This window comes from Cupressus sempervirens, chromosome 5 (assembly GCF_028749045.1).
Source record: "Cupressus sempervirens isolate cs-2001-9-10 chromosome 5, ASM2874904v1, whole genome shotgun sequence".
NCBI classification, from domain to species: domain Eukaryota; kingdom Viridiplantae; phylum Streptophyta; class Pinopsida; order Cupressales; family Cupressaceae; genus Cupressus; species Cupressus sempervirens.
In genome coordinates, this window is record NC_143122.1 from 207,949,557 (window position 1) to 208,093,735 (window position 144,179).

At 34.0% G+C, this 144,179-nt stretch overlaps 2 protein-coding genes across 8 annotated transcripts; one reads left to right on the forward strand and one right to left on the reverse strand.

Moving 5' to 3' along the window:
* The first annotated feature begins 3,012 nt into the window (after positions 1 to 3,012).
* Positions 3,013 to 106,473, forward strand: ASHH1 (SET domain group 26). Of its 7 annotated transcripts, none has more exons than XM_089829169.1 (13): positions 3,013 to 3,196; positions 3,314 to 3,371; positions 6,633 to 6,717; positions 58,706 to 58,770; positions 74,982 to 75,138; positions 75,931 to 76,017; positions 77,191 to 77,275; positions 77,440 to 77,533; positions 77,790 to 77,988; positions 91,458 to 91,492; positions 104,655 to 105,024; positions 105,160 to 105,255; positions 105,830 to 106,473. In XM_089829169.1, the coding sequence occupies exons 1-13, from the start codon at positions 3,136 to 3,138 to the stop codon at positions 106,082 to 106,084; spliced, it is 1,647 nt and encodes a 548-aa protein (XP_089685295.1). In that variant the 5' UTR covers positions 3,013 to 3,135; the 3' UTR covers positions 106,085 to 106,473. The 7 variants fall into 7 exon arrangements, with proteins under 7 accessions (XP_089685295.1, XP_089685290.1, XP_089685291.1 ...); XM_089829170.1 differs by having other exon boundaries at positions 3,038 to 3,196; positions 6,656 to 6,717; XM_089829164.1 differs by having other exon boundaries at positions 3,014 to 3,196; positions 104,655 to 105,255.
* On the reverse strand, positions 8,108 to 9,068 carry LOC149555146 (uncharacterized). The gene is made up of 3 exons (XM_089833651.1): positions 8,752 to 9,068; positions 8,519 to 8,638; positions 8,108 to 8,278 (listed from the first exon to the last, which is right to left on the reverse strand). The coding sequence occupies exons 1-3, from the start codon at positions 8,947 to 8,949 to the stop codon at positions 8,108 to 8,110; spliced, it is 489 nt and encodes a 162-aa protein (XP_089689777.1). The 5' UTR covers positions 8,950 to 9,068.
* Positions 106,474 to 144,179: the final 37,706 nt, after the last annotated feature.

Sequence of the window (144,179 nt, forward strand, 5' to 3'; positions counted from 1 at the left end):
ATATCTCGAACTATGCATTGCACACACATAGTTCATGACACTCATTTGTTTTAACCACCCATATTATTTTGTGAATTGTGATTGCTCTACCATTCTCTACTAATGACTGCCATGATTGTAACTCATCAATAGATATGTAATTATTGCTTTGTTTTCCATATTTCTACTATTGTGATTTCTCAACTTTAACCCTGGAATGTTGATGAAGATGTTTCTCTAAAATCTATTGTTGATGCTAATATTGATGCCTTTCTTTTCATTGCATTGTCTATTGTGCTTGCTCACTACAACATCAATACTTTTTGACAAATTGAACTGAGACATCGACAACACCATGTGATTTGGAATTTACAATTATACTAATACCTTTCAACCTTAGTTTATTGCTTGCACCTCTCATATAAATAACATCTTTATTGCACACTAATCTTTAAATTTATGTACCTTGGCTGATTTTTACCTCCTACAACTAATCTATATTAGTTTTCTCAAATAAAATCCAAGGTTTCAAATTTTAAAAACTTGTCCCTTGAACATCCCATGTATGTTATTACTTGAATTGCACTCTTTATTCACTACTATTGTTGCTTTGTCTGAACATGAATTACAAAGTAAGAGGTTTATATACCAAATAAATGTCCCTATAATACTTTATTTTGCATTTATGTACCTTGTTCATAATATGATTCTAGCTCTGATTGTTTTCATGAATCTTACATTGTCTTTCCATCCTTTATGCAAATTAAAGGAAAACATGTATACCATAGGCATAGAGATATACGATTATGAGTACTCAACCATTGCTTAAATCCATTGGATTCAATACTTGTTTTTTACACTCATGTAGGCTTTAGGAACTATCAAGAGACTTACAAAACCAAGATCAGACGAATAGACATGAACAATCCATTTCTACTAGTCAAAGTACAAGGCAATGATTGGTTACTCTTGAACACCTTCCTCTACTTATTCTTCTGTCCTACATTTGTATGAAAGATAAATAGGCTAATCTCACAACTTATGTTAGAAATCTATTTGATATTCAATTCATTTTCTTATTTTTTGAATACAGAATCACAAATATATCAAATTCACGTTCAATGTAAATAAAACTGTGATATATTTTTACTACAATAATCTTTGTCTCAATTGAAGATATGGAAATGAATGATAACCTGTAAGATAAATACCTTTTTCTTCTTGCATTATTGTTATATGGGCGAAAATTGTGGTAGTAGTGAATTTTTTAGCAACATTAATATCAACGAGAAACATATATTAATCTAAAATATTACACAATCTATAAATTCATTTGGTTAAAAATGATTTTCTTGGCCATGTCATTCTAGCAGGCCTTTGAGCATGAACCAAGGAAAATTAATCAAACCAAAAGGCACCATTTGAAACATTAATGATTTTTTTAATCCCTAATGGACTCTATTTTTCTTCATGATGACATCTTTCCCCACAAATTTAATTGTGTGAGTGGAACTAACATACCATTGAAATTGAGTAGGAGCACAAATGAAAGCCCTTGATCACTTTAAAACCTTAGACGAACAATTACCTTTTCCAAAACTTCTTTTAGCCTCAAACATCATTCAAGTCTTACTAGAATCACAGTTACCCTCAAAATCATTGCTTTACCTTCACCTAATTCAAGCACAACCACCGCAAACTATGAGATGATGACATAATTTACTTGATACTTACTATCAAATTTCACAAAAGTAGCTCCCAATAGCATCTTGATCACCTCCAAGATCACCGTTGAATTATTCTTAAAGACAATTTTCAAGGGCTTCTTGGAGATAACCCCTTAAAGGCAATTTAACATGACTTTGCATTCAAGCACATCGCAGGCTCCATGAACACACAACAAAAGAAGAGAGAACATTAAAAAATTCTAAGGATCATGACCATTCCATAACACAATATATTTATCATAAATGCATCTCACACACTCCATTAACACACACCAAAAGGGGAGAAAATAATAAAAAATCTAAAGAATCCTTACCATTCCATAGTAAAATATATTTATCATAAATGCATCCGAGACATTGTAATGAATCTCCAAATACATTTCACTTGCCAAAGCCTCTTAAAATGTGTGAAACTCATGATTGTTAGGAATTATGAAGTTCATGACATATTACAACATTGATGAACTACACAAATTGCCTATCAAATATTTTTAATTACCTGACTTGTTTATAGCCAACTTGGTTGAGTTGTTACTATTAGCTTTGGGATAGATTAGAACAATATTAACCTCTCTAGTCTTTTTAAGCAAATCCAAACACAACCAAAGCACACTCTTTAGTTTTCAAAATGTGATTTTTTTCTTTCCTTAAAGCATTAATTATCATTAGGGTATCCTTTCAATTACTTAATTTTTAATCCAAGATTCTCTCTTGAACCATAAAAAACAACGTTAATTCAACCTTCTTGTTGGTGTTGAAAATAGAAGAATATTCATTATTACAATTCTCGAAACCTTGAATTCACTCAAATTGCCTCCAAAAACCATAAACAAACTCAAAAGAAAAAAGAAAAAAGAAAAAACCTAAAAAAGTCCCATGAATGCGAACTTCGTGACTTTATTTATAAATAAATAAATAAACAAATAAATATCTAATATTGCTTCAAAAGTTTAGGCAAAGAAGCATATAATTGCCTTGGAATATGAAGGTGAGCACTCAACATTAATTTGAAATGGCAGGAAGGCAGCCGCTTGGTGGACAAGCGAGAGGGGGATCATTTAGTAACTAATGTTTTTTTTTTCATTTAGGGGAGATTTGACTAGTCTTGTCCAATGTACGCGCCAAAAACAACTATCCAAATAGGCATAATGAAGTTATAGAATAGATTTCAATCCAATTGCAGGAGAACATTAAATACTACTCCTCGTAGGACCCACATAAACCAAATTAAATCTCGTGACTAAAATTTAACGGTCAAACCCACATGCTAAAAATAAGACAAAAGGCAAACACGGTCATCAAATTTACACCAAATTCTAGAAGTCGGATTGAGTAAAACGTCGGCGCATCAAACATAACGAAGTCTGTAATTTGTTCAGATGTCTTCGACTCCAATTTTGTTAAAAAAATTGTTAGGGAAACGACGCGGATGATATTCGTAAATTCATTTAACCAGGAAGTTGCATATGTATTTTACAGATACATGCAGGGTATATATACATATAAAATATTTTTTATTTGCATTCTTACGCTCAAGTAGTTGCGTTTGAGCAGATATAAGACATTACCTAGACTTTAGCATTAATTTTTTGATGTGAATGGGGAAGATTCTGCAGCAAGAGAAGCCGCGGAGGCCAAATACTGGTCCGCGCTCGGCCAGAAGAGGTAATACGCTTCTGGACGATTAAGATTTCTATGTATGAATAATTTTGTGTTTATGAATATTTGTTTGGTTTGATGATTTAATGGATGTCGCGAATCGGATCCGCGAATACTGCAACATTTGCAATGTACATTGCTTAAGTGCTTTCTGGTGATCTTATTAAGCCTTTTGGGTTTCATTTTTAAACTCGTTTTTATTCGGTTAAGCATTCCTTGGGTTAGTAATATTGAAATCCTTGAGAATTTCAATTTTTTAAAATTTGTTTTCTATTTTGTGTTAATTGCGAAATGCGATCAGGATAGATGAGTTTTCATTTATGTGCTCTGTGCAATGTATGTAAACTGAAGTGCTTTTTGCGCAAACCCTAACTGTGAAATATAGGCATAATTTTTTCTTCTAAATGTGGGAGAAAATGTTGTAATAGCACAATCAAACGTTTTTAGGGATAGTTTGTACCGATGTACAAGAGGAAATATGTTGAATAGTTACTATGAATGTTTGCAGGAAAAAGCCAGTCAGCTATTATTACAGAGTCCCTTCAAAACGTATGCGAATTCAAGCAGCAGTGCATACAATATAGTATAAATGGAAAAAAAAGCCTAATAGCATACAAGAGATTGCTGCATTTTAACTTTTTTGTATCTGTGGCTTCCAGCCAAAGCATTGCAGCTTATTACTTGATATATTTATGTACAACAGACTTGTTTTATTTATTTGTTGGTACTTTGTATGAGTTGCCATTTTGAGATTCATGTCATGACTCAAATGTTTACGAGTCATAGGATCAAGATCTACAATACACATTTCAGTATGACATAGGAGACAAATCGCAATTCTTGAAGTCTGTCCCATAGATTCAATATGCATGGACTAGGCTGAAGTTTTATTGCCTCCAATTTTCTTGTACTTCTGATGCTGTATGTCTTCTTGTGGTATGGTCTTGCAATGTCGTGGGGATCAAAGAAAAAGATAACATACAAACACTGCACATTAGGATAACTGAAGTTCTAAAATAGACTTAACAATGACGAACACATAATATAACATAAATCTTGAAAACAATTGAGCTCATCTAGAAATTGTAAATTAAAAATCAGCATGCCCAAATAGGTAAATCGTAAAAACTAAGGTAGGAAGAATTGGAATAAACAGAAAAAGGATGTGGTAGAGTTCAATTTTTTAACTCTTGGCAAGTTAAGAGCATACAAAGTTCATAGAATGCAAATCAACGCTATCAAGGAATGCCTGGTTTTAAATGTAAGATGAAAAATAAATGTAGTAAGTAGTAGAGTCCAGAAAGGGAGGATTTAATAGTCAAACGAACAAACTATTCTTAAGTTGGACTATTTGAAAGCTGTAGAATATGACCAATTAAACTGAGAGTGGTCCTTTTTCAAATGTAAGAACCAAGTAAATCTATGAAGCAACAAGGTCAAAAAAAGAAGGCAAGTTAGAAACTATGAAATACCAATTATCTCTATTAAGGGGAAGGTTTCTAATAAATCTATAAGTGAACAGAGGGGTGGATAAAGAACAAATCTCTAGCTTGCATCAGAGTCAGGAGCAGAAGGAAGGCTCACATGAGAGGTCCAAATTTCCCTGTCTGAATTCTGTAGGAATTGTACACCAGGATGGAAGAAGGCAAGATGAATTCTGTTGATCTATGCTAGTTTGGTTTAAGTTTACTGCTGGTTCTCATTCTACGAGATTTGAAATTTTGCAGGGATAATGTTAGAGAAAGCACAAATTCCATTTATATTAAATGACCTTAAAACAGTTATCAGTTCTATATTTTGTCTTTTACGTATCTTTTTTTTTTTTGAATTTTTCATTTTGTCATTGTTTGTATTTTCAAATCTTCATGTTTGAAGTTATTTTTTTATGGCAAGAAAGTATGCACGGGGAATGGGACAAGAGATGCATTGAGGAGGTCCCAAAATAAAAGGGATGGCCTGGGGAAGGCATCCTTATAAGTGAAGTTGAACAATAATTTCATTAATTTTGCTGGAATATAACCAATATTTTGTAATGGGTGGCTTTAAAATATTTCCCAACCTGACTCTGGCCATATTTATAATTCGCTGCTATACAGTTTACAATATTCTTTCATTTTTCTGTATAAGGATACATTTGTGTAATTCTAGTTGTTTGCTGACTATATCGTATGATGCTATTCATTGCATTAAATTTGAGCAATATTCTTCTAGCTTCAAAATTAAGCTCTCAAGTTATATAGCATGCCTTTTCTTTTCTGAACTATCTAAGAATATACATCTTGTCACTCTTTTCATGAAAATGCAAGTCTCTTTACTTTCTTGGTTCATTGAATAATTAGTAAGATACTGATTCGTCCCCAGTCAGGTGGATTTGGAGGTGGATACGTTTGGATTCCGGATGTGTCCGGATTCCATGTGGATTCTGGCCGGAAGCCAGCCACAGGCCTCCAGATGTGGATGCATCCAAAGGCCTGTGGTTGGCTTCCTACTAGAATCCACAGGGAATCCAGACACATCCATGGGCCCAGCACCCAAAAAACTAATATAAAACGCCAAAACTTAAGTTATTATTATTTGTGTGTTCTCTAATAATCTTTCAGCAGTTGGAGATGATGACGAGAATGTGGATTTTCTTGTGACTCCTTATGATTCAGATCTCTGATGCATTTTAGTTGAATGAATCTTCAATGATGAACTAAGTTTTTAAGTTGTTGGATTCTTGAACATGACCTATTGGAACTTATTGTCAAGACTAAACTCTAATGTTGAACAAGCACCTATTGATATATCATATGAATTTTGAAATATCCTCAATTTTGATAAAGGGTGAAGTATCATAGTCATACTATCAAACGATTTTTGTATATTTCTTGCATTTCTTTGCATTTATATATTCTCACACACACACACACACACAGACATGCGCGCGCTTCTCCTCCCGCATGCACATCCACATTCTATTTTACACACACACACACACGCTTCCTCCCCGCATCCACATCCAAATTCTATTTTCCCCGTATCCTGTATTTGCTTCCGGAATCCGCTCTTGAATCCGCATCCGAATCGGTAACTTAGAATAATCATCATAGTATAATTTTTGGTAACTATATAATAAGATAGATAATGTGAAACACTGAAATGTCAATATCAACATTTTTTAATCAGTACTTAATGTTTGGTTTGCATATTGTTTATTATTTAAATCAACTACAGGTCAGTTACTGTTATATGTTTATAATATGGGTTTTCTTTTTTTTTGAAAAGAAAATTGTGTTCATCTCTGACAGGATCAAGAAGGTCAAAACAACCATTAACCCCAGCTTCAAATAACAGTGAGACACATCTGCAGGTATATTCCTAGCAGTTTTTGTCATTGAACAGGAAATTTGATGTGAAAACTCTGTAGGATTGTTCATTTTCTAATTAAATGACACAAGTTGAAGGTCCATGAATCTAATTACATTCATGATGTGGACACCATCTTTAAATCATTCCAACTTAAATTATTTACTGTGAGAATGCTTCATTTTCTCAGATAAAATTGATGGCCTTTATTTTTTCTTCCTTTGCATTTCCCTCAAGAATATCCTCACAAGCAATGTTGAATTATTCATTTTTGGCGTTGGTTCCTTAGACATGCATAATAATGATACTTCAGACTTCTTGTTAGAATGATCTGTGCTTACAGAAATAATTCCTGTTCAACCATCAGGATTATTGGATACGTTTATTTACTTTCTGTAACAAATAATTTTTTTATTTAATCACTGTAAGAATTTACAAGATTATGGAAGATGTATGACAAAGGAATACAAAGAGGACAGACCTATTGGACATGCTTATAATGATTATAGTTGTCTTCTAATGAGTGTGCTTTAGTTTCCTGTTGGTGCTTCTCTGCTATTGTGGAGTGGCTTACAAATATGAATTATATTTAGCTGTTTTTTATCCATGCTCCTCAGAGTTTCCAGTACGGGGATGTTTTAGGAGACGGGGATGTGTTTCCGGTACGGGTACGGGTCGAAGCCAAAATTTAGGGGACAGGACCTCAGGGGATGGCTATAAAATATAGGGGATTTTAAAATTTTTGTATATAAAGTATTATACTTTAGAGACATAATTCAAATATGCATATCATAACATTGATAAACCCTTCACCATAGAATCATAGATTCATAGACATTTTAGAAGATCAGTACATGGAAAATGAAAACTATCAAGATTAAAATCAAAATGAGAATATGATATATGATATATCTGAATATTGCATACAATTAGCAAAAATGCCCAAAGGATCCGAGTATGAATGCATCATCATCGTGCATGAAATCAAAATGACATAATGAAAGTAAATACTAGAAGTGTAAATGAGATGTTCAACTCCATGATAACCAAAAGCGATAACATTGATAAACCCTTTACCATAGAATCATAGATTCACAGAATTTTAGAAGATCAGTACATGGAAAATGAAAACTATCAAGATTAAAATCAAAATGAGAATACAATATATGATATATCCGAATATCGCATACAATTAGCAAAAATGCTCAAAGGCTCCAAGTATCAATGTATCATCATCGTGCATGAAATCAAAATGACTTAATGAAAGTAAATACTAGAAGTGTAAATGAGATGTTCAACTCCATAATAACCAAAAGCAATAATGTATCCAAGTATCTGCAAAGCAGAAAGCCAAATATATGCTGTCCTCTAGGAATTTAAATCTAAATCTAAATCTAAATCAAGATCACCTCTAAATCACTGGCAGGGGTAGGCAGAGGGTCCTCATCCAATGGAACACCAAGCAGCCCTGGAGGTGTGTCATCCTCATCAATCTGCAATGCATTCTCAGGATTAACATCCCAACGTAGTGCTAGAGTCTGTCGATACTCAAGACTTTGTCGCTCCTATAGTCGCAATACACTGTGAACAACCACAAGCTTCTCTGATTGTCTAGAGATAAGGTTGTTCCTCTTGACCGATTGGATGAAGCTATATGTAGACCAATTCTTCTCTGCAGTAGAGGAACTCGCAATTTGTGAGAGAAGACGGATGGCAAGACTTTTCAGCTCAGGTGCATGTCTACCGTGCCATGTCCACCATCCAATCGGGTCCCTTTGAGCTAATGTTGCTCTATCAGTGCTCACCTCTGGTCCACCAAATGTTGGACCACAAAGATTGACAAAGTCAAGCCATTGCCCCCGAATTTTTGCAGCATCTTCTGCATTATACATTTTTGAAAGGGCCTTGAAGAAGCCCTCCTTCACCTATATTTAACAAACAAAAATTTAGAAGTTGGAGTTTATAAACTTTACAAATAAAATCAAAATTTAAAAAACATATTATAAAATCAGAAATCTTAAACATAAATAAAACTCACCTCATCACTAGATGGAGGCACTCTCCCAGGCCTTGGTGCATACAATTTTGGATTGACTACATAGGCTGCCATATGAAGTGGGGTGTTCATAGTGTTCCTAGTGTTCCACCTTTTCATTACAATGGGCTTAAGACACTTCTCATAGAACTCCAAAGTAGGTTCCTTCTCTTTAATAGCTTGCTTCATCTGCCCAAGCATGCTATCAAAGGTTTCATAAATCTCTTCAAGGCTAGGAGAGTCAGTATCAACATATCTAATGCCCTGCACAATAGGGTCAATGAAGGAGCAAATGTATTTGCAAATGAAAGAAAATTGCAAGTGAGAAACATCATATTTTAATAAAAAACAGCGAGTGCTTAAATCAGAAATATTTTTATTAAATCAGTAATAACAATTATGATGTCAATTATTTAAGTTTCTTACCTCATTGTGGTCCACCAGTTCTCATCCAAGATTCTTCATTTGACAAGTCTTCCATCCGGGATGCTTGATTCATGCCATTTATTTCATTTTGCATTGACCACCATGTATTGTAAGGCCTCTTGAACCTCAAGCATCCTGCCCAATAAAATGAAGTAGCTAGCATATCTAGTATCCACAGGCTTGAGGAATTGTTTTTTGGAAAATGTCCTAAATAATGCAAGAGACATGTGATGATTGCAAATAAACATTTGCATGTCTCTAGCCTCGGACATCATAACCTTTATCCAATCAATTTTCCCAAAGTCCTTCAAGGTGTTATACAATGCATGTACACAACATAGGGTTTAAAAAATGTGTCTATAGGTGCTCTCTACTATCAATCCAGCTGATTTACACCCCCGGGATGAATAGTGACTACTTGCATAACATTTGAAGCCCCTATCTCTTCTATAGCATCCTTCAAAATCTGAATTTGGAAAGATGCATCCTTCCTTTTTTCCGAACAATCAATGGCTCTAAGAAAATAGGCCCTTGCTGCACCATTGACTTTAAAATTGATGAGTGGCCGATGTTTGATATTTGTCCAACCATCCATGATGATAGAACATCCATCGCTCGTCCATTTTTGTCTCATATCCTCTATTAGAATGTTTACTTTTGAGTACTCTTTATCAAGGATAGTGGTGCGTAATTTAGTCTCTTTTGGTGGTACAAATGATGGACCTGTTACCTAAATTTTCACTCTTGGTTAAAATTTAGGTAGAGCCATAGTTATGCCAATCACACGTGTATTTTTGTGTTTTGCCAAGTACAACAGTTTTGATAACATATAAACCAGAGAGATGAAACATTACATTTTTCAATAAGAAAGAGCATAACATAAAACTGATTCTTACAAGCTTTTTTTAGAAGTGTAATTCTTTATTGATCATATATGTTCAAATGTTTCCCACAAGCTGTGAAACTAGATAAAGAACAAATTCAATTTTTTGAATATGAAAAAATGAATACGTATGTGACAAGAAAAAGGCATAAAGAGTCATAGGGGCCAATCATTGTTTGAATGGCTGGTGATGTTGTTGTTCGCTTTGACCATGCACGCTCTGGATGCCTTGTTGCTCTTGTTCTCTTGCGTTCCAATGCCAAATCCTGCAATCGCATGAAAAGATGGAGTTAGATCCAATGGATCCAAGCAATGCCTAACCTATCTCATCATTATACCCCACACATGCATCCACATTGCCAAACCCAAACCCTGATCTGCTTTCTAACTAGTTTATCTCATGTGCGGTAACAAATATCTCAGCTTGTTAGCAAGAGACTGAAATACATTTTGAAACAATCAAGTTTTCCATCAATGAAGGGGCAAAGAAATGCACGCAGCTATCAATTGAATGGCGAGATATTTAATAATACAAAGAGTCTGTTTCAGAATCATAATGCAGTAGTACCATATTTCTAATAGGTGTTATTTTGGTCACTTAGAAATCATGGTTTTTCTGATATAAAAATGTGAAACAGTCAAAGCAAGTTACGGTCAAGTAAGCAGCAGCAAGAATCTCATAAAGGAAAAGGCTGATCAGTTCAAGAAGCCATTAAATTTCGAAGTGATGGGCAACAATTTGTTTTTTAGTAAGCATAGAGCAGAGTGATCATTTCTTTCTAGAGCATATTGTAACATGTACAGGACTCATACAGCTTTGAGGCAATTATACAAATGTTCATCTTTGGGTTGATCATAGTACGACCAAATAAACAATCAATGTGTTAAAAGAAGCACCTATTCAATGTATTGTGACAACCACCACAGAGAGAAAGCAATAGCCAAGGAACTACAGGTCTGCTGCACTTGTAAAAGAAATAGATTATTTGTGGATTTATTTTTGTTTTGCATTATTACTGGATAATTTCGATGTACTGTTTCCTTTATCAAGAGATAGCTTCTCTTCAAAGGCAATATGTATTAAGGTGAAGCAAAACTTCCATGCTATTTGAGATACAAATCAAATGGACAACATAAACACATGAATGGAACCACGATCTGTGGTTAAGAGCAGACCTTCAATACAAAAAGCAGTGATGTTTTAGGGAGTCCGTTCATAGGGCTGCATTTTTAAAGAGACCCTCTTTCATTTTATCAGGAACAAAGGAAATGAAAGATATTGTTAAAACCATGGTATGTGCCCAGATCTTCAAACATAAAGGCTGCCATGATTTGTGCTCAGATTTTCAAAGAGTAAAACATGAAGTATGTGCAGAAATGACAGTAAAACTTCCAGATTTCTACAAAAAACAAACAAAGTATGCCTCAAACATTTTTCAGACACTGCTAATAAATGCTGAAAGTGTGAATTTCTTCCAATTTTGAGCCATATAATGGCCGCAGCACACTAAGGGAAGAAAGTTAGGGCCTCTGTTGGAAAATAAAGATGTTTAAAGCCTTCTACTGGAAACCCATGAATATTTTTGAAAATGGCAGAGTTATTGAAATGTTTTAAATAACTAGAAATGCTCACCATGGCAAGAGGATGTTGTTGTTTTAAAAAGCCACAAAAGGCACACGTTTTTTGCTTCCAGGCAGCACCCAGCTTCAAGCATGAAGGAGCGAAGTTAAAAAATGATACACATCTGCTGTTCGTGCCCAAAACAAAAAAATGCAGAAAATACTAAGTTCGAGCCCTTGGAAGCTTCAACAGTTCTCTTATTTCCATTCATGGCAGACAGTTGAATCCAAAAAAAGGCCCAGAAATGGAGCAAGAAAAGGGCAGAAAATGCAAAGAAATCTCCATTTATTTTGCCGGCGAATCCCTTTGTTCTTCCCATGGTGGCTAACATTTGCAGAAGTGATGAATTACAGAGAAAAAATGCAGAAGGAAAGGGCAGAAAATGCAGAGCTCCATTTTTCTCCGCCTAACCCTCTCTTTTCTTCCCAGGGTGCTGCTCAAAGCAAGAGCAAATGAAATGAAAAGAATGAAATTCTTTAGGATTCTATTTCCATATAAGTCCATGTATCATGCATAGTGGAGAGGCTTATGTTTTTATTTATATATAAATTTAAGTTTGCTAAAGTGGTGTCTTTCCCACTTCATTCATAATTATTAATTAATGTTAATGTAAGATGATGAAATTATAAATCCTCTTATTAATGTTAATTCAAAAATTTGATAATATTTATTAACTTTTAATACATATAAAATTTATTATTTATAATACATATAAATATTTTTGATAAAATTATAATATTAATAAAAAATATACTATATTGATATTATTATTAATTGATTTAATGGTCACTAATAATATCAATATAATTAGTATTTGTTATTAATAGCTTATAAATTTGTCATTTTAATATTAAATGTATTATAAATAAACTTTTATATATTAAAAGTTAATAGATATTTTTGCCAATGACAAGGAAATGAGATGGACTTATTTGCAGTCGTTGAAGTCAGAGAGAGTTATTGCATTTTGAAGACTTTTCGGGATACTTTGAGGGATAAGATAACATTTATAAAGTGTCTTTATGATGATATTATTAGGCCATGACTTTTGAGGCCACTTGTACACTTTTTGGAGACTTCTTAGGGGCTCAAAATTGGCCTTGAAGGCTGAATTTGACCAAGGAGTGATTGTTTGCATTTGTTATGCAGTTGAAGTGAAAAACCATGAGTATGAGCTTGAGGCTCATTTCTAAGGGTTGTCAGTTTTTTTTGTAAGAGAGTTATTGTTGTGATTTCTTCTTGAATCCTTCATAGTTTGCATACAAATGGCTTTGTAACAATTATGGGAATGCTACTGTCTCACCCTTTGAAACTTCGAATAGAAGAGTTGTTTGAAGACCATTTCTGAGTTTCATCTCGTTGTATGAAAGATACTGATTTATTGTGATTCATTTGGAGTCCTAGGTGATAATCCTTAAGTTTTTTAGCATCTGCAAAATGAGTAATTTGTTATCAGAATTGTGTCATGTTTGAACTATTTCAGGAAGATTTCATTGTGTTAAGAATATCAATCTCATTTCAAATTTGGTGTATCTTCTTAGTTTTAAGTTTTAATTCTTTTATCTTTCTATCTCTTTCCCTGCCAAGTTTCAAGTTATGTTTGAAGAGAAAATAGGTGAAAGCATCTCATAGGAACCGGCCTAAAATCCGGAGATTCACTCCTATTTTGGGTAACCCACATCCTAGGAGTATTTCCATGTGTCTCAAAGTTACTGAGTTTTAAAACTCAATCAAGGGTGCAACTTTTAGAGATAACAAGACCAACAACATAAATATATTTTCACATTTGTTTATAGAATGAGGAATGAGAAACATGAAATGGTATGCCATGAGCAAAAAGAAATCTACCAATGGACTCTTCAACTCTCTCTTTTGCTTGTGTGTTAAATAAATTAGCCACATTGGTATCTCTCTTGGCCTTTCCCTTCCCTTTATTAGTAGTGCTAGTGGGAGTGAGTGTGGGATTGAATGAGGGTGTGGGTGTGGTACCTATAGGACCCCTTGATTTCAATAACTCCCCCTCCTCATACAACCTATTGGCCTCAAGTTTTTCATCATCCTTAATTTTTTTGCAACCTTTCACCCTTTGCCCACCTATCCATAAAGGATGACAATACACTCTTGTTTAGCTCCCAAAATAATGTTTCTTACATATATGGCACTCCCATTCCCTACTACCCCTCAAATTTTTCTTCTTATTGTTTTCTACTTTTGTGGCAAATTGTAGGAGAGGTTTCTTAGGGTTGAATGGACCTTTGACATTTTTTTAAAGACTTTGGAAGGGCACTCAAACGGATTAGGCATTGCATCTTCCACAGGGACATCTATATTAGGCTCAAATAAAGAATCATCCATGGCTGCCTTAGGTCTTTTTTTTGGTCTTTGTAAATGTGACACTTGAGTTTCTTGCATGGCAACATCCATGCTATCACTACTTCCCTCACTCTCACTGCTGCTCATGTTTTTGCCTTTGGATTATACAATGTATTATATTGGTGCAAGTTATGGGAAAAAAAATTTCAATGTTTCATTCAACATGCCCTCTTTATGGCATTGGGAAAAATGAAAGATGGCAACAAACAATAATAAAGCTTGAATTAATCAAAAAGAAAATAAAAACATATTTGGAATGAAGAAGAAATGAAGGCAAAACCTCCTCTTGCACCTCCAAAATGCACTCCTCTTTTGCTATTGTTGTATTCCTCTTCCTCTTCCCAACTCAAACAACTCCAAATGAAGAATACTCTTTTACCTTTTGTTTTTTGAAGCCGCATTAGGGTTCCCTTATTTTATCTCCAACACCCATGTGGGGCTTGGGGAAGAGCTGAAAAAACAATTAAATAAACTTTTTTTTTTTGCCTTTTAATTTAGCCATCATTAGGCTTGGAAAAGGGGGACGAGGTTTGCAAAAGGGGACGGTTGAGGGGCAGGAACTAAGTCCCCGGTACGGGATTCTGTGCCCCCGTTTCCTAGCATTTTTTTATGCATTTCGGGGACCGTACCCATTTTCCCCAATGTAGGACGTTACAGGGGACGACAAAACTAAGTACCCACGTCCCTGTTTTGTACACGATACGGGGATGAACCTAAAAAGGCTAGGGATGCGTCCCCATGGAACACATTTTTTATTAATGTAATATTAAATGCATGTATTCTTTAAAAAACCTATAATGCTATATAAGACAATATAAGACAACCAAACACAATATGTTCCCAACTTGACACAAATGACAATATATTTAAAAGGTCCAAAGCCACTATTCAAATGTTGCAACTAAATTGAGTTTAATGTCTCCTTTTTGAATTAGTATTTAATAGTAATAATGATAACGAATTAAAATATAAATGAATAAAAATAAATTATAAACTATAAATATGAACGAAATAAAACTAAAAATAACATAACTAAAAATTTAGTTAAGTTAAATGAATGGTCAAACGCATGAGATTAAAAGTTGCGACTTTCTCAAACATGGGATATAAAAGGAAGAAGAGAACTTCATTTGAAAGGAGGAGAGGAAGGAAGAGAAAATGGAAGGTGAAAATGAAGAAAGAACTAATAGAGAAGAAAAGAAGGATATGACTCCTTCAAAAGCCAAAAGTTATGAAGGGTCGCGACTCTTTCAAAAGGTTGTAATTATGAAAGGTTGCATCTCTTTCAAAGGGCAAACTGATGAAAGTTCATCACTCTTCGGAAGAGTGATAATTGTGAAAGGTTGTGGCTCTTGAAAAGGTCAGACATGATAAAGAGCTGTGGCTTCTCTATCACATTGGAAGATATAAAGTTGAGGGAGTTTCATTTGAGGAGGATCCAAGGTAGATCAATTTGGGGGACTAGTATATTATTCTAAAAGTAAACAATGAAAATTGGTGACTCAGTTCTTTTCAAAGGCAGTGTAATTGATTAGGTTGTGAGCTCTAAATCAAGATATAAATTCAACAATTTTTGCTCCTAAATGTAATGCATATCTTATTTTAAATTCTATAGTACTCAATAGGGGACATTAAATTGATACAACAGTAGTAATCTTGTCAACTTGCTGGACAAAACCTACTTTAACCACCATCTAATAAGGGTAAATTATTTAGTCTTTTTCTTAAGTAGGTCAAAAATAAAATCAAGTAGGTCAACATTGCATTTTTATATGTATATGCCTTTAACTACTTTAGTATCTAATATAAGCATGGCTACTCCTTTTTTATCATATGCATGCTCTTTCCATGCATGCCTTGTGTTTTCTTTATGACTGATATACTTCAACACTTTTACTCCATGAGAACATTCCTTATGTATGCTTTGTGCCTTTATTTATTGCTTCATGCCTTCCATGTGTGATGTGTATTCATGAGTATGCTTTCATGCCTTCCATTTTTGATGTGTATTCATGAGTATGCTTTCATGCCTTCCATTTTTGATGTGTATTCATGTATATTGCTTTTATGCATTTACATGTTTTGCATGTATACTTCATGCCTTAACGTACATTTATATTGCTTTCTACCTCACATAAATTGATGCCCTTTGTGTGTGATTCATGCCTTCCATGCATTCATGTGTATGATTTATGCTCTGTGTGTGTTCAATTATATGTTTTCTACCTTATATGTATGTGTTGTGACTTGCACATTCGCCCTGCCATAGATAGGGACCCCCCTTTTCTCTTTTACACCCTTAGGCTAGTTTAGGCTTGTAATTTGTCATCTTTATTTGGTTGGAGTGTTTTTATTAGCAATTTGCATTTTATCTCTATACATAGGAAAATTGGATTGTGTGATGGCTTCCCTCAAAAATAGAATTTAATAATATATAATTAAATAATAATAATGAGAGGAATAATTTTATAAAAATATAATAATATTAAAATAAAAATAATAAATATTAATGAGATGGTGTGATCATTGACTAATAAATCTAATTGTTGTTATGAAGAGGATTAGTTAGCAAGAGTTGTGTCCCATCTATTATGAATGGTTGCAATCCTTTCTAATAGTCTATCATTCAATTCATCACAGAATAGGAAAGGAAAATAATTATTTATATCTGATATTCAGATTGCATACTAACAATGCCTTTTAAAGGAAGATTAATTTTATTAAATGGCTGGTAAGTATCATATGATAGCATAGTGATATGCTGTAATTTATCAATAAATCAATGATAAATTGCAGAATATTGTATGTACATTGTATTAGGATGAGATATCTTTATTTATCTTGATATATATTAGATATATTTTTTCTTTTTGATAGGTAATGGGCCAAAGCCTGGATTAATAATATTTAATAAATTAAGTTCGAGTAGACTTGAACCCAAAGCCGCTTAGAAGAGGCTCACAATTTACCATTGTGTTGTAGGCTCTTGCCTATTTGATATATATCTAATATATTAATAAGAATACATATATAAGATATATAGATAAAATATAAATAATTCTATACAGAAATTATAATTTAATGCTATTACTATTTGATTAATAGAAGGGAAGTCCTTGATGTTACCAAGATTGGGCTTGTATAAATCAAAGTAAATGGATCTCATCCCAAGTGAGGGTAGAGGTTAGCGCCTCGTAAGTCTTTGTGATACGGACTCAAACCTATAAACTTTGAGAGAATGCATTGTTGGTTTCTACGCAACTTTGGATAACACCTACACCTTCCATCCTTTAGTTCAAATAGTAATAAGGTTGGATATGTGTTAAAGATAACTTAAATCTAATAAGATAAATAACTAATCCTACCAAGGAACACCCCAATTCAAACCTTAATTGAGAAATTTAGGATAAATTAAGTAAAGTATCATCATGCCCTAAATTTAATAGGGCAAAACACAACCAACAATTTTTTTTTTGAAAGGTAAATCAAGGGATAATACACATGTATCTATGTATAATAGATATACTCTAACGAACTACACAGAGATTGAAATCTCCAATTCATGTTTTTTAAGAACATTAGGGTATCAATGATTTGATCATGGGATGGAGGTAATACTTAGCAACTTTTAGGTATGTTGATTCTCTAACTAGGCCTTAGGTGTTAGGGTTAGGATGCTAATATTCCAAGTCAAAGTTTAGGGATACATTTTGGTTAGGTGTCAATGTAGAAGGATTCATCACTTCACCATTAAGCACAACTAATTTAGTTCATTCCATAATATATTGTTTTGTTTTCCTAATAGTGTGCACTGGACACAAGATGCGTTAGGTTGTAATAAGGTGGTAATAAGTTAATTATTATGGTTATTATTTGATTTCGAATGTTAATAGGGTTTATTACTTGCATTAAGGTTATATTGAAACTTATAAGATTTCTATGTTCACTATTATTCGTAGTGATTTGTTGTATCTAACTTTCCTTTTTCTAGCCACAAGATAACGTGTATAATTATCAACATATTCATTTTATGAAGTACTCATGATAACTTTTAGTAATTAAATCGACCACCCTCCTACAACATACTAACCACCTCACTAATCTGTAACGAACAAAGGTGAATTTACGTATTTGTTCTCTCACCTAACTTATCAGGGACTCATCCACCTCCCTGACTAACTTCTCTGCAGATTACCTATAATGTGTGAATTTAGTTAACTACTTTCTACATATCTTCTAGTTGAAGATTACCTAGGATTATAATTACGTGTTCAATATATATATATATATATAAAATTATAATTTATTCTAATTCTAACCACTATTAACAAACTAATATTAATTTAATAATTTGTTATGGTATGCTTATCACTAACTAGACTAGCACCATCAACTAGCTCGCTAATCTTAGCATTTTAACTATATGTTTTACTAACCTAGTCACGTACTGGAAATTTGCATATTGAGATCAAAATTTATTAATTTAAATCTTAAGTGCTACCACCCTAATAATAATATCTACTAACAATATCACATTTACTAATAATTAAATATAATACACCTAAAGTACAAATTACCACCTAGTCATACTATGCTTAGATAAGATATTAACATACTTCACTTCTTAACTACCCTTAACCTTTTTACCCCATTAATTACAAACATGATAGAAATCTAACCTAACCACTATTCCATAATACTTACTAAATAAAAGCTAATCCATTTATAAATCTTCATGAAATAATTAGCTCTAGCTAAATAACACTAAACACCCCATAACATGCTTAATTAATCTTTCTTATCAACCAACCTTACTCTTTTAACCTACTTGCTACTACCACTACATATGACTCATGCAATAATCTAACACTAACACTTTAATGGCTTAAGTTCGGTACTTGACTATTCCCACTTTCCTAATACTACACATGTCAACCACTAAACTTAACCTTTATTAAGGACTCCATGTTTTCAAATAATCCTAAACCCACTACTTTATCACCTACACCCCCCCCCCTTAACCTAAGACCATTCTTCTCCTTCCGAAAGGACTAAATCCCTAGGGTGAGTGCATTTTTATGTGACAAGGTGGAGGTCACTTAGGATAAGGCACTTTTTTTTTTTGACATGGCCCATTTCTCCAATTGCCTAACTAGTCTTCCTAGGTAGGACGATGATTGGAAGGATGGGACCACTATCCTCCAATCGAATTTGGAGCTTTTACTTGCCCCTCCTTAACAAAGGAAATGGTCACCTAGGAAGATTGGAAAAGGGTTTCCGACTTATGTCAGGACAAGTCTCTTCCCAAAAAAACTTTTTAGCATACACCCATAGAACTTAGAAAAAGGTAAGGTCGCTTAGGTTGATGGGTTTAGTTTAGGAAATGTTTTGTTTATTTTATTTTATTGTATTTCTTGCCATAAAGTTCTTAACACAAGGTCCTCCCTAGGTAGTTATCCCCACTAAGTTCTATTTAATATTTATATTATTATAATTATCATTATCACACACATATTTTTCTTGGACGTGACCTGTGTCATATCCCTTTTTATTTTATCTATATTTTTTTTATGGGATTCCAAGAATATTCCTTTGAGTATTTTATAGGACTGTAATGGGGAGGGATTAAATTTCTTCTCTCCATACATTTTCTAGAGAGGAAATGTGTATCTACATCAAGATTTCATTTTGTCATATGGCTTATTATTCCTATTACTTTATGAATTCTAAACCTTGTGATATGTGGAGTTATTTTATCCCATTTCAACTATGGGTTTGAGATTAGTTTGTGTGGATAATTTATGTAACTTTATATACCTCTTTAGCCTAGAAATTTATTGGGGCCAGAGGCTTAACATATACCTAGTGTCCATACAACCAATTATAAATGGTTTTCAAGATGAATATTCCTCTAAATGGGATTATTTATTTTCAAGAACATATTGAATTCAATTTCTATGCATACATAAAATCTATTAAGAAACTTAATATTTCTTTGCAGCAAGAGGCATAACTGAGAACCTTGAAGCAAAATTACCCTATTCTACATTGAACATTCATTTCATTATTTTTCTCACATGAGAGTCTAATAAGGTTTAGCCATTGTTTGCATACCAAAATCTAGATATAGACAAGAGTTGATTTACATAACTTCAATTTGAATTCTGTCAATAACAGTTATCCCCTTACTTGAAAAACTATCTCCTTTGCAATAACAACTATATACATAACCTCAACTTTCTCTTGACATATTTACAACAATGTACAATAAGAAGTAACCTCTCTCACATTTCAAGGAAACACAATGGGAGCTTGGTAACACAACATAACCAAATGATAACATGGGACAAATTGGTCTCCTTACTACACTTGGTTCTTCAACATTGCAAAGGGTACCCTAATCTCTTCAAGGAATCCATCTTCACAAACCTGCAACACAACACAAAACTTGGAACCATGGAGGCTCACCTCCCATCCTAGGCACCCACTGAGCAGGGGAAACAAGATCCAAATGGGATACACACACACACCACTTGTCAATGCATGAAAACATATCACATAACACAAAACAATCCTTTCCATGGCTTACACATTGATTCACCATTGGAATCATTGAACATAGGGTGAAGGTGTGCTTTCAAAAAGGAGACTTGCCATATCATCACATATCTGCAATAAATAATTTTCATGCCCTTTCGGGGCTTTCATAATTCAACGATTTCATGCTCTTTTGGGGCTTTCACAAAAATCCTCCAACATACTACCATTAACCATAGCCTCCTTGAATACCCATACTCCATAATCTTCCTTTCTACACCATCATTTCCTTTGTCACCCCCAAAGCAAGATATGAATGAATATGGCATACAATGGAGCCCATATTCCAAGGTTCTCAACTATATTTCAGGCCCAACTAAGCCCTTCACCCTGGACTTCTCTTCCCTTCCCAAAGGGTGATTGAAGCTCTCACAACCATAACAACACTTGACATTCAAATTAAAACCAAAAGGATTAAGAAAGAAAAACCAAGAAATTTCATGAAACACAATGCACATTCATACCACCACAACACAATACAAAGATTCACAATGGCACAACACAATACCAAAATCTGCCATCCAAAGATTCACAATGCAATGCAAGATCCCATAACAAATGCTCCATGCTTGCAGATTTACTATGCAATACTAAAAGAAAAAAATGTACATGGTTTGGAACACCAACCTTGGTCCAAGCTAAGGCAATGATTTTTGTTGTAGAGCTCCTTTAGTCCTTCTCCAAACCCTAACTGTCTCTAGACTTAGAGAGTGGGTGAACACCCCACTAGTTTGTCCAAGACTCACTAAAAAGGCCTTTCTCACTAACTCTTTTAGCAAAAACACCAAGCCACTTCCTCTTACAAACTTGCCTCCCTCTAAGTTTTCTATATTTGACTTAGTGAAAACATGGGAGAGAACACATGTGACAAGTCCATTTTCGAATTGGTGGAAGAATGCATGGTTAAAGGGGCCCCCTAGGCTGTCTAGTCACTATCATGGTCAAAATTAGGTCCCTAACATGTTATATTATCACATGGGTAGCTCATTTTCACATGAAAGACACTTTGGGACCACCTAATGACCCCTCAAAACCCTAGTCAAGTCCAAATTCGAATTCCCTTTGATTGTGACCCATCCTACCCTTGTAAAGTGGGTTTACTTAGTTATCAACAAGGTAATTAGTTTTAGGGTAAATGGCACCATGACCAAAACCCTAGGTGACATGTCATTGTTCACAAAATTCACAAGAGTCAAATAACACATAAAAGCACATTCCACTTCACCATGACATGTCCCTAATGCATCCTTATGATTAAACATTTCCATATACAAGCAAACTTACATTTACGAAGCATAATACTTTCACAACGAGGCTTTTGAATCTTCCAAAGATTCACCTTGGTTAAACTATATTCACATAGGTTTGGATCTTGTTTCATCCCAAAATTTCCATGGTTCCACTTCCTGCACATTAAATTCGAGCATTAGTAGTCCAAGGAGGTCATATAAATATATATCATAAATGCATATAATTTCAAATGTTACATAATCTTATTAACATAATTCAATTAAATTTCCTTTCCTAATCATTTCAAATAAATCATTCAAAATGTCAAAATATCAAGATCTGCATATCCTAAACCATCGCAATCAAATCAACATTTATCTGCATATCACATTAAACCATAAACCATCATTATCAAGTTAACATTTATCTGCGTATTATTACGAGGTAATTGGTAAATACTTGCTTGTTATTAACAGAGACCAAGAGGTCCATTTATACAAAAGAATAAAGCGATGTTTCTCTAGGAAACTATAAAAAAGAATAAAAATATTCTATTCTAACAGATAAAACTAAAATACGAAAGCTAACTAAAGCTAACTAGATATTTACAATAGATAACCATTAACTAATAATAAACGACTTATCTATTATTGTAATACCCTCCCTTAATGGTCAATCTATCTAGAACACCAAGCTGTCCTCTGAATTTGACAAACTTATCAAGACCAAAAGGCTTGGTGAGAATGTCTGTAGTCTGATCTGTGGTAGTAACATATTGCAGATCTATAGTCCCGTCTTCAACCGGCTGTCGTATGTAATGACAATGAACATCCACATGTTTGGTTCATTCATGGAAGATTAGATTCTGTGCTAACTTGATAACGCCTTCGTTATCAACAAATAGAGGAGTCGGTCCTGCTGGTGACATCTGCATATCACCAAGCATTCGACGAAGCCAAACAACTTCACATCCTGCCTTAACAATCCCTTTGTATTCAGCCTCTGTAGAAAAGAGAGAAATTGCCTGTTGCTTCTTGCTGGTCCATGTGACTGCACCGGATCCCAAACTAAACACATCCAGATGTGACTTTTTATCATCAATAGAGCTTGCCCAATCTGAATCTATGAACCCACTGAGTTTAGGATTAGAGCTCTGAGAGTGCAGAAGTCCATAATCTGAAGTGCCCTTCACATAACGAAGCACATGCTTTGCTTCCATCCAATGATCAACCTTAGGAGCTGTCATAAAGCGTGAAATATAGCTGATTGCGAAGCTGATATCAGGCCTAGTAGTAGAGAGGTAGATGAGGCTACCTACTAGTTGCCTATATGTAGTATCATCAACAGAAGGAGGATCGGACTTTGCTGATAACTTGAGACCTTTCTCCATAGGTGTAGATGTAGGTTTGCACTCCTGCATTCGGAATTTGTCTAACAAAGCCCTGGCATATTTGGATTGAGAGATGAATATACCAGAAGACTATTGCCAAACTTCAACACCTAAGCAATAATGCATGAGTCCAAGGTCAGTTATATCAAAAGATTGGCATAAGTTCTGTTTGATTCCTTGAATCAAAGATGCTGAACTGCCAGTGATGATCAGATCATCCACATAGATAACCAAAAGGATGATGTCACTGTCAGTAGTTTTGATGTACAAATTTGAGTCTGAAGAACTCCTCTTGAAGCCTTGATCACTGAGGTACTTATCAATCTTGATGTACCATGCCCGAGGGGCTTGCTTCAAACCATAGAGAGCTTTTACCAATCTGAAAACCTAATGGTCTTTATCAGCAACCTTGAAACCAAGAGGTTGTGTCATGTAGAACTCTTCATGGAGATCACCATTCAGGAAAGCACTCTTTACGTCCATCTGATGGACCTTCCAGCTAAACTGAGCTGCCATGGCTAGGACTAATTTAATGATGCTCATCTTTGTAGTAGGAGCAAAGGTCTCCTCATAATCAATGCCCTGACGCTGAGAAAAGCCCTTGGCCACTAAACAAGCTTTGTACTTATCCAAAGTACCATTTGATTTGTATTTGATTTTGTAGATCCGTTTGTAGCCAATGCGTTTCTTCCTTGGTGGAAGATTAGAAAGGACCCAATTGTTGTTCTTCAGCAGGCTTTGGTGTTCAGATGTCATGGCCTGTTCCCACTCTGGAATTCCTTTAGCCTCGGAATATGTTTAAGGTTCAAACACACTGTGAATGTTGGCCATAAGAGAAAAGCTAACAGAATTTGTAGTTTTGCTATTTTTCCGAGCAGTTCTCCCATCAATGAGCTCATCATCACGAAGATCAGCAAGTGTCTTAGCCCACCACTTAGGCCGGATAGGAGAAGGATCAACAGTAGTACTAGGAGAGGCTTGATCAGCAGGATCCTCATCAGAAGAAGATGGATCAAACTCAGGTGAAGTATCTAGAAAGTGAGGTGATCCTGTAGGAGAAGCCGAAGGTGTTTATATAGGTATCATTGGAATAATTGGAGCTGCAGGAGCTACTGGAGCTCTCCCATTAGGTGGACCTAATGGAAGCTGAACTCCCAAATCATGAGCCTGCATAGGCTGGTCTGTTGGATCAAGAACAGGAGAAACATGCATGAATGGTCCTTGTTGCTCATCAAAGACTACATCATGGCTGTATATGAGACGAGATGTCTCAACATCAATCAGGCGGTAGGCTTTGTGAAGACTGTTATATCTAGCAAGTGACTCTTGGCATCCAACTTGGTGCGCGAAGCATCAGGGATCCAAACAAAAGAAAGAGAGCCAAAAACCTTTAGGTGACTGATTCTGGGCTTGCGACCTGACCGAGCCTCTTCCGAAGTTTGATTGCCACTGTGGGTGACCGGTTTAATAGATAAACTGTAGTGTTAACTGCTTTTGCCCAAAATTGTTTCGGAACATGTCTGTGTTCAAGCATGGAACGAGCCATCTCGGTGATTGTCTTGTTCCGACGTTCAACTACACTATTCTGTTGTGGTGTGTGGGGTGTGGTTAACTGGTGTTGGATGACATGTGTATCCAAGAAGTTGGAGAAAGCATTAGAGCAAAATTCCCCCCCATCGTCTGATTTAAGAGTAATAATAGATTTCCCAGACTCTTTTTCAACTAAGGGTTTAAACCTCTGAAATACAGTAAATGCATTTGATATCTTTTTAAGGAAATACACCCACATTTTTCTATTGAAATCATCTACAAACAACAAAAAATACCTGTACCCAAGAACAGAAGGAGTGGCCATAGGGCCATAGATATCGACATGAACAAGCTAAAGTACCTGAGAAGCTCGCTAAGAATTGCCACTAGGGAAAGGTGTGCGATGTTGCTTCCCAACCTGACATGCGTCACAAACTCCAAGGTGCTATCTCGAGCAAGCTGTGAGAGATAATGCACATTTAAGTGCCCATATCGCTGATGCCAAAGTGAGCTGACAGAAGATTGCCGAGCAGCCATAGCTAAGTCCTGAGAATCACTAGAATCAGTAAGTCTGAAAAGACCATGATCCAGACCTGCTGCAACAATAGACGTAGTTGCTCGATCAGTGATGGTGCATTGATGTGAACTGAAGGTGACTGCCAAGTGTGGAGAATGTCGTAGCAACTAACTGACTAAGAGTAGATTTAGTTCCATCCCTGGAACGTAGTACACATAAAGGAATATGAGATTCCTCCCAACAGACTGAATCTAAATGTTTTCTTTACTGACAATTGTGTACTCTTCACCGCCACCAAAAATAACAGAATCTGAATAAGGCTAGTAGTCAGTAAACTAGTCTTTGCGGTGAGTGAGAGGCACCTGAATCAATGTACTAGGCAGATGACTTCACATGATCTGCAAGTCCTTTAGCCATAAAGGCATAGAAGGCAGATTCTGCCTGCTCAGTGTGCTCTACACTGTTTGCTTTAGGTTGCAAACCTGATTGCTTAGACTGGGCAGCTAAGCGTTTCCAACATTCAATCTTCATGTGACCAAACTTGTGGTAGTAGTTGCATTGAATGTTCTTCTTTCTGGTACCATCGGATGCTAGAGCAGAAGACTTTTGCTGAGATGGTTGTTGAAACTTGCCCTTATCCTTCTGAAAGGATTTCGCAGCAAAGGCTTGCTTTGTGGAGGTTGAACTGGAGCTATTACCAAACTGTTGTTTCCACCAATCTTGTTGAAGCAGTAGGGTGCAGAGATCAGTGAACTTCAGATCGACACCAGTAGATGTGATGTTGAGAGTCTCAATAAAATGCTCATAGGATTTTGGTAAACTCCGAAGAGAGATTACCACAATATCCTCTTCCTCCATCTTGCAACCAATGGCAAGTAGTTGATCACGGATTTCTGAATCCGATTCAGGTGTGCCTGGAGCGTGGTGCGCTCATCCATGACAATAGAAAATAGAGTGTTTTTCAGAAAGAAGACTCTGCTCTTGTCAGAAGTCTCATGAAGACCTTTCAGATGTGTCCAGATTTCAGCAACTGTCTTGCCAGATGGAATCTAAGAAAGCTGATCATCAGCCAGGATAATTTGAGAAGCATCACTACGTCTTGATTATTTGAATCCTATGTATCTTGATTAGGACCCGGAGAAGTCGGATGCTTCGTAACACCTAGAACAAGTTGATCGGTTTTTCGATATTCAAAAATTGCAATGATGCGTTGCTTCTAGTTTCCATAATTGCGACCATTGAATTTGGAGTTATGCTCGAGCAAAATATTTGTCAAAGATGCCATGGCACGTTTATCAAAGAAAAATTGTGAAAATCTATGAAGACATGTTCTTCGAGGAAAACATACGAAAGACCCAGAGGAATCAGAGAGTGAACCATAAGAGAGCTCGAAAAACTCAAAAGGAATTTGCTGTCATTTTTTGGATCTGTTAGCTTGAAAATAGAGGCACCCAAAAAAAACGGATGACAACCTAGTTGACCTCTCGAAAAACCCACCAAGAATTTGCAAGCAATTTTTTTTTCGAGGTCAAAAACGAGGGTTTCGGGCCAAACCCTAGCCGGCAGCAATGAAGGTCAAAAACAACAAAAAAATGGTGGTGGCAAGCATAAGAATTGTCGGTTTTTTCAGAATAGGGGCATCTTGATTGAGACAGTAATTGGGATGAAGATTTAATACTAAGACTTGCGGATTTTTTGTTCTAAAATCGTGAGTTTGCTGTACGCGCGACTTCTTGAAACGATCTTAGAAAAAATGTGTGAGATAATGATCTGAACAATAACCATGGATTCCACGTTTTTTGGTAGGAAAATACAAGCCCTAGCAACTGCAATGTGAGCCTCCAAATCGCGCGGGTGCAGGCTGAAGATGCAAAAATGGAGACTAAAAAAACGACAGTAAAAAATGTCTAAAAAATGTGAGCAGAAAGAACGACTAGAGCAAAGCAAAATCACGATTTGCTTATACCAGTTGAGAATGGTAAAAACCAACCATGATTTTCACTCAATTTGCAGACCTCAGTTCGGAATTTCTCCAGACAGAAAACACTAGGCGGGTTTTTGGAGAAAGTAGCTGAAAATAATTTTGAAAAAAATTTAAACAAATTTCTTCTAGAAATTATAAAATTTTCCAATTTTTTTTTAATGTATTTAGCTCGGATACCATATTATCAGGTAATTGGTAAATACTTGCTTGTTATTAACAGAGACTGATAGGTCAATTTATACAAAAGAATAAAGCGATGTTTCTCTAGGAAACTATCAAAAAGAATAAAAATATTCTATTCTAACAGATAAAGCTAAAAAAGCGAAAGCTAACTAAAACTAACTAGATATTTACAATAGATAACCGTTAACTAATAATAGACGACTTATCTATTATTGTAATACATATCACATTAAATCATAAACCAGCATACTCAAATAAACATTTACCTACATATCACATTAAGTCATAAATCATTGTAATCATCATATCATAATCTAATTCTATCATGTCATACAGTTGCATCCATATGTGTTCGATCATTCCATTCACAATATCAGGTTCATAGTATATATCATAGATGCAGAACTCTACTATAAATGTCAAAATCAATAGATAAAATAAGCCATTGTCCTTCTAAGTCTCAAATACTGTCAAAATATCCAAATCCTGAATATCAAAATGCAAGTAACATACCCTTCACTTAAATATTACCATTTCACATTACAAATATTTCTGCAATTCAACTTCTATGAATGAAATCATTATTTATATCATTTGGGTCTTATTGTGCAGACATAAGTGCGGATCATCAAAATGCAGATATTAATATAACATAACCCTATAGTCTCGAAAGTATATCAAAACATCAAATTAGAAGTGTCATAATGCAAATATGTCATCTATACTATGACGGGTTGGGGTGAGGCCTCACAAGTCCTAACAAGGGCATTACATATGGTATCACAACATAATCCTGCCATCCTGCAGGGTAAACATGAATAAATGAATCATTCTTGTAAAGAAAACAAAAAAAAACAGAAAATCTAACAATTTATGTATTATGTGTATACCTTGTGTATGCTCTTCATGCATCAACTCTTATACTCGTATGCTTTGCGTTTTCAGTTATTTCATATTTTCAAGTGCATATCCCATGTGTGGTTCTACTTTGGTTTATCTAGCGTAATAGAATAACTAGAGAGGGATGATTCTGAGACATACTATCATGCAAATAAGATTCTGACTGAATTAGAATGTTACCATTATAAGATGGTCTAAAATGATCTCTCTAAAAAACAAGATAGCTTATTTTAAGTCACCAAATATTATTATCAAATAATAGGGAGAAAGACATATAATTGTTGGAGGACAAACAATTTTAGGGAGGGAAGGACTGTGATCCCCCCCTCTCTCCCCTCGCTAAAAAATATAATTTAATAATATATGATTAAATAATAATAATAAAAAGAATCATTTTATAAAAAGGTAATAATATTAAAATGATAAAATAATAAATATATATATTATATATATATAAGATGTTGTGATTAGTGACTAATAAAATCCAATTGTAGTTATGAAGGGGATGGATTAGCAAGAGTTGTGTCCCATCTATTATGAAGGGTTGCAATCCTCTCTAATATCAAGATATAAGAAAATGTTCTCCATCTTTCAATTCATCACGGAATAGTGAAGGAAAATAATTATTAATATCTGTTATTCAGATTACATATTAACAGTGTCTATTAAAAGAAGATTTATTTTATTTAATGGCTGGCAAGTATCATATCATAGCATAGTGATATGCTGTAATTTATCTTTAGATCAATGATAAATTGCAGAATATTATATCTGCATTCTATTATGATCAAAGATATATATATATATATTCAAGATATATAGATTAATAAACATTAATAATTGTACAAGGAATTATATTTCAATCCTATTACTCTTTGTTTAATAGAAGGGAAAGCCTTGATGTTACCAAGGAGGGGTTTGCATAAATCCAAGAAAATGGATCTTATCCCAAGATAGGGTAGGTGTTAGAGCTCCGTAAGTCTTCATGATACAAACTTGGACATGTAAACTTTGAGAGAATCCATTGTTGGTTTCTAGGCAACTTGGATAACACCTACACCTTCCATCCTTGAGTTGAACTTGTAATAAGGTTGGATACGAGTGTTAAAGATAACTTAAATCTAATAAGGTAAATAACTAATCCTAGCAGGGTGTTGAAGTTTTATGTGGCAGCAAGATAAATCTCTGCAATTTTTGGTTTCTTCAGTTTCAACTATTCTAATGTCTCAGTTTATGCATTCTTTTTTCTCAAGTCTCCTGGTTGATGCTCAAACTCAGTATTGTTTCGCTTCTGGCAGTATTTGTTCAATGCAAGCCATGCTTTCATCCTGACAGAAATTCGTGATCATTCTTGTGCAATATTATTTTTGTCTTCATGTCAGAAGCAAACTTCCTTATCCACGTTCTGTAGCTCACATCATCTGTTTTCAGCATGTGCAAATTATTATACAGAGTCGTCTATTCTGGTATTGTTCTCCTGTTTGGCAATTGTCGGTTCTTCTCTTATCTTGGAGTCGTCAGTTATTCTTCTATCTTGGAATTGTTAGTTATTCTCCTATCTAGGTATTGTCAGTTCTTGACTTGCTGTCTTTCCCTGCCTTTTGGTTTCATGTTTGTCATATGTGGCAATATATTTTTTCAGTTATTTTGCTAGCAAGAGATTTAAGGGCAGTATTCTTCAGTCTCCTCATCTCTACCAGTTGGCTACGTCTTTTGCTTTCTGCCGCTTGGAGAAACATAATGAAGAGCTTCCTTTGTAATTATGTTGGTGCCGTTTTTATTTTGAATGGTCGGTTTTTTCTCTCAGAAGAGTTCCTTCAGATTATACTATTACAGGCGGATTCTTTCAGTCATTTTTGTGTGTTCAAAGGGTTGTCTACATCAATCATATGATTATCAATTTTGATTCGATAAGATATCGGGAAAGCCTCATTTCAGCAGTAGTCTGTCATTATCAGGTCTATTTTCAGTCTTGTTAGTTTTATTAAGTATTGATCATATCTTAGAGATAGTTTATTTTGTGCAAGTTATATCTGTGTGGAACTTATGCTGGAGCAACAGAATATTTTTGTAGTCTTTGTTATAGATGTGTATTATTGGCTAAGTGCGCCTTTCATGTTTTTTTATAATTCAAATCATATAACGAGCATTTTGTCGGGGCTGGGTTGTTTCCATCGAAGAGGAGTGTTTTTCCCAGGATACAAGCTCTTTATTGTTTAAGAGTTATTTTGTTTCTTATTACTTGTTAAACACTTAACATGGTATTAGAGCCAGGTTGTTGAAGTCCTACTGTTTTTGAACCAGTATATTATCAGTATTCTCAATTTTCTTAAGCGTGTTAAGATGGTGAATGGTCTTAAAGTTGAGAATAGATTAGAATGATCCTCAAATTTTGCCTCTTGGAAACAAAGAATACAGTTTGCTCTTGAAGAAAATGATTTGTTGGAATATGTAAACTCTATTGTTTTAGAACCATCTGACGAGGCTGCCAAAACTCAGTGGAGGAAAAACAAAGTGTTGGCCAGAAAGATTATCATAGATTCTGTTAAAGATCATTTGATTCCAGTTATCTCCAAATTGGAATCAGCAAAAGAAATGTTTGACACCTTGAAGGATTTATATGAGATCAGTAATACCAGCAAAGCCTTTGCCTCAAGAAGCCAATTAGTGCATGTTAAGATGTCTAGAGGAGAATCTGTGGTCTCGTACTTCATGAAAATTCGAGAACTTAAAGATCAACTTGCTACGAATGGACTTCCTAATTTGTGGGAGTCATTTATTCAAGGCATCAGTGGTAGAGATGCACTTCCTAAGTTTGATTGCTTAAGGGGAGATTGTATTCAAGAAGAATGTAGGTTGGAAGCAAGAAGCAATAGTCGAATTATTTCTCTGAAGATGATCATGTACTTGCTGCTCATTCTTTTCAAAGGAAAATAAAACAAAGGTAATTTTTAAAGGATTTAGAGAGAAGCTTTGATTCTTCTCCTGACTTCAAGAAAAAGAAAAGAAATCTCTCTCACATTCAGTGTTTCAGGTGTGACAAGTTTGGTCACTTTGCTAGAGATTGTCATGTGAAACCAAAGCCTTCTCATGGAGCCATTGTTGCAATTGTAGAGAACACCTCCTCTTAAAAGGAACCTTGCAATACTTTTGAAGGTTTTCTTTTTATTTCTGCTCTTTCCAGCAATATTCACATTAACAGTGATACATGGTTGATTGATAGTGAAACCTCTCATCACATCACTGGTTTCAAAGAACACTTATCAGATTTGAGAAAAAAAGACACTCATCTGCATGTCATTATTGGTGAGAATGCTAGGTATTCTGTTAAAGGTGCCAGCTCTACTTTTAAATTGAGCTCTGGTATTCCTCTCCATCTAAGCAATGTACTCTTTCTTTTAGGTATCAAAAGAAATCTGATTTCCATTTCAGCTTTAGAGTGTTAGAATCTGAAAACATTAATAACCTAGAAAATTAGTGCAAAGAATAAATATCTAAACATGAATGCAAATGATACAAAATCAAAATAGCAACACAGAGTTGGTCTCCAAGAGAGTAATGCAAATGCTAGAAGCAAAATAGCATTAAGAGGATGCAAAAACAAGAGATACAAACACAAGCCAAGTAGCATGCTTATATAGGCTAGGAAGAGGGAGGAGGTGGCAACACCGACCAATGAGGAGCAACCATCTATCGGACTAAAGTCAGCAAAGTATCTTCCCAAGATAGCTAATGAATGCTCACATGTAGGAAGGTGACACCTCGCAACCATTCACCTAATAAGACATGCTTTATTAATCTAAGCGAGATTAATAAAAGTGTAGAAAAAACCTAGCAATATAGGGAAAAATAAATAACCTACTAGGAAATAAAAAACTACACTAACACCCCCCCATAAACGAAGCTTAGGTGGATGTAGAAATGGGTCTCGGCAAGTCAAGCCTGATGAGGTACCCATGTACATAAGATTCCCCCAAAAGAGAGAGAAAAGAGACCCCCCAAAAAAAGTCAGGACTCCGAGTGAGAGGAAGAGGGCCCCCCAAAAGATGAAGCATCTTGCACCCCCAGCAAAGCTTGCAAATGAAGGAACTTGCTCTCAGTGACGGGTTTGGTGAAGATATCAACAGCCTGCTCGGAAGTCGGACAATAGCGAAGGTCAATGACGTGACCATGGATGAGCTCCCGAATGTAGTGCATGTGGACCTCTATGTGTTTGGTCCGCTGATGATGAACCGGATTCTGTGAGATCTGAATGGCACTCTGGTTGTCACAAAATATGTCTGATGGTCGTCTAATCTGGATACCAAACTCAATGAGAAGATGTTGAAGCCAAATGGCCTTAGTGGCGGCATTTATAGCCCCCCGATACTTAGCCTCAGTAGAAGATAGAGCAATAGCAGACTGCTTTTTGCTCGACCAACAAACAGGACCTGAACCAAGTGAGAAGCTGTACCCTGAAGTAGACTTGCGATCTCGAGAATCACCTGCCCAATCTGAATCTGTGTAGCCCACCAAATCAAGCTCAATACCTACTGCGTAGTGAATCCCATAACTGTGAGAACTTTGAATGTAGTGAAGGATCCAATTGGCTGCTTTCTAGCGCAGCTCATGGGGCTTTTGCATGAATTGAGAGACCATGCCTACAACATATGAGATGTCAGGTCTCGTATGAGTCAAATAAATGAGACTCCCAACAAGTTGGCGGTACAAAGTGCCATCAACAAGTGGAGAAGAACACTGAGCCTCAAGTTTGACTCCAGAAAGGAAGGGAGTCAGAGCGGGCTTACAGTCAGCCATATGAAACCTCAAGAGTAAATCTAGAACATACTTGGACTGTGTGATGGTGATCCTAGAAGGAGATTGAAAGATCTCAATCCCGAGAAAGTAATGCAACAAGCCCAAGTCAGTCATCAAAAAACTGTCCTGAAGGGCCACTTGGACAGCCTTAATGGTGGGTGAAGAACTTCCTGTGATCAGCAAGTCAACATACAAAACCAAAAATAGAAGTGAATCACCTTGTTGCAAAATGGAGACATTAGGATCAGAATGGCACTGAGTTAACCCAACTAATAGAAGAAAGGAGTCCATCTTGGCATACCAGGCCCAAGGAGCCTGTTTGAGGCCATAGAGAGACTTTCGAAGACGGCACACAAGTGAAAAATCCTGAAGGAAGCCCTGTGGTTGCTCCATGTAGATCTTCTCATGAAGGTCACCTTGAAGAAAAGCACTCTTCACATCCATCTGATGTACTTCCCAACGATTAGCTGCAGCAATGGCAAGAACAATTTGAATGGAATTCATTCGGGCAACTAGCGCAAAAGTCTCAGAGTAGTCAATCCTAGGAACCTGGGAGAATCCTTTGGCGACCAAGCGAGCCTTGTGTTTGTCAACTGACCCATATGCTGCAAATTTTGTCCGATAGATCCACTTACATCGAACAAGTTTTCTTCCTCTAGGAAGATGGACAAGATCCCAAGTGTGGTTCCTCATCAAGGAACTATACTCTTCCTGCATAGCTGTATCCCACTCAGGAATACCAGAAGCCTCATGAAAGGACTATGGATTTGAGGCAGTAGCAATGAAGACATATGGAGCATCCTGGAATTGTGAACGAGTTTGCCTGGTGTCTAATGGATCCCTAACCCAATCACTTGTGGACTGCAAGGTCTATCTAGCCCAAAGTGGACCAGAAGATGGAGAATTTGGAGGGGAATCATTAACCTCTGAATGATGACTAGGAGAGGAAGGAGGTGAGTTATCTGAATCACTCTCTGCATTGGAAGTGGAGGTAGAAGACTGTTCAGGTGAATCTGACTCATCAGAAGATCTGTCATGTACTCCAAGTGACTCCAATGTCAAAGTAGAAGGAGTTGGAGAAGTGATAGAAAGTGAGCTTGAAGATCCCTCCTCAAATTGAACACTCCTCTCAATGAATAACTCATGTGTAGTAGGGTGGAGCAACCGATAACCCTTAACACCATTAGGATAACCTACAAATATGCAAGGTTTGCTTTGTGGATCCAAGGCCTTACGTTTCTCTGCAAGAATGTGGGCCCATGCAGGAGAGCCAAAAACTCGAAAGTGCTTAACTGATGGTTTCAACCGCTCCAAGCTTCAAAAGGAGTAACTCCCTTCAAGGCTTAGTGAGGAACACGGTTCTGGATATAACAAGCACAGTTAATGGCCTCTGCCCAATACTGTGGTGCAAGAGATCTAGAGTGAATCATACAGTTTGCCATTTCCTTCAAGGATCTATTCTTCTGTTCTGCAACACTGTTCTGTTGAAGATTGTATGGAATTGAATGCTGTAAATCAATCCCCTCTGAAGTGCAAAATCTTTCAAAACCGATGGTTGACATACTCGCCACCATTGTCTGTGCGCAAAACTTTGATGGCATTCCCGGATTGCTTTTCTACAAAAATTTTGAAGTCCTGAAAATGATCAAATACCTCTGACTTCTGTTTGAGAAAGTACACCCAACTATATCGAGAAAGGTCATCAATGAATGTGAGGACATATCGGGCCTTGTTGAAAGAAGGATGTTGAAATGGACCAACGAAATCACTGTGAACTAACTCTAGTATCTGTTAAGCTCTCCATGCCTTACTTTTGTCAAACTTTTCCTTAGGATGCTTACCAAGAATGCAATCTTGGCAAACATCGTTTGAGAACTGAATCGAAGGCAACCTTGTGACCATGCTTAGCTGATTGAGCTGATGCAAATAGCGGAAGTTAAGATGGCCAAACCGCTCATGCCATAATTTACTCACATCATTAGAGTGAGTGAGCAAAATAGACGAAGGAGGATCAGGAACAAAGTGAGAAAACAGATAGAGTCGTGATTGATGATTTGCTCTTCCAACCTGCAACTATAGAATCATTGTGCAACTCACGTATCTCCACTGAATCAGGAGTGAACTCAACCCGCTTGCCTGAACCTATGTGAGTGATTTGGTATACTGATAGGAGATTAGTTGATAATGAGGGTACACAAAGAACATCATGGAATGTGCCATCCCCCACATCAATAGACCCTCTCCCACACAACTCAACAGGAGTGTTATCACCCATCAAAATAGAAGGCATAGTACATGGCTCCAAGGATGCAAGTTCTTCCTTAGATGAAGCCATGTGGTGCGAAGCACTCGAGTCAAGAACCCAAGTGGATGGTGAGGAAGCAAATGCAACAAGAGCCTTGCCCTTTCCTTTCCCCTTGCTGTTTTCTTTTGCCTTGTTAGAACCTTCATTAGAACTTTGTTTGATAGACTCAGGAACACTAATATTATTCTTCTCAAGAATGTATATCAAGTGATCAATTTGTTTCTTCAAACATCTATGTTCATCATGACTGGGTCTTTTACAATAGGCACATTTGACCTTTTCTTTCTTAGGCTTATTGCCCTTGGAAGATGGGGTATCAATAGTTGCTTTTGAAGCAATCGGCATCTTATCCTTCTTTTCCTCGCTATTATTTTGTTTCTCATCCTTACTATTGTTGTTACTATGTCCTTTTTGTTCTTTTGTGCCTTGGTTGGCAGTCAAGGCATGTGACTTAGAGGACTTAAGAGTGCCCATCTGGATTAGCTTGTCCCGTTCTCGAGTGAGATTGACAGCAAAATCATCTAAAGATGGCATGGTGAATTGAGTACAAAGTGCATCCTTAGTAGCATAGAAGGTAGAGACAAACACAGAGTATTTTGAAGTTAGCTTAGAGAGAATACTAAGAATCAGTTGTTCATCTTTCTTTTTCAATTCCACATTGTTTTAACTGCAACCTTAGGATTTCAATTTGGTGAAGAAATCTTGGATCGTGTTGAAATTGCCTGGACTTAAACTAATTAGTTCATTTTCCAACATATGACTCCTCATTGAATCTTGTGTGCCAAATAGTGTTTCTAGCTTTGTCCATATTTCATTTGGTGTATCCAAAGAGTCAATGTGAAGTAGCAAGTTAGGAGAAACAAACAAACACAATGTTCCATATGCCTCATTACATTTGTTAAACCACTTAGGCTTATCTTCATCTTTATCAGGTTCAGTTTCAAGTCCCATAGTTATCCTATTTGATCCAACTTTCCTTAAGTGAATTGTCATGCGTGATTTCCACTCAAAGTAATTATATGGAGTTAGGAAGGGCATATTTGTTTGATCCATAATGAAGAAATGCAGAGAAGAAATGCTAAAAAGAAGAGAACCCACCCACGACAATGCCCCCCCTTTTTACCCAATTAAAGAACCCCCCCAAAGAAATACGATTTGACATTTTATTTTAGTGCATTTACAACTACCACTAGCAAGAAATACTAAGTGGTCTTGATTTCAATGCATTACAAAAACCCTCACGAAAAGCATATGCTGAAAGTGAAACTTGGGCACATTACTCAAAGAAAAAAATAGCACCATTGCAATCTACTCGAAAAATCATGCACTTTCAAAAAAAGAATCACCTTGATATGAGGTCGTATGAGAAAGTCATGATCCTCCAAAGTTTCCAAAACGAGAATTGTGCAAAGTCACTGCCGAGAATTTGCTATTTTTGAAAAAATTATGCATGAAAATAAAAAAACGACTGCACTAGTGGATAGAGCACAAAAAAATAGCCAAGATCATAACAAGAATCGTTAAAATCGGAGTCCGTATGAGCAAGAACGAGGCATTTGAAAACTGCATTCAAAATTGCGATTGCCAATGGAGAGGGGTACGGCTGTAGCTTTCCGTGCTCGATTCTGCAAAATATATAGATTGCATGCAAAAACTAAAAGATATCCAGATGGTTTTTTTTGGGCCTGCAAACAAAACCCAGAAAGCGTTTTTCTTGCTGATGTACAGAAGATGTAGCTGTAGTGTAAATCAGACGCCTTTAACAACAAAAAATGGCCCCAACAACCATAAAACAACCCCAACAACCAAAAGACGTCATGAAAAGATTGAATCATCTACCAAAGTCAATAAATGGCATGCTGAAACCTACAGTATTGATTGAAAACACCAAATATGCGAGTTGGTTGTCAGATTTGAGATTGAAACCCCAATTTTGCAACTTGTATGACGATCTTTGATCTCGGTGAAATGAAAGCCAAATTTAACTTTCTCAAGCTTGCTGGACGCATTGGAACAACCAGAAGTGTTGCTAGTATAACCAGAAATGCTACAATCACTCAGAGATTAAAAATGTTTTTGTCAAACTTTTGTGATTCTCAAGATCATCCGAAGATGCGAGAGAAGAACATACTGGGTTTTTCAAAAACTTACAATAAGATTTATTAGTCCCCCTTGAATCTCTCAAATAAGGAAACTAAAATCTACTTTTTACACGTAGAAAAGCTCTGATACCATGTTAGAATCTAGAAATATTAATAACCTAAAAAACTAGTGCAAAGAATAAATATCTAAACTATGAATGCAAGTGATACAAAATCAAAATAGAACACAGAGTTAGTCTCCAAGAGAGTAATGCAAATGTTAGAAGCAAAATAGCATTAAGAGGATGCAAAAATAAGAGATACAAAAACAAGCCAGCTAGCATGCTTATATAGGCTAGGAAGAGGGAGGAGGTGGCAACACCGACCAATGAGGAGCAACCATCTATTGGACTAAAGATAGCGAAGTATCTTCCCAGGATAGCTAATGGATGCTCTCATGTAGGAAAGTGACACCTCACAACCATTCACCTAATAAGACATGCTTTATTAACCTAAGCGAGATTATTAAAAGTGTAGAAAAAACCTAGCAATATAGGGAAAAATAAATAACCTACTAGGAAATAAAAAACTACACTAACATAGAGGATAAGGGATAATGTGTGGCCTTTGCTGATGGAGAAGTATTGGCTTTGACACAAAATTTTGATTTTAAACCAGCTAGCAAAATTGGGATTTGTAATGATAGTCTTTGTCAACTTTCTGCTCGTCCTCTTCAAGCTCTTAGTGTAATTTCATTTGTTTCCTATGAATTATGGCACAAGAGATTTGGCCACTTAAATTTCAAAACTCTTATCCTTTATGGAGAATGCTGTTGGTCTTACCAAACTTATCTAGGATCATGAAGAAGTCTATTAAGGGATGTGCTTTAGGTAAGAATATCAAGAGCACTTTTCATAGTAGTGAATCTAAATCTAAAGATTTAGAAATTATTCATTCAGATTTATGCATTTCTATGTTTGTTGCTTCTCTTAGTGATTTATAGTATTTCTCTGGTAAGTGTTGGATCTACTCCCTTAAGTCTAAAGAATCAGATGAATTCTGTCTCATTTCAAAGAATTTAAGGCGTTGGTTTAGAATTTGTCAAACAAAAGTATTAAGACTCTAAGATCAGACAATAGTAAAGGATGTGTTTGGAATGATTCTTAATTTTTGTGTAGAGGCTGGGATTAAGAGGGAGTTTTGTGTTCCCTATAATTCTCAGTAGAATGGTGTGGCTGAAAGGAAGAATAGGACTGGTATTGAAGCAGCTAAAACAATAATTAAGGTCGAAGTCTTCCTATTTTTCTATGGACTGAAGCTTGCAGATGAACAGTTTGCATGCATAATTGTTGTCCTCATCAAATTCTTGGCGACATGACTCCAAAAGAGGCCTTCTCAAGTATTAAACCAAATTTTAGTTATTTTAGATCTTTGGGTGTCTAGTATATATTCATATCCCTAAGGAGAAAGGGTCTAAATTGGAACCTTCAGGAAACAAAGGTATTTTTGTTGGATATAGTGACTCCTCTAAGGCATATAGAGTCTATGTTCTAGGCCAAAAGTAGATTGTAATTAGTAGAGATGTTACATTTGATGAACTTAAAGCATGTAAATTATCCAAAGACTCAAGTTCTGAAAATGTTGAAAATTTTCAAGACTCTATCATGTGTGATCCATAACCTCCTTTAGAAATTCTAAGGGAGTTTGCTGATTCAGATATTAATGTTTGTCCATTTGTTGTCCTCCATTTTGTCACCACAAAATGTAGGCAATAGTACAAAACTTTTCAACTTAGTTTCACATTTCTCTGAGTTTAGTTTATTATTTAATTGGTTAGTATTAATCAACCACTCAGTACCAATTGATATAATGGACTCTTTTATTGAAGGCTTTCGTCAAGTCTTTTTCTTTTTTCTATTCGTCAAGCCTATACTTGATTTTTTAAGCCTTCAACGTCATTTTCTTCGTTTTGAGTGTGTGTTTGTTGGTTTTTAGTTATTTGGTTTCGCTCAAGTCATTGCTCTCGGTTTTCCCTTTGATGTAGTATATCTTAGGGCTTAATCGGAGTTGGCAATCAAAAGATATGACCATTTTAGTGCCCAAAAGGTGGACTTTCAGGTGCAACTACACGAATTAAAAGGATCATGTTATATTTTTTTAGTTGACATTCACTTTTCCAAAGATATAACATAAATTCACTTTATGTTATGTTTTTAAGTGACTTTATCATTTTGATTTTTCACTTAAAGTCCCTATAGTGCACTTTATGTTATATTTTTAAGTTGAGTTACTTTTTGATTTTTCACTTAAGTGACTATATTAATTATATAGTTTGATTTAATTTTTGATTTTTAAATCAAATGCTCTAGTAAATATTACTTTTAAAATGATATTTGCATATTATATTTTTAATATGATAATGTAAATATTATCTATGACCCATTTAAGTAATATGTCATCAAATTTTTAATTCACATGTGCTTATTTAAATCACTTTAGTTGTGCAAGCAGGTCTTTCAAACCCATTTGCATGTAAATGTGCAAATGCTCCTAGAGAATGAGATTTTGAACTAAAAGCATGTAAATGCCTTTGATTTAAAACAAGCAATCACCCTCCTAGAGTGAGCAAAGCATATTTGAATTTTTAAAATTTGCAATGACCCTCCTAGAGTGAGTTTTGCATGTTTTTAAAATATGCAATCGCACTTGTAGAGTGTGGTTTGCATGAAAAGATCAATTACACACATTTTAAAATATGCAATGGCAATTCTAGAGTGCGTTTTGCATGAAAAGATCAATTATATGCATTTTAAAATATGTAATGGCGCTTGGAGAATGTGTCTTGCATATGTTTCATGCAATTGCAAATGAGGAACTCGATTTGAAGAAGGGCAAAAACCTTCATGTTTTTCCTTTCCAAGAACACGTTTTTCACTAAAAATGAGCAGATCTGCCCACGATATTGCTTGAAATCCCCAAGAAGGGGGTTGTTTTTGCATCTCTTGGCATTATAATGCCCTAGGCATTGAATCTCATGCAAAAAATGGTTCATTTCATAGCATTATTGAGCCACGTTTTTGTGAAAAACACCCAGATTTGGGACAATTTTGATCACTTTTTTCGCTTAAATATAAGTCATTTTGAGGTTTTGATCCATATAAATGCTATTGAAGAACTTATTTTTTCCTTTAGATGTCAAAAAAGTTTCATTTCATTCCTTTATGAATCACGTTTTTGCTAAAAATGCCCAGGAAAGGGAAGTCATTTTTGCATTCACAAGTAAAAAAACATCAATTTACATGTGCATTTTTTGGTTACGTTTTTGCAAAAATGACCCAAATTTTTGCATGAAAAGGGCACGTATTTGTTAAAAAAGACAAAAAATGGTATTGCTAGCCCATACCTTTGGATTAATAGGGGTCGTTCTTGAGTTTTAATGCATGCTATTGCCTTTGGAGACTACATTTTTAGCATTCTCATGACCATTGAATGTCCATTACATGCAAGTATGGAACAAGTCAAATTATATTGTTTGAGAATCCGGATTTGGAGGAGGATTGGGCTTCAAAGTTTACAATTCTTGCTATTTTGGCTTTTTGATCTCTAAGTAAGTGGACATTTTAAAACACGCTCATCAATTCGTGCTTATCTTGCTATTTCCATGCATATTTTAGCTTGAAGTTGCACACTTGTCCATAAATATGTCATAAAAAGTGCATTTTGTAAAGTTTATGCTAAATCCTTATCTCTTAATCAGACTTTTAATCCAATCTTATATGCTGAGAATGATCTTCTAAGTAGTATGAATATTGATGAAATTAGTGCTTATTATAATGCAGATACAATACTGAATATTTAACCTTTTATTGTGATAGAGAATCTCAGATATAAATTGCAGGATATAAAATGCTTATAGGAGCAGGCTGCTGTAACTTTGTATCCAATAATCTGCATTTACAACCTACTTATATATCCTTTCTAAAGGGTATGTCCCTCAAGGGACATAACCCTTCCTAACTTGGAACCTATAGGAGAGATATATATATCAATAAATGCCAACATTAGAGATATATTACTATTATGAGGAAGTATGGTCTGTACTGTCAGACCTGTAGGTTTATCTTGGTTAATATTCTTAACACTCCCTCTTAAACTAATAATCCTACAGAGAGATATCATATCTAGCAACACCAATACAGATGAATAGGCAAAAATTAACACTCTATATCTGTCGGTTTCTTCATAGTATGTGGTATCATAGAACACATGATACAAAGTCGTATTACTAAATTTGTGATATGACAAATCGCTACCACTAGTGATATTATATAGGATAAATCTGAAGAGTAATCTCTTCATTTATCCAAGTTATGATTTCATAGAAACTGGTATTTCCATATCACAACATGATCCTAAGTTTTAAGATCTACCAGAATATAGGATAAACCTGAAGAATACTAAGATTCTTCCTTTATCCAATTTGTGACCCATGAACATAGCAATGTCAACATCACAATATGATCTTCAACTCATCTAGATCTTACAGTAGAACTCTACTGTTTAGCACATTATCTAAGAGATCGTCACCTCTCATAATGTTTTATACAAGTGTTCATTATTTTCAGAGATTGTCACCTCTTAAAATAATGAATACAAATGAATACAAATGATGGAGCCCATAACAGTCAATAGCCTGACAAAATAAAATTATTTTATTAATAATCAAGAGAGTACAAATGGATTACAACTCAATCATACCAAGTCTCCTCCTGAAGTGTTCTATCTTCACTCTAGATAGAGGTTTGGTGAGTATGTCTGCTGTCTGATCTGCAGTGCAAATGTATTCCAATTTTACAGAATTCCTGTCTACCATATCTCTTACATAATGGTAAGGAATTTCAATATGCTTGGACTTGTCATGGTGAACTGGATTCACTGAGAGCTTGATGGAACTCTAATTATCACAATGAATAATCGTGGGATTCATAGCTTGCCCAAATAATCCCACAAGTAACTTCCTCAACTATACTACTTCTCGGGAGGCCATCGCTGCTGCAATGTATTCGGCTTCTATGGAACTTTGTGCTACTGAAGACTGCTTTCTACATATCTAAGATATCATTGCCGATCCCAAATTGAAACAGCATCCTTAAGTACTTTTCCTGTCTTTAACACTTTCACCCCAATCTGAATCAGTGAATCCATGTAAGTTTAAAGCAACTTTCTCATATTTGAGTCCGAGATTAAGAGTGCCTTGTAAGTATCTCATAATGTGTTTAACTGCAACTAGGTGAATCTCCTTCGGTTCACACATAAACTGACTTAAGGCATTAATTGCATAGCAAATATCTGGTCTTGTATTTACTAAGTACATAAGAGACCCAATCATCTGTCTCTAGAGAGTAGAATCTATGGATGGTGATTCTGCAGTTGCTTTCTTAAGTTTATGTAGATTAGTCTCCATTGGAGAAGACAGAGGTTTGCAATTCCACATTCCAAATTTTTTTAAAATATCTGATGTATACTTCCCTTGATTTAGTATGATACTGTCAGAATTTTGCTGTACTTCCAGTTCTAGGAAGTAATGAAGGAGTCTCAAATCTTTCATCTCAAATTCTCTAGTTAGAGCTTTCTTGCATTGATCTATGAGATGATCATCAATTGTTATTAGTAGATCATCAACATACAGTACCATAATTACCATATCATCTTTATCTCTTTTATAATATAAATTTGGATCAGCTTCATTCTTGGAGAATCCTAAGCTGGTGAAATACTTATCAACTCTTTTGAACCAGGCCCTAGAAGCCTGTTTAAGCCCATAGAGAGCTTTCTTGAGCCTGCAAACAAAAGCGTTAGGATCATGAGTTTCAAATCTTTCAGGTTGCTTTAGATATACTTCTTCTGAAATCTTTCCATTTAGGAATGTTGTTTTCACATCCATCTGGTGTACCTTCCATCCCTTTGATGCGGCAATTGATAAGACTGCTCTTACAGAGGTATATTTGGCAACAGGAGCAAAGGTTTCTTCATAATCAATCCCTTCTTTCTAAGAAAATCCTCTACCTACAAATCTGGCTTTATACTTCTCAATACTATCGTTAGCAGCATGCTTTATTTTAAATATCCACTTGGAAGAAACAACAGATTTTCCTTTAGGTCTTGGAACAATTTCTCAAACATCATTTTTCATGATAGATTGGTATTCTTCTGTCATAGCTTCTTTCCAAGCTGTATGTTTAATCCCATCAGAGGGATTGGTTGGCTCTGTTTTGGATAGACCACTTAAGTTAGCTGTATAACCAGAGAATCTTTTAGGTCTTTTGCTTTCTCTGATTGTATCGAAAGGTGCAACAAAGTCTTGAGCTGCTTCAACTGTTTTAATGGCCCAAAGTGGTATTTTCTTTGAATTTTCTTCAAGGTTCATATTTTGAATGTCACCTTCGATTTCTTCTAAGTTCTCCCTCCGGGGCCCCAGATTCACTATTTCTTTCAAAACTAGATAAAGGAGAAGGTTCATCAGAACTTATGGCTCTTTTGAATGCAATATCTTTTTCAAAGATTACACCTCTGCTAAGTTCAATAGTTTTCTGTCCATGTATGAAAATCCTATATGCTTTAGAAGTTTTACTATACCCTACAAAAATGCCTTTCCTCCCAGAGGGTTCTAACTTGGTTCTCTTCTCTTTTGGAACATGGATATATACAGGAAATCTAAAAATCCTAAGATGACTTATATTGGGTTTTACTTTAGTAAATACTTCTTCAGGTGTTTTATCTTTAAGATAGGAGTGAGGACTTCTGTTTTGAATATATACAACAGTACAAGAGGCTTCTGCCCAAAGATAATATTCTAGGTTTTGGTCAAAAATCATAGCCCTAGCAGCTTCTATAATTGTCCTATTTTTTCTTTTTGCTACCTCGTTTTGCTTTGGGTTATAAGGAACACTGTATTCCCTCTTAATCCCTGATTCTTTACAAAACCTTTTAAACAAGTTAGAGTTATATTCTCCTCCGTTATCACTTCTAAGGGCTTTAATTTTATGTCCTGAAAAATTTATAGTTAATTATTTGAATTCTTTAAATCTTTGTAGGATTTCTTCTAATTCCTTGCATTTTAAAAGGTAAATCCATGTTTTCCTAGAGAAGTCATCTATGAACAAGATATAATACCAGAATCCTCCAAGAGAAGGAACAAACATAGGTCCACATAAATCTGAATGAATCAATTCTAGTGCATTATTTGTTTTCCTAGTACTATCATGAGAGGGACTTCTGGTGCTTTTACCCAAAGCACACTTTTTGCAAATACTAAAGTGGTCTTTATTTAATTTGGGTAATCCAATAACCCTCTTTTCCATAGTTGATAAAGTTTTAAAATTTAGATGCCCTAATCTTCTGTGCCATATTTCATTTGAATCTTCAGCTTCGTGGACTAGGGCTTGAATGGATTGACTAGATTTTGTATTCAATTCATACAAATATCCCTTTCTTTGACCAATTAACTTTGCTTTCTTGATGGAAGAGTTCTTAGCCCAAGTTAATACTTTGCCATCCACGAATGCAACATTGTGTCCATCATCTTCAAGTGTTGTAATTGAGATTAGGTTTCTTTTAATCCCTGGTACATAAAGTACACCTTTAAGAAGAAGAGTATTTCTTGATTTTAGTTTCAAAATACAATTTCCAATTCCTTCAATGGAGTGTGTTGAGTTATCACCAATGGTAACTTTACCATTAACCTTCTCCGATAAAGAATCTAGAGTTTCTTTGTATCTCGTTATATGTCTAGAAGATCCACTATCAATTACCCATGCTTTATTTGAAATTTCATTTGATAGAGAGGAATACAAAACACGGTTCTCAGGATCATAAGTATCTTCTTTAATGACATTTGTACAGTTTGCCTGTTGTTTGGAATTTTTAGGACAATTAGATTTATAGTGTCCAAATTTTTCACATTTGAAACACTTTATTTTAGATAGATCTTTTTTGGGCTTTCCATTCTTTTGATATCCCTTTTTCTTCTTGAAATGCTTCTTCTTGCCTTTATAGGAGTTTGTATTAAGAACGTCAAGTTCTTCATCTTCTACTTTTGGTTTCCCTCCTTTCTTTAGTTTTATGGATTCCTCTTGAAGACAATCATTCTTGAGTCTATTAAAGTCTAGGAGCTGATCTCTGACACTTATTCCTTGTGCGAATGTCTCCCATGAATCTGACAATCCATCTATAGCCATAAGTGTTAATTTTGTGTCACTAATGATGGTTCCTATGCTTGATAGTTCATCTCTAATGCCAACAACTCTTAAGAAGTAAGAACTTATCGATTCTCCTTTTTTTATCTGAATGTGATTCAGTTGCCTTTTTAGTGCAAGAACCCTGGTTGCATTGTTTACTTCATAAGCATTTCGTAATGCATTCATCATATCAAAAGCAGTTTGATGTTTTGTAAGCATAGGTACAATATCATTTTTAACTCCATCCAAGATGATTTGATAAGCTTTTTTATTTCCTCTGCTCCAGATAGATTTGCGAGGTTCAACTGGGGATTGTTTGGATGCTCCATCAATGAATTGTTTTACCTTGTTCTCTTCAAGAATCATCATGATTTTGAACTTCCAGGCTTCAAAGTGCTCTTTCCCATCAAATCTGTCCTCGGGTTTGATTGTGTAAGCCATGAAAGATAGAAGATTGTTGCTTGATGTGTACAAAGTCTGATTATTGAAATTTAGTAGAGCCTAGCTTCGATTACCAGAGCTCTGATACCATGTAAATTTTATGCTAAATCCTTATCTGTTAATCAGACTTTTAATCTAGTCTTATATGCTGAGAATGATCTTCTAAGTAGTATGAATATTGATGAAATTAGTGCTTTTTATAATGCAGATACAATACTGAATATTTAACCTTTTATTGTGATAGAGAATCTCAGATATAAATTGCAGGATATAAAATGCTTATAGGAGCAGACTGCTGTAACTTTGTATCCTATAATCTGCATTTACAACCTACTTATATGTCCTTTCTAAAGGGTATGTCCCTCAAGGGACATAACCCTTCCTAACTTTTATATATATATATATATATTCCAACATTAGAAATATATTACTATTAAGATGAAGTACGTTTTGTACTGTCAGACCTGTAGGTTTATCTTGGTTAATATTCTTAACACATTTTTCCTTTAAATATGATGGAAACTTTAATTTTCATACTTTGGATTCTCCCCAAACTCTAAATTCAAATTTGCACATAAAAGCGACTTGCTTCTTGACATGTTTGAGTCTAAAACCAAAGGCATGTGTTTCTTTTGTGCTTGTTTTTGTTGTTTGCTTGCTTGCATTCTCATTTTTCTTCATTTGGAAGAAATTGTAAGTTTTTTCCCAAGAACTTGAGCACGTTTCACCTCACTCCACCTTCCACCTCTTCATGCAAGTGCACCATTTCATTCCATATTCGTTATTACATGCCAAGGCACATTGCATCCATTCGTTTCATGCAAATACACTTCTACATGCAATTACATGTAATCTCACCTTGCATCCGCACTCACATGTAATCTCATTCTTCTTTCCCACTTGCATGTAATTCTATCCTCTATCCGTATTTACATGTAATCTCATCCTTCATATGCATTTATACGTAATCTCATTCTTCTAACCTCATTGCATGATTACATCTAGTCGTGATTGCATGTAAATCACATTACATGCGATTACATCTTGAGAACCCAATTTTGGTAAAGGTCACTCTTTTAAACACCAAAGTCGTCATTTGCACTCATCCATATGCATCCTAACTTGCATTCTTGACTATACCCACGAAAGCCCATCGTTGTCTACACACTATCCATCTTCCTAAGTCCCATTTTAGCCCTTCCATATCACATCCAACTCATTTCGTATGTTCCATGAGTATCTAATCAATACTTCGAATATGCTGTTCCTCAGAGATCCATTTTGCCAATATTCTCATGGAGTCAGAATCCATATCTTCCAATGATGGATTCAATCCCATTGAAGCTTTCATATTGCAGCAAGTCAAGATATGCTAGGATTCCTATAAAGAATGAAGACATCTAGTAAAGAAGGCGTGCTACAAATAAAACAAGTGGTAATTCTTCTTGTCTCCATTTTCCTAATGGTTGTCTGAGAACCAGAGTTTGTGATGGAACGCGCCAAGCACTTTACTTCAAAAAAAAAAAAGGTTAAAGGTGTTAGTGGATAGTTGTTCAGAGTTACATCCGGACATTGTCGAGAAGGTCTTCTAAGTGCCAGTAAATCCATAATATGCAAGTGTGACAAGATAATTCACAACTTGGAATGAGGAAAAGCTTGATCTCATTGAGTTTTCAAATCACAACTAGAAACTTGTCAAAGATAATGCAGTGGTGCATAATACAGGAATCCCGGATTCCATGATCATCACGCAATACAAGGCTTTTGCTAATAGTTTACATGATTGATTCATTCAGAATCAATGGGCTCAACACTTTCTTCATCTTCTTCTTTCATTTTTGTAGATGAAAAGGATGTATTGCATGAAATGACGTAATTACATGAAATTGTGTAATGATATGTAACTCCAATAATTTCTCTCACCTAGTTTTACTAGGTCAAAGTTTGTTGAGTTCCTCCCATTTTTTTCTCCTTTTTCTCAACTCCTTTGCCTATATAAAGGAGTGCCCTCTCATTCTAAAAATCATCTTTTGTTGTATGCAAGAAAGCCCTAACAAACTTGTGCAATCATAACTTTGATTGTGTAGTACGAATTTGGGATAAAAATGAATAAAAGAAGCAATTGGATTCGAAGCTTTGACTGGAAGCAATTGTGATAGAGAAAATTAGAATTCATGTTATTATTGTGTGTTACATAATAGAGCATAGTGAGTTTAGAAGCTATCGGAGCTAAAGCTTTGACTGTGAGCGGTTGTGGTAATATATAGATTACAGGCTTTCATTGTAGCTTGTATTGCCATCTCAAATTCACGAAAGATAGTTAGAATTTCCCTACTTTTAGAAGTCTTTGCGCCCCAATGGTAGTGGTTTTTCTCATTAGAATAGAATAGAAATCATCTACTTCTGGAAGTTGTTGTGAGGTTTTCACACCATCGCCCCAAAATTTTGGGAACCCCCTTTTTTTTCGATTGCCTTAGCAATTTCGATCTAGAGGTTTCAAATTTGAAGATTTCACATCTTGGACACCTTCAGGGCCAGTGGGGAGAGGGTTAGATTTATTTTCACCCGATTTCAACTTGATTTTTCAGAACCACCAATTCTATCCTTAGGCCTAACAAATTTCATAGTTAATTCCAACTTAGCAGGATAATTTTCAAAAAATGAAATTTTTGTTAAATTTGGTCTTCTGGAAAATCTTAATTATTTTTTTTGGTGAAGAAAATTAATTTTTGTGATGGTGAAATAAAATTGCAAAATCCGTTTTTGGCTCTAGAAGATTTTTTTTTTTTTTTTTGTCAATTTTTTTTTTTATTGGCATAGCAAAATCGATTTGGGTAAAAATTGCAAAAAAATGGCTTTAATAGATTAAAATTGCCTTGAAAACTTTTTGCCTTTAATGAAATTGGTAATTTAATATTGAAAAATGGCTTTTGGTTAGCCAAAATCCAATTTTAATGATGTATTAATTACTAAATCCTCATTAAATGGAAATATTTAACATCCCTCAAGGCATTATTTAATTTCTTTTTGCAATTTAGAACTAATTGGCAATTTATAAAGTTAATTTTCATCATGGCAAAATTAATTTTAGCTAAGTATTTATTGTGAACCATAATTTTGCATTAATTATTTGTTTTTCTTTCTCCCAGGGTCCAAGTCGGCCAGCTTGGGGGAATAAGAAAGTTGGGTATAAGAGGAGGCCTCTCTCCCATTTCTTCCTCACTTCTCACTTCTCCTTCTCAAGGTGTTGGTGATTTTGCAAGAGCAGATCTGCACTCTTCTTGCTTGGCGAAATTTGTGGAAGGTGAAATTTGTGGGGTCGAAAATTGTGGGAGCCGAAATTTGTGGGAGCCGAAATTTGTGGAGGTCGAAATTTGTGGGAGCCGAAATTTGTGGAAGATAAAATTTTGATTTTTCAAGACGACGTGATTTTTTGCCCTAGGTTGGGCAATTTTATTTGGAGGTGAATTGCATGATAAATTTCTGATTTGCAAGGGATTTGAAGTTCTTAAGGTCAAGTCCTAATTCTGAAAAGTCGCTGTAAGATTATTGGTTAAGGTGAATTTTCATCATCTAGAGTTGCAAAGGGTCCTTAAGCTGACATCCTTCTTTCGTTCTAGTCTAAGGATTGCTCCTCTTGGTTCTTCTTGCCTTCTGGTCCACCACTCTACCATCCCGTAATAGGGCTACAAGCATGGAGGATGTTAGTGCAAGTAAGAATCCCAAGCGGGCAAACACTAAGAAAGACAAAGAGGATATGATGCCCAAAACTCTTTTTTCGAAAATGAAGAGAATAACCGACACCAATATCGCTACAGTGGACATGATACGAATGAAGGACAGACTAAAGGAAGGACAATCCCCCTTGGCTATAGGTAGAGGTAATTTCAAATCATTTAGAGTTGCAAGGGGTCCTTAAGCTGACATCCTTCTTTTGTTCTAGTCTAAGGATTGCTTCCTTTGGTTCTACTTGCCTTCTGATCCACCACTCTACCATCCCGTAATAGGGCAATGAGCATGGAGGATGTTAGTGCAAGTAAGAATCCCAAGCGGGCAAACACTAAGAAAGACAAAGAGGATATGATGCCCAAAACTCCCTTCTTCTCAAAAAATGAGGCGAATAATCAATACCCATGGCGGTACCATAAAAGGATATACAAAAGGCAGTTGCACATAACAACCCAAGCGTCGACACTTCCATTTCAACGATGATGAGCAACGTTGAGGTGGCACTTGATTTTGAGGATATTAGAGAAGAGGATGTCAATGAAACAGATTTTGGATCGAGGTTGGATGAGTTGGGGAAGGTTGCTATCAAGAAGAAGCATTTGGGCACCCTTTTCTCTCTTAATGCTTTTATTGGATTTGAGAAAGAATATGAGAAGGATCACGAAAGGATACTACAAGCAACAAGTGGCGTGGCGAAGTCAGCGGAACTCAAGGCGAAGCACACACCTTGTCTTTCTATGGAAGAAGTTAACGAACGGCTAGCTAAGTTCATTGCCTTAGCTAAGAAGATGAAAGAAAAGGGAAGATTTATATTAGAAGATCATTTCATGTAAGCCCAAGTGGCAATTTCCCTTTTTTCTAGAATAGGACAAGTGTCTATTTCTGATTGGCCACCATTTTGGTGCCTTCTCATTGGTTGCCACTTTTTGCACTTTTTTTTATTGGTCCATTGATGAGGTGGCGGCTTCTCATTGGCCGATGGGGTGGTAACCCTAATTAGGGTTTTGAGGATCCAATTTGGATTGTTGATCTTGTTTTGATCTCCACCGTCCGTTGTATTTCTGGCCCCTATAAAAGGCCATTTGCTCTCATTTGTAAAGGGGTTGGAGAAATTGTTGCGAAGATAATACCAAAATTTCTCTCTTTTTCATTGTTGCGATTTGCATGTTGATTAAGAACATTGGGTATTATTGCATGTTTTCTACTCCCACTTAGTTAGATTTCCTTTCAAGTTGTTAAAGTTGGTTTCATTTCAAGTTGCTAAGTAGGAGTGAAGTAGATGGATAGTTGTATGGTAGCATTGGTAAATGTTTGATAGGGATCAATACTAGGCCACTAGCATCCTAGCGGCTGGTTGGGAAGCTTTGTGTGGTAAACTAGTTTATTATTCTTTCGAATCATTGCACCTATGGAAGTGAGGCCGCTGGTCAGCTCTCATTAGGTTCGATTCCTGTCCATTTGCTAACCTTCCATTCATAGGAGTAGGAGTAGAATAGTAAGTAGCTGGGTAGTCGAAGCTTAGAGAAGAAAGTTAGAGTAGGTCGAATATTAGAACACACCCATTCACCCTCCACCACCATCGCTTTCCCATCAACATCATCCCTGGCAGACACATCCTTCATCACCACCACCATCAACATTATCTGCCACTCGCATATTTCACAAACCCATCACCATCACCATCATTCCACCAAAGCCCAAGTCATCCTTGAATGAATAGCGTAAGGCCGCCTACGTGATTACCAACAAATCACATCAATAAAATTGAGCAAGTATCCACAAGAGTAAGGAACATTGGAGTTATTCTCATATCCCATGAGCAATATTTTTTCAATAGAGGAATTGTATGTTTGATACTCTGTATCAGATATCCAATTACTAATATGTTATGTAAGTGATACAAAACTCGCATCAACAGAAGTCTCTGTTCCCCAATGGTAGTGATTTTTCTTATAAATTAAACAAACAAAACTTAGCCAAACTAGTACGCTTTCAATCAGCCTTTGAGTTGGGGTTGATTATCGATATCACCACTTCCAGCCACTAGATAGGAGTGTAGTTAGAGATTTCATCTTGCCCATTACTCACTCTGTGGGTAAGTGGATTCTTTCCTGAAAGTTAGGAGGAAAAAATATTGGTAACACGCTTTACAAAATCTCTCAACTTCTTGCTTACCATGAGTTGATCTAAGGAATGGTGAAAAGAGGGAGCCTTCCCTTTAATGTAGGAGAGACTTGGTCTCACACGTTGTGGCTGGTCTACCTATTTGCATTTGGATTTTATCCAAAATTGTCGTTTGCAAAATATCCACCCAACACCATCTTTTCCTCCTGATTTTATTGATTTTTCAATAGGACCTAGCTCTTCTTCAACAAGCAAGAAACATCTTGTATGGGCTAGGAACCACATGGAAGAAGGTGAAACCTTTGCAGCCCCTCGTGGCACTTTCAGAGAAAGTAAGAGACCTCAAAATTTTGTTGGTTATGTTGCTCTAATGAATCACTTAATTGCTTCAAAACTCTCTAGTGTTGAAGAAGTTTCTAAGTTGCAAGTACAGAGAGATGCAATGATGGAAGAATAAACTTCCGTTCTTAAAACTGATTTGTGGGATATTGTTCTAAGGCCAAAAGGCAAATCTGTGGCTATTTAAAATTAAGGATGCTGCTGATGGTAACATAGGGAAATATAAGGCCAAATTTGTTGCTAGGTACTTCTCTCAAAAAGAGGGCATAGATTATGAGGAACCTCTTACTCCTGTAGCTTGCTGTTCTTTTATGATCTGTTATAAGTACTGCAGAAGTGAAGGGTTGGAAACTTCACCAAATAGATGTTAAAACAACGTGTCTAAATGGTATCATTGAAGACGAAGTCTTTATTGAACAGCCTGAAGGTTTCATAATTCATGATAAAGATTCTCATGTATGCAAGCTGAAAAAGGTTTTGTATGGTCTTAAGCAAGCCCCCCGTGCATGGTATGAAAGGATTGACAACTATCTACTTAGCTTAGAATTTGAAAAGAATGATGCTGACCCAAATTTATATTTTGAAAGAAATGATAGAAATTTGCTGATTCTTGTGCTCTATGTGGATGATTTATTTCTCACTGGTGATGATGGTCTGATTGATGAGTGTAAGAAGAATCTTACTTTAGAATTTGAAAAAGAAAGATCTTGGTGTCTTGCATTATTTTCTTGGTCTTGAGGTATGGCAATTCTCTAATGGTTTTCTTCTAAGCCAAGGTAAATATGCTATAGATATACTGAAAAGATTTGGAATGTTGGATTGCAAATCCTTGGGCACTTCTAAGGAAGCAAATCTAAAAAAGCTCTATGAGGATGCATCTATTTCAGATTTAGTTGATCCTACCATGTATAATGTATTTAGTTAACACAAAGCTTGATATCTGTTTTGCTGTTAATACATTAAGTCAATTTATGTGTGAGCTAAAGCACATACATTTTGTTGCAGCCAAAACATATTCTAAGATATGTTCGTGGTACTGTGGGTTATGGTTTAAAATTTGGTTCAAATGGTGATCTAATTTTAAAAGGATTCTCTGATTCAGATTGGGCAAGAAAGAGTACTTTAGGTTGTTGCTTCAACTTGGGTTCAAATATGATTTCTTGGTGCAGGAGGAAGCAAACTTGTGTGCCTCAAAGCACTGGTAAAGAAGATATGTTGGAACATGTATGGCTGCAAAAGAAGCTATGTAGTTTCGCAAATTACTTGCTGGTCTATTTGGTTAAATTCCTAATCCTACGATGATTATGTGTGATAATCAAAGTTGTGTACAACTTTGCGATAGATTCAAACATGTAGATATTAAATATCATTATCTTAGATATATGGTTCAAATGTAAGTTGGAGCTCAAGTATGTGTCTACTGAAGAGCGGGATATAGTGATATGTGTCTACTGAAGAGCGGGTTATAGTGACAACCATAAGGCTTACTAATTGATTGATGTAGACATTGATTGTGTTATCTTCAATTGTAATGTTGTCTTTGATAAAGAACGAGGACCATTTCTCTCTTCCTTGTTTGAGTACAATTCTGAGGATTAACCTTTGAAGGCCTTTGATTTGGTTATTTGTCCTCTGTTAGGTCAAACTGATGGGCAAGATGATGCAAAATCTGAATTTGATGATGCAGATGACTTTCCTTTGGATGATGCTAATCTTCCACCTGTTACACATCCTGTCGCACCTTTAGTTATTCTAGCTCTAGTTATTCCTCTTGATGTTGGCACATCTATTCTCTCACCTAAATGGTGAGCTAAGAGTATCAGTGGTCTTCATCTGGATGAGCTCATTGAAGGTAGATCTTCTAGAAATAAGGGCAAGCAGCTAGATTCAATCAACTTTGTTCTCATTGCCAATCTTCATAGTATATATGAGCCTCATACATTTAAAGAGGCCAAAAAAGTTCCAGAGTGGGAACATGCTATGGATGCGGAATACCAAAGTCTTCTGAAGAATCCTGAATTCTATTTGACCTTCTTATAGGGAAGAAAGCCATTAGCTGCAAATGAGTCTATAAGGTCAAGTATCATAGAGATGGTACCTTAGATAAATACAAGGCTGGATTAATTGCTCGAGGGTTCACATAGTGGGAGGGTATTGACTATGAGGAGACTTTTACTTTACCGGCCAAGATGAGTACAATTTGTCTTTTTCTCACCATTATAGCTCAGTTTGGATGGATAGTGCATTAGATAGATGTTAAGAGTGCGTTCCTCGATGGTAAGTTGCAGGAAAAGTCTACATGACGTGACCTTCTGGTTTCAAGTTTGTTGACAAAGAACACCAAGTTTGTGGACTCAAGAAAGCATTCTATGGACTCAAACCTGTCCCTCAAGCATGGTACATGAAAATTGATCAGAACTAGTTGCTCATGGTTTTCAGCGTTGCCTTTTTTGATAGTAATTTGTATATCAAACGCTCAGGTGATGCTATTCTCTTTCTCGTTGACTATGTGGATTACTTGATCATCATTGGTAGTTTAACACATTTGATTGCAGAAATTAAATAGGATCTGTGCAATGATTTTGATATGTTAGATGTGGAGCTTCTCCATTATTCTTTAGGTGTTGAGGTTTGGTAGATTGATGGTAGTATCTATATTTCTTTGTCCAAGTATATTGGGAACTTGCTTGACAAGTTCCGTATGCAGGATTATAAACCTACTTTCACACCTACGGAGAAAGGATTGAAGTTGTCAACCAAGTCCGATTCTCCTCCTATTGTTGAATCCACACACAAGCAACTAGTGTCTCATCTACCTCACTGCCACTAAACCCTATCTCAGTTTTGAAGTGAGCTACATTTCACATTTCATGACAGCCCTCAAAGCTGATCATTGGGTAGCAGCCAAACGTGTGTTGCGCTATATGAAGGGCACCTCTAATCATGGACTTCTTTACACTAGGAGTCATGATTCTAGACTTTGGGTTCACAGGTTTAGATTGGGCTGGTTCGGTTGATAATAAGACATGAACTTCTAGATATGTGTTTAGTTTGGGCTCTGGTGCGGTCGCTTGGACTAGTAAGAAGCAACATGCAGTCTCACTCTCCTCCACAGAAGCATAGTATGGAGGAGTTGTTAAGGCAACTTTTGAGGCAGTTTGGCTTCATTAGATGCTTGCTGATACACATTTGTCTCAAGTAGGCTCGATTCCCCTGCTCTCTAATAATCAGGGAGTGCTCAAACTTTTCGAGAACCCTGTCTTCCATGAAAGAATCAAACATATGGACATTTATTGTCATGACGTTTGGCAGTTGGTTGAAGATGAGATTGTTCACTTGTAGTATGTTCCAATAGCACATCAAACTGCAGACATTCTCACCAAGCCTCTTGTTACAGATAAGTTTGTTCATTTCAGGGGACAATTTGATGTTGTCGAGAGATTGACCATTATGGGAGGGTATTAGAATATTATTACTTTATTACTTTAATGGTCAATTATGTATTATAAATAATTATTTGTAGATAAGATCATCTTTACGATCATCTTAAGTTTCTTATTAGAAACTTTCTAGTTTGTACAAGTGTAAATTCTTTATAATGGCCTTTATCCCTTCGATCATTTCTTAATACATCATTTCACCAATTACTTTGCGTAATAAAGAAAACATGTGTTTGTATGGACGAACACAAAATGAACTCAAACCCACCCCAATATTTATGAAATTGGATTTCAAAACCAAATCTGAAGCCTAAATAGAAACCTGAATCAAGACCCACATCTTATATATTCATATGCGAAGTGAATTGATCTTGTATATATTTGCTCTAAGTGCAATATGATGATCTCTGCAATAACTGATATGACTGATGAATTTGCAAATGATCTAATGTTCGATAGGTTTCTCCGATTCAGCAATGTAAGATATGCTACAGTCTTGAATAATAAATGATTATAGTGATCAACTTTGTATGTCTGATATTGACCTTTAATGTATGCAATGTAGAAGCATGACAATATCGCTTACAGTATATGTTGCTGTTTTGGATGTAGAAAATTAACCTTGCAACAAGTATTGGTGCTATATCTGATATGAACTTTTTATCCCTGCAACTATGGTGCCTTCTTTGATCTTGCTTTCAGACTTACACAACCAGCAATGCTGAATGACAAATGCTCACTGGATCCAATTTAAAAATGGATCAATAAGAAGAGTTAATTTTTCAATGATGCTGGTTGAAGTGCTATGGAATGCCTCTTTATATTGTTCCAAAAGACATTTCTTATATCATCATTACCTTTCCTAATTGCTAATTACACCACTTCATGATTATTATCATTATTGATTAGTCTTCACTAATCACTGATTTCACAACTGATTGGATTCTAATGTGTTAATCACATCCTTTCACTTAGACTTCTAATCTCATCTTAATGATTGTTAATTGATTCATATTGACTCCTTATTATTGTTCTTTTTCAAACCCAATTACTGTTACTGATTAGGCTTGCTTTTATATGGATAACTCTCTTGACTAATCCTTGGCATTGACCGAATTGAATGCTGTCATATTTGTTGGTATTTAGTCATCAACCATCTTCTTGAATTGACTAACAATATTGATTGAAATGGTAATCAATAGTTAGGATACTGTCCTAATCGATATTAGTAATACTGCTTATCTTCACCCATTGATGCTTGATTATAATCGGTTACTTACAATCATACTTTACTTACCGATTGGAAGGATGAATTGATTAGTTAATGACTGCCATGATAAGTCTTTGTCTTGTCGTTTAGTGGCTACTTCAAACTCTTAATTAACCATCCAATCAGTTTCTTCTTCTGATTGTTTTCATTAATCGATGCATTGAAAGAATTCATCAATATACTGAATTGATATATTTTATCCTTTTTCTCCATATACTTGCCTCACTTCACTTATCTATTTGCTTGCTGTCCTTTATGAATAGCATGCCTTCTTTAGAGCTCTTCACTGGATGTAGGTTATCTTCATGGGATCATCAACTGTCTTTTGTATTGCATGATCATGGCTCTGCTGATGTTGATCTTCACAAAGGTGATTATGATGCATAATCATGTTCTCTCCTTGATGAAGGCTGATGATAAACAAGTTATAACTTCATGATTTATCATCTATTAGTCTCTTTACTATAATGGATATCTATTAGGCCTTAACGATACATCATCTATTAGTCTCTTTAGTATAATGTATATCTATTAGGCCTTCTCTTTAAGATCTTCCTTTCCTTAAATCATTCCTTATTATTATGGGACCTCATGGTGATGATCATCTCTTGATTTCAATCCTTATTTATCTTAGGAAACTGTTTTATTGATAAGGCCTCATGGTTTCTTCAGCTCTTATTCTCATACTAATATCTTATTATAGTTACTTCTAACTAGTTTTCGAAACTCCTAAATGCTAAGGATGTCCAAGGTCTTCCACTTCTCCACAAATGTTTCCCACTGCTTTAGTGGGATTGATTAAAAAATGGAGACAATACAGAAGGGACACCAGGAGCATCTTGCTTTCACCCAAGATTCAGCAGTTGAGTCTGCATAGCCTAGGTCTTTCTCCTAGGAGCATAAGCAGACTCTGCATTGTTCTTGACTCCTTACAGTGATACAACCTTTTTTTTTCATAACTCTTTGAGATATAAAGGGTTTATCTGCCTCTTATTTTGCTTTCTATCTTTAAAGCTTTATTTAATTTTAGATCTATTTTTGTTTGTTTGGTTTCCTTTCAGTTTATTTCAAGATCAGTTGGAACTGGGGGTCTAATTAATTTTTTTCTGTATTGCTATATTCGCTGAAGTACCTCCTTAATTTCTCTTCTTTTTCCATTTCTTCTATGGTTTAACTCCTTTTTGATATGTATGTGCCAAAAGAAACACTTTAGAATCTTTCAGATGGATTGGCCTTATTTGCTTTTGGTCAAATGCAATAACAAAGTTAGTAATAAATCCTTTGTTGATACCTTGTTCTTTCTGTTACTTTGCTTTTAAAAATAAATGCTAAATAAACCAATGTTTTCTATTTCGATATTCCACTGGGATGAGTTTTAATTAAATCTGGCAAAGATAAATCATTCTTAAAGCATTCACATAATGTCTGAAGACTAATGTATATGTAAGGTTTGTGTTGGTATGAGGAACCTCCTTTCCATTTTTTATTTTTCCAACTGTTAGAAAATAAGTTTTGAGGCTTGACATTCAAGTAGTTTTCTTTTTAATTGGTGGTTTACAGGAACAAGCAACAGAAGCTCCCCCATTTTACATACACATCGAATGTAATGATTTTCTTCATCGTGGGTAAGATTATTATGATAAGTTTCCTTTCTATGTTCAAGTGAATTTTTGGTACAACTTTTTTATTAGTACTTTTTGCAAAGGATAAAGTCAGTATTATCATCCCCTATTTGAAGGCTTCTTCTAGAACACATTTGGATTTCTGTATCTGAACACTTCGATAAACTTAAACAGTGCTGATTGGAGAAATCTCATAAAACTGGTATGATATACTTCATGATTGAATGTTGAAATGTTTGAGCCTGTTTCGGTAAATACCAATAATGTGGTTGAGTCTTTGCCTTTCTGAAGGGCTGAAAATATCAAGTGTGCCAAAAGTACTGTTGTCATGATGGAGGGGAACAAAGTTCCCCTTGAAAGATTTCTTGGGAGAACTACTGAATAAGAGAATTGTCCAAGAAGTTGCCACTAAAATCTAAAACCTAATAAGCCTTATCAAAGAGGAAATAAATCACTTTAGAATGAAATTATGAAATCGTCATATATTGGAGAGTTGCATCATCCAATGTAATCCCAACAAATCCCTCCTATGTCTTCTCCTCAATAACCTGGGTGGTGTCTTGGGGATTAATATCCCGCCATAAAGCTGGAATTGTTGATATGTTGCAGTCCTGCGATCCCTAAGTTGCAGAGCATTATGCACAACCACTAACTCCTCCTCTTGTCTAGAGGTAAGCCATTTCTCTTGTTGCAGTGGATAAAGCCACTCGTAGATCAATTCCTCACTGCAATAGAGAAACTAGCAACCTGTGAGAGAAGGCAAATGGAAAGTGTCCTCAACTTTCGTGCATCCGACCTGATGGAGCCCTAATGTTTTGCAAAAAATTGGGGCCTCCATTTCAGAAATGATGTTGGAGATTGGAAATATTGTCATTAATGTCAATAGAAGAAAGACACTTAGCATCATCAATGCCAGTGGTTTGAAAGTACAAGAAACCAAAGGTGTGATGTAGTTTCAGATTTACATAATAGCCAATGAAAGATGTATGATGTGGATATATAGAAGTATCTGTGCACAGTAAGTGATAAATTTTAGATCTATGTAGAGACATCTACATCGAAATTTTGACAAGATATGGGAGTTTTTTAAATATCTAATACACAGAGATAAGTGTGCTGGCAACCCATGCATACTTTACAATCATAACTATCGACTTGTTAGATTGTGATATTGCTATCAGGATTTAACTGCGTAATTTTGAGTGAAACTCATTGCTGTGGAAATTATCTCCTACTTATCGACTTGTTAGATGCCGAAATGCAGAAGTAAAAGAGGTATTCGATGGTCTGAGACTTACTGCAGCATACATAGAGTCAAAGAATGAATAAAAAGAGAATTTGCAATCGCACAATTGAAGCAGCGATCAATATATTTGCATATTGATATATTGAAAAGGCACAGATATTTGCAACAGAGATTTAGAAGATCTATTTGTTGAAGTTCTGCAGTCAGAGAAATTACAGTGATGCTTTTAATGACGGTGAGCACATACTGCAATGGATATATCTAAGCAAGCCTGTCACAATATAAGACAAACTACCCATGCAGCGTTTTGTTAATCTGTATAATACTATAATCTGTTCAATCCTCTATATGCACGCAATGATGATATGTCAGGACACATCAGCCAAGGAACAACCATGGTGGATTAAAGTTGGACATATCTGCGATGATGTCTTTAAAACAAAGAATATGGTCTTTTTAGAAAGAATCGATGATGACTATTGCTCTTTGAATACAAAGAAATGATTATGGATTCAAATACAATAATGGGACAAATATATGCAATAACAAATTGAAAGCACGATCAGCGTCTAAGATAAACATATTTTTGGATGTAAAAGTAAGGAGTAATAAGAGCAACGGCAATTATCCATCGATAATCTTTTGCAAAGCTTTGGCGACCATGTATTGCAGAACAGTATGGTTATCATCAAATCAACGGGAGTCTTCAAAGTATCAAAGACCTATATTATATAAAGAAATGTTGTGGCAGCGACTATGTTAGTGCGCATATTAAAACGACTCTAGAGGATCAGATTATAATACAAGGTTGAGAATATCACAAGCAGCTGTCGGGAGTGTAGACAAATAATTGCCATTCTTCAGATGAGGCAAGAAACACAAAGCAATTACCTGATTATAGAACCCAATAATCATTAAATCTGAAAAGTTGCGATCAAATTGTGTTTATAGGAGATATGAATATTAGTTAAAATCAAGTATGTTTGTGTTGAAATTTGAGCCCAGAAACTAAAGATATACAACAATAAAGAAATCATAAAAGTGATAGAATCAACACCAGAAAATATCATGGGAAAACCCTTCTAGAATGAAGGGAAAAACCCAGCCACACAACAAAAGATCGTTTTATTGATAATAAAAGTTCAAGTGTACAAAGCCTATCACATAATGTGATATATATAACTTAAGGAGAGATTCTTCACAATCCAACCAAAGGTCTCCTCGATTTCCCAAAACGTGACTCTTGAGTACAATTACAATTATAACTCTTCGAATTCCTATGCCTTAATGCATGTTGAATGACACATGTCATTACATTAATATTACAATTTAAACATAAGTGTCTTTTTCAGTTGAAGGTGACAATAACAGTAATAACGTCCATATTTCCAAAAATAAAGATCTCTATCGCAACTACAATCTTCAACACTCCCTCTTAGCCAGAGAGAGATCTTTAGCTGGCTGTTGAACAATCACAAAAGGCTTCAATCAAAATGGCAATGATAACATCTCATCACATAGATCCTATACAATTCATGGAATCACTCAACATGAAAACCTATAACAATTACTCATATTCATGGAATCACTCAACATGAAAATCTTGAAACAATTACTCATTGTTAATAATCATGGAATCACTCAACATGACAGATTTGTAAGAATTGCAGCTAAGTCTTTTATCATGGACTTGTGAAAGTGGGTTGATGTCTGAGGTCTTGAAGTTCAATATTTGGTTATATCCATAACTCATAAACACTATTGCCTTTATTCAAAAATATTCATTTTACAATTAAGTATCCCAAAACATTCATAGAGTTTAAGGATTTTGCCAACTTAAGAACTCACAAAGTTTAAATTCGCTATAGAAAAGCTTTGAACCAAGTGATCAAGGTTTAAGGTGAAGGTTTACTTGCCTAGGTTTAGCGAAGCCTGAAGTGCAAGGCAATTGAGTTAGAAGGTTATTCCGATTCGTTGGCCAAAACTGATTGAGTAATCCTATTAGAGAATTGGCAAAGCTTTTGGATTTCCAATCTGTGGTTTTAGGAACCAACATGATCTGTGCCATTGCCACCATTCTTTAGTTTTTTCTTGTGTCATTATTGCTCTTATTAGAATATTTGTAGTATCTCGCTATATTTAGCTCGTTCATCTAGTATCGTAGTTTGGTTATGTAGGCTTTCTTATTTATAAATTATTTTGCTTATTTAGCTCTATTTGTAGACCAACTTTATTAAGACAATTTTGCCTTTCACGCTATTATTGACATTTTAAAATTTTATTTTGGAGTTTATTGTTTATTCAATATATATATATATATATATATATATATATTCAGTTTAAACAATTTCACAATATTAAAGTGGCTAGGGTTATGGGCGAATTTCCTCTTGAGGTGAAAATTATGGTTTTATTAAACCAAATTATTGTAGTTTGAGCAAGAGTTTTTCACTACATCCTCATTTTTTTTGGTGCCCCTTTTGCGATTTTCAACCCCAAATGTTTTTGGAGGTTCTCAACTAGCAAAAACCATGTTGGACTTACACTCACCCATTTTGGGTTGTTTTTGTTGCCATCCCCAGTTGTGTCTCACCTCCTTTTTCCTAGTCAACAACACCCAATCACTTGTGCTAGTCAATGGGGTCCTTTGGTTATTTCTCTTGTTTTTTTGCAGGACAACTCTCGATTTATATTTATTTTTGGCCAGGAAAAGCTTCAGCCCACATCTGCAATCTTCCAATCTTCCATCTTTGCAAACTTCGATTCTAGCATTTTTTGCCACCTTTGAGCAACTTGTACATGAAAGAAATAGAAAATGGTTTGTTGATAATCATTGTATTTGTTGATGATATCATTTTTGGAGGAAACGATGAAGCCAGTGACAAATTTTCAGAAGATATGAAGAATGAATTTGAGATGAGTATGATAGGAGAAATGAAATTTTTCGTAGGATTGCAAATTGTTCAAAATAAAGAAGTTATCTTTATTTCTCAGACTAAGTACTTGAAAGATTTGCTAAAAAGATTTGGACTAGAAAATTGTAAACCTAACCTGTTGGAATTCCTATGGTAAATGGTCACAAGTTATTTAGCAAGGATGAAACATCTACTGTTGAACAAAAGAAGTACAGATCTATGATTGGAGGATTGTAGTATCTAACTCATAGTAGACCAGACATAGCTAATGCGGTTGGAATTGTGGCAAGATTTCTAACTGATCCTAAAAAATATCACTATGTAGCAGTAAAAAGGATATTCAGATATTTGAAAGGGACATCTGATTATGGCGTTTGGTATGACAGAGGTAATGACTTTACTCTTTACACTTATACTGATGCTGATTGGGTAGGAGATATGCATTATAGAAAAAACACCAGTGGAGGAGCATTCTTTCTTGGTGGAAGACTAGTTTCTTGGCTCAGCAAGAAACAAGATTGTACTTCACAGAGTACTGCAGAGGCAGAATATGTTGCAACATTTCATAATATTGATATGATAAATTCATGACTGTGTTTGTCATTGATGACAACTTAGTAATAAGTTTGTAAAGTCTGACAGAGTAGCAGACTGTGATTTTTGTAGATTTGTTAATGCGCAGTTTTCAGTGCATACTACAGTATGTCTTTGTTACAATGGCAAGTGCGCGGAACCTGAATTGCAGTGTATGGAAGATATTATTGATCTACAGAGAATCGCGTGAAAATAGAGTTTTAGGAAAGCAGTTCCTATTGTGTGATTGCTGTAGTTCATCACAAATGTAATGAGAGGTTGGCAGTTAATTGGAGACAGTATACTGGCCTTTGATGACATCAGAGAGTGCGCATGTACGAAAGTCCCACATGTAAAAGTTTGTTTAAAATTGTGAGCCGATAGCATTAATTAAATGTGTTTTCATTTAATTGACATATTATAATTAAGTGGGAAGCCGACTGGAGGATTTATTATTGAGCATGGTATAAAGGAAAGATGTTTTCTGTGTTTAAGATATAGAGGGTAGAAGAGACTTGCGAATTATTGAGTAGTAGAGCACTATAGAAGCAAAGTGACTTACCTATGCGTGTAAGTGACTTTAAGGGTTATTATTACTGAGTACAGAGTTCCAGATTTGATTGCATGGTCTGAAGGAGAAGAAGTCCAATGTACTAGATAGAGGAAGAAGTAAAAGCTTGTTTCACATCTATTATTCTGAAAGGAATAGTACTGAGGTCAATTGGACAGTGGGTTCAGTTGCGTTCCACAACTCTTAATAGGGTTGGCACAACTCCTAACAGACTTTGAATCCCTAAATGTAATGAAAGGTTGCGCAGTTAACTTGAGACAGTATACTGGCCTTTGATGATGTCAGAGAGTGCGCATGTATGGAAGTCGCACATGTAAAAGTTTGTTTATAATTGTGAGCCGACAGCATTAATTAAATGTGTATTCATTTAATTGACGTATTATAATTAAGTGGAAAGCTGACTTAAGGATTGATTATTGAGCATGGTATAAAGGAAAGATGTTTTCCGTGTTTAAGATATAGAGAGTAGAAGAGACTTGCGAATTGTCGAGCAGTAGAGCGTTACAGAAGCAGAATGACTTAGCTATGCGTGTAAGTGACCTTAAGGGTTATTATTACTGAGTACAGAGTTCCAGATCTGATTGTACGGTCTGAAGGAGAAGAAGTCCGATGTACAGGACAGAGGAAGAAGTAGAAGCTTGTTTCACATCTATTATTCTGAAAAGAATAGTACCGAGGTCAATTGGACAGTGGATTCATTGATCTAATCCTGAAGCTGTTTGGATAGTGGGTTGCACTGTCTTCCACAACTCCTAATAGGGTTGGCACAACTCCTAACAGGGTTGGAATCTCCTAACAGGGATTCAATGTCTCCTAATAGGGACTCATATGTACTGAATGTGATTAATCAGACTCCTAACAGGGTCTAGCCTTTCACAAGGAACATTTATATTAGTACATCATCTTGTGGGTATCATTCCCATTGGGGTTTTCCCTCTAATCAAGGGTTTTCCCTATTCAACATATCTGGTGTCACTGTGTATATCTGTCTTTCATGTTTGTTGATTACATTGATTAAAGTTGATATTGAGTTTAATAATTATATAACTGATTCTCCCTCCCTCTTAGTTATATTGTGATCATTAATTACTAACAATTGGTATTAGAGCCTCAGGTCCTTGAAGAAAGGGTTTAAAAAACCTAAGGAGATCTATGGAAAATATGTTCAAAAAAGAAAGTTCGAAATTTGATGGCACCAATTTCGACAACTGGATGGACAAGATGAAAAGTCATCTTTTGTGCATAGGTCCAGGATATTGGCTTGTAACCAAGGTATCTAAGGATATTGCGGAAGAAGACAATCTTGAAAGTTGTATTGAAGAGCAAAGAGAAGTATTTATGTGCAACATAAGGGCAAGAGAAGCAATATTGTCAGCTCTACCTAAAAGTGAGTACAGTCAGGTAAAACTAATCAAAACATCTCATGAAATTCGAAAAACTTTAGAAGCTAACTATGAGGGTGATACACATGCAAAAAGAGTTAGATCACAAAACTTGCAGCGTATTTCAAGGTGCTAGAATGATGGAAGATGAATCTATAAGAAGCTATATTGGCATAATATTTGAGATTGTTGGAGGAATCAGATCTCATGAAGGAACCAAATCAGACGATGAAGTAATATGGAAGATCTTGAAAAGTCTGACACCACCTTTCAAGACAATAACACAGATGATTCAGCTGATGATACCCTGTACTGAAAATTTCACCAAAGAAACATTGCTTGGTAGATTGGAAGCTGCAAAATTCGATATAAAACAATCTGGAGAATTAGCAAAAGTTGAGACAACATTCAATCCATTAAGTGTTAAACTTGGTCTAGCCAAGAATACAAGAGCACAAGAAGACATTGCTAGCAGCAACAAAACTGTTGAGGAAAAGATCAAAGAAGGAGTAGCTCTTCTTGTGGAAAGAGAAAAAGGTGGTAAGAATATCTTTAAGTGTTGGACATGCAATGAATATGGTTATTATGCATCTAAGTGTCCTAAAAGAGAAAGGAAGTATAAGGGAAGATTCAAACCTAGAAGACCTAGAAATTGCTTATATGCTAATGAAGAAGAAGAAGAAGAATCTGATCAAAGCAAAAGTGAAGATGAATTGGGATTCATAGCTATAAAGGAGGATGATCTTGACAAAGAGATTAGAGAAGAAAGTGCACTGATTTCACAAGTTGAAAGGAAAAATTGGATCATTGATAGTGATTTTTCACATCACATGACTGGTGATATGAGCAAATTTGTCAAATTCAAAAGCCATGATGGAGGGATTGGCAGAGTAGGGAACAATGTAGCCTGTCACATTACAGGAATTGGATCTATCACACTTGATGGTAAAACAAATACTGATGATGTTTACTTTGTTGATGGACTAAAACATAACTTGTTAAGTGTTGGACAACTCGTGGACAAGGGTTACCAATCACAGTTTGGTAATGACACATGTATCATTAAGGACAAAGAAGGAAAATTGCTTGGTACTGGCACAAGAAGTAGAGTTAATGTATAGAGCTGACTGTACTCACTTTCAGGTAGAGCTGACAATATTGCTTCTCTTGCCCTTATGTTGCACATAAATACTTCTCTTTGCTCCTCGATACAACTTTAAAGATCGTCTTCTTCCACAATATCCTTAGATACCTTGGTTATAAGCCAATATCCTGGACCCATGCACAAAAGATGAGTTTTCATCTTGTCCTTCCAACTGTTGAAATTGGTGCCATCAAATTTCGGACTTTCCTTTCTGAACATATTAGCCATAGATCTCGTTAGGTTTTTTAAACCCTTTCTTCAAGGACCTGATGCTTTGATGCCAATTGTTAGTAATTAATGTTCACAATATAACTGAGAGGGGGGGTGAATCAGTAATATAATTATTAAACTCAATATCAACTTTAATCAATGTAATTAGTAATCATGAAAGACAAATATACACATTGACACCAGATATGTTGACTAGGGAAAACCCCAGTGGGAATGATACCCACAAGATGATGTACTAATATAAATGTTCCTTGTGAAAGGCTAGACCCTATTAAGAGTCTGATTTATCACATTCAGTACATATGAGTCCCTATTAGGATACTTTGAATACCTGTTAGGAGATTCCAACCCTGTTAGGAGGAGTGCCAACCCTATTAGGAGTTGTGGAAGGCAACTGAACCCACTGTCCAAACAACATCAGGATCAGATCAACGAACCCACTGTCCAGACAACCTCGGTACTATTCCTTTCAGAATAATAGATGTGAAACAAGCTTCTACTTCTTCCTCTGTCCAGTACGTCGGACTTCTTCTCCTTCAAACCGTGCAATCAGATCAGAAACTCTGAACTCGGTAATAATAACCCTTAAGGTCACTTACACGCATAGGTAAGTCACTTTGCTTCTATAGTGCTCTATTGCTCAATAATTCGCAAGTCTCTTCTACTCTTTATATCTTAAACACGGAAAACATCTTTCCTTTATACCATGCTCAATAATAAATCCTTGAGTCAGCTTCCCACTTAATTATAATATGTCAATGAATACACATTTAATTAATGCTGTTGGCTCACAGTTATAAACAAACTTTTACACGTGCGACTTCCGTACATGCGCACTCTCTGACATCATCAAAGGTCAGTATACTGTCTCAAGTTAATTGCGCAACCTTTCATTACATTTGTGATGAACTACAACAATCACACAATAGGAACTGCTTTCCTAAAACTCTATTTTCATGCGGTTCTCTGTAGATCAATAATATCTTCCGTACATTGTCAATTCAGGTTTTGCGCACTTACCATTGTAACAAAGACATACTGTAGTATGTGTTGAAAACTGTGCATTAATAGATATACAAAAATCACAGTCTGCTGCTCTGTCAGTCTTTACAAACTTATTACTATGTTGTCATCAATGACAAACACAGTCATGAGTACATCATATCAATGTTCTGCAATGCTCCCCCATAGCATCAGCATTCATGCTAACAGTTTTTGTTGCCATCCCTAGTTGTGTCTGACCTCCTTTTTCCTAGTCAACAACGCCCAATCACTTGTGCTAGTCCATGGGATCCTTTGGATATTTCTCTTTTTTTTTGCAGGTCAACTCTTGATTTTTGTTTTTTTTTCTTTGGGCCAGGAAAAGCTTATGCCCACATCTGCAATCTTCCATCTCTACAAACTTTGATTCTAGCAGTTTTTGCCACCTGTGAACATGCCTTTTGGCAGCTCTTATTCTTCTTACATTTATTGTCTTTTTCAGGCTATATCAACCTCCCAACAGAAAAAAACACAAAAATACAATTTTTTCTGCAGCCTTTTGTTTTGGTCTTTCACATTTGGTTTTTTAAGAAGTCTACCATCGAGTGGCTTTAGAATGTTTTGGGGGTTTTTTTGAGTTTGGTGGACTCACAATTGTTTTAAGGGGTTAATAGTTTTTACTTTATTCCTTTGTTAGAAGTGGTGATTTAATTATCTTCTACCTACATGGTGCTTTTAGATCTGTGTTTGGCAGTCCACTCTTTATGAGATTTCTTGTATTTTTTCCCATGGCTTTATTACCACCAATTTTTTGGAATATATTTTGGTAATTTTATTTTTTTGTTTGTGGGTTTGTTGTAAACATTTTTTGGATATGTGTTTTTAATCCCTAATTTTCTTAGGGTTTCTTTGTATTTGAAAAAAGGTTTTTTTCTTTTTTCTTTTTTCCTGAAAATATTGTTGCAGGTTCATCGAATTTGTTATTCTCCAACATGTTCATTTGGCCTCAATTTTTGTGTCTTTGCAAGATTGGCCAATAACCTTCATTTCAGCAATGACAAATTTGACTAACATAATGTTGGAAGGCAATCAACAGTTTAGTGGCTACAACTAAAACACTTGGAAGTAGAACATGACCATTTTTGAATATTGTTGTCTTGATAAGATTGATTTGGGTACAGAGGCACGTCCTACTCAAGTTTAGTCAAATCAAATAAATGGAATGAATGTAATTGGGAAGTTGTCATGTTGCTTAAACTTTCAGTTATAGATGATCAACTCCCTTAGATGCCTTTTGGTAAAACAACTATGAAATCTGGGATCTTGAAGGATCTTTATGAGACGTTCAACAAAAGCCATGCTTTCTTTCTTAATTTTTTTAAATTTTCTATCATAATGGATGAGAAGACAAATCTTTAGGTACATTCACTAAAAAAAATAAAGATCTATGTGCCCAGTTAGAGGTTATTGGATGCAAGATGGAAGAAGGTTAGTAGTGATCAAGCTAAAAAAGCTACTCCCATCTTATGAGCTCTTTATAGAGACACTCAATATCAATGCTACTAGTGTTTCCCTGATCATCTCCAATCTTTGCAACAAGCTTTTGCAACAACATAGATGGAAGCAACCGTTTGGAAGTCATGCCAATTCCTCCTCTTTTGAACAGGTGGCGTTCACAACTAAAGCGTTAGAAAGAATAAAGGTAAACCTTACTCTGCCCAACATAAAGGGTCATGTAAACCTTTGACTTCATCTAAAAAGGAATTGTTCAATGTAATCACTGTCACCAATATGGTCTCCTGAAGATAGATTGGAGGAAATAGTTTTTAGTCATATGGTCTTTACAGAAAGGGTCTCAATAGAGGCCCAAGTTGTTTCACATTCTGATCAGGAGCAACCTACCTCCTATGTGTTCATGGCTACATGCCCATTAGATCATGATACATCCTCAACTTGGTAAATTGACTCTAATGCCTCTCAACATTTCAAATCTCGTTGGAATTGGTTCATAGATTTCACGCTCTTCTTTGATTCAGTTGTTTTTGGAGGAGAGGAGTATACATGATTCGATAAAAAAAACATATAGATTTCACTTTGTGGGAGGGCATTGGCATTTCTCAACATATACTTTGTTCTAGGCATGAAGTTGAATCTACTATCAGACAATTAGTCAGTCAGATTATGCTTATTTCTCCTTTGTTGGATGTTGTTTTCAGTATATACAATTGTACTATTGTTGACAGGGAGTCTCAATCTATAGTTACAGTTGACCTTGAGGATATCGGTCAATACAGACTTGTTGATACATGTGATGCTTTAGAGCAGGCCATGACAACCAAAGTGCTTCGATCAACAATCTTTGACATCAACGATATGGGCATCTGGATATCGATTATCTCTCTCAATTTATAAGAGATTGTCTAGTTGTTGGCTTATAGAGTTTGTGGAGCATTTTAAAATGGGAAGAAGCATTGGACTTTTCTTTGAGATGATAATGCTTGGAGGGCATCTAATCATTTGTGTTGATCAATGCAAATGTTAGTCAGCCCATGAATACTCCATTAGTTGCAAGTTGCAAGTATATTCTATGTCTTGTTGATGATTTGAGTAGGAAGATATTGGTGTATTTTATCTAGCATAAATCATAGGTGCTTGACACGTCAAAATATCACTCTTTGGTCCAACAATGGTGCAAAATTTTGTTCATCTGTCTGTGCATCACATAGGATTAGGCATCAATTTACTACACCTTACACCCCATAATAGGAACGTATAGTCGAGTGTAGGAATTGTACCCTCTTTGAGATTACTTTCTCAATGTTGGAGCATCACAATGTTCCAAAGAAGCTTCTTTGGACAAAGGTAGTCCTTGAAACCATCTATCTTTTGAATTAGTCTCCCACATATGTCGTTAAGAAGATGACTCCATAAGAGGCTTGGTGTAGACGAAAGCCCAAAATAAGTCATTTGAAGCTTTTTGGCTTCTAGTTGCCTACACATGTTTGGATTCTAGTTGCCAAGCGTAACATATTACTCTCCAAGACTCAGAAATTGATGTCACGGGCTATAATGATACACATAAGGCATATCGATTGATAGTTGTTGATGTCGAAAGTCACATATTCTGTCGAGAGGCAATGGTTGACAAAGATATAGGTCCATTTCAGCCTTCCTTTGTTTCTAATCTTGAGGATCAACCTTCACAAACTCTAGAGATGGAGTTTTTTGTCTTCCATTCGGTTCTCTTGATGTGAGGCCTATAGTTCACATTGTGCCACTAGCCCCTTTGAAGGATATTTAGGTTCCACATCTAGTGATTCCAAGTCTTATCATTCCTACTGCAATAGATGTTGGTTTTTCTACTCTTTGGCCCATGTGGTGGGCCAACACCATTGGTGATCTTTTCATGATGATGAACTAGTTGAGAATGGATTTTCCCGAAATAAGAGCAAGCAACATACCACATTCAATTTATCTTTTATGGCCAATACTCAAAATGTTTTGGAGCCCCAAACATATTTAGAGGCCAAGGGTATATCGGAGTGGGTATATGCAATGACAGCTATACATAAGAGTCTCATGGAAAACAACACTTGGATATTGTTTGATCTTCCATCAGGGAAGAAATCCATTGGCTGCAAATGGGTCTATAAGGTCAAGTATAAAATTGATGGTACACGGTTAGTAGCTAAACACACATTGACTATGAGAAGACATTTGCTCCCACTACCAAAATGAGTACCATTTGTCTTGTCCTAGCCCTTTCAGCTCAGTTTGGTTGGCACATCTATCAGATGGATTTTAAGAGTACTTTTTTGAATGGTGATTTGGAGGAAGAGGTCTACATGGCATAACCTCTGAGTGTTAGGTAAAAAGCATCAAGTCTGCAAATTGGTAAAAGCTTTGTATGGCCTCAAACAGGCATCTTGTGGATGGTACATCAAGGTTGATAATTGTTTGATTGATCAAGGGTTTCGATGTAGTCCTTATGATTATGATTTGTATGTCAAACATGATAGTGGTAAGATTTTGATTTTTGTTATCTATGTTGATGACTTAATCATTATTGGTAGTGCAACACATTTATTGAGAAGGCCAAACAAAAATTTTGCCAGATATTTGACATGACAGATTTGGGAGCTCTCCATTATTGTCTTGGTGTAGTAGTTTGGTACATAGATACCTTCCATTTTAATATCTCAATTAAATTATGCCAAAATTTTGTTGGACAAATTTTAGATGCAGTATTGCAATTCCATCTCTACAGCTATGGAGAAAGGACTGGAGCTTTCAGCTAAACAAGATTCATGAGTGGAGAATGAATCAACATTTAAACAACTACGGGACAGCCTTATATATCTCACTGCCACTAGACCTTGTACCAACTATGCTATTAGTTATATTTCTCGCTTCATGACAGCCCCCAAGGCTCAACATTGGGTTGCTGCGAAGCATGTGCTATGACATGTGAAGCGCACTCCTCATTTTGGCATTAGCATTGCAGAAGTCAAGATCCTCGGCTCATTGGTTATACAAAGTCAGGTTGGGGAGGTTTTATTGATGATTAAGAGTCTACTTTTGAATATGTTTTAAGTTCAGGCACAAGTGCAGTCATATGGACTAGCAAGAAGTAGCAGGCTGTATCACTCTCATCTACTAAAGCTGAATACAAAGGAACAATTAAGGTAGCTTGTTAGACAGATTAGGTTTGTTGAATGCTTGCTAACTAGCATATGCCTCGAGCAGATCCTACTCCCTCGTTTTATGATAATAAGGGAGTTGTACAGTGAGCCAAGAATCTAGTCTCCTTTGAACGGACAAAGCATGTGGACCTTCATTGTCACAATATCCGCTAGCTTGTCAAAGATGGAGCTATGATGTTGCAGTATGTATGCATTGAGGACAACACAATAGACATCCTCACCAAGTTTCTCCATTTGGAAAAGTTTGTCAAGTTTAGGGGCACCTTGGTGTAGTTGATAAAATGACCATTAAGGGTATTAATATATCTTTAGTATTTTTTAGTAGGTCGCTATATTTAGCTCAGTACTTCAAAAATTTAGTTAATGGTTATTTAGGCTTTATTTTTTGTTTGCTCATTCATTTCTATTAATAGATATTGTCTTCATTAAGACAACCTTGCTTTTTTGTTCACACTATTATTAGCATTTGTAGACTCTATTTAAGAGTTCATTGTTAGTACAATCATTGTCCTGTTTTTAACAATTTTAAATATGGTGGCACCAAGATTCGCAAAATATTAAAAGCATTTAAATAAAAGTAAATTAGTAGTAATATGGTTAGCGATTCCTAAAAGAACTCAATAATAATAAAATCAAGAGTCAAGACAACGATTAAGGATGAAATGTTGGACCCCCTTTCGAAGGGCAACAATTGTGAAGGTTGTGACTCCATCATGATTAAAACATGAAGGGGAGATCATTTCCTTTGAAGAGAATATCCTCTGAGAGGAAATCATAAATCACAAATTGGCAATGAAGGAATCAATTTGGAAATAAATAGTAGTCTCAAAGGCAGTAATGGAGGGTAGTGAATTCCTATGAAGGGTGGTGACTGAATGCTTGTGAAATGTGCCAACTCTTTCACCAATAAAGAGGAAATCAATCAAAGAAGCATCATTTAAGCAATCATCAACCATCAATTCCTCAAGAAATCAAGCAAACTATCAATTAGCAAAGGTCAAGAAACAATCATCAAATTCATATTAATCATCAATTCATCTTGAAAACGTACAATTCAGTAATCAATGAAATTCCTCAATCATTTAAACAACAATCATTCAAGATAAAATATTCAAGCATCAACAATTCAAACATGCATCATTCAACCATCGACACATAAATTCATTTTCATGGATCAAGTGAGAAATATGCTCAGCAGTAAATGAAAGCAGAAGTTCATTAAGTGACAATTCATAAAAAACATCAAACCAGAAATAATCTAGTGAATACATCAAGTGATTAATCAGTCTTGAATTCAAGGCAGTGTCTTGTAAATAGAAAGGACGGAATCCCTTCCCCAAGCCCATGAGAATTGGGAGGACAGAAACCTTTTCATGCTCTTGTGGAATTTGGATGAAAACAAAAAACTGGGTTGAAGAGTGAGAAAACCCTCCATGGTGGGCTATGAGATGAAGGGATAAAAATCTTTTCATGTTCTTTGGCAAGCTAAAGATGAAATCATTTTGTATTGTCACTGTTGAGTTAGGGATGAAAAGCTGAGGGATTCCAGACAATTCACAATTTGATTAGTTTTGAGTAAATTTTCTTGAAATTGTAGTCTTTGACAAACTATTATCAACTTTAAGTAAAAACCAAAAAGGGACATTACAAATTTTTATATGTATGTAAATATTCTTGTATTTTTCAGTAATTATAACATTTCTATTGGTGTGCAATGAACTAAAATCTCTCTTTGTAATGGAGGAAGCTTGTTCCTCATGCCATGCCTAAGTAATTTTTGCAAGCAAATTTTATCGTTAGCACTGGCCTAGATTGCGCCTTACGGGAATCGACTCTTTCTGTTGGTCCTTTTTTAATGATGTTGGTTTAGTTAAATGATATAAATTTGTTGATAACCATCATTGTTTTCTTCCCATAATTTCTCTTTAGTGTTTATATGTTTAGTGTGATACAATATCATGCTTTTGTTTTCCAACAATGAAAATGAGCGATCTCTATATTCCACACTTTACAGCTCATTTTTGTGACCTCAGTTCCAATATTGTCTGTGAAATTTTCAAGGAAGTTATTGTTGGACACATTCCAGAAAACTGTTGAATTCTTTTTCTCCCTTAGAGCCTAAGGTGATTTTGAGGGATATCATGCAGGCATCTATATTAAGAAATCCTGTATATAATTTTTTTCCCACTTTTTCTTTCTTTTTTAATGTATTGACCGAGTATCTGAGTAAGTGGTCTTGTTCTATTAAATGGAATTTGAAAGGAGTTTAGAAAGCGGATATCTTTTACCATTTGATATTTACTTATTTATTAATTTTTATTTGTGCAAATATAGTCATTTTATAATTGTTCTGATGAATATTATATGGAATTATATATTGCATAGTTGAAGCCCACAGTAAGGAATTGTCTATAAGTATATGATGATATTTATTGGTCTTATATTATTTAGTTGAAATTTGAATATAGGCACAAGAAACAGAAGGAGGAGGATATCCCTGTATGTGATTGCAAATACATACCTGATGATTCTGAGAGCATGTGTGGAGAGAGGTGCCTAAATGTATTGACGTCTACAGAGTGTACTCCTGGGCATTGCCCCTGTGGAGATCACTGCAAAAACCAGGTCAGTTTGGTTAGTTTGGTTATATTGCTTAGTACATAGATTCTGCGATTGATGTTGATGTAGTGAATATTTGCATTATGCTTGCATTGATCTTATCCTACTTATTAGTAAGCAAATTGAAGCCAAAAATAATAATTAGATATCATTCTATTACCACATTAGATATGTAAAGATTCAAGCATTCCAGTCCTGGCCCATATAATTGCTGTGAAGTTTTTGTTGTTATCGTAGAGGTCTGATGCTTATCATTTGTTTTTTCATTCCATTGAGTAGAACGCAAAACAAATTTATCACTTGGGAGATGATAAGGATCTCATAAATTGGAAATATCTAGGGTTTTTCTCAACAGTTATTGGCAATGACTAGAGACTTTTTCCGATCCTAAAGAACTATTAGGAAGGAATATGTGAAAGTATTAGGCTCCTTTAGGTATTGTATCCATCCTTATGCATGGTATATGTGCTGGATCATCATAGCAGGAGGGTAGGATTTCAGTTGATTATTAGAATAAATTATAATCTTCACATATCTATTTATTTATTGGTCAATATTGTAATATTAGTTTGTTCAGATAGTTTCTAATTTTGTTTTCACTTATCGATTGTTTCATTAGGAAACATCGTCAATGTAGTTACCTATGCATGTACATTTGATTCTTTGAATAAAATCAAGCAATTATGATTGTAACATTGATTACTGATAAATCTCCCGGTTATATTCATACTAAACTCCTTGTTATAATCTGCTTTCAGTTCAGAATTTCTTATTGTCTAGAATGTTTTGTTCATGCAGCGGTTCCAACATTGTGAATATGTAAAGTCAAAGTTATTCAAGACAGATGGCCGAGGGTGGGGACTAATGGCAGACCAAGATATTAAGGTAAAATAAATGAGGAAGGAAAGTGGATTTTTTTCTCGAGTGTCTGATATCTTATTGTGACCTTTTAACTGCCTATTTCATGTTAGACATAAGTGCAGATTACTTTTCTTTTAAAGTGGCAATTGATGGCAGGGAGAGAACTGACAGGGTTAAACTTAATTCCTACTCTCTATATTAATATTATTTTCAGTATAAACTAATAACATATATGCTTGATGATGGTACTAAGTTCTAACAGTTTCCCCACAAACAGAAAACTATTTCTTGTTCTTACTTAGTTCTATTCATCTCCCAATTTACCCTATTGCTTTCATGACGAGCTTTAGAAACAGTGAGGGATAAGCATATGGGTTCTGAGGTTTTAGAAGTGTGGAATTGCCATCTAATAAAACTGTAGCAGATTTTGCCTTTTCTGTTTTCTCTGTTTGTGTGAAGTGCCTCTATTGTTTGAAACTGTCTTTTTCTTTAGAAATATCATTTATGTAGATTGTCAATTATGTTTTTCATCACATGTGCCAATATTTACCATTTCGAGTTATTCCATACTAGTGTTGTCTACGATGCTACACTGTGTAAGAAACCAGGACTTAGTCTTATGTAGTAATTGAATGTGACTGACTACATTTAATGTGTTTTTGTCTCTATTAATGGTGGTATAATGGAAGGGAAAGAGGGATAAAATGCAAGTAACCATTTTTTCAGCGCCTGGGTCATGTAGAGTCTTAAACCTAGGGTTTGTGGATAAACTACAGGTTACTGAAAAAACTGTTTTGTCACTTTTTGATGATTTACGGTAAAATTTGGTGTTCATTCCCTTTTATTTCCAATTAAAAACCTGTGTAATTGAATTCCATTTACACTTGCAGTTTTTTTGTGTAATTCTCCTAGTGATGTTGTAATTGCTTGAGCAGTTTGAGAGGAAATTCTTAGGTCCTCTCTGACATTATACTTCAATCCTTGACAAGGTTGGACTTGCTGTTTTCATGTTATTATTACGTAATTTGTTTACATGTGATTTGAAAGAATTTCATATTTGAATTTTTTTTCGAATTGTATTATAATATAAAAGGAAATTATTTATCCTTATCATCTTGCATGATTAATGTGTTTATATCTAGAGAGGTCTCCTATTTTTGTCATTTATGGAATCATTCTTTAAATGGCATTTTCTAGGCTGGCCAATTTATTATAGAGTACTGTGGTGAAGTTATTTCTTGCAAAGAGGCAAGGAGGAGATCTCAGGCTTATGAAGCAGCAGGTAGAATCAAACTTAAATGGTATTCTCCAGATTAAAACAAAGTAATCACAATTACAGGATTTTACATGGGTTTTGTAGTCAACATCAAGTCAGATTAATGATGACTTGGGATTTTGCATGGGTTTTTTAGAAGATGTCTACATTCTGCTGAATATCTTTTGCAGGTTTAAGAGATGCATTTATCATATCCCTTGATAGGTTTGAATCAATTGATGCCACCAGAAAGGGTAGCATTGCTCGATTCATTAACCATTCATGGTAAGTAGCTAAGTAGCTTTCCCTGCAATCTTGCTTTTCTAGCTCATCCTATCTGACAGGAGAATAATTTCTTATGCACATGGAATCTTGTACATCTGTGCTTTATTTCTTTTAAATTTATAAGTTATATACCGCTTTTATATTATTCGTGTTTTCTATAAGATTTTTTCTCATAAGCTTATTTACCTGTTTTGAAGTACTAGTTGTGAGTTTGTCAACCTGAGGACTAATTCCTACTCACTTCTGGATAGTGCAGTGAACCGAATTGTGAAACTCGAAAGTGGACGGTGCTTGGGGAAATCAGGGTTGGAATTTTTGCAAAACAGGAAATCCGATGTGGGACAGAGTTGGCCTATGATTACAACTTTGAGTGGTATGGTGGTGCCAAGGTCCGATGTCGATGTGGGGCACCATCTTGTTATGGATTTCTTGGGGCCAAGTCTCGTGGTTTCCAGGTAAATCAATTAGAACTATATTTTCATTTTTTGCAAAGTCTATCATAATTTTGAATTTTATGATTTATGACATGATTTAAACATGAATATACAATCACAGGTTGCTATTGATATTTTCATTTTTGTTTGTTAATATTGCAATGTTTCAATTTTTTATTAGAAACCTTGAGTGATTGAGTTATATTCAATTGTATATGTTAGCCAGGCCTTGTTATCTTCGGATTACGGTTTTATGTGTGGCACTGTAAGCTTCTTTATTTTTTCTCTCTCTCTTGCTTCATTGTGGTAGGACCTTTCATTATAAATCTTGACTTCCAAAATCCACATTTATGCTTTGGTAGTTTGTTGCAAGTTCATAAACCCATGAAAGGCACAGACAGAGTGATTTCTAGTATTAAGAAAGGTGCAAAAGGCCTGAGAATACTGTGGTCAGTGCATTCAAGGCCTACAATTTGGATTTCCCATTTTGTGTGTCATTTAACACCATGAAAGCAATAAGAAGACTGCTTTAAAATGTGCTCAAGTTAAAGAAATTGTACTTAAGGACCTAGAATCATGACCTGAATCAATTGGATCACTGGGCATTCAAACTCTATTTCCATTTCCTCAGTTTCCATAAACTCAAGCTTGGGCAACCTTACAGTTGGTATTTGTGTAATTCGTTATTCTGTAATAAAGATTCCATTGATTGTGTCAGGTATATGTTAGAAATTTGAGGATATTGCAGCAGACATGAGTTTTTGATGTTTTCTGTTGAATATTCTGAGTTGGTCTTTGAGAAGTATAAACAGAGAATTATAATTTACTATTTTTGCCAACTGGGAATGAGTTCTATTCTTGCTATTCAGATATTTCAAATTTTGCATTCAAATCCAGATTTTTTTGTCAAAGGTTATTAAACATACTTGCATGAGAAGTTTTTGAGAAAGGTCAATAGTTTTACTTGCATGAAACACTTTTTCTAGTAGAAATATTATATAGAGATTAAAATCAAGAAACAAAAATTGAAGTTGCAAACAAAGGAGAATATCCTACATAAGCATGGGAATGCAAATCTAAAGAAAAGATTCCAATAAAACTGCAATTGGATCAATCTGAAAGACAAGTTGAATATCATAGAGCAGGTCACGTAATTCAGGATCAAGAAAATCTAGTGCAGAGAACAAATATGACAAAGATCAATATATTGACACTCATACCTCTGTTTGTGGTTGTTGGTGGAAAAGGCTTTCAATGCATTACAAACGTACTAGTGTTGTAAACTGACTATACAAAATAGCTACTATTCAAGATTGGCAGGAATTGAAGCTATTGAATCAAATTTTAGCAATTGATCTGTTGAAAGCAGACTTTTTGCTCAAGGATACTATTGAAGAAAAACATTACAACATGAGGATGAGAGGAAGAGGGTAGAGAAGGATGATTTCGGATCATGGCCTTACAAGATCATTGCCCCAAGACATAACATTGCTTGAGGACAAGCAATATGTAGGCAATAGGCTACCTTCTCCTCTTGGCCTAGGAGGTATAAGCTTAATATTTTAATTAAATAGAAGTGTTTGTAAAGATTAAAATAATAATGTGTTAATATTATAAGAATAAAAATATTTATATTGATAATTATAATTTATGTTTTTGCACCAAAGGGAGATTCAATTTCACACAAGGTTGGACCATTTAGGATAAATTCAACTGATATGTAACTAGCATTGGAGTTTCATTTTCGCCATGATCTAAATTTTGAATTGTAATGTCCTCTTTCTAGCACATGTTGTGTGGGGGGGTTGTTCACCCTAGTTCTCCTTGGTTTGGTAGGCTAACCAAGACATTTAAAGGATCTTGAGGATTTTTGGCCTAGACAAACTTGTAGGCAAATTTGAGGGGTTTTGGCTTGGTTTTGGGATACTTATTATTAATAGTAAGTCAGTCGGGTCAGACTAGTATCATCAATAATATATTGATAGCATCATATCGTGGTAATTATTTAATTTAATCAATATTAATAATCATATGATATTATTATTTATTTATCAATAATTAATAAATATTAGAGAAATTGTAATGTTTCTTTGAAGGTCATATTTGTTAGTTTTCAATTTATTAGATAGTTCTATTTTCATGTTTAGCTTACAATTATTTCTTTACAAACATTGTCTTTGTAAATCTATATAAGGAGCTTTCATTTCCTCTGTCTAATGTAACAACATCAATTCACCATAACATCGTATCAGAGTGGGTTGATGATTTAATAAAAATAACATTTCTTAAGGAAAAAACAGGCCTCTTCTGATCTGGAATTTTTTCCAGAAATTCGTCTTTTCATTTGTTAAAATAAAAATCATTGGAGATATTTTATGAAAATTTTGTGGTTCGTCTTTGAATGGTTTTGCTAAACGTTGTGAACTTATTTGAGAGTTTTGATCGCGTGACTTCCAAGTTTGAGCAATGCATGTACTTTGCTTGTTGTTGCATGTGCTTTTTGTGAGTTGCATGTTGCTTGCTTATGCTGTTCTACTTTACCATGCAAAATGTTGTCTTTTGCCACATGAAGCTTTCTCTAATTGGTTTTCATAATTTTTTTCCCTTAAAAAATTTCTGATGGGTTTTAATAATTTTTTCCTCAAAAAATATATGTTGGGTCATTAATAAATTTTCCCTCAAAAATCATCTATTGGGTTATAATAAATTTTTCCCTAGTTATATGTTGGATTTTACCGTTTTTCCTCAAAAAAAAATTTTCTATTCTTTGATCTATTCCTCAGATTTAATTTTCTAGTTTGCTTGATTTTTTACCTCAAAAATTACGGCTTTTTGCAATCTGTGCTGAGTGGTAGCACTCATCTGCAAAAGTTCTTAGGAAATCATCTTGTAGTCTATTTTGGGGTGTAGTGCATGTTTGCAAAAGGGTTTGATGATTTTTTTCAAAATTGTGGTTTCAGCTTCCTCTTGGTATCTTTGGCTACAATGATTAATACTTTTGTTACCCAATATCAGATTGGATGGCTTCTTGGTCATTTACATTTTGTAGATCCAGGGAGGGTCTGAAGGATTTGTGCCCAAAAAACAACGGTTAGACGATAATCATTAAGGGAGGGTATTAGTGATGTTTCTTTGATGTTCATCTTATTTAGTCCTCGGTTTATTAGATAGCTTCTATTTTTGTCTTTACCTTACAATTGTCTTTGGAAATCTATATAAGGAGATTTCATCTGCTTTGTTTAATATAACAACGTCAATTTACCATATCAATAAGGTTTACTGGAATATTTAACTAGAATATAACAACATCAATTTACCATATCAATTAAATATTCCCCTCATTAATGGTACTTGGGAGCCCATAGGAAAAAATAGTATTTCTATTTATCCCACATTGGCTGGCATATCGTGTGGGCTCTCTTAAGGATGTTATAAAGGAATTTTGAGATTTCATTTCGAGCATGTTGGATTGAATTTGTAAATTGAGAATTGTTTGGAGAGGCAATCTTCAAGGGTTTGTGAGGATGAAAACCCTCATGATCAACAGTCTCTACACAGTTGAAAGATTTAGTCTGGGAGTTCGAATGGCACTTGCATTCAGGTTATACATCATACATCAAGGTTTTCTGTTTTCTAGTTGAGAGATTCGATTTTTATATTGGATTTGGTGAGAAGTTTGTAGAGGTGTAGTTTGCATTCAGCCATGAGTTGGAGGATGATCTTGGGATATGATATAAGTTAATTTCTGTGTATTGGTACATACCGGGCCATACTACATCAAAACTGCTGTAGCCATGCTATTCTAGCCTAGCTGTTTCATTGGAGTTGCTAACAAAGTGGAAGCTGAATGCGGGCTTCTGGGAGAGGACTGATTAGGATTCAGTGGTTTCAGAAATGTATTTTGTAAGAGGCAGGACTTCCATTCGGCATCATTCTTGCTCAGCTGCACCTGAGTGGAGTTGGAAGGTATACGTCTAGGGTTTGGAAAACTGAGTTTTTGTTGTATGAACTGCAAATCCTTGTTTCCTGCATATTGATTTGAAGGGCATGTCGCAAAATGTTCTGTACTTATATTTGATTGAAGTTGTATTCAGTTTAAGTTAGAAATTTGTATTTCAGATATGAGATATTGTCTCTCTTTAATTTATAAATGCAGCAAATTCATTACTGTATTTGCATTTGTATTAGGATTGGATAAATCAGTAGCTAACACATTAAACGTACATTTAAATTAAATAAAACACACCAAACTAGGCTGCCTATTATGGTAGTATCAGAGTAGCATACCTTGCCATCCTATAGAGGGTTCAAAATAAGTGGACAGTGACATCTGACTGGGGTGTATAATAATTGACTCACCATTATAATACATGAAAAAATAGGGCAGTGTTAAATACAGTGTGAAAAAGCAAGGGGATTTGGAAGAACATAGGATTACACATGAACAAAACACAAACAATATGGGTAAGAGGACCTGATGGGGAGAGAGAGCAACAGAGCATGCCATATAGTTGGAAAAAGGGGAAATAGTTGGAAGAAGGGGCCATACCCATGATCACCACCCCTTATTGCCATCCTTAGAAGCATAAGGGTGACTTGAAAAAGCTATTAAGGAATTGTTGGATAAGGAGCACAACAGGCCTAGAGAACTTTTGCTTCAACAGTAGTCTTGGATAAGAAAAAAGAGGGAACAATGGGAATGTGTATTTACTACAGGGATTTGACTATGAAAATGATTAAGGATGGATACCCCATACCACAGATCAACAAGTTAAATGATGAATTACATGGTGCATGTTACTTTTTAAAAATAGATTTAAGGTTGGGGTACTGTCAGATCATGACGATGGCTGTGGACATTGAGAAGACAGCCTTCAAGTGTCATTACAACCACTTTGAGTTCTTGATTATGGCATTTGGGCTTAACCATGCTCCTGCCACAATCGAGAATTGCGTGAATTAGTTGTCCATCTTTGGACAATATCTTGATTTTCAGCAGAACGTAGGAAGGAGGCGATCTGAGCATCAAAATGTGAATTTGGCATGACAACTTTTATACCTTGGCCAATCATCAATGCAAATAGAGTGAGAGTGGATCCAAAAATGATTAAAGCCATTGTTGATGGCTGACTCCTTCAAGTCTCACTCAGCTTAAGGGTTTCATGGGTTTGTGTGGTTTGTACAATAGGTTTGTGAAGGGCTTTTCACTAATAGTAATACCACTTACAGATCTTACAAAGAAGATCCTATGAGTGGTCTGAATCAACTTAGAGTTGTTTCAAACGTTTCAAAAAGGTGATGCCTTCTTGTCTAGTTTTAGCACTACCTAAATTTAATTAACCATTTTAGTTACACTGTGACTCAATAGGGGAAGCAACTTTGGTAGTATTGATGCATGAGAAGCATCTTATAGCTTATAACTCATGAGTGTAGGAAATTGAGAGGGGTAGGGAAAAGCTACTCCATTTATGACAGGGAGGTGTTGCCCATCGTGCATGCGTTGGCCAAGTTCAAATCAATCTAGTAGGAGGCAAATTTGTATCTAAAAGGATCACAATGGTATAAAATTCTTCATGAATCCAAGGGATCTCAATGATAGACAAGAAAAGTGGATTGCCAAGTTACATGCATATGACTTTGACATTGAATGTCAAAGTAAGAAAAATGTGACAGCAGATGCACTTTCTTGGAGGCTACACATATGTTCTTTAGTCGAGATATTGGTTGATTGGAAGGTGGATTGCAGTAGATTGTATAAATAATCCATGGGAAACAGTTCTAATAGAGGGCATTTGCTAGGGCGACATGTATACAATGAATGGTGATCTCATATTTTATAAGGAGGCTATTTTTGGAGGAGATTGGATGATGTTGCATTGGCTGGTCACCATGGTTTCTTGAAGACATACAAGCAGACCTGGGAGAGGTTCACGTAGAGGGGACTTAAGAACAAAGTCCAAAAGTATGTTAGAAAATATGTAGTTTACCAGAAAATAAGATTAAGCATACCTTTTTAGCCGTTATACTCCAGCCATTGCCCATCCCAGATCAGATGTGGGAGAGTATGACAATGGATTTTATTACATGATTGCACAAGGTCCAATGTAAGGATTGTATCTGGGTGGCGATTGACAAAATTTACACTTTTTTTTTCTATTGCAGCCACCTATGCAGTAGCACAGTCGGCTGGCTTATTCTTTGGGAAGGTGTTTAGACTTCATAGGATGCCCAAGAATATTGTGTCAGGGACGACAAATTCCTGAGTTTACTTTTGTAGGAATGCTTCAGTTTGAGTAGTATTGAGCTCACTTGCAGCACCAATTATCATCCACAGGCAGATGGCCAATTGGAAATTGTGAATAGGTGGGTTGAAAGGCACTTGCAAAAGGATGTATTAGGACATTAGAAAGTTAGAAACCATGGGATAGATGGTTGCATTTGGGTGAGTATTGTTACAAAACCACCTATCATTTCTATTTATCACACATTGGTTGGCAAAGTGTAGGCTCTTTGGTGTATTTTATTAAAGACTTTGTGAGCTCATTTTGAGCATGCTGGATTGAATTGGTAAATTGCATAGCGTATGGAAAGTTCATTTTCAGCGGTTTGTGATGATGGTAGCCCCCATGAGCAACAATGATGCAGGAGCATCCAGGGTGTAAGAGCAATCTTGCATCACCCAAAAATATTTTCTTTTCAGTCTTTTCTATTTTAATAAGGACTAGTAGACAGGGTGGTTACTATTTACATGAACTTGCTATTTTTATTATGTTTGTCATATGAGCTAGGAATATTCTCATTTTCTATAGGAAGGTTCATTTTAGAGTTATAAGCCTACCATAAAAATCTCATTACTCCAGCTTAAGTATCGGAGAAGTTATTGCGGATTTTCAGTGGAAAAATTTGCAGAAAAATCTTCAGGTTCACCGTTGGAGGCCTTAGAGTTCCTAGATGAGGTCCAAAAACTCGTTGGAAGGGCGCTTACATGATTTCGAGTTTGTAGACCAAGAGTTGGTGTTTCCAAAAAGTGGTTATAATAGCCAATCAGAGCAATGATTCGAGAGTTATGGCCTTCCGAAGTTGGGCTACCCAAAATATCTGAAATAATTGTCAGAGATGTATTTTGCCGACACTATATGTATTGTTAGAGTCTGTCGGCCCTAGGTATTAAGTTTCATTGTCTAGAACCTTTCCGGGCGGCATAAAATTGCCTATTTAAGAAGGGCCCGAACATTGTCTAGGACAGCTTTGGGTGATAGTTTGCAGCGTGTCTTGCAAATTATTGTAATGAAGGCGCCCATGTGGGTTAGCATATTGTACTTGTGAATTCTGTAATTCTGCATTTGCGGCACAAATAAGAAGTCCATATTTTGTTCTCGCATTTGCTGTTGTTTCCTTGTTTTCTGTTATGGTTTATGGAATTAAGGGGAGCACCCTTCATCAAATGATCTCTACATTGTTCAAAGATATAGTTTGGGGGTTTAATTGGCACTTCCATTTAGGTAATACATCAAACATGCGGGTTCCTATTTTCTGGTTGAGAGATTCAATTTTCAAATCATATTTTGTGAGAAATTTGTGGAGGTGTAGTTTTCAGTCAGTTTATTTCTGTGTATTGGCACATACTGAGTCGTACTATATCATAACTGCTTAACCGTGCTATATTCTATCCTATCCATCCTATTTTAGTTGCTAACAAAGTGGACGTTGACCATTGGGTTTTGGAGAGGAACCTTTGGCATTTGGAGGTTTTAGAAATGCATTTTGTCTGAGGCAAGACTATTGCTCACCATCATTTTCCCTCAGCCCTGCCTGATTGGAGTTGGAAGATATGTTGGTAAGTTTCCAGCATATCCCCTTGGGATTCATGACATGGTCTAACAGCTTCCTGTGAGATCCTTAACTGAGATGTAGCGGTTTCCTAAACAGATGCATCTTTTGGCCGAAATGACCAACTTATCTTCCTTCAAGGTAAGAGGGTTTGGAAAACTTAAATGTGTTATATGAACTGCAAATCTTCATTTCTGGCATATCGATTTGAAGTGTATGTCTGAAAACAATTTTGTAATCACTTTTGATTGAAGTTGTATTCATTTGAAGGTAGAAATCTAGTTTTCAGATGCGTCTTGGAAGTTTTGGAAGTGTCTGGTGTGCAATTCATTACCGTATTTGTATTTGTATTATGATTGGCTAAATATCAGTATCAAATACATCGGGCTCTACGTCAACATCAGACTAAACTAGGCTCCCTATTCATGAATGTTGGAGCATATTTTCTCTTTTATGCAGAACGATAAATCCCTTAGTGCTCAGCTTGAGATTAGGACATTACTCCTATCTTCATTCTTTGGTTTTAGTTTGAATTCATGGATTCTAGGAGTACTAAATTAGCTTGATAAACCTTGGCATTGATATTTGCAAGGAGAAATTGCGATGAACACTGATTGAATGTCTAGATCTAAACTAGATAGACATGCACATCTCACCCAGGACCTGGAAGCATAAGTTGGAGTGTACTAGTCCTGGAACAGTTGAAGTCGTTAGAAAATTGAGGATTAATGCAGCCAATTGGAGCAAGTCTGCTTGAGCAGATCATTTTGGTGGGAACCCCATTCTTCCCTGTGGCAACACAACAAATTCCTGGTCACATACATTTTCTTGCAAATCAATATCACCCTGATTGGAGTTGACTCAGAAGTCACTTGGGGGTTTGTGCTCAGTTAGAGAGTTGACAAGCTGTCTTCATGCAGGCATTAGTAGATATGGATGTCAGTTAGGCCTCCTTTATGCTGATCTTATTCCTATACTAACAAATGCATCAATTTCTTTTGGTTTAACTTTTCTCATTTTCCCATAAATTGTAATATGGTTATTGGATGCTTCAAATCTGAACAATCTATATTTTTGTCCCACGGTGATACATATTCAATGTGATAAGCAACAATGTTTGGTTGTTGCAAGCCCTATTAAATTGCAAACAAAGGTATTTATATTGTTGGGTATGCCCAACCATACAATGGGTATTACAAGAACTTATTTTGTAGGACCATGGACACTTAATTTTTACAAAAACCATACTTATTGTACCAACATCGTATGTAGTGCTCTTAGGTTCATCTATCATCTAGAGCTTCACGACAGGATTCTCATGATACACCCCGCTGAAGTGTTGTAGATTTCCTAATCTAAGACGAACAATGATGTTGATCCCTTGATGACTACTTTGGGCATTAGGTATTTCATCAATATGTCATTCAATTGTGTGGCAGTGGTCGTTTAATTAGAGTCTCATATGGCCCTATCAACAGACAATATGACCTTGTCAGCTCTGAGAGTCTTTTCAATATGCAGGTTGGTTTAGACAATTTAATAATCTACATGTACCTCAGTTATGACTTTTGAAAGCAGCATGGTTGTTCTATTTCCTAAAAACTATTCTCCTCTTTTTGATGTTTTGCAACTTAAGTTATTATGCTCTTTTTTCCCCTTCTCTGCTACATTTATTTGGCACTTTGTTCACTAGTCTTGCATTTCTTCTACTTCTACCCTTTCTCTTGGGCTTTTGTTTTGCATTCCACTTTTTCAATGTAGGGCAAAGATTGCATAATTATCTAGAAAAATAGGTAGTTGATCTAAGATATACATCAATAGGAAATGAGAAGTTTTAGCATAGCCATAAATAGGGACAATGATAAAAAGAAATTGAAATAGAGAACAAAATTGATGTCAGCAAAAATGATTGTATTATCAATTAGTCAAGTACATTAAAGTTTAGGCTAGGTTCCTTGGGAGAACAGACACAAAATGCTCCCTATCTATGTCTAGGTCATATTCACATATTTGTTGAAGCAAGATCCATGGAATCATGTTGCTGGCCTATCATTTGGGATGACTTTGAGATTGTAGGATGAGGAAAAAACTTCCCTTCTCATTCATGACTGTTAGTCTCTAAGATGGGATCATCCTTTGGAATGTAGAGTGAAGATGTCTTGTTGTCCCTAGGAAAGCCTAGGAGACGTCTAGAAACCCCTTGATTGTCTTGGTAATATTGCCCATTTCTAATAGTGCAAAAAATAGTCAGTTAAATTAAAATAAAAGCACAAAAAAATCAACAGCAGCTAATTGGCATTCAGTCTGCTAATACAAGAGAAAGGACATATGTAATGCGGAATCGCTGGTTGGAAAGGAGGGCAAACTTGTTCAAGGAAACATATTGAGCCTTGCAAACTTATTCCTTTTTTTTAAAGAATATATTCAATGTGTCTATGATACTAAGAAAACAAAAACCGAATGCGTAAAGTTCATTCAGATCACAATTGAATCTATCTTTATAATCATCCAGTAGAAATTGTTGGGACATAATCAATGCCCAAACTAAGATGTTAACTAGACCACTTATAGTTGTTATGTGCCACCTATGTAAAACTAATTTGTTTGTTTACACATTATTTCACCACTAGTCACCAAATCTCATGCTAATTCTATTTTTCACAATGTCCTCACATCCATTATCTCATTTGGATATATATGTATAATGTATGCCCTTTTCCCTCAAAAATAAGTTGATGGTGATATTTGGATACAGATGTATGATGAATCTCTTTTGGCAATTGAGGTTCTTCTGTCCATTCTATGAAGTATGAAGGGCTTTCTATGAACTTATGCTTTTCCTCATTTATGTGAGCTTCTCTTATGTGTGGTCAAGCTTAATAAAACTAAGGTAAATGGTTTTTAACATTGCCGAGTTCTCCCTTTCCAAAATTAAGTTCTACAAAGGGGTGCCTTTGGAAGTCACATCGATATCCCATCTATGTGGGGTCCCAATTTTTGGTGAATCCTCAATGTGTTTGCAAGGGACATGTTTCTCTCTTTGCTGTGGAACATCAGTGCTTTCAGATCAAATTCCTAAATAGCTCTTCAAAGATATGTCCTTTCAATATCATCACCAAACCTCCATTTTGAAATTTTATTGGGCTACTCATGTGGTACTACAGGATCCATTGCAGACGGATTGTTCCTCGGTACATTGTTCAATCCAAGCTTGCCGCCCAATCTTTACACCTTGAGACCATCTTCAAGTTCATCAACAATTCTATAGATCCTTTAGGGATTTTTCTTCAAGTCATGAGCTATCTATTGTTTGCATTTCATTATTATAAGGATTTTGAATGGGGTTTGCACTGTTGGACCCCATTAGAAGTTGACATTGTTGTAATCTGAAATTTAGGTTACCTTTATTATCTATTATAGATTGCTTGTCAATTTGTCCCTCCAAAGGACATCATCACTAAACTTTTTGGAGAGGATAGTTACAGACAATACATCTAGGTCAATTAGACCTCTCCTCATAAGCTGTTAAGCCCCAATCCTGCTTTTTGCATAGAACATTTACTACACGTGGTGTAATTATATGGTGTCAGTTGTCCTTAGCATCTCTAGTGCTATTGGCCCTAAAAGTTTTCCCTTGGCCAACTGCTGACGTGTTCTCTCCAGTTATGAGTGATCATTATATTCTCTGCCAAGACTGTATCTACCATATTAATTTTTGCAGGACCTAGAAAGTGAGAAACACTTTTTTTCAGGTGCCCTATTTACTGCAAGAAACAAGGGAGATACAATTACCTCCACAGATTCAAGCAACACTCGATAATGTTTACACCTCCAGACTGGTGGTTCTTCGCCTTTTATATTTTGGACATCATCACTGTTTGGTGCAGATACTTGTAGGTAATCCCTATAGGCCCTAGAGCTGCATGCTGACCTCTTTCTGTCTTCCCATGCATGAGATAGGTGGCACCAAACCCCTAGATTATTGCTATTTGAGGCATAAAGTTGGATAGACTTGTTAGACCATGTTTCTTTCAGCATACAACTACACAAATGCCCTGCATGATCTCGTTGACAATATTGTTAAGTCCATGTTGTGGCTCTACGTCTTGGTGACTTCTGCATCGTGCGAATAGATACACATTACAAGCTTCCTCACTACCATGGGAATTACAATGACCTTGGATGTTAGAAGAGATTCTAGAGGGGGTACTTTCTTGCATATTACATATTTCTTCACTACCGTGGAAATTACAATGATCTTGGATGTTAGGAGAGATTCTAGAGGGAGTTCTTTCTTGCTCCTTAAACTGCTATGCATAGTTTCCTAATCTCTGGCACGAGTGATAGATGATAGGCACTAATAATGCCTCCCTTTTAGGTCTTGACAGATATTTGCTGAAATATGTTTCATATCCTTTTAGTCTTTATCGGCTCTTGCTCTTTGTGAATTTTGCTTCCCCGTCATGGCTAGTTGAATTAGTTTTTAAACACTTGTTGTATTACACTTTATCATTTTTATTATTTTTATTCCTCTATTTTGCTTTCCCAGGTTGCTCTCTTTTTAGACCTTTCTATTGTAAACTGATGTATTTTTTTATCCCGTTGACCTACTTACTATTTCTCTTACTGTTTCATATAATTACTCTATCTCTTACTATAGCAATTTCATTCTTGACTGTGTTTAGAATAAGTTGATCATATCACTTGCGAATGTTTAGGATTCCATAGCAGCTTTGGGTAAATTTTCTACTATTATAAAATATGGAATATACAACTAATAAGGAGTTCATCTACCAAAGAAATTATATTCAATTTTAGCAGTATGTATTAATGGCATAAGCAAAATAATGCATCAAGTTATTTAAAACGTTTGGTTTGTTTTTTCTTTCCTTTGAAGTTTCCCTTGTGGGGACCATTATATGAAGTGCTCCTACAGGTGGTAGAATTATATGGTGCCATTATATTTTACTTGTGATGAATGCTTGCATATAGATATCTTTTGGTATCAAAGTTCATTTAATCTTTTCGTCTGTTCCTCATTTTGTCAGCTATATCCCAGTGAACCTCTCCTTATCCAAGCAATCAAAAACATTTTTCTATTAGCTTTACCTGTAATCACTCCCTATAGAAATAATGCACTGTATATTATATGCTTTTTATCCTTTTGCAGCTGCGAAACCTTATGCTTTACTTGTCAAGACCTTGATTTGATTTTATAATGTGATACAAGTTATCTGGCATTCTACAGAAAATGTCTGCTGCACACCATTTGGTTATAATTATGTTAACTTTCTGTTCCATTTATATATGTTGGTGTTGTTGTTTGTTGTCATTCCTATGAGTGGTTCTTGCTCTGGGATAATATTCTACGAAGGCAGTTTAATTCTCAGGTTTACATAATGTGAGACAAGTTGTCTGGCATTCTACAGAAAATGCCTGCTGCACACCTCTTGGATATATCTATGCTAACTTGCTGTTCCATTTATATATGTTGGTTTTTGGTGTTTGTTGTGGATCCCATGAGTGGTTTTTGCATCTGTTATTCTATGAAAGCATATTAATTTTCAAGTTTGCATAAAATTTTTAGCCATGATCTCATATTAAAATTGATCTTTTTAAAATATACATAGATAATTAATCTGTTATACTTATTTTTGCAGAATGATGCCTATCTTTGGGAAGATAATGATGAAAGGTATCTGCCTCTCCACCTTTATAATTTTCTCTGCATTATGTGTTGCTTTATTTTCTACAATATGTCAAAACATATAGGGAATTGCCATGTGTGCCTCTTCTACATAAATTTCTAATATAGTCAAGGGGTCATTTCTTTTTATATGCAAATATATCACATAGATATGGAAAGGAGGCACACACAAGATAATCCTTGCAGGGGGAAGGAGAAACAGAAATGTTTTCAATAGCCATAATACTAAAAAGCTTGTAATCTCTCATTGAGAAAGGGAAATAATAGTCTTTAGAACCTAAGTCACAGGATTCGGCGAATCCCAAGCATGAGATTTGGATTTTGCCGAATATTAATTTTTCCTAAAATATTTGATGAAAATTGTCAGTGTTCGCCAGCAAAAATTGGGAATTTTTTTTATTGCTGTAAATATTTAAAAACTACTATCGTAGACATTGGGCAACATATTTTAGAGGGTTTTGGAACCATTTTTTGGCCCTGAAAAGCAAAGAGTTCTGAATACAAAGGATTCAACAGAGGTTTCAATGAAGCTTTGTATAATCCTGTAGCAGTGGAGTGTGCAGATGCGAAATCTCCAGTTCCTGTAGACGAGTGTGCACAGGCTCTTGCAAACGACAACAATTTTCCTTATGCCTGCAATTTCCCGGCTCCCGCATCTGTGAAGTCCTCAAATGTCTTTCTTAAATTTATTTCATGTAATAATATAACGTAATAGTCTTTGTTAAATTTATTTTAATGTAATAGTCTTTGTTAACTTTATTTAATAATGTTATGTAATAATGTATTTATTAGGTTCATTTCATTGTAATGTATAAATGAATTCTTTGTTATATTAAATTTATTAAGAACAAATGAAATAATATTCATTTTATTTCTTTATAATGTAATAATACATATATTATATTTATTCATTATAAATAAGTTTTTGTTTTATTAAATTTGTTGATGATTAATGAAATGTATAAAAAATATATTATTTTTTAAGTAATATAATTGATTCTTTAAATTTTAAAATCTTTGAGTAATAGGTCATTAGATATATATTTAATCAGTCTATTAAATTAATGTGAAATGCAAATTTTGTTTTATACTTAATAAATATTAAATACTATGTGTTATACTTTTTAAATGTGTCATCATGTTTTATAGTTTTAAAATCTATTAGGCAATTTTAATTATTTTGATAATTTATGGGATATATTACATATATTTTTAAAAATAATTAAAATTATATAAGGTGAATTTAATTCGAATTTTTTCTCTTGCCTAACTCCATACAAATTTTATAGTAGTCGAACTCGAATTCGAATTCGAACCTTGTGACTTAGTTTAGAACAATGTTATAATAGATGGCTTGCTGCCTCACCTGGATGGTTATCCCAGCTCTCTTTTTCATCTACACAATACAACGAGAATATTAATCAAGAGTTTGTTTCCATCTCAATTATAATCTGCATATTCCAAAACAACTTCAGTGTGAGAAGAGGCAGGATCATGCTTTGTTTGAAGAATTGCTGTCTGGTACAGATGGTGGCCATTAGAAATGCCTTCTCAAAAACCTCCTCTCCATGTGCTGCATCTGGATTGGGATTTAGGATTGTGCTGCTAATGCCACATTTCCCATACAGGTCCTATTATTCCTGTGCTATCTGCCCAAAGTGCTATGAATTTTTATCTGGAAAGATTAGTTGCCTGATTGCCATGGTAATCAGAATAATAATATGCGTGTTTAGATGATTGATTTTAAACTGTATGGTTCTGTGTCTTGAGTCTTGACAATTGGAGAACTTAAAGAAACTTAAAGAAGCCATCGAAATCAACAACCACCCCATCAACCTTAATCGGGATGATGGCTGGATCCTCAACCCCTCTTGGCTTCCCATGTTGTTCTCCTAGGACTGACACCCGTGCAGTGTGGGTTTTGTTTTCTTCCCTTTCCCTCCTTCCCTCGTTGCGTGGCTGTTCTCTCCCTGCCTTGTTTCCTGTCCTCTTCCCTCTTTTTCTTCCGTCTTGATTGCCCTCACGGGCCTTGTTTTTTCGGTCTTCTCTCTCCTCCTCCTCTTGTCGGGGACATTGCTTCCACTGCCTTTCTCTTTCCTTCTCTTTTTTGTTCCTTTGTCTTAGATTCTCTTTTTTGTGCGCTTCCTCTCTTTCTTAGATCTTTTCTCACTTCTCTTTTCTGTTTCCCTAGCTTATTTCTTTGATTTTATTTATTTATTTATTTATTTATTTTCATGTTGTTTTTATTATGTCCGCTCGTTTGTGTTCCTTGTTCTTATTTTTCTTCGTGCTTGTTATTATCTATCTTATACTTTTTTTTAATTTTATTTCTACTTTTTCGTTTTTATTGATTAGTGGTCTAGTTGATAGGCATATATTCTTCTTTGCATAGATGCTTCTAGCATATAGTTTAAATTTATCAGATGCATTTTTATTTGTGTTATGTGTACTTAATATTTTGGTGTTCTCCTCTGGCTTTTCCATGTCCTCATTTTTTGGTTATTCAGTTAGATAGTTTTCCATGTTTACTCTTCTAGTCAGCATTTAAGCCCATGCCTCATCGATGGTTTTAGTTCTTATCCATACATATAATATTAGCACTTATATATTTTTGGGTATGTTTATAAGTATGTGTACGTGTATATATATATATATTAGCTGCCCACTTGCATATGTAATGCGTGTATTACATATACACCTCATGTATTTATTATATTTTTCATTTTTCTTTTTTAGGCTTTTAAGTTGCTAGGGTATTTCTTAGTTGCTTTGATATTTTTACGTATATATATATATATAGTGTTGCATATATGCATCTATATATATAGATTTACATATATGCATATATATATACATATATATATATATATATAGATATATATATATATATATATATATATATATATATATATTTATATATATATTTACATATATATAACATTTTTTAGCTTTTGTTTGTCTTGGTCTTCGATAATAATTTATTTAAGTCTTATTTTTATTTTTAATTTTTAATTTTTAATTTCATTATTCTTTATTCATTTCTTTTCATCTCTTTTTTAACTGTATTTTATTTTCTTTTCTTTTATTATTCACCTTTTTCTTGTGTGTTGACTTTGGTTTTAGTCTTTCCCCCCTATTGTCTTGTTTTGTTTTTATATAATTTTATTTATTTATTATGTTTTTTGGTTTAACTTTGGGGTTGGTGCTTTCTTTTCTTTTTCCTGTTCTCCTATATATGGTGAGTCTTTACTAAATCTGCTACTTACTTTATTTGACATCTCCTGCTCTCTCATCCTGATGATGGATCACGTAATGTGATTCAAAACGTTGATGACAAAAATCTCCACACAATCTAATCCAGAAACTGATTAACATAATTGGAGAACGCTTATCTTCTAAGAATCCCTCCCCTGTGTGTTGACAAGGCTTCCATACCCAAGCTTTTGTACCTTGTATGAGAGCATAGACCTTGCTGAAATTAGTTATTGCTGCTTTCTAGTGTGTGCAAGATGTCAAGAACTCCATGAAGCCTTGTGTTGAAGGAATCTCTAGAATCTTTTATAATCACTGACACATTAGACATCGCTATGACTCATTGTTTTTTTTTTTTTTTTTCTATTTTTTTGCCCAATGTTACACTCTGATTTATCTACTGATAGCAATTTTCTTATTTGGCTGCATTGAGGCCTTAGAAATCCATGAATATTTGCAAACTATTCTGTAAATTAGGGTATATGGATTTTGCATGCCTATGTGAAACTAGCCTCTTTCTCAATTCTCTATTTCAGCTTCTTCTACAAGCATTAGGAGTCTTGAATTTAATCTTTTTGCATGCTACTTGCAAAATTGACTAGGCCTCAAGACCAAAGATTTTGCCAAAGGACGCCTTTAAATTCAAGACTTTTGAATGATTAATTTATTGATCCCATTGGGTTGAATGTCTTATGCTAGAAGTGAAGTAAATGTGTTTTGGACATTAAGATTGGTATCTAGTGACAATATTCTCATTTGCTAGAATTTGGAAGCGCCATACACAAACAAAGTATAAATGAGAAATTCAAGTGAGAATAGTATTCTTTAACAAATCCTAAACATATTTAATCTTTACATACCACTGTGCTGCCAGCTTCTGCTTTTCTCAAGCATCTTTTTTGTCCATGAAGAACAAGGAATAATCTCAACAAGTTGCATTTCTTCTCTAGAACTAAGCATGTAATTCTTTATAGAATTGATAGAACTATATGTGGATCAAATGCCTATCAGTAGGAAAGGGAATATTAATATGCAAAAAGATGTGATGGTAATCATTTGTAGCCGAGCCTGCATGTTGCCATTGCTATTCTTAGGGTTCACTTGTGCTAGAGAAAGCCTATCCTCCCCATCTGCTGTTTTGTACCTTGTAAGACTAGCAAATTTGTTCTGATCCCTGTGGATTTTATCAGCCTCATTTATACTGTACATCTTCTACTCAAGAATCTTAGAGAAATTTTTCTTCATCATATTATCTATAGGAGTTACTGTCCCAGGCCACATTGTATGTTATTTAAAATTCATAGTGAATGAGGATACATTGGATCCAAATTTGAACATAGAACATGTTTATTAATTCAGTTCAACTAATGTCATCAAGTAAATCTGTTTGTATCTTCGAGTTCTTTACTTTTTTTTTTCAATTCAAATATTCACGAATCACAGTTCTAAGACAGTTTTCTGTTTATTAAACCGATTCGGTTAGAGGGCAGAAAACATAGTATAATGAGATAGTTTCATATAAATTACACATTGATGAGTTGCCTGTTGACTATCTATGCTAAAGCTTTGATCTTGTCAGCTATGTCATCAATGGTCTCATATATATTCTGAGTGATAGGAAAATTTGTATTCCCATATTTGGTGATGGTAAAAATAGAGGATGCAAAGGGCACATGGTACCTCACATCTGTCCAAAACTAATCACCTATTCCTCCGCCAATTTTGGATTGCTCTGTTCCATGATATTGATTGTTAAGGTTTTCAAGTTGAGCACCTCTCCAATATAATAAAATAGATGCCAATAGGACATATGGAGGTTCATGATACCCAAAGAGAAGAAACAATAGGTCCGGATTTCCCAAAGAGACAAGAATGCAACATGCTGACATTTTCTTTGATACAAGTTAGAAAAGTGTAGGATAGATGTGGAGGGGCTACCAAAGCCTCTCCTTCAAATGCCCATAGCACACTGCTCAAAAGACTGAATCATCTTTTAATAAGAGTCGCAAGTAAAATTGTCATATGCTAGATTGTTTCTATTTATTCATATTATTTTTACGAACTCTTATAGAATAGGTTAGCCTTAAAGTGATTGTTGTCCATCCGATAGCTTCTCATTCATTAGCTTGGCTTTAGTCTCATACTTCCTATTACATATGGTGATATGTATGACACTTGCAAATTTCTAAACATTGGTTTTGGAGGGATGATGATTAAAAATAGTGATGTTGAGAGTTTCAAACAATTGTTTGGTGGTTTAAGCCTTCTCTCTTGTAATAATAGAAATGAGACTTGGATTTGGGTTGGACTTTCCAAGGGTTATTCAACTCAGGACTTGGGACTTGGCAAGTGAAAAGCCCAAGCAACTTGGGTATTTTTAAGGATTTAAAACCTGTTTCATGTACTCTTTCTTAAGTAAACATTAAAGACACAGTAACACCATGAAGTAGAAGCTAGTTTGATTACATACACAAGTATACATTGATCACATAAGTATAAACACAAATTGTAGCTGAAGGAAATAACAATCTTAGATAGATAAATATTGTCAAATGTATAAAAATTGATGGAATATAAAATCCATGACATTAAATGTTCTAGACATATATCAAAACTAAAACTAAAAGTCTATGGCTTAGAGGAGATTGCATCCCTCCTATTAAGGCATTTAAAGAGGGGTCGTGGATGAATCAACAACCATAGTCTTTGCATTTGAATTGCCGCATTCACCAACATCAGTTGTGTGCCTTGTGTTCTCATGCTCTATCCTCCTCTGCCATGGCTATAGCCTCAATGACTCTATTAGCTCAATCAATCCATTTAAGGTCATCATCAGTACAGACAAGATATGTAGCTTTAATGATCATTATGTATTTTAGATCGACCTCGTCTATAGCCCGACTTGGGTGGTGTCAATGTCTAAAATTTGTCACTGTGTACAAAGGTTGTAATGAACAAATACGAGATCATTCAACCTCTCTACAGATAATCTATTGTGCCTCTTGGAGTGTATGTGCTCACAGCATGAAGCCCTGCATGATTGGTTCAATATGCGAATGGTAATCCTTTTAAGGTTTGGTGTTTTAGGACCAAACATTTTCCACCATCTATTTGAGATAAGAAAAAGACTGAAAAGTGTTTCATTTCCAACTTAAGACTAAGTTATGAAATCAAGTTATGCACTTAAAGCATATTTTTACCTGGCTTCAATTCTATTTGAGCAATGGCAAATTTGACAAGAGAAGAGCTGCCTTTGTGCATTATTGAAGACGTCTATCTCGTGGATTTTAGTGCTGATATTAGTACAAATTTTGTGAAAATACTACAGGTTGAATGCAATACAAATATTGTGAAACATTAACAGCTAAGTGTAACTGAATATAAGAAAAATTGCAAACAACATAAAAATATGAATTAGAAGTAAAACATAGTGTAGAATTTATAAAAAATTCACTTGCACAATATTTCCACAAGGAGCCCAAGAGCCCAACTCATAAAAAATGCAATCTACCATGTTAATCCCTACAATGGTCATAGCATAGAATGCGGAAGTCCACTCACCAACAAACATGTGCTTCAAAGTTGCCATCGATTGAATTAGGAATTGTAATGTAATGAAATTGGTGGCGAATCTTTTGATTTCAGGACGATAGAACTCCTACCTCGTGTATTGTCTCATTATGCTAAGGACCCATCTGTGATCATACATAAATTTGCAAATGTTTTGGCATTATCTATGCATGTCTTGACCCATTGAAGTTTGCCAATAGCCTTCATCATGAGGTCAATGCGGTGGGTAACATATGGAAGACCAGAAAATGCTAGTGCATCTCTCCATCGAAAAGTTAACCCACAACACCATAAATTGTTGCATTGTCAGTGTCCATTTGAACAATGTTTTCTTTACCCATCTCACCTATGGTTTTTTCCTTAGTTATCGATGTAGGCATCTTGGAGTTGGAGGTGGGGGCAGATGCGTGTAGTAGCTGATTTGGAAGTGGATGCCTTGTGGTTGCCATCTAGACTCACTCCCTGGGCATCTGGATGTGTGTGGATGCCTTCTAGAGGCATCTACAAGCATCGAAGTGCATCTAGATGCCCAAGGAGAGCATGCCAATGGCACTCACAAGGCATCCAAGCGCTTCCTGATGCCTCTGTGGGCCTAGGCCCAAAAAATGTCAAAATGAAGACTTTTTAGTTTTACCACTTAAACATTAATTTAACATGCAAAAGTATGAGTTTTTAATTCTAATTTTTGCTCCTAAACCCTAAAACGGCCCTAGAAGAGGTCATTCGACCATTTTTTATCTCGTTTTGTTTGTAGCTAGACTCTCTTCTCATTTGGCCTCCATTTGAGCATTTTGAAGGCAAGGTGATTATTTTTGAAGAGGATTGTTCATAGGGCAAGAGATAGCTTCCTCAAAGGATTTTTAAGCATCTAAGGTATGCATTTGATCCCATTCTTGAGTCTTTTAGTGATTTTGTTTGGAGATTTGACGATATTTTTCTAGTTTGTGGAAAAAAAAAAGTTTTTTAATTTTAAAAAATGAAGAAACAAGTTTTAGCTGTCTATTTGAGTAGTTTTGTATTTTTTTTGCACTTGTATGCTTGATGTGTATAGTTTTTTTTCTAATTTAAATTTATTTAATTTCTTATTATAGCAAGAAATTAGATTGGATTCTGCAGAAATGACCACCATTGGTACTCAAAGTTTAGTGGGAGGGCAAGGAGCCGATAGTTTTCAAAATTGATTTAGGATCTCTTTTATAGAGACATACCACAAGAGTATCATAGGTTGCAAGAGGTGGCTTATATCTTTGGAAGTGTAATTATTGTCAAAGTAACAAATGCAAACCAACCAATAGCTCATATTCCTAGGTTTCATTTTGTGGGCCCTCTTGGTAAAGGATTCGCAATGTGCAAAGGCACAGGTGGGAAGGAGATGTCTAATGCACAAATAGCTTTATTTGTAAAAGAATAAGAAGTTGCTGATGATTTTGTTATAAGATCAATTTTTTTTTTTATCAACCTCCATCCACAAAGAAAACAATGCAATCACCCTCAGAACCAATTGTATCCTCCTAACATCCATTCTTGGAAGTACGTGTACGGGGAGTGGAAGAGGAAGAAGTAGAAAGTATCACTTGCAAAAGAGGTCGATTGGACACCACACTTTAAGAGAGGCAAGAGACTTTGTTGATCAAGTTGTTGAACGCTGCCTCTTATGCCAATAGTCTTCCTTTTAACTTGGTGAGATCACCATATTGGAAGGAAACGCTGGAAGCCATGAATTAAGCACCGACTGGTTACATAAACCCTGGGTATGTAAAGGTGCATGCTACTCTATTTTAAAAAGCTAGGTTACTAGTTCGCGCTTGATTCAAAGTTTGAGTTCAAAGAACTAGTTGGTCTGTACTACAATTTTTTTTAAAAGGGGTTTGGGTTCTTTTGCATTCGTTTGTACAAAAACATGTAAAAATTACATACATGCATACATATATATACATATTAATGAAGCCTAGAAGCTTGAGTTAAATTAATTTAGAATGTCACATAGTATCATAAAATCATATGACTTAAACAACAAAAATACCATCAACTTTAACGCTTGTAATCATAGCATCATGAATTGTGATCATACCATCATATATTTCAAGTTTAACATCAAAGATTCAAAACTTTAAAATTAATTCATAATTGCAAGTTCAACTATCATTGTTTCAAGTTCAACTAATGGATTAAAAATTGCAACATTGTCATGTTAAAGTTGTGTTTTTGGTAGTAAGTTGAGGAGTTGGAAATGCTCTAAGTTGTTGATTTGGGTTCAGGGATGGGTTCGGATTTGGGTATAGGTTCGTGGGTTCAGGCGAAAAAATAATTCCCATTTGGGTTCGTGGGGGGCTTTGTGTGTGTGTGTGTCTATATATATATGAGTTGTACCATAATTCTTTTGTGTTTTTAACATACTTTTTGGCCTCATGGGATGTTGGTCCTTATGGATCCTTGAGGGTTTGCACAGGGGCCTTTAGGGTTCTCCCTGGTCCCTGAGGGTTTGTAGTGGGTCCAGGAAGGGTTTGCGCCATGACATGTGGGTTCTTGTGGGTTTGTGGACCCACAAGGAGCAACAGTTTGTGGCGCGGACCATGCCCGGACCTAGCTGATAAGGTTTGACTCAAAATCTTGCAACTCCAACAATGATTGTAAATCCATAAATATGTAGTCTAACTTGAATCCAAGGCCTCTTATCACTATTTTTTTCACACATTGGAGTATGATTTATTGCTTTTGTACTGATTGTACCTTTATGTAATGTTTTGCACGTGTTTGAGGATGTTACAACAATGAATTAACTTTCCATTGCATTTGGTTTCATTTGATTCAAAATAACCTAATTGCACACCACAAATGAGAGTTAGAAGCCAACATAAGCCTTTCACTTACACTTTTTAGGGTTAAGGATGTGAAAACATTATAAAACTTGCAAAAAAAGTCAATTTTTGGTCCTCTGCAGGGCCCAGTTCAACTTTGGTTCGATTTGGGTTAGACAAGTTCGCTCGAGTCCGTCCATCAAGCAACAAGTTCAAACTTGGGTCCAAGAATTTGAACCCTGATTGAACTAGGTAGTGAACTCTACTTGGACTAGGTACCAATTTGTACCCAAGCATGGTCCAGAGGGGGTATGGGCGTACCAGGGTAAGTAAATAAAAAAGAGAAGGCTTGTGTAGGGAAATCTATCAAACCAATTAGAAATTCATGTAAAACTTTGGGTGTTTCTATTATTTCAAATGGATGGAAAGGTAAGAAAAGCAGACTATTGATTAATGTGATTGTAGTGTCACCCAAAGGTGCAACATTTTTCAAGGAAGTTGATTGTGAAAGGTAAGTGAAAGATTCATAGTTCGTTTCCAAAATTCTTATTGAGGCCATAGAGATGGTGGGTGGTGAGAATGTGCTCCAACTTCCAAGTGATTACATATAATGCCAAAAATTGTAGGGGTACAAATGCTTTGGTTGAGGGTTGATATTACCATATTTTTTGGATGCCATGCACCATACACTCCCTAAACTCGCGCATGAAACAAATTGACACTCAAATATATTGGGTGAAACAAATTTACCTAGAGGGGGAGGAGATACAGATGTTTGTGACAGATCATCACGTCACAATTGATATTTATATCATTCTCCAAATTAGCGTTGAAGGTAAATGGTAATTACTAAATTTATTTTATTTAATTAATTTGAATAAATTTAATGTCATGTTCAATTATCAAAGTGTATATAACTTGCTTAATATTTATTGACATATTGTTATGGTTAACTTACTTAGGTGGTTGAAACCTGATTCACATCTCATAATATTGTTATGAACAACTTGTCAAGGTGCAAGGGGTATTAAGCCAGACGGTTATATCTAGGCCATGGGCTATATGAAAGGCTTCAAATTCAGAGAGGGCACAAAAGATCAAGGCATTGATCTTGGATGATACTTGGTCACAGAGCCTATCATCACTATGCTCCGCTCTGCTGATATTGAACAACCTTGGTTGGGGGATGTCTATGATGACATGGATACAATGATAGAGAAGGTAAAACTTTCTATACGAACACATGAGAATCACCCACACAATGTGAAGCCTTTGGCAATCAGCTAGAAACGATCTTTCATCATTGTGGGGAAAAGATGACTACCCCATTGCACCTCCTTGTATATGCCTTATCTTCAAGGTTCTATGGCAAAGGAGTATTTGCTATGCTAAACAGAGTAGCATCATATGCAAATGAAGAAGTTGCTAGTGGGTGTTACAAAGCCTTTGCATGACTTTTTCTAGATGAAGATATTCACAATAAAGTTAGGACAAGAATTTGGCTTATTTGTTTCAGGAGCAAATCTTAGTCCAATTGCAATAAAGGACCAATGTGACATAGGAGCTATCACATGGTGGTATCTCTGTGGTCAACCATTTAAGCATGTACAACCTCTCACAATCAAAATCCTCTCACAAGTAAGGTTTTTTTGTTTTTTGATTACTGCTTGTATTCTATAATTGTTTAAATTGCTTTTCATTTTATGTTTTGCTTTAGTTTTGTGAACATTATCTAGGTTGCAAGTTCTTTTGTTGCTGAATGGAGTTGGAGTAGACACTCCTTTATCCACTCATTCAAGCATAACTGGTTGGGCTCAAAAAACGCTGAAGACTTGGTTTACATTCATACCAACTTGCATCTTTTGTCATGTAAAGACGATCACTATAGGGAAGGGGCAGCCAAGCTGTGGGGTGTAGAACCTGAGTGTGCAAACTTTGATGCAATGATTCAAGATCTTATTACATTCAAGGATGATGATGCTGATAACATCATGACACATGGTGCAGCTAGCACAATTGGAACTGTTTTCAGTTAAAATGATCTTGAACTTGCAGCATTTGGAGGAGTTGGAGATGATGAGGTTTTTTTATTGTGAATCCATGTGATTCTGAGTTGGATTGATGAGCATTAAATCGTGAATTATATATTGATTTTGTAATTGTCATGATTTTCAGATTTGCAGTGGAATCGTGAACAAAGACGTATATGATATGGTTTATAATCTTATTGAATATTCAGTTATTAGTTATAATTTTTTTGAATTTCATTGAGTACGTATTGGTGAAGTATCATATTGTCAAATGTTTTAATTTTGCACATTTCTTTGTGTGTGTGTGAATGCATCCACATCCCCACCAACCCCCCCCCCCCAAAAAAAAAAAAAAAACCCAACACCCAAAAAAAATGCAGACTGTAACACGGTTTTCTAAATATGGGCTATCTAGCCATCACCTAATCATGGGCTATGTTGTGATGTATACTTTTATGAACCTTTTTATATGTTCAATTCTTCTGTTGGCTTTGATACAGAATCTTAATGAAATTCCTCAGCCACTTGAGAAACAAAACTATTTTTTAAAATACACTCGATTCTTCCACTAAGCATCACAAACATGTCAGTGTAAATAACAATTGATAATACTTCTGCCTTATCCTATTATTGCTTTGGGATCAAGTAGAAACTTAACACCTGATTCTTTTTAATTTTGTATTCCATTTGTTCTTCTATTTGGTTGTTCCAGCTGAAAGGGAAAGCAAACTTTTTCTATGCTCAACTCATAATTATCTTAAGAGATTTTTATACCAAATTGAAATATGCATTCATTTTTCATATCATTCAAAATTGATATATACCATTGTGACAATATTTAGTTTTGTCCTCAATGCTTTGTTTAGGTATTTTTGCCGTTTGCTTTCATATACTAGATTTGTCGGTATCCATTGTTTGGCCTGGGCCATTTGCTGTTTCTTTATGTATTTGTTTATAGCATATAAAGAAATGTAGATTTACAGCTGTTTGGTCGAGTGATTTTGTTTCCCTTCCAGAACAAAATAAAAAACAATACAACTATTAAAATAATATTTGCAATTTAAGTGACTATCCAGGGGAAATGTTATTCTAAATAGGGGATGCTAGGATTTGTCATTGATGTGGAGATTGCTTCTGTTTAGTATTGTACGTTTTGACTTTGGGTGTCTTTATAGTGATGCATTTGTTCATGAATCCAGAATTCCTTTTTTAACACTTCTTCAGAGTGCCATGGCACAAAATGTTTTCATTGCATCTGCCTCCAGCGTCTTATCATGATGACTTACGATTTCTTTCAGTATCATTTGGTTGTGGGACTCATTTCTCTTAAATGCTTATCTGCTTATCTTTTGATGTTATGTTTTTAGTGTTCCACGAGATTCTCATTGTTAGAATTAGTAGCATCATATGAGCTAAAGATATCCTTTCATCAGAAATTTATTTAAAATTAAATGTTACCTTTTTTACATAAGTCTGACACTTGCAATTCTGACAAATCAGATACTCTGTAGAGAATGTTCCGCTATATGATTCTGATGAGGATGAACCTTTGTCCAATTTCTTGAAACGGGCTAAGGTGTGCAAAAAACTGAAAATTGCAGCTACAAAGAATCATCCTACCTCACAGGTTGCAAGCTCAATACTGACAAATGGCACTGATCCCAAATTGTTTACTGCCCCTGATGAGAAAGATAACCACTCTTCTGACGTCTCAGCAATTAAGGATAAGTCAGCATTGTTGGACTTAGCAGAAATTGCTATATGGGATGAGAAGCAAGAAATGGGCATTGCTGATTTTGATCAGAAGGCACCAGCTCTGGAAATGGAAGGAACAATCAAATGCACAACTGAAGCAATGGAAGTTGATAATGTAAATGGTGAACTGTGTCCTGCAAGTATTGATACAACAGTATCTGAAAATGAATCAGTCAAGACAGTTTATAATAACCTTTTAAATCCACTTATTCTCTCACCAAGTAAGAAATCTCTCTGCTTTTCATGCCAGAAGTCAAATCATCTTATAAGCAAAAGGGTCAATGCTGATTTCATTAGTCAGATTTTACCATCAAAGGAAGCTTGCGATGAACTTTTGGCAGCACAGGTGCGAATATGTCATCTTTATTTTGATATTCCACTCCTGTCAATGTTGTCCATGTTTCTGAGAGATCATAAGGTGGTTTTTTTGTAGATGTTGATTTATGTTTTTGTAAGGATAGATCTCACCAAATTATATAGCTCTATCTATATTTCTAAACATGAATATTTATCAGTCTGAAAAGTCTTATTCACAGAACCTAACACATACGTGCTTAATGCTGAAGTTTCTTCATGAACAGGCAGAACTTGGTTAATCTGTGCCACCTTTATTTTATTCTCCTGAAGATAGGAAGTCCATGAGTAATTCAATCCCCAGACATTACAATTTTTCCTTAGATGATTCACTTCTTTATCAGCTATGAACCTATGACTATAACCTCAAAATGCCCTAAATGACTTGTCAACGCTCTAAGACAAGTATTTGGTTCCCCATTTTTTACAGCCAAACATGCCAATGTGTTATATAACCGACAACATTGTGTAGATTTCCTCTTCTTGAAACATGTTTATTTTTGTCACCCATATTTGCTTACATTTTTTCTTCAAAATCCTTTGGTGATTTGTTAACATTTGATCAGGAAACAAAGATTGCTAAAGCAGCAGAATTGAATTCTTTTTATGACCAAATAAGGCCTGCGATTCAGCACCATGGGAAGGATGGTCAAGATAGTGTGCCAACCCGTTTTGCAGAGGAGTGGATCAAGGTATCTTGTGAACACCTTAAAGCCCATTTTGATGTTCACTTTAAAACTGTAAAACATGTAGCAGACCGTGTTTGTGATATAAAGAATGGAGATCTTAACTTGGAAGGAAACAAATCAAAACATGTTTAACCGGATTGACTAGCCATTTTTTCATTATACCCAAAATGAGCATTGTATAACAGCGAGATAGTGGAAAGCAGGGTCATGAATTGACTGGTCCACAGGACTGATGATATTATGCTATTTTTCAAAGATCCTTTGCTATATAAAATTCTGTTTGTCAGTAGCAGATCCAAAATGCTGCATATTCTTCATTGCATATTCATGTCCTCAATTTCAATGAGGATTCCTGTAACAATGTAATTTTTTGCGGTTCTGACATTGTAATTTTTTGTGGTAGATGCTAAGCATCTCCATTCTTCTGTGCATACAGAAGGTCTGGATATCAGAATGGTTCACAATAGATTCTGTGGCCATATTTAGCATTTTATTGAGCAATACAAAGGAGATCTTCTCAAGTTTTGTTCAAGGGTTACGAATTTTAATCTTATGTGTTGTCTCTAATAGTATCAAAAAATTAATTGTACCCTGTTTCCAATCTCTAAACACTTTGCAGATTTATCATTTGTGCTATCCTTTGTTTGTGTCTTTCAAGCACTCCAGCTAATAGTAGACTGAGGCAAAAGCCTAGAATGCAATGGTAAATTGTGAACCTTTTATATGTAGCGCTTGGGTTTGAGTCTATAGAGCTTAACAAATAATAATATTTAATTTTAAATAATAATAATAATAAATTTTGGCTTTGGACTATTACCAATAAAAAAAGTAGACTGATGGGGGCAACTTCTTGTATGCTTAGATGTTCATACACAATATTATCGATACTTCAAATTATCATGACTATCTGTGGTGCATTAATATTAGTCCAATATTTCTATTTTTGTTGGATTCTAAGTAGAGGGGGTATTTACCTATTTAGTGGAAGGATACCTAGCACATTAAGCACATGCACAAATAATAACAATTATGAACTCCCTTTTAAAAGTAACTGGAGCTTTTCTAATGCAATATTATTTTAAATATTTCTATTTTAAACAAGCAAACCCTTATAAAATTAGATTTACATTTGAAAACGGATTTCATGAACTTTATGTATTGGGTATAAAGTAACTTTTTTTAATCTGTTTTTTCAAAGATGGTTTAATATGGATGCAAGGCTGAATCTATGAGTGCAATAAGAAAGGGAAGCTTACACTGGCTTGGCTTGATGATGACATGTAATTAAGAGTTGCTGCATAAAAAACCAACAAATAGAACACAAATGGAAGTTTATAGGTATTATTTTGTGGGTTGCTTCGTTGTCACAATATGAAAGTATGCTGTGGGGCATATTTTAATGTCCCTGAGGCTAAAAATAGGCTATGAGACAACCAGCCCTGCTATTCTAGCTCTCTCTGCTTCTTCTCTTGTTCAGGAGGATAAGAAGTTCTCTTAATATTGTTACTCACTCAACTGCTCCCTTGGGGGATAATAAGCTCTCTTAACACTATTTGTTTGTCTGTTTGTTTGGTTTTTTTGTTTTTTAAAATAAATTTAATTTAATTTTTTTAACTGTTCTCTTAATACTGTTACTCCACTGCCCCCTTGATAATTAAACTGAATGGTGCAGCAGTAGTCAAGATATTAGCTTATTTGGTTCCCGCATGCTTGTAGGAATAGCACTAAAAAACAAAGCATTTTTATTTGATTACCTTAGCTGTGCAAATGTCCTATCTTTTCCATGCCTCTTCCAACCATTTCCTCTTTCACATCACAGTTTGATGCATAAAAAAATCAGTTGCACCGTATAACACAAATGATGATTTTTAGTTATTCTTTAGTGAGATGGCTGAAATACACAATATGAAAGAAAAGCGTGCTGTGCCCCAATTATAACCCCTTGTTCCTGTGGAACTGCTTAAGTGCATTTTCTGTTTATTATTAAGCAGTTTGAGTGTCTTCTTGCAATTTTAAAATTGTGAGTAATTGATAATATAGAAGTTTTTGCTATTTTAGAGGAGCAGCTATTATTTAGAAATTGAAAATAAGTTATGTAAAAAAGGGGACAGAGCCGGGATCTGGAAATAAATAAAAAATAAAAAAATACAGCATGACTGCAGTTTTTTCCTTGTTTTTTTTCAAATTTTAAAATGCGCAATTTATTATTAATATTATAAAAACAAAATTTAAATTTCAGAGAAAATATTTTTTCTCCCATTTGGTTCGAGATATTTTGGGCCCTAATCTGTTAGTCAAAAGATATTAAGGATTATGTGCCCAAAAAGGGGACAGGCTAATCTCCATAAAAAGAAGTACCAAAGACAATAAATTTTATTTTAAATCTATGATGTTTTCCATCTTTTGAAAATTGGTCAACTATACACTTTTGATGAGGATAGCTGCCTCCCCAAAAAAAGTGGGGTTTTCAACTGCATATTTAAATTATTGACCTTATATTTTAATGTTGAGTTGCTCTTCTTGAAAAATATAACATAAAATCACTTTGTGTGTTACATTTGTGAGTTACTTTTTTATTTTTAAATTTTCACTTACCTGATTTAAGTCATTTAAGTGCACAAATTATTATTAATATTATAAAAACAAATTTTAAATATTTCTAGAGAAAGTATTTTTTCATGAGTCTTGTCTTGTTTTGTATTTTTAAGTGTTTGTTTTTATCTTTTTGTTTTCCTATATCTTTTGCTGATCATACAATTTCAACTGCATATTTCAAATATTGACCTTATATTTTAATGTTGAGTTGCACTTCTTGAAAAGTACAAGATAAAATCACTTTATGTTACGTTTGAAAGTTGTTTTCGACTTTTAATTTATCATTATAATACAATTTATGTTATAATTTGATGTTGTATTGCTTTTTAAATTTTCACTAAGTGATTTTATCACTTTTTTTAATTTGCTGTTGAGATTTATTTAATTGTTTTAATTTAAAACATTTAAGTGAAATATAAGTTTTTAAACATATTCATACATAATATGTAAAATATATTAGTGTAAATATGTATTTGACCCCTTTAAATTGAGATTTGCTTAAGAAATGAAATAGACATGGGTTAAATAGAGATCTTTAAGTGATGTAAGTAAATTACGTGTAATTTTTTAATGAAATACATATAATTACTCCTATATCACTTTTTTGGCTTGCAAACCACTATTTCTTCATCAAAACAACTATCTAGGTGGTTTCACTTGCATTTTAAAACATGTAGGTGGATTCTCAAACTCTGATTTTGGCATCCAAAAATTGCAATGCTTCCTCCAAATTCAATCCAATCTTTACCAAACAAATCCATGATTAGTTCTAGCAAATCCAATCTTTACCAAACAATTGTGCAACCTTTCATCCCATGCTCTAGGAGCTTGTTTCAATCCATACAATACTTTATGCAATTTACATACCATGTTCTTCTTGTTGGGATCAAAAAATCCTTCTAGTTGTTCAATGTAAACCTCTTCTAGTATCTCATTCATAAATGCAAATTTTACATCCATTTGATACACTTTAAATCCTTTATAAGAAGAATATGCAAGCAATGTTCTCACTCCTTTCAACCTTGCAACTAGTGCAGATGTTTCCCCATAGTCAATACCTTATTGTGCATATCCTTTGCATACCAATCTACCTTTGTTCCTTGTGACATCTCCTTTTTCATTCATCTTTTTCTTGAATACCTACTTGGTTCTAATAATGTTCTTGCCTTTAGGTATAGGTACCACTAACCAAGTTTTTATCTTCTCTATTTATTCAATTTCTTCATCCATGGCTTGAATTCAATCTTCATTATCCAAAGCATCTTTATTGATTTAGGCTCAGACTCACTAAGTGAACATGTATCATTTTTATGTGTTTCCTTGTCTTAACTCCAAAATCTTTGCTTCCAATTATTTGTTCAGATACATGGTGTCTTCTTACATACTTATCCATTGTAGGTTCTTTTATTCTTTCTTCATTTACAAGTTTATCTTGAGATTTGATTTCAAGTTCAATTTGTATCTCTATTTTTTATTTTGGTTTCTCGATAATTTCTTTGTGATGTTGAAAACTTATTCATGTGTCTTTGTGTCATTCTGGTGACGCTTGGCACCTACAGTCTATTGCTCGGCAGCCTGCTGTTGTGGCTCGACATTCACAGTTCATTGTTGCTCAGTACTCTTGTTCTCTGGTTCAGGCAAGGTACATGGAACACCTTCAATGATATATATGAATGTGTTGTAGTCTTTAGTTTATGTCTTGCATTCAACTTCATTTCTTTTTTGCATATTCATTAGTTTTCACATTTGCACATTCCACAACTTTGTTAGTGTTAAGAGTTCAAGCACTTATAAGCTTTGATTTCAGTGGAATATCCTAGGAAGATGTCGTCGTCACTTTTAGCATCAAGTTTTCCATTCCTATTTTCCTTCAATATATAGCATTTTCTTCCAAAGACTAAAAAATATTTCACATTAGGTGCATAGACATACCATAACTTGAAGGGTGTAACATTAGTATCTTTCTTGACTTGTACTCGGTTCACAGTATAAACTATTTTACGTAGAGCTTCTCTTCAGTAATTTTGTGACATATTCTTCTCCATCATCAGCGTTCTAACGCAGTCCATGATTGATTTATTTATCCTTTTAGCTATTCCATTTTGGGGAGGGGTTCTAGGTGCTAACATTTGCCCTTTGATTCCTCTACCATTGTAGAATATGTTGAAGTCATTAGAGATGAACTCTCCTCCTCTATCAAATCTTAAGAACTTCATACTTTTACCCGTTTCCTTTTCAACTCTTGCCAAATATCACTTAAATAATCGGAAAACATCAAATTTTTCTTTAAGAAACATCACCGACATCATTCTATAATAGTCATCAACAAAGAGAGTGGAATATTTATCATCATAGTAGATTTTCACTCTAATAGGTCCACAAAAGTCAATATGAACCAATTTCAAAATATCATTAAATGTGTAGATCTTTCACTTGAAACTAGACTTTGTCATTTTTCCCAATTGACATTGTTTACACATAGCATTATCAAGTTTCTTCAATATTGGCAATCCTCTTACTCTTTTCATCTTACTAATGATTACTAAATTATCAAAGTTCACATGACGCAACCTCTTATGCCATAACCATATATCATCATATTGTGCAAACAAACATGTCTCATCAAATAAATCTATATAGAATAAGCTACATCTTGTCTGATCACCACTTCCAAATAGTTCACTAGTAGCATCAAATATCTTGACCTTTTTTTGATGAAATTCAACTTTATATCTTAATTTGTTTAACTGTAAAATGCTCAACAAATTATAATTAAGTCCTTCAACCCAATAAAACATTGTCACACTTGATCTTATTAGTCAATTGTATTGATCATTTACTTTCACAAGACATGGTGCATTATTACCAAACTTAACACAACTACCTTTATATTGTTCAATGGTTTCAAACTTACTTCTATCACTAGTCATGTGATGTGAACAACCACTATCAACTATTAATCTATCACAACTAGTAGCATCAAATATCTTGACCTTTTTTTGATGAAATTCAACTTTATATCTTAATTTGTTTAACTGTAAAATGATCAACAAATTATAATTAAGTCCTTCAACCCAACAAATATTGTCACACTTGATCTTATTAGTCAATTGTATTGATCATTTACCTTTCACAAGACATGGTGCATCATTACCAAACTTAACGCAACTACCTTTATATTGTTCAATGGTTTCAAGCTTACTTATATCACTAGTCATGTGATGTGAACAACCACTATCAACTATCAATCTATCACATTTACTCATATATGAAATTAATGTGGTTTTCTCATCTTTGTCAGAATCTTCTTTCATAGCAACATAGACAACTTTTTCATCATTACTATCAAATTCGTTATCAGTTTCTTCTTTAGCATTGTAACGAGATTTCTTACCTTTGTCTTTGCAGTCCTTATTTCTCCTATTGTCTTGGTTGTGTCTTCTACCTTTGTACTTGATTTCCCTTCTCTTATCCTTGTCTTCTCTATCAAGACATCTTGCAACAATATGACCAACTTTGTTACATGAAAAATATATTATAGGAATTTTACCTTTATATTTTCCTTTTCCTCTTGGCAGTCTTCTAGCCATCAATGCTTCAAGTTCATCAAGGTCATCATCAAAAACATCACTATCCCTATTCACACACTTTCCTTTTCCTTTCTTACTAATAACCAATTGAGATTTTAAATTGGATTCAATATTAATAAGAGTAAAATTATCAATGTTTGACAATTCAGAAGCAGTAATCCTACCAACTACTCCCTCCAAAGTTAAGTTATTACCAAGGGTACACCTTAGTTCTTGTATTGCAAAAACACTAACTGCATAGATAGAAAGTAGAGTTTTCAATGCATTTTCTTATCGTAGTTCCATCATCAATCCTTCCATTTGATCCTCTTATAGCATTTACCACCTGTTTGATTCTTCCACAATATTGAACAATGTTCTCACCTTCTATCATTCTCATTTTATCAAATGTGTCTCTCAAACTTTCTAATTTTGGTTTCAAAACATTTGTGTCTCATCTATAGATAGTATGCAATGTATCCCACATTTACTTAGTAGTAGTACATTTATTTATGTCATCAATCTTCGTATAGCTTAGGGCTGATGCAATCTCCAACATAGCCTAATTGTGTTCTCCCTTCTCTTTCATCTGTTGAGCTGTCAGAGGTCTTGGTATCTCCAAATATGCATTTTCCACAGTGTATTGTTCCTTCTCCAATTCTTGCCAAATGCAACTTCATCAAACTTCGCCATGCAAGGAAGTTCTCTTTGTTCAATTTCATCACTTCCTTTTTGTAAATCTTGATCTTTAGCTTCAAGTGCCTTAAAAAAATTCTCTACAAGCACCAATGCTCTGTTACCAATTCTTAGAATGATTTAGAATAACTGAGAGAGGTGGTGAATCAATTATCCTTAGGTCCGTATGTACCAATTGAACTTTTAATCACTTCAAATACCTCAAATCTAAACATTTACTATCTCAGTCTTTGAAGAAGATAATCAGTAACATAAACTTGCAATCCATTGTCCTAATAGTAACAAACTTGTAGAATGTAAAACATTAATAGTAAAATATAGAAAATCGCATCCACACAAGTATTTAATGTGGAAACCCAATTTGGAAAAAAATGCCAGTAACATGTCACCAATGTTTCACTCTTCTAATGTGAGCTTTGTTAGGAGGCAATCCTTTTAATGGTTACAAAACACATTGTAAAATATGACCTTGTTAAAGGATTTAATCACCCTATTATGAGTGGCCTTGTCAGATTAATTAAGAACATTCTATTAGAATTTCGCCTTGATTAGAGGATTTACATACGATTGTTAGGTCAACCTTGACTTAAAGGATTTCACTATTGATACAATGGTTAGAAAGCAACAATAGGTTGATGAGGAAGAGGCTAAGGGTATTATTAATCAAGGGCAAGTAACTACACAAGAGGCTACCCAAGGGAAGAGGCTCTTTGATGACTTTGAAAAGGATAAAGATGATGACTTTGTGATTAAGGAACAAAATATTAAAGAGCCTAACAAGTTGGGGGAGATGGAAGAGGGGGGTGTGGGTGAAGAGAAAGATTTGAAGTTTATTGAATTACAGGATGGCACTATCAATCTTGAGAATTATGTTGATAAAGAGGTGAATGAGGAGCTTAATAATAGTGGGAGGCTGACATTGCTCCATAAAGAGGAGCTAAAAGAAAATGCTTCACTTCAAGTGGACTCTTGGCTATATAATGAGATTATTGTCCTCAAGAAAAATTTAAGGGAACTTTAGAAAAAACCGGATGAAGAGAGAGACAAAAGAGCTAAGCTGGAGAGTAAGGTGAGCAATATCCTTGAGAGGCTAATGACCTATGAAGTGGAGTTGTGTTAATTGGTCAAAGATAGTGGCCAACGTATGGATATGCTTACCTCAATTTTGGTGTGTTGCAGCGTCAAGTATAGGTAGAAGGAGCGATGAGGAAATTATTTCCCATGATGTTGCTTAGTTGATTGGAGGCCCTAGTAAGAGAACAAGGCAGAGTACAAAGAAATCCATTGAAGTTGCTCTAGGGTCGATGGTGGAGGACATCCTTCAAGGGACTACAATTCTAGTAAGGATCTAGCTAAGGCGATTAAGGAGCTGGTTTAAGTTTATGTTGTTGGTTTGGCTAGTTATCCTAGTCTTGTTGGTTTTTTTTGTTTCTAGCTTTTTTAGTCTATTGAATTGTTACTAGGTTCCAAGTCCTTATAAAATCTATCTTTTTTTTGCTTTTATTTAGGGGTTTTGGGTCCACTCAAAACCTGTCTTTACCGTAATCCAAAATAGAAAGTTGATCTAACAAATACAACCTACTTTGCAAATACATAACACCATTTGGTCCAATAGTTGACTCATTGATTGACCTCTATTAACATCTCTATTACTGATTCACTTGGCATCCCTTCAAGCAATCAATCTTCACCTCAACATTTCATTGATCATCCTTCTACTCAAGTTCGCCAATCAACAAAATCAACCAATTGTGTCAACCTTGTTAAGGTGTCTACCATCTCTTCTAACCTTTTTAAGTTTAGCCTGTGTACCTCCTTAAATAGGTAATTATGATCTTTTTCCACTTAAACATCATCGTAAATCTTAAGGTTTCGATCCAATTCAACACTACGATGAATCTATCCATATTTTTCTTTCTCTTTTCTTTTCTAGAAACTTCTCCAAACTTCTCCCTAAATTCTTACATATAAATGCTCAAACACAGTTTCCCTTGAATTAAATGCTCTAGGTCATCCATCCTTATCTTCAACACACTTTACATATTCCATGAAATCATCTATGTTGGCTAGAAATCAAGATTTCCTCATAATCTGGCAAATGTTGTCCCTCAGCCAACATTGTGTTCTGACACTAGGTCATCATAGCATTACTCAGTCACTACCAACTATTCTATTCGGCACATCTACTAATGCTTGATCAATATTGATTCTCGGTGGACACTATATTTTGCTTGGCTTATATTGTCACTTGATCAACTCTAGCATCACTTGACATAAACTTCAAGTTCCTTTATCTTCTTCTCTATTGCTCAGTCAAGCCTACGCATTTGGTCAAGCTTTCATCACTTATTCTAGGATTTGTTATAATTGTCTTCTTTACTTGTATTGTGATTAAACAATCACATTATCTTGTCAAAGTCTAACTGATCAAGTGCCCATTGTAGTTCTTCATAACTCAACCTTTCCTCTAGTTCCTTTTGTTATGTCCTTCTCAAATCCTCTTCTTCAATAATCTTGATATGACACTCTACTCAGATAGCAATTGTCTTACCAAAAAGGTTTGACATCAATGACAACATAACAATAATCTCAATTATAGTTTCCAACAACTATTGTAAGGAGTCCTAGAATTTGATGGTAGTAATTATGGTTTTTACATTTTTTAACCATATTTCACAATCTAAAATTTCTCTAAGTCGTATAAAATGACATGTAATTTTGTAAAACCATCAATATTAAAGCCCTCAATATGATACTTTAAATTATCAATAAACCATAAAAAAAAATATTATAGATAATATAATATTTTACTTTATAATATAAATATATGTTATTAATTTAATTAAATGCATTTTAAAGTATATATATGAATGTCTTCGAATTTTAAAATATTTTAATATTAATTTAGAAACTTTCTATTATTAACAATTATTATATTAATATATATTAACTATTTTTTATATTGTTTATTATATATTTATGCTAATTTAGAATCTTTCTAAAATAAACTATACAAACTTAAAATTCATCTACTTAATTTAAGATTTTTTTAGGTATTTTTAATTTATAATTATTTTAAAATTTTATTTTTGTGTTTAGAAAAACAAAGTTTTGATATAATTTATTATATATTAATATTAGTTTTTTATTTTTAAACTTAGAATTTTTTATATTGATTATTCAAAAATTAAAAAATGACAATTTTTTTTTGATATAAGGTAAAATAAAAGCCATTAAAATGATCAAATTGTCATAGAAAAATTATATGACACGTGGGGGTGACCGCCAGATTTTAGGCCTGATTCCAACCTCTTGCGAACTTCCTACAATATTTGATATGTGACAAAAAATGTATTGTTTCAAGTATGATGCTCTCTTTCTAATGTAAGAATAAAATTATTTACATATATAAATATTGGAATATAGTGGTGACACAAATTTCACAATTTGAAAGTTGAGATATTTGTGTTAGGCCAAGCACTTCAATAAAATCTTTGGCAAAGTTGTACACCTTGAGAATGAGTTATGGTAATGAATTTTATGATAAATATTTAGTTATGGACACATTTGATGATCTTGACCCAATTAGACTCTAAGCATGTGCTCTTTTTCTAATGTAAGAACAAAATAATTCATAAATTTATATATTGAGATACAAGATTGAGACAAATTTCTTAACGTGAACTCTAAGATATTTGCGTTAGGACAAGTACTCGATGAATATTTCTATTTTCAAAGAAATTATACACATTAGGAATTAGTTATAATGATGATTATTAGAATTAATATGTAGACACATTTGATATGATTCTAACCCAATTTCACTCTATATAAGAGTGACAATGAAAGAAGATGATTAATGTACTATCCTCTTGTAATATTTACTATATTTTTGGACATCTTGGTAATGATCATAGGGATTGTTGGTTCCTAAATTTGTGGGTTGTAAAACCCTAAGACTATTTTAAGTTACGTAATCAATTTAGAATTGACTTGGCCAATGAACATGATTTAATCAAAATGATTGAATTCATTTGCACTTCCAACTACTAGATCAAGGAAGGTGTACCTTTCATTTTTTAAGAAGATTGTGATTACATTTATTTAATTATACTCTATTTTAAATTGGCATGAATATTTGAAGTAGATTAATCTAAACTTTATGCCTATATCTACAACAGAAATTGTAATTTAAATTGATTTAACTAGTTTGGAATAAAATTTGATCAATACCTTCCTCCTATAGGGAAATAGAGTCAATCTCCTTCTTTAATGGTTTGGCATTGCCTAGTTAGACAATTATTGAATGCATACCTTGTTTGATTCCTTGTGCTTCATAATTTATTTTACTATATGAAGGATTCACATAAGATCTTTGTAAGAGGTGCAAACAAAGCTTCACTCGAAGATATGGTAATCTCTTTAATCCAACATAAAGATATCCTTGATATTTAAATTGGTACAACAAAGCAAAAAAAATAGGAAAATTCAAATAGGAGGCTCTAGAGCTACTTTAACCATAATAACATGTGAAACTAAAATGGGGAAGCATTCAATTTCATATATTGCACAATATAAGAAGTGAAATATTCATCCATAAGTATTTTTACAATGATCTATTACAATTGGCGGATTTGATGTTACCCCTTTAAACTATAAATATTTTCTTTTATAAGGAAAATTATTATACTTAAACTACATGTCTCTAAATTACATTGTTTTCTTGATAATAACACATGTTTAACTTGGTAATAGAAATAATTTAACAAATCCTAAGTGCTAAACATAATCTTGGTTTTGACAAGTATCAATGTTGTCAATAAAGTTTCATGATGTATTTAATGTCTTCAGCTTGTCTACTATGTGTACTTCATCATCGACATCCTTTGAAGCCTAAGGGAACTCCTATGCCAACATGTTTCCTTTTCGCCTATATTCATGGTTGATTAGAGAGACTTGTCAAGATCATGTCAGAGTATATCCTATCTCGAAGCGAAATTTCTCATCAATGAAATTTCTTTTTGTTGTGACTCACTACCTTGCAGGAATTCTAATTTGGTCTAGACAAAATCCATTGTCTCCTTGATTTGTGTCTTCTATTTTTGATGAAAAAATAGAAAATGTTTGTATAGTTCAACAAATTAGAAGAGGGGTCAGTGCGCACTAGCATGAGGTATTTATGTTGAGCTTTAGTCAGATAATAAAATAGGGACTATGTATAGAACTAAGACTTTATCATTTTTGTTTGTACACCATAGAAAAATAACCAACAATAAGGAAGTTCCCATTTAGTTTTAGGACGTCTAGTTACAATTAGTTGTTGAAGATAACAATCATGGTTAAACGACGATGATTTTTGTAGGACATTCTGGACTACACAGTATAGATAAATGTCTTTTTTTTACTCAGTAAAAAAAATCCATGTTGTTATATGTTCTCAATTTGAAGCTAGGATTTGGAAATTATAAAATTGATGAGCATTTTGGTCGCTAAGGTAATATTTTCATGCTTTTTGTTGCAATGAATCTTGTAATGTCTTCTACGCAATATGTTTCAACAAAGTGTGTTTGGAATGTATCCTAATTACTAGGTTATAAGTTAAACAACTATAATGAAAATAATGCAATTATGTAGAGGACTAATCCAATATGCACTATGTTATTTAACTAAAACAAACTACATAACATAATTAATATATATTATATTTTAGTTCCTAAAATAAAATAACATATTTTATAATTTCTAAAATATAAGAAACAACATTTAGTCAACTAAACACAAAGAAATTTTTTGGGATAGATATTAAAAATATCCAAGTCAATTTCGATTCTTGTCCAACGTTTTCTATAAAGTTTTTTTTGAAATAAAAGGACCAAACCAACCAGATTATCAAGACTATATATGTAAAATGTAAACTTATTATATCACAGTCACCAAAATTATTGAATATACACAATTTATAATTAAAAAATTAATTTAATTTACCTAAAAACTATAACATTATAAAATATATAATAAACTAGGTCTCATACAAAAATGTTTAACAATTATATTCATAAAATTATTAATTTGAAAGAAATAATAATAAATAAATAACTCAAATTTCCTTTTTTATTAATAAAAAATATTGTATTTATAACTAATATAATCATAAGGAAAAAATTTAATACCAATTATGTATCACATCTATTATTTTATACTGAATCATAATTACATTAGATTGTTTTTAACATGTGTATATATATCCAAAAGGACTATTTTTTTCAATTACAATTAATGTGACTAATAATGCATGGATTCTTAACTGACCAAAAAATAATAATACATGGATTATTTGAGAATACAAATTACTTCAATGTATCCCAGGGCAATTTTAAAGTATTATTGTAATTCAAACAAATGATTTACACTTATTGCTGAGTGGCATTCAATTTGAAACACATGACCACTGCTTTTATATATGGTAAAGTTTTGGCCATGTTAAACAAAACATCTAAATAAAAAATGGTAATCATTATTGTATTTATAATATCAAACTCCTAACTATCAAAAAATTATGATTGTGATATAGAGAATGATTTATATTTAATGTTCTTTTGATTGTAAAATGTTTTACTTTTAAAATATAGTCATAATAGAGAATATTGTGTAGTAGAATGCTCAAACAATGCATGGAACTCAACTATGAGATATAAATTTATCATCTTACTTTCATATATATATATATATATATATATAATGAAGACATCAATATTTCTTTGAATATATATTATTCATCAAATTGTTGGAATGTGTAATTTCCCCTCAAATGAAATGTAAAAGCATAATAGGGAATTCTAGAAATTCTTGGATTGACGAATAGGGTTAGATAAAGTTCTAGAAGTCATTTATGTTTAGATAGTTCTAGAAAAGTCTATTTGTCCTATGTTGGCTATTTTAGATGTTTCTAGAAACAATTAAAGACCTCTATAAATAGAGGCATCTTGTAATGTTATTGATATTGACAAAATGTAATTGATATGAACAAAATGGTTAATGAAATATATTAGTGCCACAACACACTGAGTATTTTTCCATTTTAGTTTATTTTGTCCATCCACCTTTCACAAGGTGTATCAGAGTTGTCCTAGTTTTCTACAAGTGGTACTAGAGCTAGGGAAAGAAAATCGTGTCACCATTTGTGATAGACGAATTAAAGTCCACTTAATTGGGAGAATCCTGTCACCCATTTTTGACAGAAGCAACTAATCAAGGGATAGCTAAAGAAGGAATTCGTTTGTCACCATTTGTGATAGCAAAGAGATTTATTATTTTGCAGAGCAAGGTTATTTAGAGAACCTTGTCACCATTTGTGACAAATGAAGCTATCAAGGGGTAGTTGAAAGAAGACATGAATTTGATGAAGGTTATTACTGAATCCTATCACTGACATTTGTGACAAATGAGACAAGATTATCAGTGGATCCTATGAAAAGAGGAAATTGTTGGTAAAAGATTCAGTCAATTCTGACAAAATGTTTGTAGAAATTAAAAGCTGCAGCCTTGGAAGACAAAAGGAGTCACACATCTTGGTAGATGAGGCAAACGACAATCATGTATTCACATATATATGAAGATTATTGAAAAATGGCATTTTGGCATTAGGCAAAGTAAAGGATATAGATTTGTATGCAACAACATTCGAGGTTGAAATTAGGGGGAGCATTGGAATGTGTAATTTCCCCCTCAAATGAAATATAAAAGCATAATAGAGAATTCTAGAAATTCTTGGATTCATGAATAGGGTTAGGTAAAGTTCTAAAAGTCATTTATGTTTAGATAGTTCTAGAAAAGTCTATTTGTCCTATGTTGGCTAATTTAGATGTTTCTGGAAACAATCAAAGATCTCTATAAATAGAGGCATCTTGTAATGTTATTGACATGGACAAAATGTAATTGATATGAACAAAATGGTAAATGAAATGTATTAATGTCATAGCACATTGAGTATTTTTCCATTTTAGTTTATTTTGTCCATCCACCTTTCACAAGGTGTATTAGCAATGTCATGGGTTTTTACAAAAAATTATTTGGTTAATTTGTGTTTTTATTTAGTAGTAATTTGTTTATAAATTGGTTAAAGTAAATCGATTTTGTTTTTAAAAAATAGATGTCAACATTTCCATTTTAAAAAGGAATTTATTTATTTTTTATCGATAAATGGTTGAAGCCTTCTATTATATTATATTAATAAAATTGAAACGGTTACAAGAGTTTCTCCATTCTAACGGGCATTGGTAGGAAAGAACGGAGCAAGAAAACCTCATGTCTTGCCTCGGACCGAAGTCCTATATTGTCATAAGTAAAAGGGGCATACCCCAGTGTAAAATAATTAGATGGGATGACATGATAATTACAAAAGGATATGCTTGAAAGATTTGATTTTTTAAATCCATCTGAGCTCCAGATGTTGCATAATATGAGTTAAGCTATACGTCTTGATATCTATATGACATCACAGATTAAGCATCAAGTAGCGTTAATGATTAGTAACATTTTAAAAAGAATATTAATAAACAAATTTTTCAAAAAATTGAATGCAGTCTAATAATTTGAGGCATTTACAATATATATATATATATATATATATATATATATATATATATATATATATATATATATATATATATATATATATATATATATATATATATATATATATATATATATATATATACATCATTTATATTCTAAATGTGGGCAAATCCACTTGAATAAATCATTAAAAACATATTTATTTTGGGCGATGGCTAACAAAATGCACCAAAGACCAAAAAAAAAAAAAAGAGTCAAACATGATTCTTTTTCAAATCCATGAAAACATTGTAAAATTTTCTCAAAAAAATTGTTTTCGATCAAGATCATGAAGATCAAATGCTGAAAATTCCAAAAAAAATCATTGTGTTTTCATGTTTTTTGAAATTTAGTCCATAGTGCAATTTGTAGGGAGGATAGTCACATCCTTTATTTTAGATCACACTTGATAGTTGTAGGGAATCAAACATCGTCTTTAAGAAATTTAGAATTTGAGAAAGGTACCAAAAAAAGTACAATTTCTTTAAAAGTATAAATGCCTTCAACATGCATTTCAAATAAAAATTGTATCTCATCTATTCAAAAAAGAAATGACCTATAAAATTGAGATTTCCAATAACATAGATTTCAATACTTTAGGAAACAAAAAAATATACTAATAAAAAAGTTAGCACAAATCAAATGTCAACAAGAGACACAATGCGTCAAAGTTCTTGCCAATAATTGGAAAAGAAGGAAAATGGAGATTTATAGATAGAAAGGAAGGACATGAATAGAGAACTAAAAAAGAGAATGATATAAGGACAATTAAAGGTAGAATGATAGAGAGAGTTGAAGGAAATTTTAAAAATATTAATAATTATATTATTTTAAGAAATATATAAATAACAATAGAAATTATATTATATAAATGAACTAGTCATTTCTACCAATTCGGTTAAAAGTTGAAATATTTGATTTAAAAAAATAATTGTTAATTACTTAATTCAAACTACCAAAATATCTAATTAATTTGAGGAGTAGTATTAGTTTTACAATTTGTAAAATGGTATATATAAAAATTAGAATAAGATTGTAAAATAGTAGCTAGTAAAATTTAGTATAACCTTAAAGAAAAAACATTTTACAAATGACAAAAATAAACATCACTATAAAACTAATAAATATAAATATATTTAAAACAAGAGATGCAAGCATCAAAGTTCCTGCCAATAATTGGAAAAGAAAGAAAATAGAGGTTTATAGATAGAAAGGAAGGATATGTAGAGAGAGCTAAAAGAGAGAATGATATGCTATTATAAGGACAAGTAAAGGTAGAATTATAGAGAGAATTGAAGGAAATTTTAAAAATATTAATAATTATATTATTTTAAGAAATATATAAATAAAAATAAAAATTATATTATATGAATGAACTACTCATTTCTATCAATTCAATTATAAGTTGAAATATTTAATTTAAAAATAAAAATTGTTGATTACTTAGTTCAAACTACCAAAATACCTAGTAAGTTTGAGGGGTAGTATTAGTTTTACAATTTGTAAAATGGTATTAAAAAAATTAGAGCAAAATTTTAAAATAGTAGCGAGTTAAACATAGTGTAAACTTAAAGAAATAACATTTTACAATTGTCAAAAATAAACATCAATGTAAAACTAATAAGAAATATATTTAATATAAGAAATAAAAACCATTTAGCTCTATAATTGAACTTGGTAAGAAAAAAAGATTGTGATAATTAATTTTGATTAGAGATTCATTTTTGTCGAAAGAAAGTTGAGTGAGGGGGAAGATAAAATGATTTTATTTTATTTTTTAAATCTAATCAATTTGTCACAAATGTGGAAAAGATAAAGTTGTAATTAATGTATTCATTAATTGCATGATAGAGTTGTTAGAAATTATTTGTATTTTTGTTGAAGAAAATTGAATTTTCTCCTTACCAAAAATAGTATGGCCCCATAGAATGAATGAAAAATGTGATTTATAAAATAATGAAAAATTAGAAAAAGATATAAACATTTGAAGCTCCTTTTAATCATTTAAATTGTATGAGTTGATTGGTCAATTGAATTGAAAAATTGAATTGAATGAAAGCCAAAGGGAGAACTAATAAGAAATGTAAAACATTTAAATCTATATTTGAACTTGGAAAGAAAAATGGATAGTGATAATTAATATTGATTAGACATTCATTTGTGAGGTGGAAGATAAAAATGATTAATTTTTTTTAAAGTTAATCCACTTGTCACAAATGTGGAAAAGATAAAGTTGTAATTGATGCATTCATTAATGCATGATAGACTTGTTATAAAATATGTGTATTTTTGTTGAAGAAAATTGAATTTTCTCCCTACAAAAAATAGTATGGTCCAATAGGATGAATGAAAAATGTGATTTATAAAATAATATAAAATTAGAAAAAGATATAAACATTTAAAGTTTATTTTAATGTTTTAAATTCTATGAGTTGATTGGTCAATTGAATTGAGTGAAAGCAATAGTATCCTGCCTTTGGCATGAACTAAAAATATCTCTAACAACACAGTAGACACACCTAACAAATATAGACAAGGTAATGATTTGAAGACCCAAATAAAATTGGTTCAAAAAACAATAAAACACCTCCCTTATATGCTAATAAATTAATGCCTTTTCCTAAAGTCACATGATACCTCAATTGGAAAAAAGGTGGGGAGTGTGGCATGTTTACAAGGGGGGAGATTGTTCGCAAAACACATTCATATAGAAGTTGTTGCTACGTGGATGCTTAGTGGGTAAAAATGGAGATCAAGCAAAGCTTTTCCTTTCCATGTTTATCATTGCTTTCATTAATATTTTAGCCGATAGGTTATTTGTAGGAACTTTATTTTCGAAAATTAATTTTTTGACGAAAAAATTGTCAATTGGCTGAAAAAGTTGTCACGTTAGCCGAAAAATTGCAAATCCTTCCCATTAATTATTTACTAACCAATTTTTATCTCACTCCACTTTTAACTCTTATTTTGATATTTATTAGTTGTTATCTTTACTTTTAACTATTGTTTTTCTTTTTCTAATTATTTAAAAAAATAATTACTTGTGATCTCCACATTAGCTCATGTTGTGATCTCTATTTATTTAACTTTTAATTTTTAAAATTGATTTAGATTTTAGTTTTTAAATTATTTTAATTTAGTTTTTATATTAATTTAGTTTTTCTTTAAGTATTGTTTTTTAATTTTCTATAATTTATTTAGTCGACAGAATATTTTTTAGAGAGGGTTTTTTTTAATGATTTTTTTTCATATTTGATAAATTGATTCTAAATAAATGATATTTATAATATTTTTTTTTTAAAATAGTTAATATTATGTTATTTAAATTAAAAATTATCAATAATCTAATTTGTTCACATAAGATTGTATTTTAAATCTTCACTTTTAACTATTGATGGGGCACCTATTGGCTTATTGTTGCAAGCACAAAAGCATGCAACTGCTAGTAATAGTTTATGGCAATGTTTTGCCCTTAAAATGCCATTAATCTATTATATCACATGTCAACGAGAGTTCAATTTTCTTGTCTTGTAAACATACTTTCATTAAGGTGCAATTGTTTGTGTGAGATATTTATCAAATAATTTTTGTCATTTTTTAGTTCCTGTTGTAGGCATAGAACTATAGGAATCGGTTGAGCTTAACTTCTTATTAATAACTATTTTTCAAACCAATGGCATGTGTGTTTTGTTTCATATTAAAAAAAAATTAAAGTTAGTTTAATAGAGATGCAATTTATTTCACAAAAATATATTTCTACTATTTGATTGGGTAAAACATTTTGAGCAATATGAGCCATTTTTGCGGATAGATAATAACTTTTTAGCAATGTTGTAACGTTTAAAACCTACAAAGAAAAACATGCATTTCATAATCACTTTACTACAATATTTATAAAATATGATATAATTTACAATATATATATACTAATTTTTTATAATAATTTTTTACATGTATTAATATATTTGAGCTATATTAATATTTTATGTAAATTACAAATGTATCTTATAAAATTTTAATAACATATATCATAATACATATATTAAATTATGTTTATTTTTATTAAAATGTTAATTCATATTTAAATGAAAAATAGTATTATGTTGTTTATTCTAATTAAAAATACAGATAATAAATTGTTAATTTTTTATCCTAATAATAAAGTTGGCAGGAACTTCGTTTCTTTGCAACCTTCTTGCTCCTACTTTTGGTTGTAGGCTTGGCTTTAGCATCACGAGACTTGAGTCATTGAGTTTTAAAAAACATGTCTTATAGCTAGATATATCAAGCAATGTCTTCTCAAACAGAGAGGGATTTTAAAAGAATTTTTTAAAAATATTATTGTTGCCGCTAATTGACAGTTGTTTCATTGGCATTGACATCTGTGGGACTCATTCATTATAGCTATAAGAAGTTTATTATATGCATTTTAACTTTAAAGAAAAAGGAGATTGTAAATGACTTTGAAGGAACTAGTAAACAACTATTTGGAAATTGGAATACTCTCGAGGTAGTGACAATGGTTGTAGTTGTATATATCATTTGAAAAAATAAACTTTTAGATGATATGCAACTTCTAAAAACTCGGCTAATGTGATTTTATGACACTATAAAAAAAATGTAGGATCAAAAATTTAATTGATTTATATATTAAACTAAATAGTCATAGATTACTTGAAAGGAGGAAAACTTTGCATGTTCTCATTCCCTTGTTGTGGACTCCTCTTCTATGTACTTTCTTCACTGCTGCCTCTTCTTGGTCTTTTTTTTTTGCTTCATCCATGGACAAAACTAAACCAACATATTAGGCAGAAAGATAGACCTCTTAACCTTTAAAAATTGTAGAAACACAATGGCTTAGAAAATTTAGCATGACAATGTAATAAAGAACAAACCATCCCACAAAATATTAACCTTTTGATTCCACTCAAATCTTATAATCCAACCACAACTCATATATTGTTGAGCAACAAATTTCTTAATATAGTTGACTACATGTATTTAGAATAGGAGAATGAAAACTTCAAAATAAAAATTTAATGTCTAAAATTAAAAACAAGGAAAAGTAATGGAGGATAGATATTGTGTACACTTGAGACACTCATCAACAAAAATTACAAACTCTACTCTCCTAAAATATCTATGAGAAAACATAGCAGAATTTGCTGGAAAAAAAATTCATATTCATTTCTCAAGTATTAGTAGGAAAAATAACAAATTTGGCAGGGAAAAAAGAGTTTAACCACACACGATCGACGTTGATGCTAAAAAATTCAGACATAATCAAATTCCAGAAAAATTCTAATATTGCTAATGGATTGTGGAAATCAAATTACACTATTTTAACCACTATTCGTAGGAAGCTTCGAGAGAAAGAAGTTTCTAGAGAAAATTTAATAAAATAATAAAACAATTAATAAAATATTTTGTCATGTTGATTAGACAAAAAAAAAAGTTTTGAAAAGAAAAATATTTTAAAACCTACCAAAATTATAAACAACCAATCAATAAAAAGAAATATTGTTCAAAAACTTAAAATAAAAATCAAAGGCGTGTAAACATTACAAATTAAGTTTAAGTTTTTAGCAATGCACATTTATCGAGATAGATTAATAGGGCAAATTATTCAAGTGAAAACATTATTCTCTGCCTAATTAGGCAAGATTAATAGCATTGTCTTCCAGATAACAATATTTCACTGTAACTTCTTATTTTGATGAGACACCTTTGGCTGTCTTTTGGTCCTTAATGTCTCTTTGATAAATATAAGCTATGTTTCCCTTTATTAGTGAGATGCTTCCATTTCAATGTTACAAGTAACATTTTGACAACATGCCCTTTTCCTCAAAGAGATAAGAAAAACCTCATTATGATGATTTATTTTTCATTTTAACATCAACAGCCTTGTTCATCATGATTGGTGAGACATAGAGAACGTTTTTGAAATTCAGTAAAGAAAACTCCTTACTGATGGGACCCTCTTGCTCAACTTAAGACTTATTATGTCAAAGAGAGACAGTGCCTTAAGAAACATTGTTGATAATTACTTCAATTTGTCATGTCTCTTCAATGGTTCCCTGTGTAGAAATTTATTGTAGAAGAGAGTAAGGACTTCTCTTATCAATGATGTGGTGCATTGTCTGTTCCATGTCCAATGCACTATTGAGTAGACTTTTGAAGGATCTCTTCAACGTATGGTGTTTCTTTAATGGAGCTTTTCTCGGCTAATAACTTGTATCAAAAAGACATATACCATTTCCCTTCGACTGATGAAGTTTAAGGTATTCCTTTTGACATATCTCATCGATTGATGATTTTTTCTTGATTACATTGACTATTATGTTGCATTCAGCCATCAGGAGAACATATGGGGGTCCCATCGATATGGTTCATATTGTGTAATAGATTGTTTTGCTTTATCTAAAGATTTATTAGTGTAGAAATTGTTCCAAATAATAGTCTAAGTATATTTTGGGGTAATGAGGTGCATCATGAGGTGAAGACATTTGATGGTGATGAAAGTGTAGACAGTGATGAAATTTTATTGTTGGTACATGCGATCCACACATGAATATGAAACCATAAAATAATTCCTAGGCAAAGGATCTTGAAAGCTCTCTACCTCAAGGTTGCCACAAATTAATGACAGGGAAAGATATCAAATGTTGAAACAACAACGATCAACCAATACCAACACCATATACCAAAATTAATAACCAGATACCAATCTCAAAAATAAGTACCAATACTAATGGGAAAAAACCACCAATATCAACTTCCCAATCAAATACCAATCACCAAAGAATAACAAACAAAGAATAACACCTACCAAAGGAAAATGCAAAATCTATAGAGGAGATTTAAGTTACATATTAAGGAGTGTCATCACATGGTCAACTAATTTAGTTACCTTGGACTAGTCTCTCACTAGACCTTTGGCCCTCAAGCATTGAGTTACCTTGGATTGGTCACTCTAGACCCCGAACCCTTAATGTGACCCATGTAGAGCTAGAATACCCTCTCATGAAGAGGATAAAAATTAGTTATACATGTCACTAGGCATTATCACATTCCCATCCTTACCCTTAAAAAGCACTTGAGGCATGACTAAGGCAAATCATTATTTATCTTTTAATATTTTATCCCAAATTTTAATTACTAAGTTATCACTTATTACCTATTTTATGATAGGTTACCCTATAAATGCCCACTTTGGACCCCCAAACCCCTATTGTGAGCCACTCCCTTAGAATGTACTAAGACAATCTCCCCTAAGTTTACAAATCCCAAAAGATTTTATAACTCATAAAATGAACAATAATCAATCTCAGTTCCATAAGAGGAAACTATAACTCACATCGGTTCTCAAACCACAATATCATAAAAGAATCATCAAGAAATCACATAATATGAGCTTTCACATTTAAATTGTGTTTCAGGATTTTAAAAAAATGTATCTCTAACACTCAATCCTAATTGGCCAACTTATTATCCCAATAACCATCATGAAGTAAACATCACAAATTTCTACAATCAACCATTTACAAAACACAAGTTTTCAACCATATAATTTAATTCAATTGTTTCCAAAAGTTCAATTTGGCAATATGGAAGTGTATATAAAAAGTAATGCATGTACCATTTAGTTGTCATCGCAAAAATTTTCATTCCAAATTTATTGACCTATCATAAGGACAATCATCACCAAATATTCTAGGTTTTGAAATTTTAAATAAAGTTCAATAACCTCTTAAGTTTAAATACTAATTAAAAATTATTAGCTTCAATAACTTAATTATTTGCTTTAATAACTTAATTATAAACGTAAGAGCCTACAACACAATGGTAAATTGTGAGCCTCTTATCGAAGAGGTCTTAGGTTCGAATCTATCCGTGCTTAATAAAATAATAATTCATAATAATTAATCTTGGCTTCGGCCTCTTACCGATCAAAAAAAAAATTTATTAACAATTATAAAGTATTATAAATTAATCTATTTTAAATCATTAATACATACTAAAAATTTTAATAATCAAATTGTATTTTAATTAAAACTTAATTTAATATGTAAAATATATACATTATTTATTTATTTTATTTTTTAATTAATAAAATAGGGTTTTCAAATACATGTAAAATTGATAATTTTCTAAATTTATCTACAAGTTTTCCCATATTTGTTGATTTCATCTCATTTTTTTACAACCATGTTCAACTAAGTTTTAGACTATCTTAGAATTTTTAGATTAAAATGAAAATATCATAACTAAATTAATCCCTCAAGTTTGCACAGAAATATTCTTGCATTTATAATTCATTCCAACCATATTTTGAAAAACAATTTCAACCAACCTAGCAGATACAAGGTAGATAAGTTTTTCAAAAGAATTTTTTTACGAGGATTCTCAAACCCTACCTCACAAAACTGCTAGTTGATTTCTAGAACAACCTAGTTAAATCATGTGATCCAAATGCTCCCAACTCTTTAACTTCAATCCACCAATTTAATCTCCAAAATAGTATGTTTGATAAATGACCTTAAAAAGTTGTAATAAAGAAAACCTAGCCTATAATAGGGTTTCTAATTGCAATTTTATTTTATTTTTTTAAAAGTTTAAAAAGTCAAATTAAAGATTAAATATTTTAATTTACTTATTTTCTCATGCACACTTAAAGCACTTTTGTTAATTTATTACTTTATTTCTATTCTCACTTTATTTATTTATACAATACACTTTTTAATAACATAGTGATTATTTGAATCAATATTTATTGTTTGTAGCACACTAGTTATATGCAAATCTTAATTAATTATTATATTAAATAATTATGCATAAAGTACCAATTTAGATTTAATACTAAATTTCTTTCTCAACTTCCATATTTAGACTTTTATTTTAGGTATTTGAATTAAATAGATATATTTAATTTATTTCTAATTAATTAAATGCAATTGTATTTCAATATTTCCTTTTTCTAATAATTATAAAAAAAAAATTATAAACAAGAAATTGGAGTATGTATATATATTTATTAATAAAAGTTTGAAGTACATAATAAAAAGTGGCATAACAATCGTGTAGTTCATGTTGGAATCATAAAAACAACCTAGATGCAAAATAGAAGGAATCATATCTATGAGAAACATAAGAACAAAATGGTATGACAATATATACAAAGGCCAACAGCAAACACCTACGTAGATTGATAAACTATCCATATGACTAAATATTCATCAAAAATTAGAATCTAATAGTGACCCTTATCATCAGTTCAAAATCAACAAATAGTCACACCCAATAGAACAATAATCTTCACACCAAAAAGATGGAATCAACCATAAAATAATTTTATTAATTAATTTCTTGGTTGATGTAATATGCATGACACACAAGCAACAAGAAAACTAACAAAATCCAAAACACACACAAGAGCTAAGTTCATCAATTCATGTCACCTTAATAAATTCAAATGGGTAGTTAGTGAAATGTTTGTCTTCCTTCTCAGGACAATAATATGCTTAAGTTGGGATTTGGACCTGAACATTACCTCCCCTCTCTTACCATTGAGACATTATGATAGGGAACACTCATCCTAGTACTTCAGGGAAGTTGATCCTGTACCTGCATAAAAGATGAGCATGTGCTAGTAATATCTAACTAAATAGCTAATGATAGGGATTGTATTGTTGACATTATTGTCAAGTTTGTTTATTAATGACTCACACTTAATCAAATTTTTAGTAGCTACCGAGCTTATCTTGCAATTTATAGTGTTAACTGAGTAATTCAAGTTCTACCGAGTTCTACAGTTGCTACCGAGCTCCAGAATCAATATTCAGTTCACACCAAGTAGCATATATTGAGTTGATGAATATTAGTGCAAACCAAGATTCATAGTATTTACCAAGTTGCACAATGCAAACTGTGGTCTCTAGTGTTTACCGAGTTCACAACATCAGTGATGTGAATCTAGTGTTGACTGATCCAGGATGTATCAACCAAGTGATTCAATTTATATGTCGAGTTTTACAGTGTTCACCAAGTCACTAGTGTTGACCGAGTTCAAACTACTTGGAAGTGATTAGTATGAACCGAGATTCTACATCTACCGAGGGCATGACAATGTCAAGTGTTGACAATGGTTGTCAAGTATCAGAACCTCATCGAGTGTTTCTTTAGAACCCAAGTACCAATAGTTGGGTCACTTTGTGTACTTTGGTGAAACTTGTATTGTAGCCAACTTTGATGAATTGTGATTTGGATTGGTATATATGTAATATATTGTATCACATCCAAATGGAGAATATAGAAGAACATATGATGCAAATATAATAAGAGAAGAAGTAAATATGAAGGCTACAAGCAGTATAAGGAGTAGCAAAGAATTATCTATCACAGCAAGGTGATCATTACACTCCAAAGGAACCTCAACCAACAAATTAGAGTTGCAGATCAGAGATCAACCACTAGTTCATCCTAATAGGTGGAATAGTTAAATCCTTTCACAAGGTAGATTTAACAATCTTTTGCAAATCTCTTTACCGAGTGCATACTTCATTGTATGTTTTGTAAATCCTTTCACAAGGTGGACCTAGCAATCCTTATTACTCCTAACAGGGTAGATCATTAGAAGTGATCAATTCTAAGCCTTAACTTGCCAACTTTATACTGCAGTACTAAAGCTTCTAGGTATCATCCCCACCCTAGTTTTACTTTCTATTTGGAAGGTTTCTAGGTCACCATATCTTGTGTCAAAGTGTTATGAATGTTTTAATGCTTTCAGTTTTTCATGTATGCAATTAGATCAGAATACATATGAAGGATTAATTGGTGAATTAAGATTAAGTTTTATTGGTTCCTGATTCACCCCTCCCCTCTCAGTAGCCTAGCCTATCCTATATTTCCAACATGTATATCATGTAGATTCTGACTCACAAGTGACTACAACTCCCTCCCATCAAACTGTGTCAAGTATATAAAACATAATGTAAAATTAACATGCAAATCATACAAATGCAAATATAGGGTTAAAATAACTAATAGTTTATGAATATGAATAACATCATTCTATAACATATGAATTCTGTCATCATGAAGATAAGTGTAACCATCAACTAAAAGCATTTAGTATTCATCAACATGAATATAACTCTAATTGTTAACCAAGAGCATATAAAGCATCATTATTGTAAGCAGATAATCACCACTATTCACTAACACGACAAAAATAATTACTCTAATTATCAAATTGCCGCATTCAAAATATTACTAAAAAACTAACATATTTACAAAAATAATTATAGGTTTTAACAACAAAATCTACATTGATCAAAAAAAAGGGTGTGTATTACAATAGCAAATGCATGATAATAGAGACATACTTAAAAGCGGGGCAAGAATTTACCATTTTTGGGTCTCTACAATTTTCCTCTCTTTGAGGCAATACAAATCTAAGCATTGTTCTAAATAAAAATTTAAGAAAAACACTTTTAAAAAGTAACTCAGATATGATACACTACTAGGGTGCCTCTACAAATAATTGTGCAATAAACACAAAGAATGTTGGCATGAATGGTAATGAAAGGGGAAGGGTGAATCAGTGCAATAGGTAACCTGCTAATTCAAACCATCGGTTAAAATTTACTTTTAACCAAATTGACTATTGTGATAACTAAACTTGGATCACATATCAATCATGATGCATAACATATAACACTATTGTTTTGGTATCATAGAGAACCCTTGTTAAAAGGTTAAAAATCGTAATGGGGATGATACCCACAAGTCTTTCACTATAGTCAAAAAAATTCCTTGCTAGAAGCTTACAAATACCCTTTTGGGAGGTTCACCCTATTATGAGTGTTTTGTACTCTATTAAGAGTACAATGAGATCTTTTGGGATCTACCGTAGAGGATTTTAAAACTCCTTCTGAGAGTTCATCCAGTTAAAGGGTTTATAGAAATGCAATAGCTTAAGGTCAACCCATTTAAGGGATTGTCCTCATTGAAATTATTAGGTATCAATAAGTTGAAATGGTTGGTCTCTCACACTCCTTTCCTTTCAAATCTCTTTTTCTCTATTCATTCTATAGCTTTGTATTCACCTCTCAATGGCTTTGTCCTTATGTTCTCTATTCATGTCTCAATTTTTACTCTTTTATTATCACCTCTATGTCTATATGTTCACCACTTGTCTTCTTACTATGACATTTTCTCTCTCCTCTTACTCTTTTCTTTTCTTTTTCTTCTTTAACATGTACTTATCCTCTCTTTTTTTATTAACTCATGTTGCTTAATCTCATAACTTTATTCAAATTACAATATTGGCATGATCTTACCTTTTTCACCTCATATGTATCCATGTCCTTAACATGTTTTTAATTAATTCCTCACTCTTTATTAGGTCTTCTTGTGTACTTCCCTAAATTAGTCAAAATGTGTTTGACTTGTGCTTCCTGTCAAATCTTCTTACCTGTCTTACTTGCATCTTCTAATTGTTGCAATTAGATCACTTCTTTCAAGAAAAGTCATCATTACTTCTCTAACTTTGATCACATTGATAATATCCATACAATTGTCCTCCTGTCATAGGTTACATATAAACCTATCATGTTTCCTTAATAAACCTATCGCGACCAAGTTCCATTGGTTAGGTGCCTTGACTTCACCAATCATCACTCACCATTCTAATCGGTTCCTTCTATAATTTGATTTCTATCAATAATAACATGATGTCTATTTTTCTTTACATTTGACTTTTCCTCTTGGACAATCAAAATTCTCTTAGTAATCCCAAGTGCCAACAATCTCTCCCTTTTGCTTTGACGGCAAAACCTTTAACCTTTGATTGAAAACCTTGAAACTTTTCAAGTATATATGCTCCCCCTTTCATCTTGTTTCTCTTGTTATTCTATCTATTCTCCCCTTTGGGCCGTTGCTTCCTTATATTCTCCACCTATGATGTCTTACTCATTTCTCTTGATCTTCTTTTTGTTTCTTCTTTATATTCTCCCACTTTTTGTGATTAACAATAAAGATGATTCACAATCTATCAAACTTTTCTTTGAATTTTGTCTTGGCTTTCTCCATTGAATATTTTGATGACTTCTTCAAATATGAAAATGTTATTAACTAATGGTACAAATCTTCCGCTAGTATATCCTTTTCTTTTCATCATCTTGCATCAACTTGATCTTTAGAGTGAAGTGTTCCAATGTTGAACTTTATACTAATTCAAATTTTTCAATTAATGAATCAATCTCCTTTTGTGTTGCATTTTTGCATTTCCCCAAATTATGTGTGAATTATGATAATTTTGATACTTTTATTATCAATTGTCCAACTTCCTTAAATATTGTCTTTGCTTCATTGATCTTTTTAAATAATGTGACCTTATCCTTGTCAAATATTTTACCCATTGTCTTTTATGTTTTCTTCCTCTCATAATTGTATTTTTCATGTTTCATGTAGTTATCTCATGTTCTATTACTTTCGCTACTGTTGCCATAATCAATTTTTCCATCTAATCAATTATACTTGCATTTAGATCATATGCAACATCTAGAAGTAACTTTCCAAGAATATCTCTATGGCTTCCATTATCCTAGAATTTTTATGCTTGGCCTTCAACATGTCCCTTGTTTCCTTTCACTTCATCTTCTCAAAAAATTGAGGTAGCTTTTTAGTTTTCAACTTTTTAATATCAATATTCTCAAGTGTTTCATCCTATTCATTTTCTTCTTCATCATCTATAAAAACCATAGTAGTAGGCTTATTCCTTTTACTTATAGTACTAAAACTTATTTTCCTCTTCCTTGTTACTGAGCATTATGTAGTCTTTATACTTTTTTCTATAACTGATTGGATCGATTGAGATTTAGGTGTATGATAAATTTCCTCATAGGTTATGTCCTCTATAATTATTGTATCATCACTAGTTCATTCTACTTCTTTCTTGACATGTTCTTGTCTATGTGTATCATCCTTGACTTGTCCCATGACTTCTGAAGGTATATAAGATAGAGGTATGATAGGTCTATCTAACCTTCTCTCACCGGTTATGTCCATTTCATATTTCTCTTTATCAATTTATTTATATGTGGGAGTCATTTATTTCCATGCTTTCACACTTTCATAATGCACACTCTGAGTGTCTCCAATCATATTTTGGCAACTCTCTTCTTTATACTAAATTGTTGGTTGTTTGGTTCTACCATTATTTCAATTTTTTTCTTCTCAACTTTGAAGTTATTTCCATAAGTGCTCTTTCCATTATCTCTTTGTTTAGCTTCAATATTTTCCTCCATCTTCCATCAATTAGCTTATAGATCTCTTTGGATATTGACCTATAAATTTCACTTGGTGTGTTTGTAATGTCATGCATATATTTGACTTCCTCTATCTTTCTCTTTTCTTTATCATCATAGAGTTTATAGTTGTCTTCTTTATCATTCAACCTTTCATTCTTTGTTATCTCCTTCACAATGAAATCTATAAGGATGCATGTGGCTTTTCCACTTTCCTCAACTTTATCAAGTTCATCATCATCAACAATCTTTGTACCTATCTCTACTTGTATGTCATCCTTCTTCACTGACATGTTTTTCTTCAACGTTTTTAGATTCCTTGTTCCTTTAGGGTCCATAGGTTTTTCTTTTACCTTTTCTTTGATAAGTCTTTTTAGTTGATGTTATATCTTGTTCTTCTTCTCCTTCACCATTCAACTCAATAGAAATTTTTTTCTCAAGTTCTTTACTTGTGACCATTAGTGTACTTGGTTCTTCACTTCTAAATCTGTGAAATAACATTCTCATCATCCTCTAATGCTTTCTCTAATTGACTAGTTTCTTTAGCTCCATTTGATTTTAGTAAATGTTTCTTCATATGTTCCAAATCTTTGATTTGTGACATCTATAGGTCTACACAAAAATTTCTTAGCATTCTTTCTTATTGTGTTTTCATCAACTTCATATCTGATAGACGATAACTTGAATGTCTTAGGTTGAACGTCTTTTATTATACATATATCGATGTCAACCTTGAAAAACATATATCTTTCTTGTATTCCTCAATTGTTTGTGCAAGAATTATTTTCCTATTATGCATTATTGATTAGAATTGTTTAAAATAGCTCTGGATAGAGTTGGAATATTTAGGAAAAGCAAGATGCTTGGGGAGGGGGTGGGGGTGAATCGGTATGCTTAAAAATTTTATAGTTATTCAAATTTGACTTTCCCTTATGACTTGTCAACTTGGTAGACATGCACATTCATGACTTCAATAATTCAAATGAAGTAAACTTAACTAATCTACTTCATAATAAGTATATAAATATAAACTATAGCATCATAACACATGAAAAAAAAAAATTGGTCACATAAAAACCCTTGGTCACATGGAAAACTACGGTGGGGATGACACTCACAAATCCTTCCCTATTGTAGCAAGAGATTTCCTTGTTAGGCTACAAATGTTTTTCACTTTTGGTGACTTAATCTATTAGAAGTAATACAAAAAAATCTGTAAGGATCCACCTTTCACTAGGATTTAGCAACACAAATACAATGTGTGCACTCAATTAAGATATTTACCAACAAACTATTAGGTCTACCCAGTTAAAGGATTTTATCTACTACAATGGTGAGAAAATAGTAGTAGAATTTGATCTAATTACATGTAACTTACTTTGCTATCCAGATCTATCTTCTTCTCAATACCTTATCATGTTGATGTATCACATCCTTCCTTTACTACTGCATTATACTCATTTTTACAGTAGATTCACTATGTCATTCCTCCATCATATCTCCTTTTCTAATGTAAATTCATCAACGAGCTTCAACACCAACATTTAGTTGTTCCTCTTAGGTTCTTATATAGAATGTTTTTGCCTATTTGATCTATGACCTAATTAGGGTTAATATAAACTTATGAAATATGCTATTGATCAAGATCTACGATCTAGAATCATCCTTACTATCATATTAGCCTTCTTTTATTCCATTGATTCATATTTTTCCTTGGGATTATCACTAGTCAAATTGTTCCTCCCAATAAATCTTACCAAATAGTCTTCTCGGTATGTACAAACATATTTTCATACTTGGTGGAATCAAAATACATAGAATTAATCTTGCTCAATAAACATTCTATTCTTACTCGATAGATATGTTGTCATTCAGTGTCCTTGTGACTCGATTAATCTTGTCTAACTTGGTTAAGTATTTTTTTTATGTGTATATAACTGCTCAATAAATATAGTTCTCAGTTACAGCTTTAATTCAAACTTATACTTATGTTTTGCCTTGACTTGGTTAATATTTTATGACTCGGTAACAACATTTTCCCACCAATATCTTTTGTTCTCATCGCCTGATCTTTTTGCACTAATGACAATAATTTATGTGTATAGGACTAATATTCTCCCCCTTTGGCATTAGTGACAAAAACACGATGCATGATAGCTCAAAACCAGACTTAGTGAAAACATTCTTAACTCCCACTAAACATATACTTCCTTCACACCATGTCCTTACTCTCGGTATAGCATGTGTTTTGCAAAATCATTTTGAATTTTTTTTTGTATACAACAATTTAACATTTTCAATTCTTATATCTCCCAAAATATCATATACTCCCCCAAAATATCATTTTCCTTTACATACATACAACATAATATGTAATCATGTATTCCCCCTTTTTTGACACTTATGCCAAAAACTCAAAAATTTGAAATTTCCCCATAAAATGTACTCACAATTTGTTAAGAAAATTTTGGTGTGTAAATCTCAAATTGATTTTGACAATTTAGTGTCAACACACTTAAGTTATTTACTAAGTTCATGCTGAACTAGTAATACATGTTGAGTATGATATGTAAATACAAGACTGTGTTGAGTTACAATGAGTGCTAAGCCACTCATGTGTCGAGTCACTCAAGTAACAATTAGATAGACCATGCCAAGTGATTCAAGTGTCGAGTAAACAGTAGATTCTAAACAATTCAGGTGCCAAGTTAGAATTACAATTACAATATGTGTTGAGCATGAGTAACTTCAAGTGTCTAGCAACACAATTTGGACATTTTTTTTTGTGATTGCACAAACAACTATGTAAATTGTTTTTCAACCAACTAAAGGATAGTATATGATCTTTTGAAGATAAGGACAAATCTATATGTAGATTCCTTATGCAATTACATGCAGCCAATCAAAAAATAGGAAGGATTAAGCAGAAAAAAAAAGATGAATCTTAGTCGTAGATTCATACCTAACCCTAAGTCTTCTAGTCTTCTTAAGGAGGATGAAAACCTAAACTTCATATGAGTGTATAAGGAATTGGAGGAGAATAGAGATGTTTGCATGCGAAGACAGAGCATTCATGGAGACTTAGAAGTTATAGAAAGTGAAATGCAAAATCAATTGGAGGAGAACAAGAACAGAAGGATACAATAATTGTTACATCAGATCAAAGAGGATCAAGGACACTGTACAGATTTGATCTTTAATCAAGCAACTAGAGCCAATCACAAGATCTATGCTGAAACATCCTAACAAGTGATTTTAGTTAAATCTCCTAGGTAAAGTAGTCCTAACAGACTGTTGTAAATCTTGTAATAGGGTGACATTCCAAGTGGATGTTCTGAAGCCCTTTAGCCAGGCACACTTCTAACAAGATGGGACTTAACAGCCCTTGTAAGCCTTAAATAGGGTAGGCCTTTCACAGGGCAGATCATGATTCATGGTCACGCCATTGTAACCTTAATTGGCTACACTTTATTGCGGCAGTAGTGAAGAATTGTGGGTGTCATCCCCACCCCAATTTTATCTTCTCTTTGGAGGGTTTTTGGGTAATCATAACTGGTATCAAATGTGTGATTGCTTATATGATTATATGATTTAGATGTATGTGCTTTATATGTTATTTCAGTTTATCTATTGAATGGATGAGATGGATGAGTGGTGAAAAGTGGTCACACTTCATCAAACTAAGAAAACAAGAGGTATGTGGGACTGATACTTAAAGTGTTGCATTATACATCAGTTCCAAAATAAATTAGCACTGAAAATATTACATTAGCATGAATTAAGATGCAAGAAGTTGTGGAAAATTCAAGGTTAAATCTTCAAGTTTTCATGTTGGTGCGGAGCATGAAAAGTCTTTTGTGTATGTCAAGTGAAATACTAGTGAACGTTGAGCTATTAATCAAAGACAGTTAGATTCAAGCTTGTCGTAGCTACCGAGTGAGGGAAGTCTCTATAGATGCTGAGTGGAACAAAAATCGTGTTGATGTTGAGTTTACAGCTATATAAGTACTAAGCATTAAATGTGAAGTTTTGAAGGGTATATGGTCAATTTTCACCTATTTTTCATCATTACAAATTCAAGTGAGAGCAAGTGGAGTCAAGAGGTGATCCATAATCTAGTTCGAAGAGTTTGCAAAGATCCTAGCAATGATCAAGCACCAGTTCATCAAATTTTTGAGGTATTCTTCATAAGTTGAGTTCCACAGTTTAAAATTTATTAAACCCTAGTTTGACATAATGGCTTCCAATTCAAAGAATGTGAAGGAGAAAGAATTTTTTGATGTCCAATTAGTCAACAATGAGGTCAAACAACCGAATTTCAAAGCCATCCCAAACATAGCCTATAAAAATAACCCGTCAGGCATGTTATTCATGGTTCCACCTAAGGTTATAATGGTCCTAGACGTAAGAAAATGTTATAACTACAAAGTAGGAGGTATAGGTGATATGGAAATAAGGCAAGCTTATGATAAATTGTGTGAAAATGACATTTTGAAGGAATAATTTAAGATTGTTGAGAGAAAGGGTTTGACCCATGCCCTAGATTTTCCCACGGTGTTCAAAATGGAATGGATCAAGATAGTGTTAATCAGGATACATGATGGATTTCTATGGTTGGAAACAGGACCAATCAAGATTTCAAAAATAATTGTTCATAGGGTGACTAGTTTTCCAACCATAGATCAACCAAAGACCTTATGAAGTGACTCAAAAGAAGTAATTGAGAAGAATATAGGAGCTAAATGGAACAAGAGGGGAATGACAATTAATACCATCACTGAAGCAGAGGTTGAGGATACCTATCTCCTTAGTTGAACAATACTACAATGACATATTTTTTCTTGTAGATATTGATTGCACATACATACAGGTAGCAGTACCTAGGGTAAGATGGTCAAGACCTCTAGGATATGAGATAAATGTTGATGAAGCCTTAGCTGCCATCACTGCACTCCTAGTAGAGGAGATTGATAAAAGTGCCAAGATATTTGGTAATTATGATGTTATGAAATCCAAAGTTGAAATAGAATTGAAGATTGCCTCTACACTAAAGAAGAAAGACAAGCTGATAAGGAAGCTCGAGGCTAAATTTGGTGAGGGTGCAAAAGAGGAAGAAGATGATGATGAAGAGGAAGAAGAAGAAGAGAAAGAACAAGCCCAAGAACCTATTGTGTTGACCCAAGGCATGGGTGAGGACATTGAAGAAGAAGGTGCCAAGGAAGTAGAGGAAGCACCAAAATAGGCATAACCAAAGAAAAGAAAGGCCAAAGCATAGCCTGTGGCAAAGAAAAAGGCTAAAAAGATTGTTAAGCCAAGCCAAACAAAGCCTACAACACCAAAAACCAGGGAAAACACAAGGGCCACTACACAAAAGGTCAAAGAAAAAGCCAAAGAAAAGGCCAAGGCTACAAAACAAGAAGGGCCAAAGTAGAAGAAGCAAAGGAGAAAATACTTTGCACAGCTAGAGACTAATGATGAAAGAATAGAATCTTAAGATACAAGCCAGTTTAGAGTGGTAAGTCACACACCAAAATCTGATCTTGAGAATTTTTGTGAAAATGTTAGAAACAATGCAGATTTGACAAATTTGAAAAATATTGATTTTGGGAAACTTGGTAGAGAAGAACAAAATTTGATTGAGGAATCAATATATCTAATGATGTCTAAATTCAAGAACACTCCACTTGAATTAGATAACACAATGCCTAATGATCTATTTACTATTGTTGAAAATAAGTGGCATTATTGTTTAAACATGGAGAAACAAATTAGAGAATCCACACTAGCCCAGTTGATGCCAGATTGGACAAAAGGACAAATTGTCAAAGCAAATAAGCAATATGGTGGATAGTTTGCACCAAAATACAGGTCATTTAGCATCCTTCAGAATAATATTGAAGATGTTGTCAAGAAATCCACTCAAATGTGGAAATTGATCTATGGATTGACAACTATTAAAGAAGGAGAAGAAGATCCCTTTGATGTAAGAAATGATGATGATGAAAACAATGATAGGGAGGAAGAAGATACAAAAAAGGATACTACTATGGAGGAGACACAAAAGGAAAAAGATGACATGGTGTATACACAAAAACTTAACCTGTCAGGAGCATTCATAAATAAGCAAAGTTAGTTGCACATGTATATCAAAGATTTAAATGAGATTGAAATACAACTATCTATACTTGATTTTGACAACTTGATGCAACCGAAATGAAAATTCCTCATGCAACCTCAAAGCAGCTTAAAAAAAAGCATCTGTGAGAGGCCTTGTTGGTGTGCTTTAGATTGGAGGGATGTGGATGTGCTCTCCCAAAACACAACTATTAAATCCCAAAGTATTGAAATGAAATAATAAACATGCAGCTAAGTTAAATGATGAAGAATGCTTCAAGAGATGGCTATGGAAGCAACCATTCTTGAGAGCACTCAATGGATAATGGAAGTGGATGTAATAAGAAAATCTCAGAGTGCAATACTACCATGAATATGAAAAACAATGCAAGAAGTAAACAACTACCAAAGGGTTAGTAACAATGCATAAAAATCTCTAAAAGCTCTAGAACTAGACTAGCATGATAACAATGCAAATGAGGGAGATGTAAAATGCTTGAGACAAGGGCTCTAATTATAAATTTGAGAGGCCTTGGGGAGATTTCATCTATGTGGTATCCACATAGGTACCACAAGGGAGACACATGGGCTAAAGGACAAGTCATGCAAAAGTCAAAAAAGAGCCTTTATGGTTGAGAGGCTCAAGTTATCAAAGCCACTATTGAAACAGTTATCAGAAATTATGGAACAAGTGAACAATGAAGACTAGGACACTAATGCTAAACTTTTGGAATGGTCTAAAAGGAAATTTCAAGGAAAAGTGAATGAAAAGATATATGGTGAAATAGCACTAACACAAGTTGAATTGATTCATGGTCAAGCCATTGTAACCTTAATTGGCTACACTTTATTGCTGCAGTAGTGAAGAATTGTGGGTATCATCCCCACTCCAATTTTATCTTCTCTTTGGAGGGTTTCTGGGTAATCATATCTAGTATCAATTGTGTGATTGCTTATATGATTATATGATTTAGATGTAGGTGCTTTACATGTTATTTCAGTTTATCTATTGAATGCATGAGATGGATGAGTGGTGAAAAGTTTTATGGGTTCATGTTTTGTGTTTTAACTGTTGATTCACCACCCCCTCTCTCAATAGTTTTCCTTTCCTACTTGTGATTCCAACATGGTGAGTCTTCATCATAATAGCCATGGTGGAGTCTCAATTATCCTTCAATATTTTCAATTTGTACTTCTCCAGTCTCGTTGGTTTTATTTTAATCTCTAACATATGATCAACAATTGATAGTCCAGATGTAGCTATCATATTTTTGGCCTTCCTAATATGTCTTGCATAACCTCAAGATGAGGTGATAAAAAAGCTTGTATCTCATTGATTTGAGCCCTTGCCTTGGCTTCCTCCACTAAAGATTCATGTTGAACCCCTATATAGAATTTCACTCAAGAGTAGTGAACAACATATGAACTCAAGTCAGTTGTCAATGCATCTACACTTGACTTCATGTCCTCACCAGTTTCCTATAGTTTTTCCTTAAGTTCCTAGGTGTTATGAGGAATGTTGCACAATTTTTTAAATGATGATATAACATTTTGCACAAGAGTGTCTAGCTCAATAGCCAAAGTGGAAAGTTCCACTTGCTATATGGAAATAGTTTGTGCTACCTTCTCCAGTACTTTGTTCTCAAATTTCTTCTCTAACCTCTCCATCAATTTTGCTTGTGCATCTACACCAGGATCATTCACTTGATCAACTAACTCTACTATTTGTTCTTGTTAGAAAGTGAAGACTACCAAAATAACTGAGAGGGGTGGGTGTGAATCATTTAGGTAATTACAAAAACTCTCAACAACTTTATTAATTTTGAAACATGTAAACAATAGATGCAACATCCATAGAAATATAACCATTCACAATAACACTAGATATGCTAACTAGGGAAACCCTTTATCAGAGGAAAAACCATAGTGGGAATGATGCCCACAAGATGATGTACTAATATATAAAATTCCTTGTGAAAAGATGGACTCTGTTAGGAGTCAATGAAATACAATCAATAACTATTTACCAAGTTTTCAGTAATGGGTGAATGTTTTTTCTTTCTCTTTTATTTCTTTCTTTTTTTATGTCACCATGAAGCCTGCCACATTTTCCCCAACAAAAAAATTGTTTTTATGTTCTTTTTCTTTTTTTCTACTCTTTTATTCTTTTTGTTTTCCTTATTTTTATTTTTATTTTCACTTTTACATTTTTTCCTTTTGAAAAATAGTTCTATAGGAAATTAAAAATGACTCAAGTTTCTTATTCTTTGGATGATATTCTTGAATGATCTGCAATAATAGACCATGGCTATAAAAGATATGCTCGAGATG

Bases quoted from the DNA above. Each gene is read 5' to 3' on its own strand.
- ASHH1 (XM_089829164.1), top strand. From the start codon at position 3,136: ATGATATTCGTAAATTCATTTAACCAGGAAGTTGCATATGTATTTTAC. The intron at 77,989-91,457 runs GTAAATCAATTA...TTATTTTTGCAG, and splicing joins CCAAGTCTCGTGGTTTCCAG to AATGATGCCTATCTTTGGGA. The intron at 91,493-104,654 runs GTATCTGCCTCT...CTGACAAATCAG, and splicing joins TGGGAAGATAATGATGAAAG to ATACTCTGTAGAGAATGTTC.
- LOC149555146 (XM_089833651.1), bottom strand. From the start codon at position 8,949: ATGCTTGGGCAGATGAAGCAAGCTATTAAAGAGAAGGAACCTACTTTG. The intron at 8,639-8,751 runs GTGAGTTTTATT...TGTTAAATATAG, and splicing joins TGCCTCCATCTAGTGATGAG to GTGAAGGAGGGCTTCTTCAA. The intron at 8,279-8,518 runs GTGAGCACTGAT...TTGCGACTATAG, and splicing joins CAACATTTGGTGGACCAGAG to GAGCGACAAAGTCTTGAGTA.